The 136754-nt window shown below is 40.2% G+C and overlaps 1 protein-coding gene and 2 gene segments (V, D, J or C); all 3 read right to left on the bottom strand.

The window, feature by feature from the left end:
• Positions 1–7003: 7003 nt before the first annotated feature.
• Positions 7004–14951, bottom strand: LSM8 (LSM8 homolog, U6 small nuclear RNA associated). Its single transcript, XM_068973359.1, has 4 exons — positions 14840–14951; positions 13638–13678; positions 9853–9980; positions 7004–7279 (listed from the first exon to the last, which is right to left on the bottom strand). The coding sequence occupies exons 1-4, from the start codon at positions 14868–14870 to the stop codon at positions 7189–7191; spliced, it is 291 nt and encodes a 96-aa protein (XP_068829460.1). The 5' UTR covers positions 14871–14951; the 3' UTR covers positions 7004–7188.
• Positions 14952–51559: 36608 nt separating this feature from the next.
• Positions 51560–72895, bottom strand: LOC138079721 (T cell receptor gamma constant 2-like). The segment is given in 8 exon segments: positions 51560–51702; positions 54040–54090; positions 54419–54466; positions 54758–54817; positions 59048–59377; positions 63031–63094; positions 72409–72722; positions 72853–72895. Coding segments are annotated over 8 exon segments (1053 nt in total).
• Positions 72896–84138: 11243 nt separating this feature from the next.
• Positions 84139–102703, bottom strand: LOC138079956 (T-cell receptor gamma chain C region C10.5-like). The segment is given in 7 exon segments: positions 84139–84281; positions 85692–85745; positions 86576–86635; positions 89489–89818; positions 95477–95534; positions 102200–102513; positions 102661–102703. Coding segments are annotated over 7 exon segments (1002 nt in total).
• Between the last annotated feature and the right edge of the window lie 34051 nt (positions 102704–136754).

Here is a 136754-nt window from a genome sequence, read left to right as displayed (position 1 = left end):
GTAACTGAAATTCTGAAATAATAATGTCTGAAGCGAGATTTATATTTAGTTTCAAAAGTTCACTAAGTTCATTAAACCCATATGGTACCTTGGCACAAATTAGGAAGTATGTTGTTTGTTTCTCTATAATTACAAATTGGATTTATTATAAAATGAGTTTATTATTATTATAAAATTATTTTAATAAATTATTGTGATAATAATTTATAATAATTGACAGAGTGATTTATTTGTAAGAAAAACACCTGTTTAAACTGGGTCTTTAAACAAAATTATATGAACTGCAAAAGAAATGCCAGGTTTAGATGGTGTATACTAATAAGATATTACATTTTAATTTACTTTTGCAAATCAGTATAGATATTATTAAAGCAATTCTTTATTGAGAATCACAAGTTATTTTATATGCGGTTGTATTAACAATCTATTATCGATTTTTCTTTTATAATTTGAGGAGAATGTTTTGCTCCTCTTAGAAGAAAATACTTTTCGCCTGTTTGTTGGCTAATCATCATGATTTACTTAATCAGTTTAGACTGCTGTAACAAATTACTATAAACTAGGTAGCTCAAACCAGAGAAGGCAATGGCACCCCACTCCAGTACTCTTGCCTGGAAAATCCCATGGACGGAGGAGACTGGTAGGCTGCAGTCCATGGGGACGCGAAGAGTCAGACACGACTGAGCGACTTCACTTTCACTTTTCACTTTCATGCACTGGAGAAGCAAATGGCAACCCACTCCAGTGTTCTTGCCTGGAGAATCCCAGGGACAGGGGAACCTGGAGGGCTGCCGTCTATGGGGTCGCACAGAGTCGGACACGACTGAAGCGACTTAGCAGCAGCAGCAGCAGCAGGTAGTTCAAACAACAAACATTTGTTAGAGCAATTTCAGAGGCTGAAAGTCTAAAATCAGAGCACCTGCATGAGCGGGTTCTTGGTGAGAGCCCTTTCTGGTTTACTTGCTGTGTCCTTATGTGGCCAAAAGAGGAAGATATCTCTGGCCTTTTCATATAAGAACACTAAACCCATTAATGAGGGCTCCTATGATTTAATTACTTCCCAAAGTTCCCACCTCCAAATACCATCACATTGAAATTAGGGTTTCAACACATGAATTTTGGAGGGACACAACCATCCAGTCCACGGTGGTGATTTAGTCACTCAGTCGTGTCTAATCCAGTCCATAATGTTTACTAATTTTGTTAGAACGAGAAATGGTATGGACCTAACAGAGGCAGAAGACATTAAGAAGAGGTGGCAAGAATACACGGAAGAACTGTACAAAAAAGATCTTCACGACCAGGATGGTCATGATGATGTGATCACTAATCTAGAACCAGACATCTTGGAATGTGAAGTCAAGTGGGCCTTAGAAAGCATCACTATGAACAAAGCTAGTGGAGGTGATGGAATTCCAGTTGAGCTATTTCAAATCCTGAAAGATGATGCTGTGAAAGTGCTGCACTCAATATGCCAGCAAATTTGGAAAACTCAGCAGTGGCCACAGGACTGGAAAAGGTCAGTTTTCATTCCAATCCCAAAGAAAGGCAATGCCAAAGAATGCTCAAACTACTGCACAATTGCACTCATCTCACATGCTAGTAAAGTAATGCTCAAAATTCTCCAAGCCAGGCTTCAGCAATACGTGAACCGTGAACTCCCTGATGTTCAAGCTGGTTTTAGAAAAGGCAGAGGAACCAGAGATCAAATTGCCAACATCTGCTGGATCATGGAAAAAGCAAGAGTTCCAGAAAAACATCTATTTCTGCTTTATTGACTATGCCAAAGCCTTTGACTGTGTGGATCACAAGAAACTGTGGAAAATTCTGAAAGAGATGGGAATACCAGACCACCTGACTTACCTCTTGAGAAATCTGTATGCAGGTCAGGAAGCAAGAGTTAGAACTGGACATGGAACAACAGACTGGTTCCAAATAGGAAAAGGAGTACATCAAGGCTGTATATTGTCACCCTGCTTATTTAACTTCTATGCAGAGTACATGATGAGAAACGCTGGACTGGAAGAAACACAAGCTGGAATCAAGATTGCTGGGAAAAATATCAATAACCTCAGATATGCAGGTGACACCACCCTTATGGCAGAAAGTGAAGAGGAACTAAAAAGCCTCTTGATGAAAGTGAAAGAGGAGAGCGAAAAAGTTAGCCTAAAGCTCAACATTCAGAAAACGAAGATCATGGCATCCGGTCCCATCATGTCATGGGAAATAGATGGGGAAACAGTGGAAACAGTGTCAGACTTTATTTTTTGGGGCTCCAGAATCACTGCAGATGGTAACTGCAGCCATGAAATTAAAAGATGCTTACTCCTTGAAGAAAAGTTATGACTAACCTAGATAGCATATTCAAAGGCAGAGACATTACTTTGCCGACTAAGGTCCGTCTAGTCAAGGCTATGGTTTTTCCAGTGGTCATGTATGGATGTGAGAGTTGGACTGTGAAGAAGGCTGAGTGCCGAAGAATTGATGCTTTTGACCCGTGGTGTTGGAGAAGACTCTTGAGAGTCCCTTGGACTGCAAGGAGATCCAACCGGTCCATTCTGAAGGAGATCAGCCCCGGGATTTCTTTGGAAGGAATGATGCTGAAGCTGAAACTCCAGTACTTTGGCCACCTCATGAGAAGAGTTGACTCATTGGGAAAAACTCTGATGCTGGGAGGGATTGGGGGCAGAAGGGGACGACCGAGGATGAGATGGCTGGATGGCATCATGGACTCGATGGACGTGAGTCTGAGTGAACTCCGGGAGATGGTGATCAACAGGGAGGCCTGGCGTGCTGCGATTCATGGGGTCGCAAAGAGTAGGACACGACTGAGCGACTGAACTGAACTGAACTGAGATACTTAATTGCCATCAGCCAGTTATGTTTGTATAATAGTTTATAAATAGCCCATCTCTGGACCTAATTCAGAGTTTTGATAGTAGAAAAATATGTCACAAAAGTAAAAATGCTGCAATGAAAATGGTTCCCCTTAAAGGTGATAACTTGTATAGTGCATGACCTGAACAACTGTATGAGGCCACCATTAAATTAGTAGTTAAAAATTTATATTTATAAAATACCCTTACATAAATGAGGCATTTTATTATATGTCAAAAATAGAAGCATGGAATAGATGTAGTTTTAGTCATCAAGGTACCCACTATAGTTAATTTCTATGGTTTTTCAAAAATCCTTTCCTAAGAAAAATATAGTTTTCATTCACTAACTTATTCACTCAACAAATAATTCTTGTGCCTTTTAGGTGTACTGATATTGCTCTAATATTAGAGTATTTAAAAAGTCTCTTTCTTACCTCAATATACATTTAAAATTGTGTTCTGCATTTTCATATGCTTCTACTTTGGGATTAATGTCTATATTGTCTTACTTTAACCTCTATGTTAAATTTTTAAGGCTGTTAAGTCACGCTACAACATTCTATAATAAAAGATCAATGGATAGCTTTTTAAATGGTTTGAAAAACAAACTAACAAAAAATGCAAAAGGTTTTCTTTGCCCTTTGGCATAGGACTCCTCATAAAAGAAATCAATCTTCCTGTATATTTGTTAAAATAATATAAATTTATTATACATTATTTATTATGATTTAACCTGAAATCCTCATAATTTATATACTGAGAACTCTTACAGAGATACGATAGCCAGTGGGACTCTGAAAAACTAAGGTGATATGACCCCTGTTTATCTTTTCCACATTGGTCTTTGGATACCTAGAATAGTTGTATACTGTTCTAGCTGGCAAATCACACTAAGTGTTTTAAATGCAGTCTAATTTCACTTGTCATAATCCCGGAGGATAGGTATTATCACTGTCTTCAAGCTAAGGGTTCTGAGGTATAACTGGGGATTCATCTGGCATATGACAAGTACTAGGTCTTTTAATTCCACCACAATTTCATGATTTAGCTTTTTAGTAAGTATTCCTTTTTGCCCCATTTCAGATCTACTGAACCACAATCAGTGAGAGTAGGGCCCAAGAGTACTTAGAGCATCTCAGGTAACCAAATGAAAATGGTCCACACACAGCCTTGAGAACTGCCTTAGTTCTACTTCCTCCACGAAATATTTCTATTTCCTCCAGGTTTCTGAGAGATACTAAACAGCAGAGATTTTGAGATTATACTTGCTGCTGAGAGGCTATATAAGGAATACAAAAAACCTGCTTCAATTAAAAGCCTATTACAAGTATGACCTCACACACTTAATCCTGTTTAGTCTGTTTCCCCATATGTAAAATCATCCGTAATATAAGCACGTGGTATCATGCCTAGCCCATGCTACGTACTCAATAAATGCTCCCTACTAATTTCAAAAGTAAAGGCCCAGAATACACTACATTGCCAGTTAAGGATTGCTTCTTAACTGTGACTATAAGTACGTTCACATTATAAAGGGACAGTATACTCTCTCATCTACATGGTAAACCTTTCGTGTTACACATCTGAGAAAAATGTTGACATGGATAGCCTACATTTGTGTAACAAATACTACTTAGAAGTTATTTTTGTCATACTTCTACTTCACATTAAAAATCCAGAATTTTATAAAGGTGCTAAACACATGTTTTAAGTAAAGCAATAAAAGATTACCTTTATGCTCTAAACTGTTGGTATCTTTTCAGTTAAAAAATAAATTCTTTTTGCAGTTAATTGCCCTTTACAAAAAACTTCAGTGAAAATAGCTTGCCTAGAATTTCCTTGTTTCATTAAGCTCAGCTTAGTCTAAGTCACAAAGCACAGAGATAATCGCAGGTTAAATTGATTTGAGCCTTTGATGGCTGGATGGCATCACTGACTCGATGTACGCGAGTCTGAGTGAACTCCGGGAGTTGGTGATGGACAGGGAGGCCTGGCGTGCTGCGATTCATGGGTTCGCAAAGAGTCAGACGTGACTGAGCGACTGAACTGAACTGACTGATAAAGTCTTATTTAAGAATATGACTTGACACTGCATATTAATCAAGTTGGCATTCATAATTGTGGCTCCCTTACAATCTTCATGCTATATGAAATCAAACTTGATTTGTTGAGCATTACTTCCCCAACCAACCATTAATAAAGACATTTGATTATTCTGGTATCAATTAGGAAAATACATCCTTATGAGGCATTTTAGATTTCAAAAGGTTGTTGTTGTTCAGTCGCTGTGTCCGACTCTTTGTGACCCCATAGACTGCAGCACACTAGACTCCTCTATCCTGCACTATCTCCCAGAGTTTGCTAAAATTCAGGCTGAGTTGGTGATGCTATATAACCATCTTAACCCCTGCTGCTCCCAGGACACATCATAACGGAAAATGGTTACTATGAGGGAGAGGGATTATGGTATGTGTGTTATTTATGTTGGGTCAATTATGTGGAGACAGCATCCAATTCTGGACATCATTTATACTAAGAATACATTTTACTTAGCAATTCAATGAGCTGTATTCCTTCCTTTTGGAATTAGTTGACCAATTTAAAATACATTATTTATTTAAACAGAACATATGGTTTACAATCCCTTTAAAATAGCCTATTTGCTTTACCCACTTTGCATTGTTTTCTTTTATAACTAAATTGATTATAAAACCTTATACTACAAAAGCCAAATATCTATGGATAGCCAATACTGGCTAACCTTCCTCTAATCCTCCCAGAGACAGTCCTGAACATGAGAACATCAACCAAGTTATTCTGGGTACTGGTGCTTCATGACCAAGGGAGAAAACTATCTAACAGTTCTCTCCTTACAGGTCTTGGTTTTGTGAAAATGTGAAGATATTTTCCTCTGGAAAATGTTTTATTTGTGAACCAAAATAACTACCATTTTTAATAAGTAGGGATTTCAATATTACCAAAAAAATACAATAAAATCCACCTCTGAACTCTGAAAGGATCCATTCCAGAAACTCTTTCCAGATTTATACAAATCAGTCATCATCTCTTTCTACTGAGCTTGTATTTTTCATTTTGAGCCAAGGGTCAACAACTGTGGCCTACAGGCCAGATCCAGCTTGCCACCTGTTATCGTAAAGTTCTATTGGAACATTGGAACACAGCTACAACTATCATCTATTATGTATCATCTTCATGCTACAACAGACTTAAGTAACTGTGACAGAGTCCATATGGCCCTCAAAGCTTAAAATATTACCTGCATCTTAACAAAAAAGGCTTGGCAACTTCTACTTTAAATACTTTCATTAAAAAGAAACTATTGAAATTTTGAATTACAAGAAAATAAATATTTTTCTATTCTTACCACAAAGCTATGCACTTTGGCCTACATATGACTTGAGAGTTTTTGCGGACGAGCTTGGGTATCTAAACACTGCTTATAGCTCTGTTTCTAGGGATCCTTTAAAAAGTATACACAACCAGTTGAACAAAGAAGGAACATTTATCTAACTGACTCACTCCAAGAATCAACCAAAGAATAGGCCTGACAAGCTTGGAGAAAAGATGTTTACATCTTTTTTAAATAGGTTTATGGAACTAGGGAGTCATGAAAAAGCTGTTGACAGTAATAGCAAGCACTGCCTCAAAATATATTTACTAGCATTTATAAATAACAAAAAAAATTCCTTTAATACTAGAAATTCCCCAATTCTTAAAAGGTAAGATGGAATAAATTTTTGTCAGGTAATATACACAACTGTGTTAGCATTTTTCCCTTTCTCAACCAAATACACTTTTACCCACATTTCTAAAGTGCTACAGAGCAACTAGCAGGGCAGTGTGATAAATGGGGATGGTTCAGACAGCTGCACAAGACAAGATTTACCTTACCATGACTTAAAAAATCAGGGGAAAAAAACATGTATCCTGCACCATTGATTTGTAAGTTTAATTTATATAGTACATGAATTTCTCTTTTCAACTAATTTCCCATAAATATTAAAATAGTAGAATATCTCTTCTAAAAGTTCTCAAAATAATCATTAGATTTCTTTACTATTAATATTTAATAGAAAAATAAAACCAAGCTACCAAGTGTATTATTTAGGCCAAAGAAAAGTTTTTTTCAAGAAAATGTAGAAATATTTTAATTTACATATCATATTACAATGAATCAACATGGAGTCAAAATCCACAATTACACATTCCTAAAAATTCTGACCATCAGTCTCAGAATAATCAGTTTCTGTACAAAGATTTACAGCTGTCTGATATATGTAATTTTTCCTCAGTGTGCTACAGAGTTCAAAGGTTCTGCTCGAATATTCCCCAAATCAAGTGCAGAATCTGTCTCTTCGTCAATTTCTCCAATGACTGCACTGTTAAGAAAAAAAAAAAAAATCAGAACAATCTCATTTCTGACTAAAACTGAGAGGAGATAATAAAGAGAACTACTGGTTAAGTGAAAAACATTTTCATATTTAAGTCTCAAGTCAAACCGAAGGCAACACTGTTACAGGAACAAAGATTAAAGGATGAACTGCATACAGTGTGACTAGTCTTTAAAGCAAAGCCACAAGTCTTTAAAGGAAAAAAAAAACACATATGTAACAGATAATGGTATAAAACCCCAGAGTTTCAATCCTGATTTTCACTGAATCCAAGGACTACTGGAGAAGGGGATGACAGAGGATGAGACGGCTAGATGGCATCACCGACTCAATGGACATGAGTTTGAGCAGGCTCCAGGAGTTGGTGATGGACAGGGAAGCCTGGCGTGCTGCAGTTCATGTGGTCACAAAGAGTCAGACACGACTGAGCGACTGAACTGAACTGAAGGACTATTCTGGGAATGGGCGAGGTGCAGTAGGGTTGGGGGAGGATCAAAAAATCACCACTAAACAAGCAAATAAAAGTATCTATTATTTGAGTAAGTTCAGTGAACTAAATCCATCAACATAATATGTTAGTTTCCCTTTCATGGTTTCTCAATTTACTCAGTGTAAACCCAACAACAAAAAGAAGTGCAGTTCTTCCACATAAAGATGATAAAACAGATATTTAGGTATCTAACAAATGATTTTTGATGTGAATGACTTGTGACTGACTAGGTTAAAAGTCAGCAAATTTTTTCCTTGATACAACACTAACATAATACGTATAACATTAATTTCATTAATGCCATGCTAGGTAACCAATATCTCTAGCTGGATATAGGTACTGTTACATTTCAGACCAGGGGACATGTTTGAAACATTATTCCATAAGAGATCGGTTGTTCAAATTTGTCTGGCTTTACTGAAAGTAAATTCTACAAATAAATGTTACACAGAATTTGCCTGATTTTCCTTTAAACTATATAAAGTCTTCAGTTCTTTAATAAATGAGAAATGCCAAACTGTAGAAGAATATGTTCAGTTTCCTCAATATGAAACAAATCAAGACCTCAGTTCCATCTTTAAAAACCTAGTGTCATTTAAAATCCTTATGGAGAGTAGAGTGCTGAAAAATGTTTTAAAACCAGTTCTCCAAGGAAAAGGGGTAGAATGATTCACAGTGTTGACTGAGATCCATAGTGCAAAATAATTCTACTACAGCCAATTTTAAGTTATCAACAAGACGTCAATCAATCAGCTTGCAAAATTTCCCCAAATATAAAAATCTGCTTTGGTGAGCAGTATAAGATGGCTCCAGCATATCACTGGGTCTACAGCAATGTTTTAAATTTTTTAAAAATGAAGTTCAAAGATAGAGAACAATTTTTTAAAGTAGGAGAAATTGTCTTAAACTCAATTATTATGCAGAGTCCAATATAATCAGTGTATTCTCGTCAGGAGACGTGGGCTCTACCTGCCATTCTTCACAGCTCACTTCACCTAAATATTATCTCTATAGGATATTTTATAAACCTCTGGTTTTGATTAAAGATCAAATAGTTTAACCATCTAAAGGTGATTTTCTTCCATATTCTACTTGTCCAACAAAGTAATCTGAGATGCTATATATCTTTCACTGCCTTCCAGCTATGTTTTAATTTTAAACAGTGCTCACTAGTAAAGTGATTCAACAATATTCCAGTCTCTGTAACTGCACTAATACAGCAGCTTCTAGCCACATGTGACTATTAAAATTAAGCACAATTAAGTAAAATCTAAAATTCATTTCTTCAGTCACACCAGCTACTTTTCAAGTACCCAGTGACCACACACTTGGTTAGTACCTACTACAGTGGACAATGCAGATATCCAACAGATATGTAACATTCCATGATCCCCTAAAACTGTACTGGACAGTACTGCTCTACAATGTTGCACTTTTCTTATACTGTTACCACTACAATGTATCTTCTCAAACTGTCATATCAGTGTCACAAGTTAACTGAGGCCACGACATAAACATGGGACAGCTTAAGTGTGCCAATTATACTAAAAATTAAAAGAAAAAATGGATAAATTCAGCTATATTATAAAGCATTATTTTAAACTGTTCACACAAGAGATTTCAAAGACATTTTCAAACTCTAGCCCAGAGGTGTATTTATGTTCCTCTGAAATTAGGGATATTTTGGAAGAACATTTTAAGAACCTCCTCCAGTGAAGTATCCAGTGTTAAGGCAAGGTTCTTTCTGGACCCTATTCAGGCTATTTAACTATTAGAAATATGGACAATTCTCAGTAGATAGAAACCTCTTCTCCATACAGCAAAGCAGTGTACCTATTGTATATTGCTGTGTGTTAGTCACTCAGCCGTGTCCTGTTCTTTGTCACCCTATAGGCTGTAGCCCAACAGGCTCCTCTATCCTTGGAATTCTCCAGGCAAGAATACTGGAGTGGGTTCCCATTTCCTTCTCCAGGGGATCTTCCTGACCCAGGGATTGAACCCAGGTCTCCTGCATTGCAGGTGAATGCTTTTACAGTCTGAGCTACTTGCCTAAAAAAGACATTTTACTTACACATTGTCACCTCTTACGATGTATAACCCTAGTACCACTTGTTCTACTCCCTGTGAAGAGCTGAACACTCGTTCATGGCTTTCATCCAGTATCAAATTAATGGTCTGGTCAAAACCTTTCAGTGTTCCCTGTAAAGAAAATATTCAAGAGAAAAAAGACAAAGTATCTGAATGTGTTAATTCAACCACACCATTTTAGCTGCCAGGTATTCCAATAAGAGGACCTATTTTAAATATACGTACAAGTTTACTATAAAATCTCTTCATGACCAAGAGTACTCTTGGCACAAAACTTACCTCTTGGTTTTTTAAGGGGGAGGGGGGCACCAAGCCTCTGCTAGTACGCAGAGCTGTTGAGAATTACAAAGGACCCCATGTATTAGTTACTTCCAAGGAAGTAGCATAAAACTTCAGGCTGTCCAGAAGTGAATATTCTAAAGATACAAACTAAAACAAGGAAAACTTAAGGGAAGTACTCCCATACACAGCAGCTATAGTAATGTAACAGTATCATACATGTTCAGTTCAGTTGCTCAGTTGAGTCCAACTCTTTGTGACCCCATGAATCGCAGCACACCAGGCCTCCCTGTCCATCACCAACTCCCAGAGTTCACTCAGACTCACGTCCATCGAGTCAGTGATGCCATCCAGCCATCTCATCCTCTGTCGCCCCCTTCTCCTCCTGCCCCCAATCCCTCCCAGCATTAGAGTCTTTTCCAATGAGTCAACTCTTCGCATGAGGTGGCCAGAGTAGTGGAGTTTCAGCTTCAGCATCAGTCCTTCCAAAGAAATCCCAGGGCTGATCTCCTTCAGAATGTTACATGCCAGTAAACATGCTACACATTATCTCAACCAATCTCGACCCTTTGTAGTAGATATTATATGTATTTCCACTTCAGAGAAGAAAAATTGAGGCACAGAGAAATAATCTCTCATGGTTTCATGGCTGGAAATTAGCAGAGCTAGAATCCAAACCATGAAAGGCTAGCTTCAAAGCCAGACCACTGAACTTGTATGTTACACTACTATGAACAAACAAATATAATTTACCACTTTTCAGAGATTCAAATCAATTCCATAAATATACACAAACTTCAACTGGTAGTAGTAATAGCTAAGGCTAGATGAGTACTTAGTACTTGCCAAAGTGTTCTATGGGCTGCATATGGATTTACATATTTAATTCTCCTAATAACTCAGTAACAGTAGACACAAATATGATCACAACAACTGGAAAGTTCTAGAACTTGAAGGAAATATTCAGAGTCTTACAGAAGAATCATGGCTTCTAATAAAGGAAGACATGGGCATATTTCAACACAGTATCTCAGATGCTATTTCAGTTTCTGAAGAACATCAACTTATACTGATGGCTTTGGTTGGTTAAATCTCTTATTAAAGTTTCATGTTTTAAAATTCAAAATATGTAAAATTAGACCAAGATAAAGAGAAAATGTTAACTTAAAATTTGGAAAAGAAGCAAAATGTGGAGTATTTACTCTACTAAACTAGTTAGCAAACAGTTGTTACCACACTCATACACAGCTTCTTGGCTTCATCTTACAAGTAACTATTTTATCAAGTTTCAGTGGACAGAGGAGTGAGGTAGACTACAATCCATGGGGTTGCAAAGACTTGGACACAACTGAGTAGACACACACATTCTATCAAGTGGGCTCTACTGGTGGCTCAGCATCAAAGAATCTGCCTGCCAATGCAGTATGCTGCTGCTGCTGCTGCTTAGTAGCTTCAGTCGTGTCCGACTCTGTGCGACCCCAGAGACGGCAGCCCACCAGGCTCCCCCGTCCCTGGGATTCTCCAGGCAAGAACACTGGAGGGGGTTGCCATTTCCTTCTCTAATGCATGAAAGTGAAAAGTGAAAGTGAAGTCGCTCAGTCGTGTCCGACTCTTCGAGACCCCATGGACTACGGCCTACCAGGCTCCTCCGCCCATGGGATTTTCCAGGCAAGAGGACTGGAGTGGGTTGCCATTGCCTTCTCCCTCCAATGCAGTATATGTAGGTTCAGTTCCTGGATTGGGAAAATCCCCTGGAGAAGAAAATGTCAACCCACTCCAGTATTCTTGCCTGGGAAATCCCATGGACAGGGGAGCCTGGTGGGCTACCGTCCATGGGGTCATAAAGAGTAGGACATAACTTAGCGACTCAACAAATTCTATCAAGTGAAATATGTGTCAAAGGAATACAGAACTGCTGAACTTTAGTTCTCAAAATGTTCTTTTTAAATGGCTTTCCTTCTATAAAGTTAAAACAAGTTTCCAATTTATCATCTATACCATTAAAAAAAAATTTTAAACCCAAGGTTTCCACAAACTAAAAAACTATTTACAAATATTTCTTAATACCTATAGGCTTCTCAAAGTTAAGATGAGATTAAAATATTTCAAACTCTCTTAATTTGACAAAATACAATGCGAAGTACCTTAAAAAAATAAACAAAACCATGACTGCTCTCTTGATTAAGAAGGAAGCAAGGCCACTGGCCTTAGGCTTTGGGGTCAAATTCAGTTTAAATCCCAGTTTGGTTCTGCCACATACATTCACATGACTCTGGGAAAGTGACTCTTTTTCTGATCCAGGTTCTTAGCTTAGAATGCAGGGCTAGTTCTTCCTCACAGAGTTGTACTAGGATTAAGTGATGTAACACACGTGACATGCCTGGTACATGACACATGTTTAATAAATGGCAAAGTCTGACACATGTTAATTGCCACTTAAGGACCCACTGAGAAAAATCCCAAGGATTAAAAAGAAAACAAAAACATCAGTTGCAGAGTGGGAAGATAGAAGAATAAATTCTATGAATTATAGAAGACAATAAAGTTTAGCAGCCTTAAAACTTTTTTGAAAGTTAACAATCATGAATTATAAATGAAATTAAGCCACCAAAAATTATGGAATAAATTCCTCAGATCAAGGAGAGAATCCAAGACTCTTCTGGAATTAAAATGGGATACAGTGATAAAAGGAAAAATGAGATGAAATAAACTTCAATATTCATCATAATTTATTCTACAGAAGCACGAGATTCTACAACCTAAGAATATCTGAAGATTAACAATGTACATGTCTTAAATGTTCATTATATAGAGGTGGTATCTAAATCTTTTTAAAAAGTTTCCAAGAAGCACACATGCACAATTAAAAAAAAAAAAAACAAAAAACCTGTATGATTCATGTAGTCGATGTCAGAGCACTAAATGAGGAAGGAAATAAAAGATGAAGGAAGATAAATACAAAATATAGACAAATATCTGCAGACTAGACCAGAAGTTCTCTAAGGGCAGATTCTGTTATTCATCCAAGCTTCTAGAAGAAGCCTTGTATGTAACTTACAGTCAATGTTTATTAATGAAAAAAACAAAACAAAAACAGATTGGCAGCTATTTATCAAAGAGATAAAGAGTTGAATCATAAGAAAACTGCAATGCAGGTGTACTCTGGTGCCTAGGCACTGGAGATCAAAGGTTGTACATAAAAATTTACAACCAGTAAGCCTACAAGAGTGGGCTTCCCAAGTAGCACCGCAGTAAAGAATCCACCTGCCAATCCAAGAGACGCAGGAGATCCGCATTTGATCTCTGAGTTGGGACAATCCTCAGGAGCAGGAAATGGCAACCCACTCCAGTATTCTTGCCTGGAAAAGTTCATGGACAGAGGAGCCTGGCAGGCTACACTTCAGGAGGTCACAAAGAGTCTGGGACAACTGAGCATCACAGGCAGAAAAGCCTAAAAGAAAGCAGAGAATGAATACGCCAAATACTTACCACAATCATTCTCCCATCAGAAGTAATGACAGCAACAGTTCCTGACAACTGAATCAAGGAAAGCATTTCTAAGGGAATGCAAACTGAAAACTTAAAATCTGGTAAGGAAATGGCTTAAATTACTAGGAAAAAAGGTGACAGAATTAAAATACAACTATTTAACACAGCCACATTTACAACATAAAATTGTATGTTCTTAATTCTCTGTGACAACTACACAATCTAAAAAAGGAAAAATAGAAAAAGAACATCCTTTTTATGCGATCAGTGTATTCTATCTTAAAACAAGCTGGGATGTTTGGTACTCATTTTTAATGGGGGAATACTGCAAATATGAAAATTGAGCAAGATATTTTTCCTTTTTTTAAACCTGTTTCATCATCTCTGAAACGGAAATTGGATCAGTGCTATTCAATGTCAAATGATTTAACACGTTAAGACACTGTCTTCTAGCACCTGCCTTCTGGAATTCAAAAGAAACTAAAATCGATGTCACAAGTATCAATATGCTTGCATCATTTAAAAAGAAAAACCTTTAGCATTCCACTTTTGTCCCAAATTTGTACATGAGAGCACAACGCAATGTTTCTGTCCCGAGACTTTAAAATGGGGCATAGAGTACTATTACAGGAGCTTTTTAAAGCTATTTGCCCCACAAGCCGATCTATTACAACAGCAAGCATTATTTTAATTCCATCAACAATAAAGTTGAGATTTCAGCTGGTAAAGGGGCAGATATTCAATTTTTGCATCATCTGTAAAGTTTTTGCTATCCTTGAAGACTGAGCAAAGACTATGAATAAAACAAACACATAGATTTATGAGTCCACAGTCGCAGCTGGTAAAACTGTTATCTTACTCCCAAACGTGAACGTATAGGCCCGAGGGAAATGGAAAGGGTGAATCAATAACTGATTGCTATAGAGACACGGAAAAGTTCGGAATAATCTTGTCGGTTTTGCTCGGCTTTCCCATCAAGTTAAGACGCCTTGGACCAGCAGGAGCTGCGGGGTTCCAGTCCCAGAGGTGAGCTTCCTTAACCTCTGTATCCCCACCGCGGGACCCAAGCCCGTCAGTGGCTCGGTGCCCCAACCGCCCGCCGATCCCGACCCCTGGCCTTTCCAGCACTGGTCCACTCCGGGGCCAGACGTGGGCCTCACCAAGGCCTTGGCTAATGCCCGCGACAGCCGACTGAAGGATACGGTTGATGTAGTTCTCCAAGGCGGACGTCATGATACGCGACCTGGCAACTGGAAACACAAGAGCCCCGGCGACCAGAAGAGCTAGAAAGGACCGCCACGGAACAGCAGCCTCTCTCGCCGACTGGCGGCAGCAAATACCGCGAGAACTACCGCAGGGCGGCCTCCACGAATCAGAGAGTGAAAGAAACCGGCCAAGCATTCCCGAGATGCAAAGCGACGACGGCCTTAATGCGCGTGTGCAGTATGTTTCTGCTTTTGCGGGTGATATTGGAAGCCGGGAAGAACTAAAGAGAACGGGCGATGGGAGAAAGAAAGAAAGAAGCTCCCTGAAGATGGGGAGAAGGTGGGCGAGCGCGCTTCATAGCGGAATGGAAGGCTTTAGTGGCAGAAGTTACTAAGGGGAAATGTTAAGAGAAGATGGGGAAGGCAGGAGAAAACCGAATAAGGTGGTTCCCCGCCCCCCCCCCCACAAGTGAAGTAGAGACTAGTGCTGTTCTGGTATGAAGTGTAGACGCCGGGATGTGGAATCCCTAATTTTGTACTGCAGAGGCCGAAAATTAACGTTTTAGAAGCTAAACGACCCCGGACAGAGTTCCACAGTTGTACCGTATGATATACATATCTGGAGAAGTCAGTAGTTAAAAGCATGTTCGCAGTTTGCATTTGCTTCTAAAAGTGCTGCATCGTGTTCACCTGCAACTATCAAACATTGTTATTGTGAATGGGCTATACCCCAATACAAATGTTTCTGTTGTTAAAAAAAATTTAAAATGGTGCATCGCGGCGGCGTTGTCACTCATTCATTTTGTCACTCTGTCGTGTCAGAGTCTTTGCGACCCCGTGGACTGTAGCCTACCACGCTTCTCCGTCCATGGGATTTTCCAGGCAAGAGTTCTGGAATGGGTTGCCGTTTCCTTCTCCAAAGGGTCTTCCGGACCCAGGGATCAAAACCGGGTTTCCCACATTGTAGGCAGACGCTCTGGAGAAGGCAATGGCAACCCACTCCAGTACTCTTGCTGGAAAATCCCATTGACGGAGGAGCCTGGTAGGCTGCAGTCCATGGGGTCGCTAAGAGTCGGACACGACTGAGCGACTTCACTTTCACTTTTTACTTTCATGCATTGGAGAAGGAAATGGCAACCCACTCCAGTGTTCTTGCCTGGAGAACCCCGGCCTGGTGGGCTGCTGTTTATGGGGTCGCACAGAGTTGGACACGACTGAAGCGACGTAGCAGCAGCAGCAGCAGCAGCAGCAGCAGCAGCAGACAGACGCTCATTGGAAAAGACTGATGCTGGGAGGGATTGGGGGCAGGAGGAAAAGGGGACGACAGAGGATGAGATGGCTGGCTGGCATCACCGACTCAATGGACGTGAGTTTGAGTGAACTCCGGAAGATGGTGATGGACAGGGAGGCCTGGCGTGCTGCGATTCATGGGGTCGCAAAGAGTCGGACATGACTGACCGACTGAACTGAGTCAGATGCTTGACCGTCTGAGCTACCAGGGACTGAATCCAAATGGTAGAGTGTGAGTCTTCCTTAGGAAACAGTCTTTCACCACACCCCAAAGTTTCCCTCCCCTCAGGTTATAAAATCAGTTACTTTTAAAAGGCTGGCAGGTCCGCTGCTTATTCCTGGAAAGTACTGATTGTGGATGAGCTTGCTAAATAGGCAGAAGACTGGGTTCTAGTCCTGCCGTGCTAATGAAATTGTGTATCCTTGCACAAGTGACATCAGCTCATCTGGGCCTCAGTTCCTTAAATTCTACCCCATTTATCATTTTGGATATTTATGTGTGTTACTACAAAACATATTTATTTTACTGTGATACTCTGGATTCAAGGACTTGAAATTAGAAAAAAAAAATCCATGTACAAAATACCAGAGTTATTTTTCCTTTGTACAAAATTGCCTTGTGATGTCAGTTAGGGGTGCTGTTTCTTTTTTTTTCCTCTCACCCGTCTCCCTCACCATCCCACCCCTCTAGGTTGATACAGAGCACATGTTTGAGTTTCCTGAGACATAGAGCAAATTCCTTGTTGGCTCTCTATTTTACATATGGTAATGTAAGTTTACATGTTACTCTCTTCATACATCTCACTCTCTCCTCCCCTCTCCCCATGTCCATAAGTCTATTCTCTATGTCTGTTTTTCCATTGCTGCCCTGCAGATAAATTCTTCAGTACCTTGTTTCTAGATTCTGTATATATGCATTAGTATATGATATGTATCTTTTTCTGACTTACTTCGCTTTGTGTAATAGGCTCTAGGTTCATCCGCCTCATTAGCACTGACTCAAATGTGTTCCTTTTTATGGCTGAGTAATATTCCATAGTGTATATGTACCACAACTTTATCCACTCATCTGTCAGTAGACAACTACATTGCTTCCATGTTCTAGCTATTGTAAATAGTGCTGCAGTGAACAATGGGATACATGTGGTTTTTTCAGTTTTGGTTTCTTTGGGGTATATGCCTAGGAGTGGGATTGCTGGGTCATATGGTGGTTTTATTCCTAGTTTTTTTAAGGAATCTCCATACCATCTTCCATAGTGGCTGTATCAATTTACATTCCCACCAACAGTGCAAGAGTGTTCCCTTTTCTCCACACCCTCTCCAGCACTTATTGTTTGTAGACTTTTTGATGATAGCCATTCTGACCAGTGTGAGGTAATAGCTCATTGTAGTTTTGATTTGTATTTCCCTAATAATGAGTAGTGTTGGGCATCTTTTCATGTGTTTGTTAGCCATCTGTATGTCTTCTTTGGAGAAATGTCTGTTTAGGTTTTTTCCCACTTTCTGATTAGGTTGATTGTTTTTCTGGTAATGAGTTGTATGAGCTGCTTGTATATTTTGGAAATTAATCCTTTGTCATTTGTTTCAGTTCCTATTATTTTCTCCCATTCTGAGGGTTGTCTTTTTACCTTGCTTCTAGTTTCCTTTGCTGAGCAAAAGCTTTTAATTTTAATCAGGTCCCACTTGTTACTTTTGTTTTTATTTCCATTACTCTAGGAGGTTGGTACCCACTCCAGTGTTCTTGCCTGGAGATCCCAGGGACAGGGGATCCTGGTGGGCTGCTGTCTATGGGGTTGCACAGAGTCAGACACAACTGAAGCTACTTAGCAGCAGCAGCAGCAGCAGGAGGTTGGTCATAGAGGATCTTGCTTTGATCTATGTCATCGAGTATTCTGCCCATGTTTTCCTCTAAGAGGTTTATAGTTTCTGATGTTACATTTAGGACTTTAATCCATTTTGAGTTTATCTTTGTGTACAGTGTTAGGAAGTGTAATTTCATTCTATTACATGTAGTTGTCCAATTTTCCCAGCACTATTTATTAAAGAAGCTGCTTTGCCCCATTGTATATTCTTGCCTTCTTTGTCAAAAATAAGGTACCCATAGGTCCATGGGTTTATTTCTGGGCTGTCTGTCTTGCTCCACTGGTCTATATTTATGTTTTTGTGCTGGTACCATACTCTCTTGATGACTGTAGCTTTGTAGTATACTCTGAAGTCAGGAAGGTTGATTCCTCCAGCTCCATTCTTTTTTCTCAAGACTGCTTTGGCTATTCAGGGTCTTTTGTGTTTCCATGTGAATTGTGAAATTTTTTGTTCTAGTTCTGTGAAAAATGCCATTGGTAATTTGATAGGGATCACATTGAATTTGTAGATTGCGTTTGGTAGTATAGTCATTTTCACAGATGTGCTGTTTCTTAACTGAAGAATTGACGGTTTAAAAACTCCTGCAATGTCAGCAGTTTTCTTCTGAAATGCATCTGTTTTCAAGCATCTGTTTACAGCATACTCACAAAATTACCTACAGATCATTCCTAAATGTTCAGTATTTTATATACTGGAACTTATTTTGACCTGTTTGAAACCACATGTAGTCAGGAATTAGGTGGTGCATGTCCCAATTTTTTGTTTGTTTGGGGGGATGGTGGTGGTGGTGGTAAATACAAGAGCAATATCTTCCATAAATTAAAAGAAAAATGAAGCTATCATGTGATGTGCAGATGTTAGATACTGAACTAAAAGAAAACCAAAGTACTATCTAGTGATAAACGTGGTATCATTAGTAAGGAGTTTTTTTTAAAGTATTGTGCTAAGTTTGAGTAAACTCCCGAAGATAGTGAAGGCCAGGGAAGCCTGGCATGCTGCAGTCCATGGGGTTGTACAGGACTGAGCAACTGAACAACAGCAGCAAATTATACTAAGTATTTAAAATGGATAACCATGTAGTGTTTCATCTCTTAGAGTGTATTTATATATGACAATATTTATTAATATTGTATAGTAACTTACAGAACTAATTTCATCATAAACTACATACCTAAACTGCAAGTTCAGTCGCCAAGTTGTATCCAACTCCCTGTCCATGGGATTCTCCAGGCAAGGATACTGGAGTGTGTTGCCATGCACTTCTCCAGGGGATCTTCCTCACCCAGGGGTCAAACCAATGTCTTTTACATCTCCTATATTGGCAGGTGGTTTCTTTACCAAGGGGCACAGTGAAATTTTGAACTTAAATAAAATAAAATATCTCAAAGTGCTACTCATTTGAATGAAACTCTGTCACTGTTAAAACATCAAAGTGTGCTGGAATGCTTTTTATTTTACTAAGAGCATTCATTTTAGTCCATTAGTTCTGAATTCAAACTTTGAGCAGAAAGGTTTTTTTTATATATTTAGTTCAGTTAAGATTGGCTCAATATTTTGTCTCTCTCAACCCATTCATGAATCTGTCTCTCACTAGTAATCCAACTACATGTATCTAGAACTGTAACCAAGATTTATCAAGAATAGGGAAGAAAAGAAATGGGAAAGGGTAGAAAGGAGTTCACTAGATATCTGACTTTCCTGAAGTTACTTTCCATTAGTAGAAACCAAAGTATATAAAATCAGTCTCTCTCTGGTTAATTCCCTTGAAAGGCAGAACATAACTCATTTCTCTTTGTATCCTGTTCTCTTTCATTAACCCAGAATCAGACACCTGGTAGATTCTCAGGAAACTGAATTTGAATGGTTCATAGGAAAAAATTACAATAATAGAAAATTAAAATATTACTTTTAATCTAATATGAGGTAGCTTTTATTTATATCAATTTGTATTCCTACAAGTTCCAAAAGTGCCAACCAATTACCAATGTATATTAAATAGATCTTTCTAGGATTTTCCAAGGCAGAAAAGGACATAAATAAACCCTGATTTCCCCTTACAAAGAAATTCCTGAATAGGTACAGAGCTTTAATTATAAGCATGAAATAATTAGTATATAGAAAAATAATAAATATCCCAAATTATAAAGAAAGATAATTGGTGTGAAAACATTAGTTCATTTAACAGTGTAAATAACAAAGTGTTTTTCATATATTATGGGTTTTTTCCTTTTAGGTATTAAAGCAGACATTTTTTATGCCATTTTTTAAGATTTGGGAAGGATTAAATTTAACTAACTTGCTACTTGAGAAGCAGTATAGGGTTTTGATTAAGAACACTACCTCAGGAGCTAGCCTGTTTGGATTTGGATCCAGTGAGGCTCTAAGTGGATTACTTAACCTTCTTACCTCAGTTTTCTTATCTGTAAAATAGAGAAATGATGGTACTTACTTTATCAAATTGTTGGAGGATTAAAAGTAATTCTTGTAAAACCTGGGATGTAATAAGCACTCTATTAATGTCAGTTCTTATTGCTCATAGACATAGATTATATCACAGGTAACCTTTTACTCAGTCCCAGGGCTTGTACAACTAAAATATTTTGCTCGCTGTCTCTTTTTTTCTGATTGGACAAATTGAGCAGTATACATTTTAATTGATTCAGGAAGAAGAAGGTGGATATGTGTTAGAATCTTGGACCATTTTATGAAAAAGCCAAGACTTAAGTTGTAGCTTGAGGAAAAGTACAGATGCACTTTAGGAAAATTAACCTGACTTTCATTGTTTAGCAGAGGTAGAAAGTGAGGATTAGAAGACTAGCAAGACTCCAGATGTGAGTTTCTGATTTGTAGCAGCAGGAGTAGAAAGGCCGAAAACATGTGATTCACAGATAATGGTTAAGACAGGCGGAGAGGCAGCAGAGTAGGGAGACCCAGGAAAAGACAGGGCTGCTTGTAAATAAAGTAGAGGGGGGCCAAGTTGTAGAACTGTGTAGGTGTGACACACACTGCACCACCCAGTGGTGAGGTCACGAACATACCGGGTGCTCCAGCTGTGGCAGCACTTTATCCTAAAGATCTGGAGAGCCAGTCCCTCTCAGGAGGCCCACTGTGGCATTTATAGACTATTGTTTGTTGGTGTTCAGTCGCTAAGTTGTGTCCAGCTCTGCAACCCCATGGACTACAGACGCTCAGGCTCCTCTGTTCATGGGGTTTTCCAGGCAAGAATACTAGAGTGGGTTGCCGTTTCCTTCTCCAGAGGATCTTCAATAATTCATATTAATGAAATACTTAAATATATTTTTATGCATTCTTTATATTTTGGAAATTTGAAAAGGTAAAATAAAACATTTTGGCTACAGTATGAAGTACATTCCTGAAAATCCTCACGTTCAAAAAAAAAAAAAAAAAATTAACAAAATAACAGACCTTAAGGGAAAAATGGGCTGGGGAAAGAGCACTCAAACCCTGAACAACTTAACTAGAGCAGTGGTTCTCAAACTTTGCTGCTCACTGAAAACACATGGAGAATATTTGAAAACTACTAACGCCCTGGCTCCCACCCCCAGACATTCTAAATTAAATGGTATGAGGGGAGAGCCTAGGCATCAGGATTGTAAAAGGTCCACAAGTGATGGTAACAGGGAGCAAAGTTTGAGAACCAGTCGACAGCGTTAACAGAAACGATAACAGTCCAAATGAGAAGAACACATTTAAAAGAATGTGATATGTGAAATTCCTGACAAGTAAAGAAATGCTAGGGCTTCTCAGGTGGCGCTAGTGGTAAGGAACCCGCCTGCCAATGCAGGAGATGCAAGAGACAGTGAGTTCGATCCCTGGGTTGGGAAGATCCTGTGGAGGAGGGCATGACAACACACTCCAGTGTTCTTGCCAGGAGAATCCCATGGACAGAGGAGCCTGGCAGTCTATGGTCAGTTGGGTTGCAAAGAGTCGGACATGACTCAAGTGACTGAGCACACACACAATGAGATGCTATAGTAACTTAGAGAGCTGTACCTTTAAAAAAAATTGGAGGTATCTTGACAAATGACAGTTTATGGAAGACAGACACTGCTAATTGATGGAAGCAAGGGCAGAAGAGCATCACCCTCAAAAGTTGCAGACTTTGCACAAAATTAAAGATGCCAGAGACAGATGGCTCTGACCTGTTGTCTGTTGTTGCTTTTGTGCAGATCTAGAAGAAATGCAAAATAAGCATTATCAATATGGAGTACATGGCTGAGCTAAGCATAGGGGACAGCGGGATGCCACAGGGTGAAAACGTGTCATTTGGGTACCATATTCTTCCAGGCCACGAGTAATCCATCAGTCAGCCATGTGACTTTTATCTGTTGGTTCTTGGTAGCACAGGACATTAAAGTGCTAGGAAAAATTACCTACATACCAACCTGCTTTCTGCACTATTCTAACACACTCCCCTATTTAACAATCACATGTGAGCTGATTTATACCACACAAAACAGTGTTCTAACACAGCAGACTACTACTATTCCACTGCATATCTGATCTTTGACTTTGGTTAACCTGCCGTTATTTTACTTATCTCCTGTGGCTGGGGCTGTGTGCTCAGTCGCTTTAGTCATGTCTGACTCTTTGGACCATAGCCTGCCACGCTCCTCTGTCCATGGAATTTTCCAAGCAAAAGTACTGGAATAGGTTGCCGTTTCCTTCTCCAGGGGATCTTCCCAACCCAGGGATCAAACCCACATCTTCTATATTGCAGGCAGATTCTTTACCACTGAGCCACCAGGCAGGTTGGCCTTATGCCTCCTCTGACTTTGGCCTGAGAAGGTGCTTGATTCATACAATTTGGGGCACCTTGAGTTAAATAGCAAGAGCGCAACTAATCCAAATGGAGCACCCAGACTTGCGCCTTTTCAATATCCTTTGTGTGTTTGCGTGTGTAAATTACTATTTTTGTGTAATCACTATTGCAAAGCAGATTAAGGAACATTCTTTTAAGCTGAGTGCTTACCTTTTTGTAATTTTTGCTTGTCTTTTAAAGATAACTGTCTTTAGCAGCTTGGATTGCAGTACAAATAAAATTATCCTGTCTTTTCACTGTGATTTTAGCATGATGGACTTGGAAAATGATGTTGATGGCAGAAATTACTTGACTTATGTCTCTACAATCTTCAACCTAAACTTGCTTCTGATGGTATAATCCACACTGAAAGCATAGATTGATAGAGATTTGTTGTAGACATAATGTGAGAGAGATCAAAGCTAATTTATTGATATACTGAGATTAGCCTATGAGCTATGAATAATGTGAGAAAGTATAGAAAGATAAATGGAGTGGTGAAAGAAAGAAAGTGTAGTTGCTGAGTCATGTCCAATTCTTTGGGACCCCATGGACTGTAGTCTGCCAGGTTCCTCTGTCCATGGAATTGTCTAGGCAAGAATACTGGAGTGGATTGCCATTCCCTTCTCCAGGGGATCTTTCCAACCCAGGGATCGAACCTGGGTCTCCCACATTGTAGGCAGATTCTTTACCCTCTGAGCCACAAGGAAGAGCTCTTGGAAATGGAGTGGTAGCATGAAGTATATAAATTGTCTTGACAAAACCAAGTTACCTTGAGTCACTAATGGAAAGCAAATGCCTGAAATTACATTAAAATATGTATGGAGTTAAAAATAAAAGAAAAAGTCAAAGCTTCATTTGGGTTTTTCTTCAAGATGTTTTCCTGGAAAATTTTTCATTTTATAAGTTTTGCTGTAGTTGTTTGATTTTTTTTACCTAAAATATAATTATTCTCCCAACTCTGCTGCCTTTCTCTGTCCCCCCAAACCATGGATTTAGACTTTAAGAGCTAGAAGGAAATCTAGGAATTTCCAAGTTCACTTCTCTCTTTTGGTGGATAGGAAACTGAGTCCCAAAGAAGCTGAGAGAGTCTCTGAGGGTCACATAGCAGAGCCAACAGTGAAGGCCTTCTTGATTCTAGTTCAGTACTCTTTACAGTAATTAGAAATAAAATAACTTTTACTCACAAGACAAAATTTGAGTCTGTATCTACAGATGATCAGCAGCACGTCCATGGGTACGTCATTGTGTGCCCTTGTAAGGTAGACTTTTTCAAAGATCACAAGGAATTGATATCCAAGAATAAACAAAGACAGCTCAACATTTTTCAGATATCAGTCCCATTGGAAAGAGTAGGAGAAGCAGATATGTATTGTGGTAGGCAGAATAATGCACCCCCCCACCCCCACCCAGGGATGTCCTGGAACCTGTGATTATTACCTTATATGACAAAAATGGGTTTTGCTAATGTAGTTACTATTAAGGATGTTTGGTGCAGAGAATATTCTGAATTATCTGAGTGGGCCCAACTCTAATCACTTAAAACCTTAAAACTGGAAGAGGGAGGCGAGAGAGTGAGTCTGAGAGTCCTACAAGAGATCTGGTTCAGCTGCTGGTGGCTTTGAAGTTGGAGAAGGAGGCAGCCAGGAGCCAAGGCCTGTGCTGGTTTCTTGCTGAGAACAGCCCTTAATGTTCAGCCAGGTAGAAAACAAGTATCTTGGTCCCAGGAAGAGAAGCATACCTGATTCTGCCCAAAAAACAAGTGAACAGGAAATGCATTCTCCTTTAGAGCCTCCAGGAGGGAAAACATTCTGCCAACACCTTGGATTTTAGTCCAGTCAGACCCATACCAGACTTCTGACCTTACAGTATATAAAGTGATAAAGTTTTCTTGTTGAAGCCATGAAATTTGAGATAATTTGTTATGGAAGCAATGAAAAATGAATGGAGATGCACAGTCACTTAATTTATTATCTTTGTGGATTTTGACTAAAGAAACTCATTGAGAAAAGTAACAGTACTATCAGATAGAAGGAGAATTGGAGCATATTTGACCCTTTATAAAGAATGTAAGTACTATTGCTCATGACCATCTTTCTCTGAGGTACAGAGTCTTTGTAAATTCTAAACCTCTGCCCAGAATTTTTAGGTGTAAGCATTGGTTTCTTCAGCCCAGATTGCCATTTACTTCATATCTCATTATACTGGTGTTACAAGGTTTAGGCTCCACTGCCAGGGCAAGAAGGAGTGGTATGTGTTCAGCCTTCACTGAAATATTAAGTCTTGATGAATTACTTAATTGTATTCTTCTTAGCCTCCATCTCACTTACGAATGTGTCCGTGGTTCTGCTGGTTTCTATTCTGGATTTTATCTTCTTCAAAGTCATTTTGTTAGTAAATGACAAAGCCAGTCTTTGAACCTAAGTGGTCAAGCACTGCACTGCAATTTTAACACTGTTGTCCCAGGGATATGCCCAATCAAATGACAAAATAAAGACCGTGATGTAAACAAGAGGTCATGTGAAGTTACTGGCCCAGATGTGGGCACTGTGAGTTTTCCTTCAGATTCTTGTTGAGGACTATTACAAAGAGACAAATTCAACAATTTTAAATATTTTATTCAGTAATAAATGCCTCTGGTACATTATTTTTCTTCAGTAGTAGGCATCTGTATTGTTAATGGTAAACATCTCTAAGCAGCTCACAGACCAAATTTTTTTAGAAAGTTTTTTTGGAATACAGTCACACTTGTTAGTTTATGTGTTATGTATGCTGGCTGCTTTTGGATGACAATGGGTGGCTGTGACAGAAACCATATGGTCCACAAAATAATGAGTATCTGGCTCTTAACAGAAAATTCGCAGACCTCTGTTCTCTAATTTCAGCAAATGAGCTTTCTAAATATCCATATTACCATTTATATCCATATTGCCAAATTGTCCTCTACAAAGTTGGCACACTCATTCTCCTACCAGGGAAGTAAGCTAATTCATTATCCTGGTCAGCCTCAGATATGACCCTAATGCCCATTTTGACCAGCTTTGAGATATGGTCCCCCCCCATTTTTCTGAATTTAACAATTCACATCATGAATAACAAACCAAAACTCAGATGTAAGACTTCAGAAGAATGTCTGTGGTGTCTCCTGCCTCTCTCCCTTTCTTCCTGTTGTTAAATTGTCACTCTGGAATCAGAGAAATGTTTTCCAAGTCATTACCCCATGTGATAATAACTCCTGTAATGGGATTTTTTCATGCATAAAAATAATGATAGAAAATAATGATCTGCTTTTTAACATATGCATCAGAAACTCAATTAAAAACCACAGACATGTCATAGCACAGTGGATTAAAAGAAATTCTAAGCAGACAGTTGTTTTGGAAAACAGAAGGTAGTAATTCAAATGAAAAGCAACCACTTGTAAGGGGTATTTATCTTTGTTTTCCAGCTGTTCAACAGTAGAGCTCTCTTATTTCTTGAGAATTTCCTACTTCGTGAGTTTGAGTGGGACATAGAACTCATTATATCAGTACTTTTTTTTTTTTTTGCTGTTTCTTATAGCAAGAGACCTAGACTCAGGTTTATGACTACCTGACCTAAGGAGAACACCCTCTTGTGGTCATACACCTTCAGCAAGAGCAAGTTCATAAAGAAGCCATGCCGTTGATGTTTCTGGTGGCATCCAGGGCATGCGGTCACACCCACAGTATGTTGATGTGCAAGCCCGAGTCTGTATTGTTTTGCAGTGCTGTCCACAGGGTACTAACCCAGCTTTGCTATGTTTGGGGCATGCTACATGGTTATGTAACTTCTGGATCTTGTCCTCCAGCCTGTCCCACAATTATATGAGCTCCTGTATATCTATCAGTTACTTCCCTTCCTACTTGAATCAGCTCAAGTTGGTTTCTGGTTTCAAGTTGGCAACTAGGAATTCTGAATCCAGAAATCTTCTAAGTGTTGTGTTAGCAGTGAGCTACAGTTATCTTCAAACACTTTTTAGAAAAAATTTAAACCAAAACCACCATTATACAATGGAGAAGGCAATGGCACCCCTCTCCAGTACTCTTGCTTGGAAAATCCCATGGATGGAGGAGCCTGGTGGGCTGCAGTCCATGGAGTCGCTAAGAGTTGGACACAACTTAGCGACTTCCCTTTCACTTTTCACTTTCATGCATTGGAGAAGGAAATGGCAACCCACTCCACTGTTCTTGCCTGGAGAATCCCAGGGACGAAGGAGCCTGGTGGGCTGCCGTCTATGGGGTTTCACAGAGTTGGACACGACTGAAGCGACGTAGCAGCAACAGCAGCATTATGCAAACTTACTTTAAAATCCTAAGTTTTTTCATTATAAATTTATTAATTATAAATAATATAATTCCTGTCACATAGTATTTTGTTTTGGAGAAGGAAATGGCAACCCACTCCAATATTCTTGCCTGGAGAATCCCAGGGATAGGGGAGCCTGGTGGGCTGCCATCAATGGGGTCACACAGAGTCGGACACGACTGAAGTGACTTAGCAGCAGTGTTTTGTTTATGTGCTTTAAAATATTTATTTTTTCAAATCTTGGAATTGAAGATTGAACTTAAAGTTTATGGCAAAACCCATACTTATCAAACCCATCAACTGACTTTATTTTCACTTAAAAAAAAAATGTTACCATGCATTCCATGAAAACTGCTGGAAAGTTAATCCATCATGAGCTCTGAAAATCCTTGCACATCTTTTCTGGATGTGCTGTTAACGTGAGGTCTTAGTCACTTTTTTTTTTTAACCTGGGCTAACTGTATGCCCTGTTCAGCTCAAGTTCTAGGAAGGTAGTACATAATAACAATCATTTTTAATTCTTTCAAAACTGTTTCAGTGTGCACCAGTCACTTGGAGTTGTTGATATGTGCTAAGGGCTTTGTTTCTTTGTGTGTGTGTGTGTACGTGTGGCAGGTTGGAAATGCTGGGAATTAACACCCCCAGAAAGTAGTCTTCAGTCAGGGACTGTCAAGAAGTGTTTGTATATGCCAGTCATCAACCAGGTGGGATACTTCGGATGGGTTATCTCCAGTCACTCAATGTCATAGCCAGCATATACTGCACTTTTCACTGCCTGCCTTCCTTCCTTGTAATGCTTCTCACTCCAGTACTGGCTTCCCCCGAATAAACTAACTGCGCTTGAATTCTTGCCTCAGGGTCTATCTTTGGGACAATGCAGACTAAGCTATATATCATGAATACTTCTTCCTTTCAACAAGGCCTATATCTTATCTGAGTTTGAGGATCAGTTCAGTCATTCAGTTGTGTCTGACTCTTTGAGACCCCATGAACTGCACCACACCAGGCCTCCCTGTCCATCAACAACTCCCAGAGCTTGTGCAGACTCATGTCCATCAAGTCAGTGATGCCATCCAACCATCTCATCCTCTGTTGATCCCTTCTCAATCTTTCCCAGCATCAGGGTATTTTCCAGTGAGTCAGTTCTCATCAGTTGGCCAAAGTATTGGAGCTTCAGTATCAGTTCTTCCAATGAATATTCAGGACTATTCCTTTAGGATTGACTGGTTGGATCTCCTTGCAGTCCAAGGGACTCTCAAGAGTCTTCTCCAACACCACAGTTCAAAAGCATCAATTATTCGGCACTCAGCTTTTTTATAGTCCAACTCACATATTCATACATGACTCCTGAAAAAACCATAGCTTTGGCTAGGTGGACGTTTGTTGGCAAAGTAAGGTCTCTGTTTTTTAAGATGCTGTCTAGGTTGGTCTTAGCTTTTTTTCCAAGGAGCAAGCATCCTTTAATTTCATGGCTGCGGTCACCATCTGCAGTGATTTTGGAGCCCAATAAAATAAAGTCTGTCACTGTTTACATTGCTTCCCCATCTATTTGCCATGAAATGATGGGACCAGATGCCATGATCTTTGTTTTTGAATGTTGAGTTTTAAGCCAGCTTTTTCACTCTTTCACTTTTATCAAGAGGCTATTTAGTTCCTCTTTGCTTTCTGCCATAAGGGTGGTGTCATCTGCATATCTGACATTATTGATAGTTCTCCCTGTAATCTTGATTCCTGCTTGTGCTTCATCCAGCCTGGCATTTTGCATGATGTACTCTGCATATAAGTTAAACAAACAAGGTGACAATATACAGCCTTGACATACTCCTTTCCCAGTTTGAAACCAGTCCGTTCCATGTCCTTTTCTAACTGTTGCTTCTTGACCTATATACTGATTTCTCAGGAGGCAGGTAAGGTGGTCTGGCATTCCCATCTCTTTAAGAATTTTCCAATTTGAGGATAGCCATATCCTAATTGCAGTCCTAGTCATCATCTGATTTCATCTGACCATCTCTTTTTCACATGATGTAAACAATGGCATGGGTCTTCTGCCCTGCCCCACAGACCTGTCTATTCAGGCCTTTTCAAATATCCCTGGGCAAGCAATCACTGCTGCTACCTAAGTTTGTTAAAGTGGGTTGTTACTTAACAACCTGAACTGGTCTGAACAGCTGAAACACCCATCTCTGGTCCCTTAATCAGGTCGCTGCCTGACACTTCAGTCAGAGTCCATGATGCAGCAACAACTGAAGGACAAGGATGACCCCGTTATGTGACTGTGCCCCAGGAGCCCTCCTTTTCCCTAACCCCATGGTGATCTAGTTGTGGCATCCAGAAGCCAGGGCTACACTCAACTTGGTGATTTTGGTCATGAAGAACAAGATTTGTGCTACCTATGCCTCTTTCCTGGGATAATGGTGTGTAATGAATGGTAAATTTGTAAGGCCCCAAAGTTTACAGAGAAGTCATTCATGTAAGCATTTCCAGTATTAGTGGCAATCAAATCCTTAAACTAAAGCCTTCCTCAAATCATGTTGGGATGGTGACAGTTTACCCACCTTTTTGCAACATTGTCCCTGTCATATTACCCCTCTGAGTCTGGCAATCTATAGATCTTTCTGTTTAGAAGAGTGTCTTAGGACAGAGTGCCCAGAAACACAACTTGGAGCAAGAATTTATTTGTATGTTAGTGATGTACTAAGGAAGTGTTTCCAAGTGAAACCAGTAAAGAAGCGAAAGAAGCAAGAGGGGAAGGGAGGGAGAGCAAGCAGGGATGAGTTCCCAGGTGAGGTCTCACCGAGGGTAGTTTCAGTCTGACCCACAGGGAATGTTAGTGTGTGAGTTGACACCATGCATTTTTGTCCTCACCCTAGGACAAGGACTTGGGCTTCCATAACACGCACCCATTTCTCTTTTGGGAAGGCTGAGGGAGGCAGATTTCTAGCTCACTGTGAATGAAAACAAAGCCCAACCAGCCTAAGCAAAGATGTATATCAATTAATGTAACTGAATTGTCCACAGATTCTTCCAATTTTAGGCTTTGGGAATCTTGATTTATAGGTTCATGTTGCCAAAATGAACACCAGCTTCATTTTGATTCTTGGAGCTCTGTCCTCTGGGTGCCGGACTCATTTATACCCTAGATCTCCTCATGTTAGCGTTATGGGGCCTGACACTCTTCTCACATCGTAGGCCTGAAGCTCCTACAGAAGAGTGAGGAAACTTCCTTGGAGGACTTAATAAGTCTCACATTTCATTGGTCAAAATGTGATACATGCCTATCCCTGAACTAGCCACTGTGATCAGGTGCAAGATGCTTTGCTGGACTTAACACAGGGGTGAGACCTACCCTCTCAAACCACACAGCTCCTTTGTACTGGGGATGGGGGTGTTCTGTTGAAAACGAGGTCCAAGGGGGAAAAAGGGGAAATGGATGCTGTGGAAGAAGACAGCAAGTTTCCACTCTTCTTTAGGATGCAGCAAAGCTCCAATATTAAGATGCCCAAGTAGCTTATAAATTTAGTTATATTGAGCTGAATCATAGCCCCTGTATATAATAGCTATCATATCTCTAAAATACTATTAGACTGTCTTTTTCCTTTTGAGTTTGCTTGATGTTTTTAAAATAGAACCATGAATCTCAATTTGGAGATAAAGATTTAAAGATATCTGACATTTATAATTTCTATCATTTCAGAGAGAAATCCTAAAATCTTCTGTCTCAGAATATAATTATTTTTTCCAGATACCCATGCTTATAAACTTTCTGGACAAATAGCATTGCCCAGGACCATTGCAAGTCAAAGCTCTCATTGAATAGAATGAGCTGTGCAAAATAAACATTTTGGTGTAGATCCAAAAGAACTATACCTTTTTATATCTGAGAAAATGGCTTAAAACTCACCGCATACACAGGAGTAAGTAGTTTAATGTTATTTCTTTAAGTGTGCCATCAGAACTTTTTTTTTAATAGAATTATATGAAAGACTCACTAGTTTATTTCCATGGAGAATTGGTTTCTTTTAAAAGATATTACACTAAGGAATATTCCATACAAACAACTCATATTTTCTATAGTCTTTTTTTCAAAGTTTCTTTTAAAGATTGAACTAGCATTCATATCAGGGTTTCCTGAATCAGACCAGGGCTGATGTTACAACAAGATAATACTTTTGCAATCTTCAGTAACCGGCCAAGATGGCATGGGCTGTTTTAGACCTTACTGAGATACATCATAATTTAGAAGCTGTGACAGTAAATGCTGGCATACATATAAATAAGTAAAGTAGCTTAAACAGTAGTTTCGAGCTTTTTTTTTCAGATTTTTTTATTACCCCAAAATGTAATAACATACACATTTGGACAGATAATCTAGAGTAGAACTGGTTAATTTAGCAATATAGAGATCTTTCAATGTGTTCTCTAACAATATTTCCTCTTTCAGAAAATTACCTGGAGGAAATCATTAGAGAACTTTTATAGTTAGGAAAAGTTATAGGAATAGAATAATTTAATGCCATTTCTGATCTGTATAAGTACATTTCTGATGAAAATTTAAAGAAATTAAGTTTTTTTTTTCTCACGTCCCAGATCAACTTGATCTGATGAGCTGCTTTAGTGGAATCAGCTTCCTGAGACTGCTAATTATATTCACATTTATGAGGTTAAATTTCTAAGTTTGAAAGGCTGAAGGAAAGATCCCAGTTGGATAACAATATCAGTAAGCCCACTTTGTGGAGATCTGTTTTAGTTAGCATCACACCCAGGAAATTCTAGATCTCACAGATCTTCTTTTCTCAATTTTTCCAACTCTGTTATTCATTTTCTTTGTCAATTGAACCAAGCTCCTAGTGTTATGTTATGCTATATTAACAAATAAGATAGTTTGCAGATATTCCCTTAAGAAAAAAGATATTTATTTCTGTCCTTTATTTTTGATAATATAATGACTTAATGTTTTGCAAAATGGTTGAGTTATTTGAGAATCCACCTGGCCCAAAACTGAAGCATCAGACAAAAATTTCTCATTCTAACTCCTGTATCTTTCTCTACCCCTTTCTTCATCATTGCCGACATTCTTGAATGAGCAATTTGCTCTCGCTGCCTCCACTTCTTCAGTGCCACGTCTCTCCTCCACCTCCCACCATCTGGCTTGTACCCCCATCATTCTGCTGAAACTTTCTTCAAAAATTATGACTGATAATAGGCAGAGCTTCTTAATACTCATTCCACTGTCTGCAAAAACTGTTTGCTGTGTTTTATGTCCTTTGTTTGAAAATATACCTCCTTCCTTTCTTGATGTATAGGACCTACTGTCTCTGTTTAATTTTCCTTTTTATAACATTCCCCACATTTTCAGTTTATACCCTCTCTTTTGGCATCTTTACTGGAGGCATTTTTTAAAAAGAAATATAACAGATCAAGCTAATGTACCACTCCTATTCTTTCCCTCTCTTTTCTCCTATTCTGAAGTTGTTTTATCATTAATATACTTTTCTACATTTGTGTGTCTGCATATGGTGTATGTTACTTTGTTTTAAAACTCACATATACAGAATCTCTGCAGCTTGCTTTTGCTGAAGGTTATGTAGTTGAGATTTATCTGTTTTGATATATCTAGATTTAGTTCATTTTAATTTCTATGTTTATGAATTAATGTAATCTGTTTATGAATTAATGTCAGTTTCAACTACCCTTTAAATACAGACTCTTAAAATTAAGACTGTTTTTAGAGCAGTTTTATGTTCACAGCAAAATTGAAGGGAAGGTACAGGGATTTCCCATATACATTCTACCACCAACACATGCCTAACATCCTCCATTATCCACATCTCCCAACAAACTTACATTTGTTACAGTTGATGAATGTACATTGACACATCATAGTCATCCAAAGCCCATAGTTTATATCACCATGCACTTCGGGTGTTGTGTATTCTATGGACTTGGTAAAATGTATAATGATGTGTATCCACCATTATGGTAAGGAATAGTTTCACTGCCCTGAAAATCCTCTATGTTCATCCTGCTCATCCCTTCCTCAAGCCAAACCCCTGAAAACCACTGATCTTTTTACTGTCTCCATAGTTTTGTCTTTTGATAAGAAGATCATATAGTTAGAATAATATAGTCTGTAGCCTTTTCTGATTTGCATCTTTTTGCTTTGTTCCATCTTCTCAATAAAATATGAACAGGGACACCTGCTGGGAGAGAAAGGTGTAAAAGATCAGGTAGAAGATTGAAGAGAAAGGATCCATCATCACTACCATCATCCCAGGAAGCAAAAAAACTGACTTACTAGAGAAATGTAACAGGATTTCTGGGTCCTCTCAAGATTCAAACTGTGGCCTGAGACTATAGATTTAAAACGAGTCATCTGTGTGATTCCTATGACAACTAATTTTTTCCTGTTTGGGTGCAAAAAACCCTGAAGCAAGATATATTCACACATGGATTGGGGTTTTATAGGGTGAGCTCAATTGAGAGAAAGAAGGAGTAGAAAGTATTTGCAAAGGAGTACTATGCCGATGATAATAGAATCTGTGCTGAAGAAGACAGTGATGAGAGGGGATTGATGGATCACAAGAAAGTGGCAGGATAAAGGGATCAAATGCCTCCACATCGCTGAAGAACCATGTGGTTATATGGAAGTACTTGTATCAGTAAACTGCACAGCTCTGCAGGAGGAAGTTAGATCTTTCTACTTGAAAAGGTTCATTTTTTAAAAAGATGTAAAGATCCTACATGTCACCATAAAACAAGTGACTGAAGGGGCAAAAGGTAAATGAGAGTGGATTATGGAAATCAAGAAATTGAGAAGCTGGGGCTTTTTGATGGGTCATCCACTTATTGAAATCCCCGAGGATAAAGGTCAGAAACCAAACGGAATAGAAGACTTTTCTGGGAACGGAAGACTAGTGAATGAGGAGGTGTGACCAGGAGGTGAGCAGAAGGGTGGGAGAAGACATAGAAAGAATGCTGTATATCCCAGTGATGTTAGCATTAAAAGAACAGAGACTGTTGCGGGAGGGAAAGGCTGAGATAGTTTGAAAGTAGCAAGGAACACACCTACCTCAACTCCTGGCCCTGATATTTGCTCAGGACCCAGGTAGATTATAAGTAAAGCAAAGAGATGAAGGGAATATTTGAAGAAAGGAGAACAGCTGGTCACAGGTTGGGGTCACAGGAGACACTGGAAGGGTTTGTGTGAGAAGAGAGGTAAGTGGAGAAGACAAATAGAATTTGTGAGAAAAAGAACCAGTTAGAGAGGCTGGGCCTCCTGCAGATTGGTGAAGTATTGAATACCTGGGGAGGTGAAGATGATGGGATTAGTGGTAAGAGGCTCCCCTTGGGGTTTCCCAGGTGGCAATAGTGATAAAGAACAGTCAATGCAGGAGACTTAAGAGACAAGGGTTTGATCCCTGGGTCAGGAAGATCCCCTGAAGGAGGGCATGGCAACCCACTCCCATGTTCTTGCCTGTAGAATCCCGTGGACAGAGGAGCCTGGCAATCCATAGGGTCGCACAGAATCAGACACAACTAAAGTGACTTAGCATGCACGCCCACATCTGGTGATACTCTCAGGGGTGTGTTAGCCTCAGGCATTAATTTGCAGTGTGGCCTCAGGACTGCTAGTCTGTCAGGAGCTGAGAGCTCTAGAATCATCTACCACAATTAGTTCTATTACCTTGGACAAGGCACCAAGCCTCTCAAAACCTCAGTCTTTGCACATGTGCAATGAGTAATTGGTCTAAATAATATTTTTAATTTTTTCAGATGTTTAAAATATCTGAGAATAAAGAAATGGGGTCATGCCACTGGTAAGTTTGTAGTACTAAAATTAAATATTCATCTTGTAAATCAATGATGTATTGGGAGATAATATTAGGAAGAATGAGAAGTATCTGAGAATTTATACATCTGCTACATTTGGCCTCAAAACATGTTAATGATCTCAGCAGAACAAATAAGTGACATAACAATTCAGCATATTTTAGAGACATTTGGTTATGCCTCCCTGCTAAGGCAGATACACTTCATAACTCATAAATATGAGTTGGTAATATATTTATGATCTCTCAAATGCTAAATCGTAAAGTTGAAACTGAATTGCCAACCGTTATCTCTCATCCTTTTTCCATTCTCTTGCCCCCCCATCCGATCTGTATTATTAGTTAACAGTATTATTCTAATTATAACAGTAGAATAATGTATGAATGAGACATTTGAAAACATATAATTGGTGAAGGCAATGAGTTAGTGGTGAAAATGCTCCTTCAAAATTAATATTTTTAATATTTAGATTAATTTTCTAACCTACTTGGTTGAATTGATGGATCAATTCAGTCAGTCCTATAACCACACTAGTAACGTACTGATTAAAAGCTGGAGTGTGTTGCCGTGCTCTCCTCCAGGGTAAACGCTGCTTATTTCAATCCAAATTGTGGAACAGCTTTGTCTCCAGTTAGATAATGAATCACCCTAGCTGTGGAGCTTTTCCTGAGATCTGGCTGTGTAGCTGAGTTTGGTGTCCTGGTAGGCATTTTGTCGAATGGCTTAGATTCGTTAGGGAGAGAAGTCTCTAAGGAATAAAAAAACACCAAAGCTTGAGCTTGGTTGGAAAAGGACATTATTTAATGTAAAAGGTGGGCAATGTGTACATTAAATATTCCTTGTTTTAAAATAATGCTATATAAACACGTTATTGGACATGACTAAGCAACTATCACTCTCACTTTCAAAAACCTTATACATGTGAATTAATTCCACTCAAGCAAAGTTAAAGTTGGAATATTTCAGGAGTTAAAAAATAGATTTGCATATGAATGAAAGTGGTTAAGTAGTATCTTTTTCTGATGATACTGAATGTAGCTTTAAAATTTTGTGTTTGAGAACCATGGCGTATTAGCTTAGTTTCATCCTAGATATTGTACCTACAGTTTGAGTAATTGGCCACTAGATGGCAGGGCTGTAATAAAAGATCACAAGCCATAACGAGCATTCAGGGCTGTGCTGTGCTTAGTTTCTCAATTCAGTCAGTTCAGTTCAGTCGCTCAGTCCTGTCTGACTCTGCAACTCCATGGACTGCAGCATGCCAGGCTTCCCTGTCCATCACCAACTCCTTGAGCTTGCTCAAACTCATGTCCATCGAGTCAGTGATACCATCCAACCGTCTCATCCTCTGTCATTCCCTTCTCCTCCTGCCTTCAATTTTGTCAAGCAACAGGGTCATTCCTAATGAGTCAGTTCTTTGCACCAGGTAGCCAAAGTATTGGCATTTCAGCTTCAGCATCAGTCCTCCAGTGAACATTTAGGACTGATTTCCTTTAGGATGGACTGGCTGGACCTCCTTGCAGTCTAAGGGACTCTCAAGAGTCTTCTCAAACACCACAGTTCAAGAGCATCAATTCTATGGCACTCAGCTTTCTTTATAGTCCAACTCTCACATCCATACATGACTACTGGAAAAGCCATAGCGTTCGCTAGATGGACCTTTGCTGGCAAAGTAATGTCTCTGCTTTTTAATATGCTGTCTAGGTTGGTCATAGATTTTCTCCCAAGGAGCAAGCATCTTTTAATTTCATGGCTGCAGTCACCATCTGCAGTGATTTTGGAGCCCAAGAAAATGAAGTCTGTCACTGTTTCCATTGTTTCCTCATCTATTTGCCATGAAGTGATGGGACTTAGTTTTCTGAATGATCTTAGTTTTCTGAATGCTGAGCTTTAAGCCAGCTTTTTCATTCTCCTCTTTCACTTTCATCAAGAGGCTCTTCAGTTCCTCTTCACTTTCTGCCATAAGGGTGGTATCATCTGCATACCTGAGGTATTAATATTTCTCCTGGCAATCTGGATTCCAGTTTGTGCTTCATCCAGTCCAGCATTTTGCAGGATGTACTCTGCATATAAGTTAAATAATCAGGGTGACAATATACAGCCTTGACATACTCCTTTCCCAATTTGGAATCAGTCTGTTATTCCAAGTTTGGTTCTAACTGTTGCTTCCTGACCTGCATACAGATTTCTCAGGAGTCAGGTCAGGTGGTCTGGTATTCCCATCTCTCTCAGAATTTTCCACAGTTTGTTGTCATCTACACAGTCAAAGGCTTTGGCATAATCAATAAAGCAGAAATAGATGTTTTTCTGGAACTCTCTTGCTTTTTCCATGATCCAGCGGATGTTGGCAATTTGATCTCTGGTTCCTCTGGCTTTTTAAAATCCAGCTTGTACATCTGAAAGTTCATGGTTCACATACTGCTGAAGCCTGCCTTGGAGAATTTTGAACATTACTTTACTAGCATGTGAGATGAGTGCAATTGTGCGGTAGTTTGAACGTTCCTTGGCATTAACTTTCTTTGGGATTGGAATCCTTGGCCACTGCTAAGTTTTCCAAATTTGCTGGCATATTGAGTGCAGTACTTTCACATCATCATCTTTCAGGATTTGAAATAACTCAACTGGAATTCCATCACCTCCACTAGCTTTTTTTGTAGTGATGCTTCCTGAGGCCCACTTGACTTTGCATTCCAGCGTGTCTGACTCTAGGTGAGTGATCACACCATCATGGTTATCTGGGTCATGAAGATCTTTTTTGTGTAGTTCTTTTGTGTATTCTTACCACCTCTTAATATCTTCTGCTTCTGTTAGGTCCATACTGTTTCTGTCCTTTATTGTGCCCATCTTTGCATGAAATGTTCCCTTGGGATCTCTAATTTTCTTGAAGAGATACCTAGTCTTTCCCAGTCTATTGTTTTCCTCTATTTCTTTGCATTGATCACTGAGGAAAGCTTTTTATTTTTCCTTACTATTCTTTAGAACTCTACTTTCAAATGGATATATCTTTCCTTTTCTCCTTTGCCTTCTCATATTTTATCAGCTATTTGTAAGGCCTCCTCAGACAACCATTTTGTCCTTCTTCATTTCTTTTTCTTGGGGATGGTCTTGATCACTGCCTCCTGTACAATGTCACGAATCTCTGTCCATAGTTCTTCAGGCACTCTATCATATCTAATCCCTTGACTCTATTCATCACTTCCACTGTATAATCATAAGGGGTTTTATTTAGGTCATACCTGAATGGTTTTCCCTACTTTCTTCAATTTAAGTCTGAATTTGGCAATAAGGAGTTCATGATCTGAGCCCCAGTCAGCTCCCTGTCTTGTTTTTTGCTGACTGTATAGTGCTTCTCCATCTTTGGCCACAGAGAATATAATCAATCTGATTTCTGTATTGACCATCTGGTGATGTCCATGTGTAGAAACTTCTCTTGTGTTGTTGGAAGAGGATGTTTGCTATGACCAGTGTGTTCTCTTGGCAAAACTCTATTAGCCTTTGGCTTAGTCTCTCAGTTGTGTCCAACTCTTTTGGACTGTAGTCTGCCAGGTTCCTTTGTCCATAAGGATTCTCCAGGCAAGAATACTGGAGTGGGTTATCGTGTCCTCCTCCAGGGGATCGTCCCAACCCAGGGATCCATCCCAGGTCTCCTGCATTGCAGGCAGATTCTTTATCGTCTGAGCCGCCAGGCATGAATACTGGAGTGGGTAGCCTATCCCTTCCGCGCAGATCTTTCTGAATCCAGGAATCAAATCGAGGTCTCATGCATTGCAGGTGGATTCTTTACGAGCAGCTAGCAAGGAAGCCTGGACATTCTGTAGGCACAAGCAATTGAAAGAGCCGACAAGTGGAAAGCCTTGTAATGTGATTTAAAAGCACAAGTTAAGCACATACTTAGGATTTTTGCAAATGCTGGCGGTGCAGAAATGAATATTATATTGTCTCCATTCTCAAAGTGTTGATAGTCTTGTAGCCAAGACTACTATATGTATGAATTTTTTAAAGCATTATGGTAAAATGTGATAAATACTATTATAGTTTTTTTTTTTCAAAGTAATGAGAACATAAGGACTATTGCAAATAATTCAGCATCGGAAGAAGATGTCAAGGTAAGGAGTTATTAGAAAATTCTAAAGAAGGTAAAATCTGAGAAGAGCTCATCTTTTTATAAAAAAACAAAAACCTATTGTAAGCCAAAAAGTACAAAGGAAACTTATCTGTAACTGTTATGGACAAAGTGGCAATATAAAATTTTTATTTTTTTTTTAAAAAAAGAAAAATGAATTTACTACTTTTAATGTAATCTTTACTTCTAATTAGGCTTCCCTGGTGGCTCAGCAGGTAAAGTGTCTGCCTCCAATATGGGAGACCTGAGTTCAATCCCCAGGTCGGGAAGATCCCCTGGAGAAGGAAATGTCAACCCACTCCAATACTCTTGCCTGGAAAATTCCACAGACAGAGGAGCCTGGTAGGCTACAGTCCATGGATTGCAAAGAGTCACATAAAACTGAACAACTTCACTTACTTCTAATCTGGTGGTTCTCCACCGGGGACAGTTTTGACTTCTATAGCACCTTTGGCAATATCTGGAGACATTTTTGGTCATCACAGTTAGGGAGAGGATGCTACTGGCATCCAGTGGTCAGGGTTGCTGCTAAATAGCCCATTATGCACAGGACAGGTGCCAACAAGACAAAAATTACCTGGCCCCAAATGTCAACATTGCCAAGGTATGGTAAACACAGCCGAATGTATCCAGAGATTTAAAACTGGGGAAGAGGACAGCAGTAAAAATTCAGTGTTTAGGAATGGGTTTGGTTCAGAATGTGAAAACTAGAATTTTTGTCTCTGGTGTCTGGAAAGAGAAGTTAGAAACAGCAACATGAATTAAAGATATGTAGGCAGGCAAGCCCCACTCAGCAACATTTGAATATGTGTGGATGGAACGGGAGCAACACAAGCTTAATTTTGCCTTGGCAAATAAAGGTTAGAGTGGAGTGGCCAGAGTCAGCACCATGGAACCAGGCAGGCCAGGGTTTGGATCTAACTCAGGCATTGATCAGCTGGCTGACTCATTTTACTTTCTAAGTTTCCATTCCTTTAAAATGGAGGATTTTTTGAAAGAATTGGAAGTGTAGGTAAAATGCCTAGGACATGCCAAGTGCTTAATAAATATTTTTAGAGTCTTAACTATTTAGAGTCTTAACTATACTTCTCCCCCAATTGTCTTCATCCCTTTTGGAAAGTTGGTTAGTCAGAATATAACTATATTTCATAATACTGAATAAAAGAGATAAGAAAGCATTCTTCAGCGATCAATGCAAAGAAATAAAGGAAAAGAACAGAATGGGAAAGACCAGAGATCTCTTCAAGAAAATTAGAGATACCAAGGGAACATTTCATGCAAACATGGGCTCGATAAAGGACAGAAATGGTATGGACCTAACAGAAGCAGAAGATATTAAGAAGAGGTGGCAAGAATACATGGAAGAACTGTACAAAAAAGATCTTCACGACCCAGATAATCATGATAGTGTGATCACTCACCTAGAGCCAGACATCCTGGAATGTGAAGTCAAGTGCGCCTTAGAAAGTATCACGACGAACAAAGCTAGTGGAGGTGATGGGATTCCAGTTGAGCTATTTCAAATCCTGAAAGATGATGTTGTGAAAGTGCTGCACTCAATATGCCAGCAAATTTGGAAAACTCAGCAGTGGCCACAGGACTGGAAAAGGTCCATTTTCATTCCAATCCCAAAGAAAGGCAATGCCAAAGAATGCTCAAACTACCACACAATTGCACTCATCTCACATGCCAGTAAAGTAACACTCAAAATTCTCCAAGCCAGGCTTCAGCAATACGTGAACCATGAACTTCCTGATGTTCAAGCTGGTTTTAGAAAAGGCAGAGGAACCAGAGATCAAATTACCAACATCCGCTGGATCATGGAAAAAGCAAGAGAGTTCCAGAAAAACATCTATTTCTGCTTTGTTGAGTATGCCAAAGCCTTTGACAGTGTGGATCACAGTAAACTGTGGAAAATTCTGAAAGACATGGGAATACCAGACCACCTGACCTGCCTCTTGAGAAATCTGTATGCAGGTCAGGAAGCAACAGTTAGAGCTGGACATGGAACAACAGACTGGTTCCAAATAGGAAAAGGAGTGCATCAAGACTGTCTGTTGTCACCCTGCTTATTTAACTTCTATGGAGAGTACATGATGAGAAACACTGGACTGGAAGAAACACAAGCTGGAATTAAGATTGCTGGGAAAAATATCAATAACCTCAGATATGCAGATGACACCACCCTTACGGCAGAAAGTGAAGAGGAGCTAAAAAGCCTCTTGATGAAAGTAAAAGAGGAGAGTGAAAAAGTTGGCTTAAAGCTCAACATTCAGAAAACAAAGATCATGGCATCTTGTCCCATCACTTCATGGGAAATAGATGGGGAAACAGTGGGAACAGTGTCAGACTTTATTTTTGGGGGCTCCAAAATCACTGCAGATGGTGACTTCAGCCATGAAATTAAAAGACGCTTACTCCTTGGAAGAAAAATTATGACCAACCTAGATAGCATTTTCAAAGCAGAGACATTACTTTGCCGACTAAGGTCCATCTAGTCAAGACTATGGTTTTTCCAGTGGTCATGTATGGATGTGAGAGTTGGACTGTGGAGAAGGCTGAGTGCCAAAGAATTGATGCCTTTGAACTGTGGTGTTGGAGAAGACTCTTGAGAGTCCCTTGGACTGCAAGGAGATCCAACCAGTCCATTCTGAAGGAGATCAGCCCTGGATGTTCTTTGGAAGGAATGATGCTAAAGCTGAAACTCCAGTACTTTGGCCACCTCATGCGAAGAGTTGACTCATTGGAAAAGACTCTGATGCTGGGAGGGATTGGGGGCAGGAGGATAAGGGAACGACAGAGGATGAGATGGCTGGATGGCATCACTGACTCGATGGACGTGAGTCTGAGTGAACTCCGGGAGTTGGTGATGGACAGGGAGGCCTGGCGTGCTGCAATTCATGGGGTCGCAAATAGTCGGACATGACTGAGCGACTGAACTGAACTGAACTGAACTGAAAACGGGGGAAAAAAAACGCAAGAATTTTGGGATGTGAAGAGAAAAAGTGAATGACAAAACAAAACTTTTGCAAGACGTCATTGGGAGAAATATCAAAAGCTGAGATAGAATCATGAAGATTCTGAACAATATTCCTCTCCATTAGCAAGGAGATAGCTGAGATTTCTGTGAGGAGGTGAGGGATGGGAAGGGATGATGGGGGAGGAGGTGTTGCTGTGATTATCCACACACGGCCAAGTTAAATCCAACTCTGGGGCTTCCCAGGTGGCCCTAGTGGTATAGAACTCACCTGCCAATGCAGGAGACATAAAAGACCCCGGTTCGCTCCCTGGATCCGGAAGATACCCTGGAGGGATAAATGGGAACTCACCCCACTGTTCTTGCCAGGAGAATCCCATGGGCAGAGGAGCCTGGTGGGCTACAGGCCAGGTCATAGGGTTGCAAACAGTTGGACACACAAATCCAACTCTGCTGCTCTTGCAGCCACACAGCTGCCCTGGATGAATCACATGGCGATGCTGACTGCTCTCCTGTTCTCCTTCCTAAGTAGATGACTTTGCCCCCTGCAATGATACTGTATATCCCCAATCCATTCTCCTTGACTACTTCACACTGTATTTCTGAACCTTTTTTAAAAGCTTGGAAGCCATCCTCCAACACAACGAGTCGTCCTGCTCCAGGACCGTATCCTCAGGAATGTTGAAGGCAGGGCACAGGGAAGGATCAGCTGAGGAATCCACCAGAAATGAAGCTTCTAGAATAAAGGTAGCCATGACTTCCAACAGAAATGTGGATTCCTTTCCAGTTTTGCTAATTGTGCCCAGGGCCTCCTGGGTTTGTATAGTGATGCTAATGTTTCAGGCTAATTCTACTTTGAAGACCAAGAGAAGGGGACAGAGGGGGTGGTGAGGAAAGGGGACTTGGCTTGGGCAGGGAAAATGTGGGTCCTTTAGCAGCACAGCAGACCTGGTTCCAGAGCTGGAATTCAGACACGCTCAGCTGTAACCAAAATGCAAGCCTCATGAGTCCCACAGTGAAGGCTCTTGGGTTGTGCTGAGCTGGTGAGGTGTCAGTCAAATATAAAGGTAATAGAATACTTGCTGAAAGAATATTCCAGAGCTATCATTTATACCATCCAGAGAAGTCTAGCTCAGCCATGGTAAAGGTTAAATGGAAAGAAGTGAAAGTGTCTCTCAGTCATTTCCAACTCTTTGTGACCCCATGGATTGTAGCCAGCCAGGCTCCTCTGTCCATGGGATTCTCCAGGCAAAGGATATTGGGGTGGGTTGCCATTCCCTTCTCCAGGGGATCTTCCCAACTCAGGGATCAAACCCAGATCTCCTGCATTGCAGGCAGATTCCTTACTGTCTGAACCACAGGTGGAAAGAAAGTGATAACTGAAGTGACATCTACATAGAAAAATAACAATGGAAATCAAAACAAGCAGCAGTGGTTGGAAGCCATGTATGACATGGATGGTGCCCAACATGCTTTGGCCCATCTTTCCACAACAGAGTTTGGACATAAAAATGTGGGTGTGTGAACAGTAGATCCTTTTCTAAAAGGCTTTAAAATAAATCCTTTGTGGCCTTCCACATGGTTCTTTAAGTGTCTAAAACACAGTCAATGTTCAGTATATAGACATCTTTATAAAAACATAGGGCAAAATGTAACACTGCCTTTTTACACTACATCTCAAGTAGTTTTGTGTTCTTTTTTGAAGCAGGAAGAAACCTTCATTGAAAGTCACAAGGAGACGGGGGTCTCCCAACTGAACATTGAAATGGTGATACCCACTGCTATTTGTTATTAAATGGCTAGTAAACAATTTATTGACTGTAACCCCTCACCATCATGGTACCATATCCACATACATTTAGTCACCTGCCTGTGGCTGGTAAGATAATATGATCCATCCTGTACTCAGTGAGACTGAGTCTGACTTCTTAGTAATAGTTGCAGAAAATCTTGGGCTGTGTTCCTAATCAAAAGAACTCTTAATAAATTGGAATAGCATCTTTTTGTAAGGAAAATCTCTTTTTATTTTGATTTGCAGAATGGAATTTTTTTTCATGTTTCAGATCTCTGTATTTCTTCTTTATAACCTTACATTTCTCTTGTGTTCTTTTAACTCATGCACATGTGTTCTGTGTACAATTTTTAAAAGTAACAAATTTCTATGTATAAAAATAGTTTCATTTTTCTTGCTTTGAATTATGTATCTGGCCTAAAGTGTTAGAATTACAAAAGAGTAACAGAAGGGATATAAATACATATAAATGGTCACCAGAAACAGTATCTTTCTCTTAGAAGTATGATCTAAAATAGTTTGAATACTCTTCTTTGAAACTGTACTCTGAAACATTGCCATCATTTCCCCTTATGTATGGCTAGTTTGAATTAAAATGAACTCAGCAATACTGTAGGCTGTTTTCTTTTCAAACAGGAATATTCAATGTAATATTTCATGGGAAGGCAGCAGGTCTACAAGTTTTTTTTTTTTTTTGATAATTCATTGTTTTATTCAAGAAACACTCAATTGTGTATAGTGGTAATGTTGCTCCTTTGAGAAACTGGCCAATTATACAATTGTATAATTGTATTTGTATAATTATAAAAAGTATTAAAACTGAACATATCAAAATGATTAGTTTTGTTTTTTTCTCTTTTGCATTATGTATTTGGCCTAAAGTGTTGGAATCGCAACAGGAAGACAAAATGGCTCAGTACATATAAAAAGTGCCAGACATTTTATATTACATATCATGAAGTGATATCTCTCTCTTAGACATATCTTCTGAAATAGTCATGAGTCCCCTTAGTTTGAACCTACTCTATGAAATCTTTTGCCATCCTTTTCCCTTGTGTTTAGTTTGAATTAAAATGAACTCAATTATATTGTGAGATTTTTTTTTAATAGAAATGTATTCAACTTAATGCTTCATGAGAAGTCAGCATGCCTATTAGATTTTTCCATTATTCATCATTTTATTCAAGAAATACCCAATTGTGTGTAGTGGTAATGGTGCTGGTTTGGGTAGCAACTGGCCATTTGTGCGGGTCTAATCAACTCTATCTGAGCTTGGTCTAAGAATGTGCCACAGGGCAGATATGCCTCTGGAGGCTCCCTGGGAGCCTGGGGCCTCACCAGGGAGAGCTTCTTGCATGGAGACAGGGGGAAGGGAAGTGCCAGGGTCTGGCCTTGAACTAAAACCTCAGGAATTCAGTGGTGTCATCACAATGAGAATGTCCTGTGTCAGGAGTGAACCCACATCTATAGCATGATGACTGATGGGGCCTGAGCTGGACATCAGGGTGGGACTTCAACCTGAGAAGGGACTCCATCCCTGATACACGGGCAGCATCGGTTAAATGCAGCCAGTCCTCCTAGGAGGGCAAGGCCCCCCACATGTTGGCTCTCAGAGCAGAGACCAAGAGAAATGAAAGATGTGACATAAATATGCCCTGAGGTCAGACTGTCAGAGTTGAAGCTGTGACCTCAGCAGTGGAGCCCTGCTTCCCTCTGGGACTGGACGGATGGAGTCCAGGTCCTAGACCACCATCCTGGACCTGCTGGATGGGGAAAGGGAGGGGAGGGGGACACCTTCTCTTCACACTGACTTTGCTGAGCAGCCCTCTGCTCATTCACACATAACACTGTCATTTTACTTACTGTCCTCTAGTAAGCCTTGCTCAGGTTGACCCTGAAGTCATTTTGTCCCTTTAGGGGGACTTAGACAGAAAGAAAGAAAGTGAAGTCTCTCAGTTGTGTCCAGCTGTTTGCGACCCCATGGACTGTAGCCCACCAGGCTTCTCGGGACTTAGGTGACTCCATATAGGACACCTAATTGCACAGGTAAACCCAGAGCATCCTTACCACTGTCTTTGAGGAACAAAGCAGATTGCTATTGCCCACACCTGTGGTCTGTCCATGTCACTGGGTTCAGGGATGGGATTTTGTGTCACCCCGTCTACACTGGGAAAATGAGACCAAGAAATAGCAGCCTCAGTAAGTCACAGATCATGGAAGAGCCCAGGTGGCTGGTAAAACATCAGGGATGATCTTAGTGCTGCAAAGAGTCCTGTCTGCTCCTTCCTCCAGAACAGGGTCCTGAGTGTGCATGGACACACTGTGTGGATGATGTGGATGGACTGTTGTGGATGGACACACTGTGTAGATGATGTTCAGCATCTGAACACCCTGGGGGTAAGATTCCCAGCTCACATAGGATGTATTTGGTGGTTTAGTCACTAAGTCGTGTCCAACTCTTTTGCGACCCCATGAACTGTAGCCTGCCAGGCTCTTCTGTCCATGGGATTCTCTAGGTAAGAACACTGGAGTGGGTTGTCATATCTTTCTCCAGGGGATCTTCTTGACCCAGTGATCAAATCCAGGTCTCCTACATTGCAGACAGATTCTTACGTTGACATAGTGGAGGAAATGCATACAGAAATAATGGGGAACCTGAGCCACAGCCTGGAGTTTGTTTGCTAACAATCACGTGCCTGTGTAGAGGACTCTTTTCTTCCATTAACTGTGACCTTTGAAAGTGAGCAAAGCTGGCTGTGGTTTAACTGTTCTCGTTTCTTTGTGACACCCCAGCTAGCTGTTGCACAGTCCCAACTGGTAGGGTCTGTTTGCCTTTAAACATTTTCCACAAATCAACCAAAATGTGGTTTTGAGCAAATGAGCAAATAAGCCTGAGAAAAGAAGCCTGATACCCCATCAGCCACACCAGCAAACTCCTGCTACCACTGCCACCCACAATGCCCTTCCCTTTTTGCACCTTTCAGGCCAGGGCAGCCCAAGGCAGCTGGGGCAGGAAGTTGCTGAGAAGTTGGAAACCACAAGAGACACTGCTCAGCAGGGCCCTGGAAGGGAAATCACCTACACAAAATTTTCAGAGATATGTAGGTTTAGCCTCTTTTTAAAATGTTATTGCTTCCATTTTTTAAATTTAATTTCTAGTTCATATTAGAGTATAGTCAGGAGAAGGCAATGGCAACCCACTCCAGTACTCTTGCCTGGAAAATCCCATGGACGGAGGAGCCTGGTAGGCTGCAGTCCATGGGGTCGCGAAGAGTCAGACACAACTGAGCGACTTCAGTTTCACTTTTCACTTTCATGCATTAGAGAAGGAAATAACGACCCACTCCTGTGTTCTTTCCTGGAGAATCCCAGGGATGGCAGAGCCTGGTGGGCTACTGTCTATGGGGTCGCACAGAGTCGGACATGACTGACGCAACTTAGCAGCAGCAGCAGCAGAGTACAAAATGGCAACCTACTCCAGGAGTCTTGCCTGGAAAATTTCGTGGATGGGCGAGCCTGGTAAGCTACAGTCCATGGGGTTGCAAAGAGTCAGACACGACTGAGCGACTTCACCTTCTTTCTTTCTATAGTTCCTTTCGGAGAAGGAAATGGCAACCCACCCCAGTGTTCTTGCCTGGAGAATCCCAAGGACAGAGGGGCCTGGTGGGCTGCAGTCTATGGGGTTGCAGAGAGCTGGACACGACTAAGCAACTAACACACACAGAGTATAGTCAATTTACAGTGTTGTGTTAGCTTCAGGTGTACCGCAAAGTAAGTCAGTTATAGTAATGCATATATTCATTCTTTTTCAAATCCTTTTCTCATGTAGGTTATCATAGAAAATTCAAGAGAGTGTTCTGTGCTATACAGCAGGTCCTTGTTGATCATCTGTTTCATATATAGTAGTTTGTATGTGTTAATTCTAAACTCCTAACTTACCCTCCTCCCATCTTTCTTTCCTCTTTGGTAGCTATAGATTTGTTTTCTAAGTCTCTGAGTCTGTTTCTTTTTTTTAATATAAGTTCATTTGTGTCATTATTTTACATTTCACATGTAAGCGATATCATAGGATATTTGTCTTTCTCTGTCTGATTTACCTCACCTAGTATGATAATCTCTAAATCCATCCATGTTGCAATAGAACTACCATATGATCCTGGATCAGGAAGATGCCCTGGAGAAGAAAATTGCAAAGCACTCCAGGATTCTTGCCTGGAAAATCCCATGGACAGAGGAACAGGTTGGGCTATGGTCCATGGGGTCACAAAGAGTTGGACATGACTGAGCAGCCGAGCATGCCACACAGGATCCAACAATCCCACTCGTGGGCTTGTATCTGGAGAAAACCATACTTGAGGAAACATATGTAAGTGAAGAGGAACTAAAAAGCCTCTTGATGAGAGTGAAAGAGGAGAGTGAAAAAGTTGGCTTAAAGCTTAACATTCAGAAAACAAAGATCATCATCACTTCATGGGAAATAGAGGGGAAACACTGGAAACAGTGTCATACTTTATTTTGGGGGGCTCCAAAATCACTGCAGATGGTGACTGCAGCCATGAAATTAAAAGACACTTACTCCTTGGAAGAAAAGTTATGACCAACCTAGATAGTATATTCAAAAGCAGAGACATTACTTTGCCGACTAAGGTCCATCTAGTCAAGGCTATGGTTTTTCCTGTGGTCATGTATGGATGTGAGAGTTGGACTGTGGAGAAGGCTGAGCACCAAAGAACTGATGCGTTTGAACTGTGGTGTTGGAGAAGACTCTTGAGAGTCCATTGGACTGCAAGGAGATCCAACCAGTCCATTCTGAAGGAGATCAGCCCTGGATGTTCTTTGGAAGGAATGATGCTAAAGCTGAAACTCCAGTACTTTGGCCACCTCATGCGAAGAGTTGACTCATTGGAAAAGACTGATGCTGGGAGGGATTGAGGGCAGGAGGAGAAGGGGACGACAGAGGATGAGATGGCTGGATGGCATCACTGACTCAATGGACGTGAGTTTGAGTGAACTCCGGGAGTTGGTAATGGAAAGGGAGGCCTGGGTGTGCTGCAATTCATGGGGTCACAAAGAGTCGGACATGACTGAGTGACTGAACTGAACTGAACTGATATACCGCAGAGTTCATTGCAGCAGTATGTACGATAGCCAAAGCAAGTTTCCCCTCTTGGCTTCTGTTGTTATTCTTGCTTTAATCATTAAGCTGTGTCTGACTTATATCGACCTTATGGACGGTAGATCAACAGGCTCCTCTGTCCATTGGAAGGTGAATTCTTTACTGCTAGAGCTTCCCTGTGGCTCAGGTGGTACAGAATCTGCTTGCAATGCAGGAGATGCCGTTTCCATCCCTAAGTTGGGAAGATCCTCTGGAGAAGGAAATGGCAACTCATCCTACTATTCTTGTCTGGGAAATCCCGTGGACAGAGGAAACTGGCAATCCGTAGTCCATGGAGTCAAAAAGAGTCAGACATGACTGAGTAACTAATCTATCTATCTTCTTTATCACTGAATGACCTGGGAACTCCTTGACTTCTTTACTTACTACATTGTTTCTTTCCAGTAAGGAAATATTTCCATATCTTTGAGATGAAAGTGGCTTATTTTGTTTAAAGAGGTCTAATCAAATTAATGGGAAGCAAGGAGTGGAGCCGATCTAAACTGGATTTCCTCTATCTTATATATGGTTGGTCTTTTTTGCTTTCAAATGGGGAACTTCCGTTTAGTGTTCTAAGAACTTGTTTCACACACACTGAAGCTGATTATAAACAAATGAAAAGCCTCCTTGGTTTTAAATGAGACAGAGCTTTATTCTAATACATTAAAATTTTCCTTTTAAAAGGATTCATTAGAGAAAATAGAAAATATACACTCACTTGTTTTTTCTCCCTTTTACCATGAATTGAACTTCTTGTTTTATGTCTCTGTTTATAGAAATACACAGAAATACATATAAGGAGTGTTCTGTTTGTTAGTATTATTACTCAATAGCAAAAAATGGTTGAAAGACATGAACAAATATTTCACCTTAAAAGAAGTTGTAAATCTACACACAGAATAAGGCAGGATTTCCACCATTCTGACTGACAATCAAGAGGGCAGCTATGGTGATACCAGAGTGTATACATGAGGAGAAGACAGATGCACCCACATGTCCTTAAGAAAATCCTCAATGAATCCCTGGAGGAAGCCTTGAGTAAGGAAGTAGTGTGTTGTCTATTTTGTTGTGTTTGTTTGGTTTTTTTCCCCAATAGAAAGTGAGTCAATGGAAAGCCACATGATACTAGGTAACAAAATATGGGCTCTGCGTTCAGAAAAACCTGAATGACTTTTATTTACAAAATAACGACCATGAACAGACAAATTAACCTCTCCAACCTATAAACTGTGGACTCTAACTGTTCCTTCCTCCAAGCATTCTTAGATGATGAAAGGGATTCCTGACGAACAGTAGAAACTGAGTCCCTATTCCATCTGCATCTAATCTCTTTGTGGGGAAGCAAGTTTTGAAATGAATATCAGTGCATTTGTGTATGTGTGAAATCTATGATTTCTGCAGTAGAGCTACCATCAGCAGATGCTAATGTTATTGAGAACTTGCATGGATTAAGCGTCATTAACTCGTTTATTCATTTACCCTTTGGGGGTCACAAAGAGTTGGACATGACTGAGCGACTAAGCATAGCACAGCATGAGATCACTAGTTTCAATCCCACTTTACAGGTAAAAGGAGCACAGGGCACCGTGACTTCATTACACAGATGAGGAAGTGATGGCACAGAGAGTTCAGATCACTGCCTGAGGTCACACGGATGCTAGCACAGATCCAGGGTTCAATCCCAGACCCTTGGGAGTCATGGTCTGTGTGCTTCACCCTCCACCGAATGACCTTCTGTTGCTGGAGCAGTTCTCACGGGGTTAATGTGAGGATCAGGATTCAGTGCTTGTGAGACACTGGTACAATCTGAGCACACACGGTGCAAGGCATGATGGGTGTCACACTGTCACCATCAGAACGTCCCAAACCAATGAGTCTAAATCTGGTGACTTTGAAAGAGAAGGACCCTGGGCACCTTCAGTTAGCAGTGGCTCCTCTTGGAACCAGTGCTCCAAAGAAAGCACCATAGCCACCATTTCAGGGAAAGACTTAGAAATGTGGTATTGACCATTATTGCAACCATGCAGAATTTGATAGCTCAGTTGTCATGATGTTTCTTACCTTGGTTAGATTTCATGAAATTAAAGTACACACAGACAAATGCATGGACTTTTGATTTATTTTTTTTGCTTATTGTGCCTATTATGAAAAAGGAAGTACAGAGTTCAAGTAGCAAAGCTGGCTTCCCCAGGATGTGTAACAGGGAGGATCAAGACTGGTCTTGGGGAAGATGCTGAGGGAGGAGACGGGGAGCTGCCCGCTTTGTGCGTCCTGGCGGCACGAGGACTTGGGGTGGAAGGAGCTGATGTGGTTGGCTCCCCTGGACCTTCCCTGGGCCTTGTTCCCTGAGTAATAACAGAATTCCTTGTCACAGGGTAGACCTGTCTGTTTCCCCAGTGTTTGAAAAATTGTTACACAGTAATGACATAAAAGGGGAAAAATCACATATGCACTGAGATAACCCAAATCCAAAAACCAAGCAGAGAGTTTCAGTAATGACAGATGATGAAGGAAAGCTGACTCCTTCAGGGACCCTCTGTCACAAGTTCTTCCCATCACAGCACATGCCTGTTCTCCGAAACACACAGGAGGTGATGATGATAAAGTAGACCGCACTCTTGAGGAGGAGGAGGAGGTAGGTGTAATAGGCAGAGGTGTTCATGAGCTGCAGCTGCAGGGTATCTAGGAGAAATTATTTGATTAGTTGCCTGTTCTTTTGAAAGGTCAGTACACAGTAATGGGAGGAGGTCATAATTATTTCTGATGACCTACTGTGAAGTGTTAACCCCTGCACCACCAAACCCCAAAGAAAACAAGTACAAGCACCAGGAGCACCACCACTTCCAGGACAATTCAGAATCCAGTTGGCAATTCAAGTCAATCCACAACCTCAGCTAAATTCACTAGAATCTTCCAAAATATTTTTTTAAGTGTTTTTAAAGAATGAGTCCAAAAGGAAAAATATTTGTGATAAATAGCATATAGCATTTTTTGCCCCCCCTCCCACATCTCTGAGTAATAATTATAGGTTATATTCATTTAATGGCTAATCAAATATCAGACACTTATTTTGAGAGCTTTGCATGTAAAATTCTACTCTTATTTAAGCTTCAAGATAACCTATGAAAATTATTGTGCTTCCCTAGCGGCTCAGATGGTAAAGAATACACCCACAATGCAGGAAACCTGGGTTCAATCCCTGGGCTGGGAAGATGCCCTGGAGGAGGGCATGGCAACCCACTCCAGTATTCTTGCCTGGAGAAACCCAATGGAGAGAGGAACCTGGTGGACTACCGTCCACTGGGTCACAAAGAGTTGAAACATGACTGAGTGATTAAGCACAGCAGAGCATGAGATTATTAGTTTCAATCACATTTTACAAGTAAACTGAGCACAGAGAAAACTAACTTGCCTGAGGTCACACATTTAGAAAGTACCAGAAACCACATTTCAATCCCAGCAACATGACTTTGAAGAACACATTCTTAGCTGCTCTGTAATCCTGCAACTCTGCGCGATTGACACACCAGACATCAAAGTTAAGCATAAATATCAAGTTGAATTGCTGATTTGGGAGGATCTGTGTCATTATGTGTTGTGTATAAATGAGGTTCCTAAGAAGGACACAAGTCATAGAAATCTGGTTGTGATACAGTGTAGTGGGCAGAAGGTTTTGGTAAAGAGGATATTTTATCAAATGGAAGGTCTTTAGTCCAAAATTCCTGAAACATCAGGAGCTCATGCCTCACTCACCTGTCTGTCTTGAATGTCTAACACATCATGGCTGTGATGTTATAGGATAATTGCACTTATGTGTCTTTGAAGTTTTGCAAGAAATATATGCTGTCAAAAAACAATTAACAGCACTAATGATGGGCCTGACTTGGCTACTCAATTAATCTCAAGACTGAGTTTCTTCCTTTGGAAATTTCTCTTTCCCACACTTCATCTTCATAGAGTCAGAACTCCAGAATCACTAGCATTTGGTATGGAAAGGATCTTAGCGGGTGACCTGCTCATAACTAACTCCCCTCAGTCAGGTCAGGTATTAGCTAAATTCTGGGCCCCCTGATACTTGGAATGGAGGAGGGATGAGCAGGACTAGAGCCAGAGATCCTAAATGCACTTGGAACCTTCATGTAGGGAGAAGGGGCCACCAACTAGTACTGACTCTGTGCCAGCTAAATGAATACCCTATCGGAGACACTCCACATACGTGATCTTATATCTCCAATAACTGAGTTCAATCTATTATTGTTTCCAACTGGCATATGAGGGCAATATTGCTCAGAAATGTAACTAATTTACCCATTTTTCATGAAGCTAACAATAAAATAACTAGGGACTATGATATTCAGAAGCCCATGCACTCAACACCCCTGCCCATGGGTTCATCCTGTCTCAGGACCTTGGCTTTGGGAGTCTTGCTCTATGCCTACCTCTTAGAGGAGGAATAGAGAACTAAGCAAGTTGTGTGAACCATTGATTCGGATGGACTAAGTTGAATCCCCATATCTAGCTGTGTGACTTTGTACAAAGGACTGAACTAATTTTGGCACATTACCCTGATAGCAGAATGTTGGAAAAATACTGTACCACCTCATAGGAGTGATTATGAGGAGCAAACAGAGTATACATGAAAGATATAGCAATACACTGTGTGTACATCAATTTCTCAGTGTTAGTTCACATATTAGATGCAAACAAGGGCTAAAATTCAAATGTCTAGAAGTAACTTGACATCACATTTCTCTAGTCACTACAAACAAAAGCTACACAATTGAGTGAAGGTCACTGTTGAAGTAATTCAGAACCTATCGCTACATCCTCGAAACTCCAAAACCAACATTTACTGTGCTAAGATGACTCTTAGGGAATGATGGATTTACTTAAAATATGATGCCATCCATTCTGCAATATCCAGACTTTCTGGCTTTCGATCTTAAACCAAAGAAGTTCAAAAGTTAAGTTTATTTAGAGGGGAAAAGTGCTGTAACATGACACAAAGGCAAAACTTACTGCTTTCATCTTCCAGACACACTTTTGTAGAATTATTATCAGCAGTGACTTCTAGAAGAAAGGAGAGCAAGTATTAATCAATTATATTCCAAGTTGTTCATATCTATTATTAGATAGTGGCACATATGTGATTAAGTATATGTGTGTTAATATATATGTATATATAAGGTAAAATTTACTAGCACAAATAGAGATACTCTGATTAAATGTATCAACTCCACAATTCCAGGAATAATTGCTTTTTCCTACCATTAAGCAGGGAAGTTCAAGAGGTAATTGCTTTTTCCTACCATTAAGCAGGGAAGTTCAAGAGGTAATTTGATCAGGAGGGAAAAATTGCTGTAGGATTTCATAAAGGCAAACAAAGGCAAAAACTTACCGCTTTTATCTTTCAGACAAGCTTTTTTAGAACCAGTGCCGGTAACTTCTAAAAACAATGGAAGCAAGTATTAATCGGTTGTCTTTGCCCATTATTTTACAATGTGTGCATATGTATGTAAAATGTGTGTGTCTGTGTATATATAAATATATATATATGTATATAATCTGCTGACAGTGAGACGGTAGAGAGAGTCATTAAAACTATGACAATGAGCCCCACAATTCTAGATAATTGGTCTTTTGTACTTTTAGCCAGAGAAGTTCAAAAGATAAATAGATTAGAAAGGAAATAAAAGACTAAAGCATGACATAAAGGCAATCATCTACAAAAACTTACTGCTTTCCTGGTTTAAACAGTCACTGGGAGACTCAGTGGTAGGGACAATTGAGCTGACGACTACAAGAAATGAAAAAAAGTATTAGTCAATTATTTGTGCCCATTATTTGACATTGCGTGTGCTTATACATGTGTTATTGTAATATATACATATATCTGTATATATATATAGATAATCTGCTGAGAGAGACAGTTATTAAAAATATGAGCCCTACAGTTCCAAAACTAGTTGGTCTGATTCCATGTAATTCGTAGATTTCATTTGCATATGGTTTCCTACACATGGAAATGTTGAAGTTCATGAGGGCTACATTTTACCATAACTGGAGGGTAGTACCCAATGGCATCCTATTTTCCTCTGTATTCATAGCTCCTAGCACTATGCTTACCACAAAGTAGGTTGTTGGAGAAATACTTGCTGCAAAGACAAGTAATCAGGAAAAGTGGCTGCTCCGTAACTTCAGCACCCACTGCCGAGATGAAGAATTGCTACCAAATCAAAGTCATTCAAAGCTAGAGTCCTCAAGGGAATCCCACGTTTGAAGGAGTTAGGCCAAGTCATATTTCCCATCAAGCAAAAGAAAGCAGCTGAAGCTTTCCAAAGCACACACATCCTCAGTATCCTTGGCTCATGAACATGATTTTTCTGCAGTTGTGGGGCTTATGGGCATAACCAAAGCAATATTAATAAGGTTAATAGCTGAGTGACTGTAACTGGGCCAAGCATTTGCTTAACTCTTCACATGCATTATCTTCTTTAATCCCCCAGTGACACTGGAGTGATTTGTGTTTTGGAGGACTCCATGTTACAAAGGAGGAAATAAGAATTAGAGGGTAACTGGCAGAGAGTCGTATCAGTGATAACAGTGGTGGCAGAGACAGCATTCAAAGGATGGTTGTTGGGGATTAAATGAGACAGAACAAGTGGAGAGTACTCTGAAAATAAACCTTAGAAAGATAAATAAACCTACACAAAGACAACAGAATTCCACCATTGTGGCCATTAAAATCATCTTCTCTTCTAGAGATCTTAATCATTCTTAACAATGACCTTTTTGTTACAGGAGCTCAGCATTTCTTTCCAGGGATTAAAAAAAAAAAAAGATTAAATCACATTTTTAGTTATCTGACTTGATAAAATGAAGTAAGAATTTTATTCATGAGTAATGTCAAACAAAAATACAACCTTATTAGTACAAAATTTTTTTAAAAGATCATGGACTGTTGGATGGAAGAAATCAGTCACAGAAGTGGTTTGGTTTATCGCTTTTCTCCTGGATGGGTTCATGTCCACATGGATACAGTCTGGTATGCCTTTTATGTCCTCAATGAGATCTTTTTTTCCCTATAATCTAAAATGTGGATTTGAGGTATGAATGCTTTGGATTAAATCTCAAGAATGAAAATACAAATAGAGTCATGTTTTGGTGTTAAAGTATCTTCAATAACTGACTTTAATAAGTCCCTTTCTTTCCTTATAATGATTTTATTCATTAAAAGGTAAATAGGGGCTTCCCTGGTGCTCAGTGGTAAAGAATCTGCCTGCCAGTGCAAGAAGCATGGGTTTGATCCCTGATCTGAGAGGATCCCACATACCATAGAGCAACTAAGCCCATGGCCAGAATTATTGAGCCTGCACTCGAGAGCCTGGGAGCTGCAACTGCTGAGCCCATGTGCCACAACTGCTGAAGCCCACGAGCCCTAGAGCCCATGCTCTGCAACACGAGAAACCACTGCAATGAGAAGCCCATGCACGGCAACTAAAGAAAACCCCGTGTAGCAGTGAAGACCCAGTGCAGCAAAACATAAATAAATAAACTTTAAAAATTATTTAAAGATAAACAAATTTCTTATTACCATGCATTAACTGAGGTAGAAACAATAAAGAAACAAAATTTTGTAATAAACTTCATGTGCTTATGATAAATTCAATTTCTCAGTAAAGGCTGGTTGAAAACTAGGACCAGATTAATTTTATTTTTCTTCAAAATCATTTCATCAGTCTTTACTTCCATGTTATATTCTTAGCTTTTATCAAAAACAAAAAGCCTCTAAGAAACAACATTAGAAATCTGGGGTAGAACGACATTAGCAGAAGTGCCCTCATTGGTTTCACTACCATTAGAACCCCTTGCAAAGCATTTGTTTCAGAAATTGTGTCAGGTAAAACGCATCATGAACTGGAGCTTCTCTCCAATATGGTAATTGTCACATTGACTCGTTTTTTCCTGATTACAAGAAAAATTAAAACCTAGTAGGACAATCAGAGCTGTGGTTACATCAGAGTGCACTAAGCAAATTTGCTTCCTCTCTATTTATAAGAGTAGAAATAACAATTTAGGGCTGTTTTTGTATTCTTACTTTAAAAAAAAAAAAACATTAATTTTATTTTTACCATAGAAATAAAACCTGCTTAATAAACCGAAAAGGAAAGAAATGTGATCCCTGGGCTAGTCCTGCCCTCAAATGACAATGGTTATTTTTTTCCCCCCCTCCCACCTCCCTCCCCATAACATGGTGCACGGTGATGACCCAGAGAGATGTTATGGGGAGGGAGTATTCTTACTTTTAATTAGTTTTAGGAAAGGATACAAATAGATTTGATGAATATGAGAATAAATACATCTATGTCACGCTTTGGAACGTTTTCTCTGGTGCTATTCTATTTGCCCTTCATCGCAGTCCCAGGACAAAGCCAAGGCAAGTGTTCAAACCAAATTTGATCATTGGACAAACTGAGGATCAGGGAAGAGATAGGCTTGCTTCAGAAATTCGGACTGGTGCCCGGTAAAAGTCTATTTACATTTGATTAAGTACGTGGTTCCCATTGCTTAAAAAGGGCTTCCTATCATGTATGGATCTGAGAGTTGGACTGTGAAGAAGGCTGAGTGCCGAAGAATTGATGCTTTTGAACTATGGTGTTGGAGAAGACTCTTGAGAGTCCCTTGGACTGAAAGGAGATCCAACCAGTCCATTCTGAAGGAGATCAGTCCTGGGATTTCTTTGGAAGGAATGATGCTAAAGCTGAAACTCCAGTACTTTGGCCACCTCATGCGAAGAGTTGACTCATTGGAAAAGACTCTGATGCTGGGAGGGATTGGGGGCAGGAGGAGAAGGGGACGACAGAGGATGAGATGGCTGGATGACATCACCGACTCGATGGACGTGAGTCTGAGTGAACTCCGGGAGTTGGTGATGGACAGGGAGGCCTGGCGTGCTGCGATTCATGGGGTCGCAAAGAGTCAGACACAACTAAGCTGAACCACAGGGAAAAGCACAGAAATGATTCCTAATTAGGGACACTCCGGGGCGTTTGGTCTGCTAGGTGAGTACTGAGGACTTTCAGTCCAGAGTCCTGTGAGTTACAGGACCACTGCCAGGGCCAACACACTTCCAGCCCTCTGCCCAACATCTGCATCACAGGGTCTCCTTTGGGACACCTTGCTCGAATCACGAGTAACCCTGAGTGATTAAGAAACAAGTATATTCTCTTGACTATAGTGCATCCTTCTGGGAGAGTAATTCACCTGAGTGTGTTCATCACACTCCTTCCAGGCCTGGCACATGCTAGGGCTGCAATGAGAGTTTGTGAGAAGCATTTTCCAATGGCAAGAAATGCAATCTTTCTGTAGAATGAGAGTAAGTCTGTATACTTTAGCCTCACCGCATCTCTAATTACAAAATTTTAGCTTATCTTATGGTGGTATGTAAAATACAAATTTCAAAAACCTAAAAACATAATAAAACCCCAGGAGTCTAATTATTCTACTTTTTATTGAACTGCAATCTGCCTCCATCATACAAACACCGTTTTATCATTTAATAACTCATTGTTTTGGAATTGTACCTTGCATAAAGCAGGATTAAAGCAACACTGACTTTATTTGCTGAGTAGAACATTCCCGAAAGATGCATACATGTTCTCATTTCCTTATCAGCCAAGGTCATCCACAGTGGAGATTTGTTATGTGCTAAGTTGCTAGATATTTTCACAGATGTTGTCTCCTTAAATTCATACAACAACTTTAAGAAACATCACTATGATATTAATATTTTGGAAGATGAAACCAAATCTTAAAAGGTTAAATAAAATTTTTTTCATATTTATGTATCAAAGCCTATCAGACTTAATTCTATGGGAGAGATAGCAGAACATTTATGCTACCATTAAATAAAACATCATTTTATAAAGACATTTGTTTGTTTTTCATTAATGCTTAACAGAAAAAGCAGTGTATTTTATTTGAAAAGCAGTGTTCTGGGAGGTTATATTTATGTTTATTCACATACCTTCATTTATTGAAGGAAAAAGAATCTCTTGATTAATTCCTCTTATATTTCTCTCATGTTGGACGACACAGATATGTTCTTTATCCATGGAGTTTTCAGTCACGGTCAGCCAGCTGAGCTTCATGTATGTGTCAGTGGTCTTCATGGTATTTCCCTGCTGGGATGGCAGAGCTCTGTTGCCATCCTTTTCTTTCCAATAAACCTTAATAATATCAGGGAAAAATTTCTCCAGAAGACAAAGGTACGTTCCAGTTTTATTGTGGTTGATTTCAGCAATTGAAGGAAGAAAGATAGTGGGCTTGGGTGAAAGGTCTGTAGCAAGGTTTCTATCTGTGGGGAAAAATAAAATATAATTTAAAAGAATCATTAGAGCAACATCAACATTTTGAGATTTGGAAAAACCTAGCAAGTAATAATGGAGAAGGCAATGGCACCCCACTCCAGTACTCTTGCCTGGAAAATCTCATGGACGGAAGAGCCTGGTAGGCTGCAGTCCATGGGGTCGCTCAGAGTCGGACACGACTGAAGCGACTTAGCAGCAGCAGCAGCAGCAAGTAATAAGGCTTCCCAATGGAAAATGCAGGAGACACAAGAGATGCGGATTCAGTTCCCAGGTTGGAAAGGTCCCCTGGAGAAGGAAATGGCACCCTACTCCAGTACTCTTGCCTGGAAAATTCCATGGGCAGAGGAGCCTGGCAGGCTACAGTCCATGGGGTAGCAAAGAGTCGGACACGAGTGAATGACTGAGGACAGCACAGCGAGTGGTAAAAGAAAGGCGTCATTGAACCAGTGCTCACCGTGGCCTTTCATCCACAATAGATTGTCAGATGCTGATTATTGTTATTGTCTTTGATGGAAAGGAAAGTTCAAGACTTCATGTAACTTGCCCAAAGTCACAGCTGTTAAGCAGCAAAGCTAGATTATACCTTGACCTTCATTTTTCTCCATTTGTAAAGATGGCATATGACTTTTAAATACCCCATGTAAATACTCCATATCAAGGCTTCCAAAATTCATGAATACATTTATTGTTTTATCAGCTTATTTTTTCTCGTTTTTTGACAATACTATGCAGCATGCCGTATCCTGGTTCCTGCACCATGGATTGAACCCGTGCCTCGTACAGTAGAAGTGCAAAGTCCCAACCGCTGGACTGCCAGGGACATCCTGATTTAAAAAAAAAAAAATCCCTTTTGCTCTATCATAGTGGAGTCTCTTTTGGAGTAGATGGGTGGGTTGTGGGAATGGGGATGGAGGAGGAGACCAGGTAACTCTGATGGTTTCTCTATCTGTGAGAATCTTTGATGCCTTCTAAACTACTTCCTTTTCCCATCTTATCTTGTATTTTAACTTATGCTCTCTTTCACCAAATGACACATTCTCATGTTCGGAAACTCTGTGGAAACTCATTCTTCATTTAACTGATTCTGAGATGCACCATATTTATTTTATTTCCCTCAAAAGTAAACACTCGGAGAAGTTTATCATTTTTAAAAAGTGATATGCAGTTGCTTTTTAAAATGGAGTCAGTGTCCACGGGTATGTGACAATGTATGAAGTTTACTTTTCTCTCCAAATGTGGGTCCCAAGCCCAATTCTGAAGTGGTGGAATTCTCTTTATTTTTAATTCTATATAGCCTCTCAATTTTACATCTGAACTACTCCAGATTTTTTAGTAGAGCAGTACATTATTTACAGTGCCTTGAATGTGGAAGCAAGATAGCTATATTTCTAAAACGTCTATTTAAAATGTATAATTAATCCCAAACTCCTAATTTGGGATTAACAGATAGCACAATACTATATATAAAATAGATAAACCAATAAGGACCTACTATATAGCACAGGGAACTATATCCGATATCTTGTAATAACTTTGTAATAATGGGAAAGAACCTGAAAAAGACTATACACACACAGATACACACAAACACACACACACACACACATATGTATAAATGAATCACTTTGCTGTACACCCTAAACTCACACAATGTTGTAAATCAACTATACTTCCATTTTTTTAAAAAAGTATTATTTTCAGAAGAGCTTCTGCAGTGGCTCAGCGGTAAAGAATTCATCTGCAATGCAGCAGATGCAGGAAAAATAGGTGCGATTCCTGGGTTGGGAAGATCCCCTGGAGGAGGAAGTGGCAACCCACTCTAGTATTATTGCCTGGAGCATCCCATGGATAGAGGAGCCTGGTGGACTACAGTTCATGGGTCGCAAAGAGTCAGACATAACTGAAGCAACTGAGCACACATTATTTTCAGAAATGCTCTTACACTAAACTTATCAAGTAATGCATTTATCAGAACTTTGTCTCAATTCAGAAAGTTCACCAAAAGCACATTTTATTTTGGAATTTTGTCTAAATTCAGTAATAATATACAATATTTTGACTCTCATTTGAACCTACCCTATAAGGCTGCTGAAGCACCACTATTTGCTCTTTTCCAGCTACTGAATAGAGTGTATATCCCAACCAGGAATTGAACCTGTGCCCCCTGCACTAGAAGGCGGAATCTTAACCATTGAACCACCAGGGAAGCCCCTCACTGGGAAATATCTTAAGAAAAGAAAAATTGGACTTCTCACATGAGAAGAAAAGAATTATTCAGAATTTTGACCTATGCAGCAAAGCTCCTGATTTTTCTACTATATCAGTAAACAGACGGTGTTGATTTTTAACTCATGCTTTAAATATACTTGGGTCTTAATGTGTTTATTTAATGTTACACATCTTCCTTTTAGAACAAGTAGTACTTTATTCATTATCATAGCAAGACACTGTGTATTTCTCCAACCATATACTATGTTGATATTAATGTGTTCTCTCTATTTTTCTTCTCACTTTTCCTTTATAAATTAGATAATTAGAACTATTTCATTTTTAAATAGCAGTTTCAAATTCATGACATTTCCCTCTATGTTTGACTTCACGTCTTGATCACTTTCTTTATAAATTAAAACTTTTTTTCTGATAAATATGAGCATGAAGCCCAAGCTTATGACTATATATTTTAGAGCCAATAAATATTGTTGTTAGAAATGATACCAATTAAGCTAAAGGATTAAGATTTAAACCACATAGAACAACAAGACATATAAAAAATACATTTTAATCTAATTTTTCTTGGTACGTAGACAAGAATCTGCTAAAGAGAGACAAATCCCCCCCAATTCAATTTTGTGTATGTATGAATGGACAGTAAGATAACTTTTCATTTGAAGAGTCAGAAGTACAGCTGCATTCTCTGAAGAATGTCAGTTCTGTCAACAGTTCTGCAAAAAACTCTCCCTCCTGGATGCCATTTTCACTTCACATTTGAATAAACACCTATCCAGCACCTATGAGGTGTTAGCCAATGTACTAAGTACTTTATTCACATTATCTCATTCAATTCTCCTACTACCCCTGCTGAATATACACTGTTATCCTATCTTATGGATTAGGAGACTGAGGCCAGAGAATCACCCCCATGTTCACATAAGTAGTTAGTGGTGGGTTGGAAGCTCCAGGTCAGCCTGACTCGAAAGCCCATGTTTTTGAAAATACATCTTCAGCATCAGAAAAGGAAACCTGTCAACTCACAAAACTTAGCTGTAATGACAAACTTCAGCCTTGGGCTAAACACTTTCATGACTATTACATATAATACATTATTGTTTAGCTGCTAAGTCATGTCCGACTCTTGCAACTCCATGGACAGTAGCCTGCCAGGCTCCTCTGTCCGTGGGATTTTCCAGGCAAGAATGCCACATGGGCCCTTTATTGAAGTCCACATGGATACAAAGCCAAATCCTATTACAATATTTGCACAGTGTTGTCTACACGCTCCTTTACTATATGGACTTGTAAAATCTCTCCTAAATCTAATCCCCAACCACATACCCATTTTTTGTGACTTTCATTCTCATTTAATTGTTCCTCACTTTCCCTCTATTACCTTGGAAAAAAAATTACATTCTCTGATACCTACCTGTGACGACAAGTTTTGTTCCAACGTTGAAGTTTTTTATGTAACTATTACACAGTGATTCAGCCTTTATCAAAAACTTGAGACTAATTTAGCTCCACTGATTCCTTCAAATTCTAGTGGAATTATGATGGCCTGGAATTCAAGACACCAGGATTCTGGTCCTAGTTCATTTTGCTCCTAACAAGTTCTGGGGTTGAGCAAGTCAAATAAGCTAAACCCTTAGATACTTCATTTATTTGTAAAAGATGTTATTACTGTTAAGTCAATTGAACATCCTTATCACTGTTGCAGTGAGATCAAAACAAAACAAGAACTGAAGAGTGATTTGAATAAAAATAATATGGAGATAAGATACTATAAAAATTACTATATTGTCATTATTATTAGCATTTTTATTTCTGATAATTGTGTGGTCCAACATGACATTTTAATAGCATGGGACCAAATTTTGCAAACCCTGATAGGAATTCAGTGTTTGGGGTTTGCAATTAGATTTGTAGCAACTAATAACTTGTTTGTTTTACTCTATGCTGTAATATGTCTAGAGCTCTCAAAACCATCATCACAGCTTTTCACATGCCCAATTAATAGGCAATCATTTGTTTATCCTTATTTGCTGTATTTCCACATTTAAGAAAGCCAAAGAGAACATTGGCTGAAGCAGTCAGTACATGGAACTTCTTCACTGGTATTGTCCAAAATAAATGGCGTTTTTTCCCCCATTAACAGCACATCTACTGGCATTCCAAGCTTTTACCTGAAATTTCAGCCTCAAACTGACTTCTACCTAACTTATGCCCAAAGTTCAACTTGCAACTCTGGGCACTGAACCTTAAGAGAGGATGACTAAGAGAAATGGCCTGGTCCAGATGAAGATGCCCAGTCCTCAAATCCTCCTATTGTCTCCGCGGATCACTAAAATGTTGCCTGCCTTCCTGCTGAGGGTACCATCTGTGGATGACATTAAACGTTGGAGGACATAGCATCGATGTACTGAGAGTATAAATGTATTTGTTTAAAGACCATTTCTTCCATTTTATAAAATGGATGTAGAAGGCAATGTCCCCTTTTTATTTATTTATTTTGCAATGTCCACTTTTTATTTCACTTTCCTCCTAAAGAATCCTGCATTGAAGTTCTTTTTTAATTTTGTGGAGGGAAAAGCATATCATATTTGAAAATTTGGTGTGTTTATCAGTTAACAATAAGAATGTATTCCACTACATTTTTTCTGCTTTCTTATTTCTTTTCCTTACTTGCTTCTTTTGTATTGAGAGAGAACACATATTCTGAATATTTAATAAATGCATATTCAATATGACTTACATGATCTTTGGGGCATAAAGAGAGGTCATTTCAGTGCCATCGTTAAAAGCAAAAGCACTGTTTTCACATATGAGTAGTAATACAAAGTGTGCACTATGACAATACTGTAGTTAATTGAAGGATCCAGGTCAGACTACAGACATAAATATTCAGGATATAAAAACATGACTTAATGTTTCTAATATCATGTAATGGTCCAGTCCACTTACTTCAGAATAAATAAGTCTCTGTGTGAGTGTGAAAGTCATTCAGTCATGTCCGACTCTTTGTGACGCTATGGAGTATGCAATCCATGGAATTCTCTAGGCAAGAATACTCAAGTGGGTAGCCTTTCCCTTCTCCAGGGATCTTCCCAACCCAGGGATTCACCCCAGGTCTCTCACATTACAAACAGATTCTTTACCAGCTGAGCCACAAGGGAATCCCAAACTTTGCCAGCAGTAACTAGTCATGTGACTTACAGCATTTAAGTGAACTTCTCTAAACCTCAGTTTCTTTATCTATAAAATGAGAATGAAAGGATTCCTGTTGAGGCAAAGATAAGGCATTGAAATACTTATCATGGTGCCTGGCCCTCAGTAAATATAACTAATATTGACTAATACTAAAATTCTCTTTAATGGGATGGTTTCAAGGCCGTTTCATCTGTCTTCCATCAAAAAAAAGGTGTAGATTTTATAAACAATAACTATTACATTGGACTTCCCCGGTGGTTGAGTGTTAGAGTCTGCCTGCCAATGTAGGCAACATGAGTTCAATCCCTGAATCAGGAAGATCCCACGGAGAAAGAAATGGCAACCCATTCCAGTATTCTTGCCTGGGAAATCTCATGGATGAGTCTGGTGGGCTACAGTTCATGGGGTCATAAAGGAGCCAGACATGACTTAATGACTCAACAACAACAACTATTTAATCAATTAAGAAGGGAAACAAGTTCATCAAGGTGTCCTGCCTCTCTGCAGCCACAGATCATAGAACATGGGTCCCCATTAAACCAGAATTTCAAGCACTATTCCACTAGAATAGAAATGGTTTGTTTGAGTGTTATCCTTGTTCTATCTGTCATGTTTACACTTTTATCTCAAGCCTCCAGCACAGAAACAATTCAATAAATATTTGCTGAGAGAATGAAAGAGCAAATGAGGATATGTAACCAGGCACACCATTTTCAAAGACTTTGGAGCTGAAATCACTCAAGCTGACAAACTTGTTCATATCCAGGAAATTTATGGCTGATTCGTGTTGAGGTTTGACAGAAAACAACAAAATTCTGTAAAGCAATTGTCTTTCAGTTAAAAAAATTAATTAATTAAAAAAGAGATGCAATAGCTCAAGTTTTAAAGAATACCAGCCTACCTCTAAGAAGCTAGAGTAATAAGAAGTAAGATTTATGAAAGTTCTATAGTCATTTACTATAGAATCTTTTTGCACTGCTATTAGGGATGAGGTGAAAATCTATATTTGTTTTGCAAGTTATTAGGAGAATGGAGCAGTTTTATCTCAAACTCTAGTGAACAGCTAATTAAGAGAAGAGTAACTCACTTAATTGACCATCATCAAGGAAAGGAACCTGAACCAAAAACTTACACTAACATAACCAGGAACATGATAATGGTATAAGAATATTGAAATATAAATGAAACAATAAAACTGAGTCCTCGGAATATTTATCTAGCCTGATCCTATTCTGTGTGTGTGTTTTCTAGAAGAAAAATTTCAACTGCTTACAAGCAGAGAAAATAAACAATTTCCAAAGTAGTTTAGTTTCCATATACAGTGACGAGTAGCTGAAAAATTGCTGTTTGTATTCTGAGACCAAGAATGTGGCAGTCAGATAAGGAGGAATCCTAAACTGCTTTTCTCTAAAAAGCATCTGTCAGGAATTTCTTGGCCATCCAGGGGTTAGGATTTGGCACCCTCACTACCATGGTCTTGGGTTCGATCTCTGATCAGGGAACTAAGATCCCACAAGCCCCCAAAATAAAATAAAATGAAAAGCACCTGTTAGTCTTTCATGACCAAGGTAAAAAACAGAAAAAAGTTACTTACCATGGGGAGCTATTATGAGCTTAGGTCCTTTTCCAAATATCTTCTTTCATTCTGAGCCATTACCCTGGTTGAAGCTCCTACAATCATCTCAGCCTTCACCTACCTTCATGACATGACTAGCAGTTAAAAACTTTGTACTGGCAATTTGATTTTCTGGGTTCTTTTGAAAGGCCTTGAACATAGGTTTTGTGGTGTTTGATGTTTTATTAGTTTTCCTCAGATAAATGGACCCAAATATCTGCTTTCCACAGAGGAGAAATCATTGAAAACACTGATAATATATGAAAAGTGTAAAAGCAGGAAAAGAACACATCATTGGCACCAAACAGTTAACTACTGGCCTTTGTAAATTTCCAGGAATAGTATTCAAAGAATTAAGACTTTTTTTTTCTTCCAGGTGTTCAGCTCTGTTGAAACAGCTCAGAGTTTACATCAAAGGAAACAAACACCACAAACACCAGGGCTGCTCCGTTAGCAATTTAGGAATGTATTTCTGAAAAGAAGAAACTCTTCAGTAACTGAAAATGCAAATATGCCAACACAAGTGTACCTGAGAAATGTGAACAAAGTTCTCCATTTGTTGAATAATGTAATTCTTTACCACAGCAATGCAAGATGAGAAAATACGTCCTACGATGGCTTACTATTTTTCCTAGGATAAAGGAAGAAATTTGTAGAATTCTATTTGCTTTGAGATTAGATTCCTAACTAAAACTAAAACTTGAAAACAATATCCATTTCTCTGATACGTTGGAAGAAGACTCTTAGAGGCTGTTCTGTAATCTCAAGCCACTCACCTTAGATCAGGAGGAGAAAGAAATAGCCAGAAGCAACTGAGTGCTTCTCTGAGCACAGATGAACTGTCCATCTGCCAGAATCCAGACAGGACAGGCCCTGAGATTCCCATGGCCATGGCAGATCCACCCAGTCCTGTCCTGAGGCCCATGAGCACTCAATGCCTTTGCCCTGAGGATGAAAGTAAGAGGAGATCATGGTGATCAGCTGTCCATTCACACCACCCAACACAATAGAAAAGGATGAGAGACCTGGATGAAAATCATATTTAGAAAGGAGTCTTTTTTTAAGGGCTTCCCTGGTGGATCACATGGTAAAGAATCTGCCTGTAATGCAGGAGACCTGGGTTCGATCCCTGGGTTGGGAAGATCTCGAGGAGGGAACAGCAACCCACTCCAGTATTCTTGCCTGGAGAATCCCCATGGAAAGAGGAGTCTGGTGGGCTACAGTCTATGGGGCTGCAGAGTTGGACATGACTGAGCAACTAAGCACATCTCATCTCTTTTTTTAAACTGAAAATTCTGAGTTATTAGTACTTGGGGCTGACATACTCTTTGCAACTATTATAGACATGAGTGATGCCCACTCATCTTTTTGACATCTTGTCTTCTGTTTTTCCTTATTCTAAGACCATGAGCAGAATTTTCAGAAGCTTTAGGAGTTGTCTGTATTCCAAGACCCATGAAGTATTTAAATAGTAAAACGTAAAAGAATAGTAAACAGTTACAAAATCTTTGATTATATTTACAAAATAATACAAGACCATATGAAGAAAACAGTACAGGATTTTACTAAAGGGTTTAAAAAAAAACCTGCACACTTAGAGGGACATATCATATTCTTGAAAGAAAAACTCCGTATCATAAATATGCTAATCCTTCCTAAAATCACATAAATTGACTGTAATTCCAATCAGAGTTAAGATAAACTTTATTTGTTGTTGTTGTATGTTGTAAGGATTGGGGTTGAGCTAATTATGTTGTAAGAATTTTGAAACATAAATGAAACAAAAGTCCTACAGAAAACACTCCAAGCATATATTAATGTAAAAATATGATAAGGAATTTTTAAATTGTAGGGAAATGAGAGATTGTTTTAAAACTGGCTTTGAGCTGCTGATCATTTGTTGGGAGAACAAAAATAGCTCTTTATCAAATACCATATAAATGTGTTGCTATTGTTCAGTTGCTAAGTCATGTTTGACTCTTTGCAACCCCATGGACTACAGCACACCAGGCTCTTCTGAATTCCACTGTCTCCCAGAGTTTGCTCAAACTCATGTACATCGAGTCAGTGTTGCTATCTAAACATCTCATCCTTTGCTGCCCCCTGCTCCTTTTGTCTTCAGTCTTTCCCAGCATCCAGTTCTTTTCTGATGAGTCAGCTCTTTGCATCAGGTGGCCAAAGTATTGGAGGTTCAGCTTCAGTATCAGCCCTTCCAATGAAGATTCAGGGTTGATTTCCTTTAGTATTGACTGGTTTGATCTCCTTGCTATCCAAGTGACTCTTAAGTGTCTTCAGCACCACAGTTCTAAGTGGTGCCCATCAATTCTTGGGCACTCAATCTTATTTATGATCCAACTGTAACATCCATACATGACTACTAGAAAAATTGTACTGTTTTGACTATACAGATTTTGTTGGCAAAGTGATGTCTCTGCTTTTTAATGCACTATCTGGGTTGGTCATAGTTTTCTTTCCAAGTAGCAAGTGTCTTTCAATTTCATGGCTAAAGTGACAGTCTGCAGTAATTTTGGAGTCCAAAAAAATAAATTCTGTCACTGCTTCCAATTTTTCTCCTTCTATTTGCCATGAAGTAATGGGACCAAATGCCATGATCTTCATTTGTGAATGTTGAAAAAGCCAGCTTTTTCACTCTCCTCTTTCATCCTCATCAAGAGACTCTTCAGATTCTCTTCACTTTCTGTCATTAGAGTGGAACCATCTGCATACCTGAGGTTGTTAATAATTCTCCCAGAAGTCTTGATTACAGCTTGTGCTTCATCCAGCTTGCCATTTCCCAGGATGTACTCTGCATATAAGTTAAATAAGCAGGGTAACCATATACGGCCTTGTCATACTCCCTTATTAATTTTGAAACAGTCAGTTGTTCCATGTCCAGTTCTAACTCTTGCGTCTTGACCTGCATTCAGGTTTCTCAGGAGACAGGTCTGGTATTCCCATCTCTTCGAGAATTTTCCACAGTTTGTTGTGATCCACACAAAGGTTTTAGCATAGTCAATGAAGCAGAAGTAGATGTTTTTTCTGGAATTCTCCTGCTTTCTCTATGATCCGAAGAATGTTGGCAACTTGATCTCTGGTTCCTCTACCTTTTCTAAACCTAGCCTATAAACCTGAAAGTATTAGGTTTATATTAAAAAGCATCTAGAAATGTGAGTTAGAAGGAACAAGTAGGAGAGTGATTGGATCTTGGGGTAGAGAAACTTGGAATGAGAAGATGGAAAGGGACATCTTTGGCTTTCCAGATGACTCAGTGGCAAAGAATCTACCTGCCAATGCAAGGGTTTGATGTGGGTTTGATCCCTGGGTTAGGAAGATCCCCTGGAGAAGGAAATGGCAACCCACTCCAGTATTGTTGCCTGGGAAATCCCATGGACAGAGGAACCTGGCAGGCTACAGTCCATGGGGCTGAAAAGAGTTGGATGTTGACTTAAGGACTAAACATTAGGAGACATCATTACTTAATATTTAATGTTTGATGATGTGATGAGAAGTGTTCCTTCCTTTTTGATATTTTTGGATTATTTTGAGACAGATGTTCTTTTATAAATATTAGGTTGAATTAATCTGAGAAGCTGTCTGGTCCTAGACTTTTGTTTTTGGAATGCTTTTGATTACTGATGTAGTTTCATTTCTGATGGTGTATTTATATTTTCTGTTTCTTCCTGGTTAAGTGGAGAGATTTTACATTTCTAGGAATTTATCCATTTACTCTAGGTTGTCTGTTTTCTTGCATGGCAAATGATGATTTGCAGTAATGTCTTATTATCATTTGTATTTTGATGGTGTCAATTGCAATTTCTTCTATCTCATGTCTAATTTTTCATATTTGAGATTTTTCTCTTTTTTACTTGATAAATTTGTTTTTCCAATTTGTCTTTTCAAAAAAACAGTTCTTAATATCACTGATATTTTCTATTGTTCTTTTAGGCTCTATTTTATTTACATCTGCTCTGATCTTTATTATTCTTTCCTTCTACTTACTTTTAGGTTTGTTTGTTCTTTTCTCTATTTCTTTTAGGTGTTAGTTTAGGCTGTTTATTCAGGCTGTTCTTGTCTCCTGAGGTAGGCTTGTATCACTATATACTCTTAGAATTGCTTCTGCTGTGTGCCACAGATTTTTATGGTGTTCTTCTATTTGGGGGTTTCCCTGATAGCTCAGTTGGAAAAGAAGCTGTCTGCAAAGCAGGAGACCCTGGTTCAATTCCTGAGTCAGGAAGATCCACTGGAGAAGGGATAGGCTACCCACTCCAGTATTCTTGGGCTTCCCTTGTGGCTCAGCTGGTAAAGAATCCACCCGCACTATAGGAGACCTGGGTTTGATCCCTGGGTTGGAAAGATCCCCTGGAGAAGGGAAAGGCTACCCACTCCATTATTCTGGCCTGGACAATTCCATGGACTGCATAGTCCATGGGGTAGCAAAGAGTTAAATGTGATGAGCAACTTTTGCTTCACTCACTTCCATTTTTATTGTCTTCAAGTATTTTTTCTTTTCTCTGATTTCTTTGGTCACACACAGGTTGTGTATAGCATATTTTTTATCCTACACATGATTGTGATTGTGTTCCTTGTGTGTACACAGTAACTGCCACCTCTAGTTGTGCCCTTGGAGAAACTGGCCTGTATAAGCAGGTAGAGAGTGGAAGAGGAGGGAGAAAATGTGAGGATATAAAAAGATAGTTATCACTAAGTGATGATGAAAAACAGTGGTGTAATGATGTATTTGTCAGTAACTGGGGAAGAAAATGGATCTCCATATTAAGATTGCTACCTTACCCTCATACACAGAAATTGAAATCACAGCAGATCAAAGAAACAAATGTACAGAACAAAATCTTACCACCCCTGGAAAAATCTAAATTAAAAATATTTAACATTTCAGACTGTCCTAAAGCTGCAAACAGTTAAACCATGTGGTTGCTGATCAGTTCAAGTTCAGTTCAATCGCTCAGTCATGTCCAACTCTTTGCAACCCCATGGACTGCAGCACGCCAGGCTTCCCTGTCCATCACCAACTCCCAGAGCTTGCTGAACACTACAGCAAGTTAAAGCTGGTGCATTTACTAGCCAATCCCATCTTCCCTGCAGTCACAGAAGTGGAAGGACCTGAAGCTTTGACTTGTGGTTGTGGGGTTATCATGAACAAATATGATGACCTGGGAGAGCAGCAGTGCCCAGGGGTGCAGTAAGAGAGGAAGGGCTTCTTGGTTGGGAGGAAGCTCACAAGCACTCTTCTAGAATGTGTCAGACTGGGACCTGGCCCATTTCAAAGGGAGACATATCACTTTATCTGTTACCAGACAGATCAGTTTCAGCTGTGGGCTGAACTTCAAAAGAAGGTGTAAGTAGAATATCATGGTTGGCTTACCTAAAACAATCACTTTTTTCCTACACTTTCACTATGTCAGTCATGCCCTAGCTGGTTATATGAGGAAAATATCTATTTGTCCAAAAGAGAGATCAGATACCAGCTTGAAGTTTAGGAAGTCTCAAGTTTTCATTCCATCATTTCTTATTTTTCATATTCCTGAATAATGAAGATGCTCCATCCCCAGCCATTTTCTCTGGTTAATGATGGAACTGATGATTCCATATTGTCTAGCCTTTCCATTTTGCTCTTCTAAATGTCTTTCCTAAGAGATCAATCCTAGATGCCCTGTTTGTCCTAAAGAAAAACTTATATGAACTCTAGCAGTTCCTAGGAGAGTGAGGATATGCTGCCTGCTAGATTGCTTGCTTACAGCCTGGGGATGAAGGTCTGTTTTCAGGAAAAACTATGGCTGTTGTGGAGAGGGAGGAGGTGGCCATGGAATATAAAACTTCGGAAATGGGCATTGAGCTCAGGGTTTCTTTTTGTCCAGAGTAAAGAAAATCTGGGGAAGAAGTGAGGCAGGGGTTGTTACCAGAGCTGCACTTGGCAGCCACAAGCAAAATTTCCAGTGCAGTGTACAGGAAGTCTGAACCGACGTGCTTATCCCAGACAGCACAGTAGTACGTCCCAGAATCACTGTGTTCCAGATTTAGGATTGCAAATCTGTAGCTCCTTCCTGCTGCACCTTTATAAACACTGTATTTTGCTTTATCGATTCCTGATTCGAGCTCAATCTTGGAGTAGTAGACATCGTAGTAGAAAAGATGTCGGGGAGCCATCCCCTCCTGTTGTTTGTACAGGTGGATATATTTGACATCTTGTGTAAAATCACAAGTGAAAGAAGTAGTCTCCCAAGTCTTACCAGTGACTGACATCTGGGCCCCTTTTGCGTTGGAAGATACCTGAGTGACTGCAATGGGAAAAGCAACAAAAAAAATGATGAAGAGGAAACACCCATTTCTTAGTATGACCCTTCCCTGCCCCGACTAATGCCATAAAATACAGAAAAAATCCACTGAGCATCCAGGCAACACACTTACCAAGAGCCAGGAAAACCAAAGGCAGCACTAGGGCCCACAACATGCCTGGGACAGTGAGCTAGACTGGGGTTCTCAGCAGATGTGACAGGCAGGGGAGTCAAGGAGGATCTTTCTTTAAAACCACCAGGCTGAGCCCAGAGGGGGTGGTGTCGGAAGAGGCCTGGGTGGAGCTGCGCCTCTCTGTACCAACCCTCTTCTTGAAGACGCCCCTGTGGCAGGCTGGGAACACCTCCCCCACCCAGGAGAAGAGATGCCTGACCACTGAGAGAGCTCAGAACTCCAAGCAGAGGGATCAGTCAGACTGGGGGCTGCGGGGAGAAACATGGACAAAACTTGCCTGTTGCCTGGTGGAGTGAGAAGACCTGAATCGGGCTAAATTCCCTGCAGTTCAGCCTTTCAGTGTTAATGTTGATGCCATGGTCTTATCTGGTGATTAAACATCTTTATACCGTTTCCCTGAACTACCTTTCCTTTTACATCAGCCAGTTACATAAGCCAACCTCAAGCAGCAAATCCAATAAGAATTGAATGAGCCTTATTAAAAGAAATTAATATCAGTTATACTGGTCTACATTTGACTCTCCTTTAAAGTAAACAGATGTGTGTTTGTGTGTGTGCATGCCTCATAAAACAATTTGATGAAGGATTTATGCTCATCTTCAAGTAAAAGACTGTCTTATTTAGGGTTTCCAGATTTTGTGGGGAAAAAAATGCAAGGAACTTTGCAATATTTGAAACATCCACAAACGAAAAAAAAAGTACTTATCTGAAATTCAGGGAAATGCAAATCGAAACAACAATGAGATATCATCTCACATCTGTCAGAATGGCTATTATCAAGAACACAAACAACACATGTTGGTAAGGATATGGAGTAAAGAGAACCCTTGTACACTTTCGCTGTGCTTAGTCGCTCAGTTGTGTCCGATTCTGTGTGACACCATAGACTGTAACCCACCAGGCTCCTCTGTCCATGGGGATTTTCCAGGCAAGAATACTGGAGTGGGTTGCCATGCCTTCCTCCAGGGGATCTTCCCAACCCAGGGATAGAACTCAGGTCTCCAGCAGTGCAGGCAAATTCTTTATCATCTGAGCCTCCAGGGATTCTTTACCGTCTAAGTACACTTTTGGTGGAATGTAAATTGGTTCAGTCACTACTGAAAACAATGTGGATGTCCTCAAAAAGTTAAAAATGGAGCTACCACATGATCCAGCAATTCTACTTCTGAGAGTTTATCAAAAGAAAACAAAAACTCTCTAAAATATAGCTGCACTCCTAAGTTCACTGTTTATAACAGCTAAGCGCCCATCAACAGATGAACAGGCAAAGTAGCTGTGGTTATATGAATATATGAAATCACCATATGTGGCCCCTAATTATGTGGTGGGTTTAGATGACTCTCCTGACTGCTTTACAGCTGTCTGTTGACTGACTCACTTTCTCCTCTCACCATTCTCTTTCCCTATCTCCCCAATGAACCATTCTTTACATCCATCTGTCTGCCCATCTCTATGTTCACAGATCTTCTCTGTTTCCTATTGCTACGCCCCCGCCCTCTTTCTTTTCGGCTCTGACTTCTTCCCCTTCTCTCTTTCTCTTTAATCTCTCTTTCTGTTTTAATATTTCTTTCCTCATCTCTATTTCTGACTCTATCTCTCTACTTGCCTACATCCACCACCTGTCTTTCCTGTTCTATTTCTCTGTTTATATCTCTTACCTATTTTACTTTCTATCTCTCCCTCTTTCGATTTCCTCCCACGGTCTTCATAACTATTTTAAGTTCTTTGTCACTCTATTCAGGAACCGGGGTCTCCTGCGTTGCAGGTGGATTCTTTACCAGCTGAGGTGTCAGGGAAGCCCTATTTAAGGATTGGCATCTGTTAACTGACTTTTCTACATTAGTATGTTGAGGTTTTCCTGGCTTTCTATAAGTTGAGTAATTTTGGATTATATCCTACACATGTTGATTTTTTTTGTTTGCTGGGAAATAATCCAGTTATGGAATATAAATCCCTACCTGTCTTTGATGGGCAGGTCCAGATAGTGCAGTTTTCGAAGCATTTGCAGTATTATTCACACTGCACTGTGTGCACCACCCAGTGGCCCTGGGTGTTTGTTTACACTCAAATCAGTTTGCAAAGTCTGTTTTGGATCACATTTATGCATGTGCTGGAGAAGGAAATGGCAACCCACTCCAGTACTCTTGCCTGGAAAACCCCATGGACGGATGGAGGAGCCTGGTAGGCTACAGTCCATTGGGTCACAGAGAGTCGGACACGACTGAGCGACTTCCCTTTCACTTTTTTTCACTTTATGCATGTGCAGCTACGGGGGCGGTGATCCTAGCTGTCAAACACCCTTATATGAGGTTTCTTTCTTAATCTCTCTGCTCTCTGCAAGCTCTGCACCACTTTCCAGCTCACAGGAATCGTCCTTCTGGCCCTTGGACCAGATAAGCGGTCTTTAGTATATTTGCTCTGCTGTGCATTCCTGCAGCTGTGTCTCCCTTCCACACCGAGCAGGAAGAGGACAGAGAGAACAAAAGCCACTGGGATTCTCCATGTGCTCTCGGGACCACAGTTTCCTGTGTGAGCAAGAAGGTCCCTTCCCTCAGGGTTTAGCCTCCATGCAGTCACTATCGCTGTCACAGACACTGGGATGGCCTGGGTTGGGGGTGTGGGTTTGGGATGGTGAGACTGGGAGAGAATGGAAAAGGACAAAAGAAGCACAAGCCAAAACAGAAAAGCAGTGCCCCTGGCCCGCTGAGCACCCCATCCCTCTCTCTGCACCTGATGCATATTCAGGCTTCCGGCTTCTTTGAGTGCCAGCTAGGGGAGACCAAAAGAAAAACGAGAGAAACTCACCATCAGTTCAGTAGTGCTAACTTTATGGTTTCCTTTTTCAAAATACTTGCTGTCATTTATTTTTTGCAGCTCCCTGGTGGCTCAGAGGTTAAAGCGTCTGCCTCCAATGCGGGAGACCCGGGTTCGATCCCTAGGTTGGGAAGATCCCCTGGAGAAGGAAATGGCAATCCACTCCAGTATTCTTGCCTAGAGAATCCCATGGACGGAGAAGCCTAGTAGGTTACAGCCCACAGGGTGGCAAAGAGTCGGACACGACTGAGAGACTTCACCTTCACAAAATCATGGGTGTTAGTTGCATTTAGTAAGAGACATCCAAAGGCTAAATGTGCTTCTCAGCGAATTTTCCAGATTGGAACTCACTCCTTGCAATGTGAATTCACAGTCCCTCAATCAAAGGCTGCAGTTTCTTCCCCCATTAGAATGGGGCTCCAGGTCTGAGTCTAGACCTTAAAAGGTCTAATGAGATTCTGGCATGTCTCTTGGATCCCCACCATTGTCATGACAACAAGTCCTGGAGGATGAAGACCCACCTTGTATAGAGCTGATTCATCCTAGTCCAGGCTACCTTGACCTAGTCACCTGGTATTCCACTGATGGGTTAGCTGGAGCCTGGGTGGTCATCAGCTGAGTCTGACTCAGATCAGGAGAACAGCCCAGCTGACCAGAGAGTTAATGAGGATTAATAAATGATTGCTGTTTTAAACCACTATGCTTTGGGATGTTTGTTATACAGTGTTATTGTGCAATAGTACAGAGAGAGAGGGAGAGATAGATAGGGAAAATATGCAGAAAGTTAATATATATAAAGAGAGAAAGAAAGACATTATTTATTATATCAAGCATATCCATATATTAAATAGATGTATAACAGTGTAGTTTGGAGATAACTCCAGAGTGGATATCTGGGTAAAATTCAACAACAATAAAAGGTTCAGGAGACACTGACCAAGGAAGATTGTAAGACAATGGTTGCTGGCATGAGAGCATGACTGCCGGTTTTATCTCTGCACTAGGAACTCTCTCACTAACTGAATATAGCCATTTGTCAAAATATGAAGGGTAAATTATTTGTACCAAAGTCCAAACTAACTGCACTTGAAAAATCTGCATAAGCTTGTCAGTTAAGAGATGCAGAAGGAAGAACGGTGGATAATAGTTCTCGGTCTAGATGAATATTTTTAGATGGACATACGTGAAATCCCTTTTGACAAACTAGTGCAACAGGTAGCTCCTGTTATACAGAATTTCCTCTGACAAGAAATAAAATAAAACCTCAGTTTACACTTGGCATTGTGTTAACCTAAATCTCTCAAGGATTAAACCTACGTTCCTCTCATTTTATCTTCTAACCATGTGTACTGTAATGTAAAAGAAATCATTTGTTACTGCAATCAAATGCAGCACTTTTTCTCCTTCCCCGTTCCTACCATCTAGGATCTTCAGGAGAAGCAGAAGAAAAGCAGGATAGTGAAAAACCACTTTTAGGACAATGAGAACTCTTGTTAAAGTAAGTCTTTGAAAATGAAACTATATAACAAAGTAGGTAAATATGGAGCCTTTCTTTGAGTAGATTCAAAGTAAAATTTCAGGAATATGACTGTGATTTTATAAGGTGAGATTTTTTTTTTTAACCTTTTCCTTTTAGGTATAAATTTGTGAAACATGAGAATCACCCCAGAGTCCCAAATTTCCAAATAATGATGACTTAGTTCACTCTCATTTATGTAGCCAAAATGTCTCTGTGTCTGATACGGTTTAACTACAAACCCTAACTTCTGCAGGCAGTGAGGGCAGCAGTCCTGGGAGGATGGTACTGTCCTTGTCTCCACATACATGGAGAGGCCTCAGGTGAGGCCGCGGTTGAGTGACTGGTCCAGGGTCCCAAGCTGACAGAGGCAGAGCCAGGACTCAGACGCCCTGTCTGGTACAAGGACCCATGCTGGTCGGGCACGGGGATGTCTCTGGAGCACACTGGAGCTTCTGCAATGACAGACATGGTCCAGCGCCAGCAGTGCAGCTCCATGCGCCTCCAAGTCGAGGAACATTCATGTTCAGTCCCTCACGTCACCAAGGAAACATTTCAAGCTCAGAAATACAAGCAAATAAAAATATGAGCAGTTGTAATAGCAGTGACTCTGCATAATTATTTAGCCATAGAAGGGAAAAGATAGTAGATCTTAAAACTTCATGTCGCTGAGCCACCAGGGAAGCCCAGGCACCATTTATGCTGCTAAGTTACTTCAGTCGTGTCCGACTCTGTGCGACCCCATAGACAGCAGCCTACCAGGCTCCCCTGTCCCTGGGATTCTCCAGGCAAGAACACTGGAGTGGGTTGCCATTTCCTTCTCCAATGCAGGAAAGTGGAAAGTGAAAGTGAAGTTGCTCAGTCGTGCCTGACTCTTAGCGACCCCATGGACTGCAGCCCACCAGGCTCCTTCATCCATGGGACTTTCCAGGCAAGAGTACTGGAGTGGGATGCCACTGACTTCTCCGGCACCATTTATAAATGTATACAAATATGGAATCATTATGCTGATAACTGAGACTAACGTAATGTTTCATGTCAATTACAGCCCCACTGAAAGCTGATAAAATCTTTTCTAAAAGAAAGGGAAAGCAGAGGACTGGATGGAGTAGCTGGGCAGCTGATATAGGGACAGGCAGGCCAGCAGAGGCAGCCACAGTCACAGCAGAGACTCTGCCCTGAATCTGTGGTTCTCAATGAACTGAGTCCGGCCTCTTGTTTCCACAACAGTGTTCAGACATAAAGCAAAAATGTGGGCATGTGAAGAGTAGATCCTTTTCTAAAGTGCTTTAAAATAAATTCTTGGGTGGCCTAAATTATATAGACACTTTAGTGTCTATTTCACAGGGCATGAAATAATAGAATTTGTTATAAAAAAACATAAAGTAATATGCAATATTTAGCCTTTTCATGCTACATCTCAAATAATTTTTGTGTTCTTTCTTTTTCTGCATGAAAAACCTTCATTGAAAGTCACTGAAGGGAAAAAAAAAAGACTGGTAATTGGTTATTCTTTTTGAAAACTGAAATGGTAACATCTATTGCTAATGTTATTCAGGGGTTAATAAAGGTTTTATTGATTGTAGTACCTCACAGACATGGCACCATAGATTTAGTTGCCTGCCTGTGGCTGATAAGATTGTGTCATGATCCACTCTGTATTCCATGAGCCTGAGTCTGATCTCTTAAAGAAAAGCTGGGAAAAAGACCTGTGCTGTGTTTCTAATCAAAAGACCTCTTAATATATTGGGGTAGCATTTCTTTGTAAGCAAAATCTCTTTTTATTTTTTAATTTTATTTTGATTTGCAGAATGGAGGATATTTTTTCCTTTTGTGTCTTGGACTTCTTTTTAATATCTTTTTTAACACCCTACCTTTCTATTGTGTTTTTAAACTCATGCACATTTGTACAATTGTAAAAAGTAAGAAAACAGAATATGTCGGGAGTTCCCTGATGGTCCTGTGGCTAGGACTCAGGACTTTCACCGCAGCCAAAAAATAAAACAAAATAAAAAACGCTGAACCTATCAAAATGATTAGTTTCATTCCTGATTTGCATTATGTATTTGGCCTACAGTGTTGAATTATAACAGGAAAGCAAGATGGATTGTGAATACATATAAAAGTACCAAGCTATTATGTAGCATGAAATGTTTCTCTCTTAGACATATCTTCTAAACCACTCCGAGTACCCTTACTTTGAATCCATTCTATGAAACCATTGCCATCATTTTTCCTTATGTTTAGCTAGTTTGAACTAAAATAAACTCATACTGTGAGCTGATTTTGTTAAGCAGGAATTTTCAATGCAATGCTTCACGGGAAGGCAGCATGTCTGTCAGTTTCTTTTCATTACTCACTTGTGTCATTTAAGAAAAATTCAACTCTGTGTGATGAAAATGGTGTTGGTTTGGGTGCAAACTAGCCATTAGTGTGGATCTAATCAACTCCACCCATGCATGGTTTAAGAATGAGCGACAGGACAGAAGTGCAGCTGGAGGCTCCCTGGGAGTCTGGATCCTAAGCAGGGGAGCCCCTTACATGGAGAACCTGGGGGAGGGGAGCACTAGAGTCTGGCCTTGAACTAAAACCTCAGGAATTCATTGGTGTCATCACAATGAGTACGTCCTGTGTCAGGAGTGGACTTGCATCTACAGCACGACCACAGATGGGGCCTGAGCCGGACGTCAGGGTGTGACTTTAACCTGAGAAGGAGCTCTCTCCTGACACACTGGCTGTACCAGTTAGATGCAGCCAGTCCTCCTAGGAGGGCAAGGCCCCCCCAGATGTTGGCTTTCAGAGCAGAGACCGAGAGGAAAGAAGGATGTGACTTGAATGTGCCCTGAGGTCAGACTGTCAGAGCTGAAGCTGTGACCCCAGCAGTGGAGCCCTTCTTTCCTGTGGGACTGGACGGATGGAGTCCAGGTCCTGGACCCCCACCCTGGACCTGCTGGATGGGGAGGGGGTGGGACACCTGCTCTTCATGCTTATGTGTCTGAGCAGCCCTCTGCTATTCACCTGTCACATTGTCATCTGATGTCAGTGCCCCTAGTAAGCCTTGCTCAGGTTAATTCTGAGGTCATTTTGTCCTTTTAGGAGAACTTAATATGACTCAGTATATGATGTTCAATTGCACAGGTGAACCCAGGGCCTCCATATGTCGGTTTTCACGAGGGAAAAGGCACACTATTGTTGTTATTGTTGAAAAAGCACACAGCTGTCACTGTTGCATACACCTGCGGTCTGTCCATGTCACTGGGTTCAGGGATCAGGTTTTGTGTCACCCATCTATACTGAGAAAATGGAACCAAGAAGTAGCAGCCTCAGTAAGTCAAGACCATGGAAGAACCCAGGTGGCTGGTAGAAAGTCAGGGATGATCTTAGTGGTGCAAGGAGTCCCATCTGCTCTTTCCTCCAGAACAGGGTCCTGAGCATGGACAGAAATGCAGCCACTGAACATTCTGGACATAAGGTTCCCAGCTCACACAGGAGTTGCTTGCAGGAAGTTGGCTGTGGTTTAACTGTTCTCATTTCCTTGTGACACCCCAGCTACCCCTTGCACAGCCTCAACCAGTAGAGGACAGTTTGACTTTGAGCATTTTCCACGAATCAACCACATTTGACAGAGCACATAAACACAAAAACCCTGAGAAAATGAAACCCCATCAGCCACACCAGCGCCCTCCTGCTGTCACTCAGGCTGTCACCCCATCCCCAAGGCCCTCCCCGCTCTGCACCTCCCAGGCCAGGGCAGCCCAGGGAGAGTTGGGGCAGGAGGTTGCTGAGAAGCTGGAAACCACAAGAGATACTGCCCAGCAAGTCCCTAGCTGTGGAATCAGCTGCACAAAACTTTCAGTGATTTGCAAATTTCCCTTCTTGCCTCCTACATTTAATACACTGATTCTTCACAATGAAGAAATAGTTCCACATCTCTAAGACCAGTTCAGTTCAATTCAGTTGCTCAGTCATGTCTGACTCTTTGTGATGCCATGGACTGCAGCACACCAGGCCTCCCTGTCCATCACCAACTCCCGGAGTTTATTCAAACTCATGTCCATTGAGTCAGTGATGCCATCCAACCATCTCATTGTATGTTGTCCCCTTCTCCTCCTGCCCTCAATCTTTCCCAGCATCAGGGTCTTTTCAAATGAGTTAGTTCTTTGCATCAGGTGGCTAAAGTATTGAAGTTTCAGCTTTAGCATCAGTCCTTCCAATAAATATTCAGGACTGATTTCCTTTAGGATAGACTGGTTGGATCTCCTTGCAATCCAAGGGACTCTCAAGAGTCTTCTCAAACACCACAGTTCAAGAGCATCAGTTCTTTGGTGCTCAGCTTTATTTATAGTCCAACTCTCACATCCATACCTGACTACTGGAAAAGCCATAGCGTTCGCTAGATGGACATTTGTTGGCAAAGTAATGTCTCTGCTTTGTAGTATGCTGTCTAGTTTGGTCATAGCTTTTCTTCCAAGGAGGAAGTGTCTTTTAATTTCATGGCTGCAGTCACCATCTTCAGTGATTTAGAGCCCAAGAGCATAAAGTCTGTCACTGTTTTCATTGTTTCTTTATCTACCTGCCATGAAGTGATGGGACCAGATGCCATGATCTTAGCTTTCTGAATGCTGAGTTTTAAGCCAACTTTTTCACTCTCCTCTTTCACTTTCATCAAGAGGCTCTTTAATTCTTCTTCGCTTTCTGCCATAAGGCTGGTGTCATCTGCATATCTGAGGTTATTGATATTTCTCCCAGCAACCTTGACTCCTGCTTGTGTTTCATCCAGCCCAGCATTTCTCATGATGTACTCTGCATATAAGTTAAATAAGCAGGGTGACAATATTTAGCCTTGATGTACTTACTCCTTTCCCGATTTGAAACCAGTCTGTTGTTCCATGTCCAGTTCTAACTGTTGCTTCTTGACCTGCCTACAGGAGGTAGGTAAGATGGTCTGATATTCCCATCTCTTGAAGAATTTTCCACAGTTTGTTGTGATCCACACAGTCAAAGGCTTTGGAGTAGTCAATAAATATGCATGATATATATTTTTTGGAAGATACATAGTGGTCTTTTATTTTTTAGCTTCTTACTGGGGACTAGGGTTCATTGGGTGCTGCAGTTAATGAACATAAATCTTTGTACATTTTATTTCCTTAGGAAATTGATGAGTGGATGTTAAGATCACTTTCTGAGTAAAGCACGTTCTACACTTGTGTAATCTCGCTGTGTGAGATCTGAGCTGGCAACGCTGGAACCGTTTCAGTCACTTGATGCCTCAACCCGGCTGCACATTAGGTTTAATGAAAGAAGATTTTTAAAGTGTGATGCCTGGCCTGTGATGTAGTCTGGACATCAGTGACTTTTTTTCTTATATATTTATCAATCTACTTCTCTAATCATTTATTTATAGCTATAATAAGAGAGCCACTGGTGTACTGAAAAAGGGAGCAGGGTTTAAGTCAGGCAGACCTGGCCCAAGCGGACTTTGGCACTGCTCTGCGTTTAACTTTGGGCATATTTCATAACCTCTCTGGGACCTCATCTTCTTGTCTGTGAATCAGAGACGTTAGGTAACAAAATACAGGCTCGGAAGTCAGAGAAACCCGGTTCTAAATAACTATTACTTTAAAAGTAGAAGTGATGAGCAGATAACCTCTTTCATCTGAAAACTGTGGCCTCTAACTGTACCTTCCTCCAAGGGTGCTTAGAGGATTAACGGAATTATCTGGGTGAACTGTAGCAACTGAATCCCTGTTCCATCTACATCTCAACTGTCCATGGGCAATGAGACTAGAGAAAATTCTCAGTGTATTTGTGTAATTGTGAAATCTACGGATTCTACAGTAGAGCTGCCAACAGTAGATGCTAGTGTTGCTTAGGGTTTGTGTGGACCACGCATCATGACCTTATCTACTTCACCTGCTCCAGGAGACAGGGCACTGTAACTTCATCACACAGAGAGTTCAAACCACTGCCTGGGGTCACACAGATGCTAACACAGACCCAGGGTTCAAATGCAGGCCCTCAGGGATTAGAGTCTGCATGCTTCTCCTCTACCCGATGCCCCTCTGGTGTTGGGGCAGTTCTCATGGGGTTAATATGAGGATCAGGGGGCAGTGCTTATGAGACACTAGCACAGATCTGAGCGCACACTGTGAAAGTCATCCTGAATGTCAGTCACCACAGGAATGTCCTGAACCAATAAGTTTGAATTCACTGACTTTAAAAGAGAAAGAACCCAGGCGCCTTGCTTTGGCTATGGGTCCTCTTGGGGCCAGTGCCCCAAAGAAAGCACCATAACCACCATCCCAGGGAAAGACTTAGAAATGTGTTGCTGATCATTATTACAACCAGGGCTGAATTTGATAGCTCAGTTGTCATGCTGTCTCTTACCTTGGTTAGATTTCATGAAATTACACACAGACAAAAATGGACTTTTGAGTTTTTCTTTTTATTTATCGTGTCTATTATGAAATAGAAAGTACAGAATTCAAGTAGCAAAGCAGGCAGCCCCAGGGTGTGTGGCAGGGAGGGTCAGGGTCAGGATCTGGGGGAAGGTGCTGAAGGAAGAGACGGGGAGCTGCCCACTGTGTGTGCTGAGAAGGCGTGAAGACTCAGGAGCCCAAGGAGCTGATGAGGTTTGTGGGGACAGTGAGGGGAGAGGCTCTCCAGACCCACCCTGGGTCCTGCCCCTGAGTAATGGCAGAATTTCTTGTTATAGAGTCAAACTGTCTGTTTGCCCAATGGTTTGAAAAACTCTTACAAAATAAAGACATAATATAAAAATAACACATGAATTGAAATAAGCTAAATCCACAATAAAAACCAGGCTAGATTCTCAGCATAGCTTTTAGAGACCATAGATGATGAAGGAACTTTGATCCTCTTCTGGGGCCCCTCTATCACGAGCTCTTCTGATTGCCACAGGCGCCTGTTCTCCTGAACACACAGGAGGTGATGATGGCAAAGTAGACTGTGCTCTTAATGAGGAGGAGGAGGTATGTGTAATAGGCAGAGGTGTTCATGAGCTGCAGCTGCAGGGTATCTAGGAGAAGTCCTTTGATTAGTTGCCTGTTCTTTTGAAAGGTCAGTACACAGTGATGGGAGGAGGTCACAATTGTTTATTTCTGACAACCTACTGTAAAGTGACACCCCAGCATAACCAATCCCCACAGTCAACAAGGACCACCACTACCATCACACCACCACCAGAACAACTCAGAATCCAACTCAAAGTTCAAGCCAATCGACCACTTCTGCTACATTCACTTAGAACCTTTCTAAATATTAAAAAGTAAGTTTGTGTTTTTAATGAATTAGTGCAGTGGGAAAAAAGAATTTTTGAGAGATTTTAGCATTTTTTTGCCCTCACTATGTCTCTAAGTAATAATAAAAAAAAAAAAAACAGCTAATCCTCATTAACCCCAAATACCAGGCATTTATTCTGAGAGCTATCTTACTTCATTTCACAAAAATTTATAAGATTGTTATTTTCATTTCCATTTTACAAGTCAACTGTGAATGGAGAAAATGAATTTGCCAGATGTCATACATTTAGAGAATACCAGAAACCGTATTTCATTCCCAGCAACCTGACTGTAAAGAACACATTCTTTACTGCTCTGGAGTTCTGCATCTCCACATGTGATAAATACTCCAGACAGGAAAGGTCTTAACATAAACATCAAGTGGAATTGCTGACTTGGAAGCATCTGAGCCATTATATATTGTGCATTAGTGAGATTCCTACAAAAGTTACAATCCATGAAGTTTTCTGGTGTTCACAGAGGGTGGCTAGTGGGGTTTAGTAAAGAGAACACTGCATTCACAGAAAATGCATGCAAGATACAGCACAATACCTTCCATATAAGATTTCAGTAAGGGTCATTTCACGTATTAACTACTAGCACAATCAAAATACTAGAAGCAAAGATATATCATGTTTCCCTGGTCATTAGACACAAAAGCCACACTAACAAATGAAATCCACTGTGTAAATAGTTCAGAGTGTATCATGACAGTTTCTAGAGTCATCTCACACCAAAACCAGTATTTATTGTGCTAAGACGACCCCTAGGAAATGATAACGTTTTAGTGGGTTACTCATGTCTGACTCTTTTGAGACTCCATGGACTGTAGCCCACCAGGCTCCTCTGTCCATGGGATTTCCCAGGCAAGAATACTGGAGTGGGTGGCCACTTCCTTTTCCAGAGGATCTTCCCAATCCAGGGATTGAATCTATGTCTCCTGCATTGGCAGGCAGATTCTTTACCACTGAGCCACCAAGCCCAAGAAATGATGATAGGTTTACTTAAAAACCACTCAGTCTATTTCTGCAAATCCCAACAGTATAGCTTTTTTTTTACCTTAAACCAAGTAAGTTCAAAAGTTAATTTTATATGGTGGAAAAAAAGTGCTATAGCTGACATAACAGCAAAACGGAACAAAAACTTACTGTTTTTGTCTTTCAGACATTCTTTTGTAGAATTTGCAACAGGGACTTGTTTTTCTAGAAGAAGGGAGAGCAAGTATTAGTTGATTGTGTCTATCTATTTTTGACAGTGTGATATGTATGTGCATATGTGTGTGCATATAGACATCTATGTGCATGCTCCATTGCTGAGTCCTGTCCAGTTCTTTGCTACCCCATGGACTGTAGCCCATCAGATTCCTTGTCCGTGGGATTCTTCTGGAAAGAATGCTAGAGAGGGTTGCTATTTTCTCCTCCAGGGGCTCTTCCCGACCCAGGGATTGAACCCACATCTCCCAGATCTCCTGCATTTCCTGCACTGGCAGGTGGATTCCCTACCACTGGGCCACCTGGGAAGCCATGGCTGTGGTTTAGTCACCAAGTCATGCCCAACTCTGGTGACCCTGTTAACCATAGCCCACCAGGCTCCTCTGTTCACGGGATTTTCCAGGCAAGAGTACTGGAGTGGATTGCTATCTCCTTCTCCAGGGGATCTTGTTGACCCAGGGATCAAACTCAGGTCTCCCGCATTACAAGCAGATTCTTTATATTGGGAAGTCATATATATATTATCCCTGCCTATTATTTTAGTCTGTCTATATGTGTGTACATATATGTATGTGTCTGTGTCTCGTGATAGAATATATGTATTCTCCTGATAGAATATATTCTCCTGGCAGAAGAGGAGTCATTAAAAGTATAACAATGATGAGCCCCACAATTGCAGGTAATTGGTCTATTTACTTTAAGCCAGGTAGACTTCAAAAGGGAAATTCATCAGAAAGCAATGCAGGAGATGCCGGAGATGGGGGATAAGAAGGAAAAAAAACTGAAGCATGACATAAAGGCAAACGTGTAGAAAAACTTACCACTTTTATCCTTCAAACCATCATTTGGAGGTTTAGTAGTAGTGACAACTGAAGAGACAACTACAAGAAATGAGAACAATTATTAGTCAAATTTTCACGCCTGTTATTTGGCAATGTGCATTTGTGTTTGTATATGTGTTATTAAAACACACATATATAAGTAGATAATCTGCTGAGAAAGAAACATTCATTAAAAAATATGAGCCCTACAATCCAGGAAGAGTTGGTCTGATTCTTTGTAATTCAGTAGATCGGTTCAGCATCAAAATAAATTCATTCAATCCCAGAAAATAAAACAGAATCTCTTATTTGAAGGAGTCTGGCTCCAGCAAATTTCCCATCAAAGACAAATAAAAAACCAGCCACACCTTTCTAATCACTCATATCTCCAGCATCCGATACTCTTGCAGTTGTGGTATGTGGGAATAAAGAAAACAATACTAATAAGGCTAATAGCCATTGAGTGATTATTACTGTGCCAAGCACTCGCTTACATACTGCACATGCAATATGTCATTTAATCTCCCACTGACACTGGAGTGAGGTGTATTTTGGAGGATTCCATGTTACAAAGGAGGAAGTAAGAATTAGATGGTAAGTAACTTGCTTAGAGTCATATCAGTGATGGCAGAGCCAGAACTCTAAGGATCATTGAGGGAGATTAAACGAGACAAAGCTGCGAAAAGTACTTTGTAGAAATAATCCATAGAAATGCAGAAAAATTAGTCTATAGACAGAAAATAGAATTCCACATCAAAAATAGCTTCCTTTCTTAAATATTTTTAACAATGATGATTTTATTACTGGAGCTCAGTATTTCAGTGCAATTCTTTTGAGGACTGAAAAATAGGCCAAATCACATTTATAGTCCTCTAACTAAGGGGAGGACTTCGCTGGTGGAGCAGTTGATAGGAATCTGCCTGCCAATGCAAGGGGCATGGGTTCAATCCCTGGTCTAGGAAGATTCCACACACTGTGGAGCAACTAAGCCTGTGCACCACACCTACTGAGCCTGTGCTCCCTAGAGCCCATGCTCCACAACAAGAGAAGACACCACAATGAGAAGCCCGAGCACTACAAGGAAGAGCAGCCCCCACTCACTACAACCAGAGAAAAGCCCATGCACAGCAACACAGACCCAGCACAGCCATAAATAAAGAAATAAAATTATTAAAACAGGAAAGACAATTTCTTTAAAAAAAAAAAAACCTGAAGTGAGAGTTGGGTTTATTTACAATTTTTAGAAAGGCATCAAAGTGTTAGCCACTCAGTCATGTCTGACTCTTTATGACCCCATGGACTTGTAGCTCACCAGGCTCCTCTGTCCATGGGACTCTCCAGGCAAGAATACTAGAGTGGGTTGCCATTCCCTTCTCCAGTTAAAAAGGCATGCATGTAAGTGAAATATTTATTTGTATACATAATAGTTTGTTGGATGAAAGAAATCAGTCACAATAGTCATTTTGGTTCCTCCTTAGAAATTTGCTGTAAAATGGCGTTAATAGAAATGCCCTCATTAGCTTTGCTGCCATGAGTAGTCAGTGGGAAACATTGCCTAGTCGATTAAGTGCCAAGTGAAACACATTATAATCTGAAATTTGTTTCCTTTACGATAATCATCACCATGAAACTTATTTTAATTCTTATTTTTCCCTGATCACCAGAAAAATTAAAATATAAAGACAATTAAGCCCATGGTTATATTAAAATAACATTTTGCATATTTGCTTCCCTTCTTTTTCTTATGGTAAAGCAAATTTTAGGGCTATTTCGTAATCCTACTTTTAAAGGGTCTTAGGAAAGGATAAAAATACAATGAATATATGAATAAATACATCTATGTCATGTTATCTAAAGCAAGTGTTTTCACTGACATTATTTCATTTGCTCTTCACAGCTCCAAGAAAAGACCGAAGCAAATGTTTGGACCTAATTTGATGATGGCACAAACTAAGGGTCAGAGAAGATAAAAACTTACTTCAGAAATTCAGACTGAAAAAAAAGAAAGAAATTCAGACAGGCACACAGCAAAACTGGCTGCACATGCTGTTATAAGCTTGTTTCCCACTGTTTAAAAGGGCTTCTGATTCCTTCATAGGAGCCCTCTGGGACCTTTAGTCAGTGTGTTTATATGCAGGATTCTAAGTGACTTAGGACTTTTGAGTAATTATGGAAAGGACAATAATTCACCTGAGTGTGTTCCTCCACACTCCCTTCAGGCCTGGCACGTGCTATGCTGCAATGAATGTTGGTGAGAGGCATCTTCCAATGGCAAGAAATGCATTCATTATGTAGAATGCAAGTAAGTCTGTATACTCTAGCCTAGCCCCATCTTTAGTCAATCCAGATCTTAAAAACCTAACACCATGGACCATAATAAATGTACAGTAGCCAAGTTACTCTGCTTTCTGTTGATCTGCAATCTGGTTTGCACAGAAGAACATCAATTTGATGTTAAGACTCATTTCTGGACTACAGTTTGAGTAAAGCAAGATTGAAGTTAGATGACTTTGTTTGATGAATAGAACACTCATAAAGGACATACAGTTATTCTTACTTCCTAATAAACTAAGATTTTCAACTCTGGAATTTCTTTTTGTGTGTTTATAGTGTGCTAAATTGTTAGGTACTTCCATATATGTTGTTTGATTTAAACCATATAACAACCCCAAAATACTGTATTATGACCTTAATATTTTGGATGATGAAACCGAGGCTGATAAAGTTTAGGTGAACTTTTCTCTTTCTTTTTTATTTCAAATGCTACACTTTTTTTTTTTTAATTCTGTAAGGAAATAGCTTGAAATTTAAGGAAGTTTTGCATTTGTTTTTCATTAATGCTTGACAGAAGAGGTGGAGTATCCCTTTAAAAAATTGTTCTAGGAGGTTATACTTATACTTCTATTCACATACCTTCATTCACTGCCGGAAAAAGAATCTCTTGATTAGTTCCTCTTTTATTTTTCTCATGTTTGACGATACACATGTGTTCTTTATCCATGGAGTTTCCAGACACGGTCAGCCAGCTGAACTTCATGTATGTGTCAACAGTCTTAATGGTTTTTCCCTCCTGGGATGGCAAAACTTTGTTGCCTCTTTTTTCTCTCCAATAAACCTTAATAACATGAGGGAAAAAGTCCTCCAGAAGACAAAGATATGTTCCACTATTATCACGCTTGATTTCAGAAATCGAAGGAAGAAACATAGTGGGCTTGGGAGACATGTCTATATCAAGGTCTCTATCTGTAGGAGAAAATGAAATCATAATTAAAAAGAGTTATTACACAAACACAAATGTTAGTGTGATTTGGAACAACCTAGCAAGTGGTAAGAGGAAGAAAATTTGTCATTGAATTATAGCCTGGTTGTTCATCCACAGAAGGTGGTGAGGTGTGTTTTATTGTTCTTATTTTCAATGGGAAGAGAGGTTCAAGACATCATAAAACTTAAAGTCCCAGCTAATATGTAACAAAAGCTGGATTAACCTTGACATTTGTTCTTTCTCCACATGTTACGATGGGGTATGACTTTTAACTGCCCCATATCAAGGCTTCCAGCTTTCATGAACATATTTATTGTTTAAAAATCTATTTTATTCTATTATAATGGAGACTGTTTTAGGGTGAATGAGAGTGTGTGGTGGGAATGGGTTGAGGGAGAAGACCAGGTAACTATGAAAATGTCTCTATAGGGCATGTTAAAAAATATATTTATAACTCATTTTTCTTGTCAAGTGGGAAAAAGTATGCTAAAGAGAGACAAATATCTCCAAATTCAAGTTTTTGTGTGTGAGTGGATAGTAAGATAACTTTCCATTTGAGGGGTTAAAAGTACAGCTGTATTTTCTGGAGAATTTTTGCTCAGTCAGCCTTCTTGTCTGCAAACAACTCCCTACTGCATACAATTCTCCCTTAACATTTGAATTGAGTGTAGGTACATATATACATTCCCTATTATCTGCCAAGACAATGTACCAACTATGATGGCTACACATTATCTCATTCAATTTTCATACAACCCCTACTGGGTATACATTATTATCCCACTTTATGGATTAGGAGACTGAAGCCAGAAAACAATTACTCAAATTCACATAAGCAGTAAGTGGTACACCTGAAGTTCCAAGTCAACCTGATTCCAAAGCCCAGGTTCTTTGAAACACACTTCCACATCAGGAAAGGAAATGTGTCAACTCACAAAACTTACTTGTAATAACAAATTTAAACCTTGAGCCAAACACTTTCAAGATGACTGCACACTTTATACATGAATCCTTAGTAGTAGTCCACATGGACACAAGACAAATCCTATTAGGTTCCTTGCACAATGTTTTTCCATGCTGTCCTTTACAAACAGGGATTTGTTTCAAAATTCTTCCTAAGATTTTCACATCTAATCCCCTTTCACATTCCCATTTTTTCCTAAACATTCTTAACCATATATTTTTCCTTGAATTGTTTCTTGCCTTCCCCAATTCCCTTGGGAAAAAAATTGCTTTCTCCTGCTATATACCTATGACAAAAATTTTATTCCATTAACAAACATTTTTCTATAATAATTTCAAAATTATTCAACCCATATAGAAATCGTTAGACTAATCTAGCTTCTCTGACTTCAAACACTAGGGAAACTATGGTGGCCTTCAGTTCAAGAGATCAGGCTTTTGGTCCTGCTTCATTTTCCTCATAAGCTCTGTGACTGAGCCAATTAGGTCTATTAAAGCCTTTGATGTTTTATTTATTTGAGAATGAAGTTCATGTAAATCGTTAGTGTTTTTGCCCCGGAAATCCCCTGGACAGAGGAGCCTGACAGGCTACAGTCCATGGGGTTGTAAAAGAGTTGGACACAACTTAGCATCTAAACAGCAACAGCAAGCCAGTGCTGCAGTGAGACCAAAATGAAACAAGATCTGAAAAGTAAGTTGATTAAAAATGCTATGGAAATAAGAGATAATAGTTATCATTATTAGTGATTTGTTTGTGTTGATTGTGTGTTCCAACATGACATATTTATATCATGGTATCAGAGCTCATCCTTACTGATGAGAATTCAGTATTTTGGTTGCAACTGAATCCCTGCCAATTAACCTTGGACACTGGTTCCCATGATTGCAATTCCACTGTGCTCTCAACTGTCTGAAATCCTCAACTCCATCATTACAGGAAACATGCCTTTCACAAACCAAACTGATAGGCAATTATTAGTCTTATCTTAACCAATGTATTTCCAGGGTTAAAAAAATCAAAAGGAACATTGGCTAAAGCCTAATATATGCAGTTAGTATATTAAACTGCTTCACTTGTTTTGTTCAAAACAAATGGCATTCCCCCCAATCAAGACCACAATTGATTTTGGCTCCAAGGTTTGACTAGAAATTTTAGCCTTGAATTGACTTCTAACCAGCTCATGAACAGAGCTCTGCTTGTGAATCCTTGCAGTAGGCCTTTAAGACAGGATGACTAGAGAAATGGCAGGCTACCTGGTCCTCAAATTCTCCTAGAGTCATATTGCATCATGAAAACCTTCCCTGCCTGACCCTCTCTGCAGGGTCATCTCTGAATGACATTAAACTTTATGATGTTCATAACATTGATGCCCTGGAAGCAAGAACTGGATTTATTTAAAGACCATTTCTTCCATTTTATATAACAGATATTGAAGCCAATGTCCCCCTTTTACTTCATTTTCCTCCCAAAGACTCCTGCATTGAGATCTCTTTCTAATATTATTTTAACACACCTTATTGGAAAATTTGGTATGCTTCTTTATCACTTTATTAAAAATACTATTCCACTACATTTTTTCAGCTTTTAAAATTTTCAATCACTTGTTTATAGAGATAGAACATACACATATCTCTCCTGTCTCTGAGAATGAAATCTTACCCTGTGCTTCCTGCCAGGTCTTCACAGGCCTTTTTTCTTCTACTTCCATGAGTGCCTTTGATTTTCTATTCCTATTTTTGCCTCTACCTGAACCTGTGTGTGTGTGTGTGTGTTTAAATATTCATTTATTTGGCTGCACCAGGTCTCTAGTTGTGGCACACAGGATCTTCTTTGCAGCATGCGGGATCTAGTTCCCCAATCAGGGAATGAACCCAGGCTGGGAATTCAGGGAATTCAGAGACCCGGTCACTGATCCAGCAGGGAAGTCCCTGTATGTGTGTTTTTATCTTCAGTTCAGTTCAGTTCAGTTGCTCAGTCGTGTCCGACTCTTTGCGACTCCATGAATCGCAGCATGCCAGGCCTCCCTGTCCATCACCAACTCCCGGAGTTCTTCTCAAATAAAGTTTGGAAACAAGCAACTTACATAAAATGACAAATAGTATGTTTCTTTTTCTGCCTTGGGTTTTGATAATTTAGTAAGTTCTAACTCCAACAGAGCATGAGGAATCAGATAATGTGTTTGCAAATCCTAGTTATGTGAGATAGATGCAAGACATAGAGAATTGTGCCTGTTTTGAATTTGTGTCCAACTTTTTTCAATATTTACATAAATATATGGAGAAATTGACTCTGCTACGGTGACACAGAGGTGACTTTCAGCAAACCACACAAGGTAAGAATGTGTCAAGAACTGAAGAACTGTCCCTTCTCTCTCTGGGCTGCTTGGATTACCTCTGTTTCCATCTCACATCCATTGGGAGTAGAGTTCCATCTTTTCTCACTATTTTGCCTGAATCTTTTTAAATCTTTCAAAAAGTGTTTTCAGTGTAAAGTCAGTTCCTGGTCAAGAGTGTCACTTAGAGTAAATATGTCTTTCATTACCAAAGAGGAACAGAAGCATTGTTTTCACACATGAGAGTAAAGCTAATTATAAGCTACTAAGTAGTCAGTCAAAGTACTCGTTTAAATGGTGAGGCTGAGTGCTTAGTCACTCAGTGGTGTCTGACTCTTTGAGACCCTTTGGACTGTAGCCTGCCAGGCTCCTCTGACCATGGATTTTTCAGGTGAGCATACTGGAAAAGGTCAGGCTATGAACTGTAAATACTCAGGATATAAAAACATAACTTAAATGTTTCTAACATCAATAACAGTCCAGACCATTCACTTTGGAATAGACAAACCCTTATTTAATCCTAAACTTTGCGATGTATCTTGTCAGGTGACTTTAGGCTAGTAACTGAGCGTCTTAAAACCTCAGTGTCCTTATATATGAACTGGGAATAAGATGATTCCTGCTGAGGAATGAGATACGACACTGAAACTTCCTTTGCTGTCTGATTCTCAGTAAATGGAAGCTGATACTAAAATTCTCTTTAGTGGGATGACTTAAGGTAAGGACATTTCATTAAATTCTTCCACTAGATAAAATATATGAGTTTTATAAGCTATAAATATTGCATCAATTGAGAAAGAAACAAGCCCATCAATCCAAGATCTGCTGTCTGTCTAGCAGCCACGGATCATAGAACATGGGTCCCAATCAGGCTGGAATCTGTAAAGCTCATCGGGTAGAATAGAAACCGTTTGACTGTTGGGACTCACTCTATCTTTGTCTAGCTTACTCTTTTATCTCTAGCATCCAACACAAAAACTGTCCTCAATAAATAAATGCTGAGAGAATGGGCAGATGAGGATGTTCAACCATGTAAACAGTTTTCATGGACTTTGGAGCTGACATAGCTCATAAGTGAGGCAGTAAAAGTCTCTCCGTCATGTCTGACTCTTTGCAACCCCATGGACTGTAGCCCACCAGATTCCTCTGTCCATGAAATTCTCCAAACAAGAATGCTGGAGTGGGTAGCCATTCCCTTCTCCAGGGTATCTTCTTCACCCAGGGATCAAACCTGGGTTTCCCAGCATGGTGGGCAGATTCTTTACCATCTGAGCCACCAGGGAAGACAGGGCTCATTGAGCTCACAAATTCCATGAAACTGATCCATATCCAGGCAATGTAATAAGAGATGTGACTGCATACATTTCAACTTATCTCAGCCTCCCTCTAAGAAGCTACAGTAATAAGAATTGGAATTTATCTATGTTCTATAGTCATTCCATATACAGTGACCAGTACCTGCAGAATTATTGTTCATATGCTAATGCGGGAGACCTGGGTTCAATCCCTGGGTCGGGAAGGTCTCCTGGAGAAGGAAATGGCAACCCACTCCAGTACTCTTGCCTGGAGAATCCCATAGACTGAGGAGCCTGGTGGGCTATGGTCCATGGGGTCGCAAAGAGTCGGACACGACTGAGCGACTTAACTTTATAGTCATTTACTATAAAAATTTTTATGTACCAATTTTAGGGATAAGATGAAAACAGATAAAGTAGTTTTGTTAAGTATTGGGAGACAAGGACACTGAGTTTTATCTCAAACTGTAGAGAAAAAATAATTAAGAAAAGTGATTCTCACTTAATAGATTGTCTAGAAGAAAAGGAAATTTAATCAATAGCTTATACCACTGTAATGACATAATATGTTAATGGTGTAAGAATACTGCCACATAATCGAAACAATAAAAAAGACATGATACGCAAGTATTTTACTATCTAGTCTGAGTCTATTTTAATAGTTTATGTGCGTATGTGTATTTTAAAATAAAAATTCCATTCTGTTTTTGAGGAGAGAATAAATCATTTACAAAGTAGATGAGTTTCCATATACAGTGACCAGTACCTGCAGAATTATTATTCATATGCTAAGACCAAGCATGCGGCAGTTAGATAAAGTGAATAATTTAGATCCTTGGGTCAAGAAGATACCCTGGGGAAGGAAATGGCAACCCACTTCAGAATTTTTGCCTGTGGCATCCCATGGACAGAGGAGCCTGGCAGGCTATACAGTCCATAGGGTCGCAAAGAGGCGGACATGACTGACACACAACACAGATTGTTTTCTCTGCAAAAACACCTGTTACTTTCCCATAACTAAGGGAAAAAAGAGAAAAACATTACTCACCAGGGGAAGCTACTATGAGCTCAGTTGCTTTTCCAAATATCTTCTTCCAGCCTGCACTGTCACACTGGTTGAAGCTCCTACAATAATCTTAGCCTTCTAACTTCATATCATGACTGGAAGTTAAAAATTTTGTACTGGAAATTTGATCTTCTGGATTCTTTTGAAAGTCCTTAAACATAGGTTTTATGGTGTCTGATGTTTTATTAATTTTCCTCAGACAAATGGACCCAAATATCTGCTTTCCATGGAGGAGAAATCACTGAAGACACTGATGAAAAATGAAAGGAATAAAAACAGGAAAAGAAGAGTTCACCACCAACGGGTTAACCACCTGCCTTCCTAAGTTTCCAGTAATAGTATTCAAAGAATTAAGCCTTTTTTTTTTTTTAATTTCCAGGTGTTCAACTCTGTTGAAACTGCTCAGAGTTTGCATCAAAGAAAGACCCTTCTTTTCTCACAAACACCAGAACTTCTCCCTTAGGGATTTGGGGCTATACTGTTGAAAGGAGGAAACTCTTCAGTCACTGAAAATGTAAATACTCCATCACAAGTGTACTTGTAAAATGTGAGCAAAGTTCTCCATTTACTGGGTAACATTCTTTACCATGGCAACACAAGATGAGAAAATAAGTTCTATGATGAGTTTTTTTGTTTTTTTTTTTTTTTCCTAGGATAAAAGAAATTTGTAGAATTTTCTCTCCTTTGAAATAATAGGTTCCTTATTGAAACTAAAACTTGAAAACAATATCCATTTATCTGATATGTTGTAAGAAGACTCTTGGAGACTGTTTCGTAATCTGGAGATACTCATCTTGGATCAGGCTTAAAAAAGGTTGTCAGAGGCATCTGGGTGCTCCTCTGAGCACAGATGAGCTGTCCACCCTCCAGGACCCACACAAAACAGGTCAAGTGTCCCTCTGTCCATGCCAGATCCACCTGGTTGGTGCTGGCCTAAGTCCTATCACCAAGCAGAGCCTTTGCCCTGAGAAGGGAAATAGAAGGTCACAGTGACAACTGTCCATTCATAGTAGCTGAGCCCCTAATACACAGGAGAAGATGAGAGATCTGGATGAATATTTTGTTTAGAAAGCTTTTTTAATTGAAAATTAAGTTATTAGTATTAATACTTTGAGTTGTCAAATACCATTTGGACCTGTTGAGACCTCAGTGGTATCTGAGGTACCACTCTGATACCTTGTACTCTGTACTTTGTACTCGGTTTTTCCCTATTCTAGACCATGAATGAAATTATCAGGAGCTTTAGGAGTTGCCTACTTTTCCAAACCCATGAAAACTTTACCAATAAAATGCAAAAGTAAGTAAAGAGTTATAAAATCATTTGTCAAATTTATAAGAAAATTCCAGAGCTCTAAGAAAAAAGAATATAAGGTTTTATAAAGGGCCTAAAATTAAACTTGAATAAATAAAGAGACATATCACATTTGTGTAAGAAAAACTAAATATCATAAAGATACTGATCTTTCCTAAATTCACATTTATGAAGTTACTATAATTCTTATGAGAATTAAGAAAATATTTCATTTTTTCTTCTATGGTATAAGGTTCAGGGTTAGCAAGTTAAATAACATTAAATATGATTAAGAATAATATTGACTAGACAGTTGGCCTAACAGATCTAAACCCTTATTGCAAAGTTACTGACACAGTATGATAATGGTGTATGAATACTGAGACATAAATGAAACAGAAATCCTCTAGCAAATACTCCAAGTACATGTTGATATAAAAATATGGGAAGTCATTTTTAAGTTGTAGGGAAATGAGATTATCTTAAAACTAGATTAGGATGATTAATTATCTGTTGGGAAAACAGAAATAGTTTTCTATCAAACACAATATAAGTGAAGTTCATATTAAAAAACATCTAGAGATGTGAGTGATGGCACCCCACTCCAATACTCTCGCCTGGAAAATCCCATGGACGGAGAAGACTGGAAGCCTGCAGTCCATGGGGTCGCTAAGAGTCGGACACAACAGAGCAACTTCGCTTTCACTTTGCACTTTCATGCATTGGAGAAGGCAATGGCAACCCACTCCAGTGTTCTTGCCTGGAGAATCCCAGGGATGGGGGAGCCTGGTGGGCTGCCGTCTATGGGGTCGCACAGAGTCAGACACGACTGAAGTGATTCAGCAGCAGCAGTAGCAGAGATGTAAATCTCCAATACTTTGGCCACCATATGTGAAGAACTGACTCACTGGAAAAGACCCTGATGCTGGGGAAGACTGAAGGCAGGAGAAGGGGACGACAGAGGATGAGATGGTTGGATGGCATCACCAACTCGATGGACATGAGTTTGAGCAAGCTCCAGAGGTTGGCGATGGACAGGGAAACCTGGTGTGCTGCAGTCCATGGGGTGACAAAGAGTCAGACATGTCTGAGCAACTGAACTGAACTGAGAGATGTGAGTTAAAAGGAACAAGTAAGAGACTACTTGACTCCTTGGGTAGAGAAACTTCAAATAGAAAGAGAACAGGAGACATCCTTACTTCATAGTTATTTTTTAAGAAGTAGGAACGTGAGCAATTTTTACAGCATTTTCAAATATATAGTTTTAGAAAAGAATGAACGATGAAGACATACTGATGGTGGTAGGGAGGAAAGTGATATGACAGATCTGTGCTTTAGAAAGAAAAATAGCACGAAGATTGGTTGTCAGGGGACCAATCCTGGGGAAGCAGACACATTTCAGAGATGGTTGCCATGAGCCACTGAGAGGTCTCTGAGGACCCAGGTTACTGTAGTGACAGTGCGGATGCCTAGAAGGGCTGGTGCAATAAATATCAGCAGATTTGTCAGAGCTTCTAAGGAATTCACAAGAGATAAATGAAGTGGCCATTACCAAGGTTGAAGGTAAAGAAAAAGATGTTTTAACATCCTGGGACACATTCTGTGTAGTGAAGCTTCATGGTCAAGGTTGTGAGGCAGCCACACACATCCTTGTCCTTCAGGGAAATTCCTACCCATCTCACAACAATCAGGGGCAAGGAAGGAGCTGGGTATAAATATTCTATTTTTCCTGTGCTAACCAGATAGAGGATGATCAAAAATTCAGGCTGCTATTTTACAAATATTTGTCCCTTCAGTATAGAAAACTTAACTACAGAAGCTATTTACTGATCCTTCTTATTGGTTCAACCATGCAAAGTGTGACATATATAGACCCTCTCACTTTTTGGCTACATATTGACTTGGATCTTCTGGCTCCACAAAGCATTCTCAAAGGTCCATTAATTTCTGACTATAGGAAATGAACAAATCATTAGTTTAATTTGATATTTCCTTTGAGGTACATAGTAAATAGCAGAGTGCAACTCCTATCATTATTTTCTAAATATGTGAGCTGTTATATTGCTTAATCATGTTTTTTCCAAAAGATGGGAATTCTTTCTGTTCCAAACATTTTCATCAGAGGATCAATTTTCCTACCTGGATACATTTGCAAGAACACATGCTGCATCTCTGTGAATATACAGATCACCCTGACTCCCCTACTTCTCTTCTTTATCCTTTCATTACTTCTTGTTGGTTCTGGGTAGAGTGTAGGGAAAAGCATATGTTTAAATGACATTTAAACTTGGCTTCAAACTGCGTCTCTTCTGATATCAATACCTTTGTGATCTTGGATGCTACAGAGTTTCTCTGAATCCCAAGTTCACCACGCATTAGGGGTAGGGGAGGATATGATAGTACCTAAGTCAGAAAGATGAGGTCAAGTTCAGGTCTGGAAATTACTGGTGCTCAGCCATTGCCAAGTGTTCCCAGCAGCCGCAGAGGAAGCACAGGGTAATGGGGCCATCTCAGCCAAGGCTGCAGTTTTGTCTTCAACTGTGTGGACTGCAAGTAGCTCCTGGGAGGAACACTCCTGTCTGCTTCATCTGTATATTCTTTACATAGAGGTCAGGCCACAGATAACAGTTACAAGCACTAACAGTTATTGAACTCGTACTGTGTGACAAGCATGGGTTTAAGTTCTTTACATGGATTGACCCAGTGAATTGTCCACAAACCCTCCAAGGTGGGAACACTTATTACAACCCTTTAACTGAGGGAGAGCTTGAATCTGAGAATGTTGAACAGGGTAATTGCGTGTCCTGTGTGGGGGCACCTATGAATATTAGAAAAAAATGGGCATTTGAGGTGGAAAGGGACATGCTTCATCACAAGCTTTGAACTGCACACAATAAGTCCATAAGCCTTCGTACAGATGCCTCCAAAAATCCTTGATTCACTTTTGAATTTTTTTTCAATATGGCAGCCACCTCCTCCATGAACCTATCCTCTCCCAGCTTGGGCACTATGACCTCCTTGCCACCATACACCCTAAACTTCAGGTTCTCATCACTAAAGGTTTTCATTTATGAGTAGCTCTCAAGCTGCTAGCAGTGAGGTCTGGAGTGTGTCCAAAAGAGTTCCAGTGAAGAACTCCAGTCAAACCAACCTCTCAATTCAGTCCCCGTGATTGAGCAGGAAATCATTTACTCTTTTCTATGACCTGTGAAAAATATTTCTGTTTTTCCCAGCAGGGTAGATGGGGCAGTGCAACCCCAAATGCCGTAATCAAAGGGCATCTTAGTGTTTCATTTTTATGATTTTCTGTTGCTCAAGAGATTTGTCATGTCTCTTTGCCTTGAAAAAAAATTCCTAGAACTCAGAAGTCAGGAAAAATTCATTGCATAAAAAACCCCTCTGCAGAGAATTCTCTACATTTTCCCAAGACACAAAATTTTATTGTAAAGCAGATCAGGGAAATAAATATGCAGAACAAAACCTAAACAATATTAGAAAAATATAAATGACAATAAGTTTATGCTTCAGTCTTTTTTAAAGTCATAAAATAGGTAAAACACATGGTCCCTGGTACAAGAGACCAAGTTAAAGTTGGTTTGTTTACTATCCAATTCCTTCTTCCCTGCAATTACAGAAATAAGATTTGACCTGTGGTTGTGGGATTCTCAAGCAAAAATATGATGACCTGGGAAAGCAGGAGTGTCCAGGGTGCAAGAAGAAAGGAAGGGTTTGGGGTTAGGAACAAGCCCATGAGTACCATTCTGGAATGCATTTCTGTGTCAGGCTGGGAAACTGTCCATTTCAGAGAGAAGTGTGTCACTTTATCTGTTACCACCAGGACAGCAGTTCTTAAAAATCAACTTGAATAAGAATCAGCTATGGAGTTTATTGAAGAATGCACATTTTCAGCCTTCATTCCTATATTTGAATTCATGGCGTTGGGTGCCACCTAAAACTAGCACGATTATCCCAACTCAGGTGTTTCTGATGCAAGTGGTCGACGGATAGAAATTTGGAGGATCCAATACACAGGAGATCACATACATGTGAATCTAACATTTCTGTTCATGCTAAGTTGCTTCAGTTGTGTCTGACTCTTTGCGACCCAATGGATTGAAGCCCACCAACTTCTCTGTCCATGGGATTCTCCAGGCAAAAACACTGGAGTGAGTTGCCATGCTCTCCTTCAGGGGATCTTCCTGACCCAGGGATCAAACCCAGGTCTCCTGTAGCTCCTTAATTACAGGTGGATTCTTTACCACTGAGCCACACCAGGAATTTCACATCCTTAAATCTAGCCCAATAAGAAAGCCATACTCCTTTCATGTATGACTCTTCAGCTGAAAGAGATACTATTCATTGTCTAATTGTTCACTCAAAGCATTCTTTATGATGAATTATTGAGAAAAAAATAAGCTGATAAATCTCATTCCAGTTTGGGACTTGGCCATGTTAATGTAGAGGGTAGGGGTGGAAAGAACCCCTGGCTTGACTTGTTTAATACAGAACAGTTCTGGTTGTGGGCTGAATTCAAAAGAAAGTGGAAGAAGAGTACAATGGTTGACATTGTTACAGAAATCACTGTTTTCCTACACTTTCACTATGTCAGCCATGCCCTGATTGGTTATATGAGGAAAATATCAGTTTTTCCAAGAGAAATATGTTTGAGGTTCAGGAAGTCCAAGTTTTCATTTTCATCTTGTCTTACTCTTCATACTCCTGAATATTGAAGATGCTTCATTCCCAGCCATTTTCTCTGGATAATGATCAGATCAATGATTCAGTATAGCTAAGCTTTTCATTATTTTTTATGTTTGTGATTTTTATTTCATTATTTTTTTTAAAACTTATTTACTTTCTGCATCAGGTCTTAGTTGTGACATGCAGGATCTCTGTTGCATCGTGTGGGGTCTTCCCTTGTGGCGCAGGAACTTCTAGTTGTGGAACAGGGTCTTCAAAACATGCAGGTGTAGTTGCTCCAGAACACAAGTACCCTGCATTCCAAGGCAGATTCTTAAACACGGAACCACAGTGAGGTTCCCAACCTTTCCATGCTCTCCTAAATATTTCCCTTAACCGATCAACCCTAGGTGCCCTGTCTCCTAAAGAGGAGGTTGAATAGACTCCAGCAGCTCCTAGGCGAGTTAAAAGAAGATGAAGCTTGACAGTTGCTTGTCTGAGGCGTGAAGATGGAAGCCTACTTTTAGAAAAAACTGTGGCTTTGGTGGGGAGGGATGAGTGACAATTGAGTATAAAAGTTGGGGGATGGGCGATGAGCTCAGGATTTCATTTTGTTCAGAGTAAAGAGAATTGGCATTGACAGCAGGAAGTGAGGCAGGGGTTGGTCTATCTGGGCTGTTTTTTGGCAGCGACAAGCAAAATTTCAGTGCAGTGTAAAGGAGGGCTGAACCAATGTGCTTCTCCCAGACAGCGCAGCGGTACACGCCAGAATCACTTTCTTGAAGACTTGAGATTACAAATTTATATATTTTGTCTGTGCTTTCATAGCAGTGGTATTTCCCTGGACTGATTCCTGATTCCAACACAACCTTTGAGTAGGAGACATCATAGTAGAGAAGGCGTCGGGGTACGGTTCCCTCCTGGAATTTGTACCAGTGGATATATTTGATGTTTTGTGTAGGAAGATCACAAGGGATTACAGCAGAGGACCCAGTTGCCCTGGTGATTGACATCCTGTCGCCTTCCATGTTGGAAGATACCTGAGTGACTGCAATGGGAAAAGCAACAAAAAATCATGAGGAAGAGGAAACAGCATTTCTTAGTATGACCCCCCCACACATACCACACACACACATACACACCATTGCTGAAAAAACACAGAAAAATCCCAGGAGCATCCAGGCAACACACTCACCAAGAGCCAGGAACACCAGAAGCAGCACTGGGGCCCACAGCATGGCTGGGACAATAGTGAGACTAGGGTTCCCAGCAGACGTGACGGGCAGGGGAGTTAGCGAGGATCTCTCTTAAAGACCACCAGACTGAGCCCAGAAGGGGTGGGTGCTGGAGGAGGCCTGCGGAGGAGCCCCGCCTCTCTACACCAATCCCTTTCTTGAGGGCCCCCTGTGGCAGGCTGGGAGCAGCCACCTCCCCGACGGGAGAAGAGAAGCCTGAGCTCTGAAAGCTCAGAACTGCAAGCAGAGGGATCAGGTGGGGGGTAGATGGAGAAACACGGACAAAATTTGCCCGTTGCCTAGTGGAGTGAGCAGACCTGAATGAAGCTAAGTTCCCTGCAGTTCAAGCTTTCAGTGTTGATGCTGCTGCCATGGTCTTCTCCAGTGATGAAACGTCTATAGTCTTTCCCCAAGCTACCTTTCCTCTTATAACTGTAAGCAAACTTTGAGACAACAAACAGCAAATCCAATAAGAACTGAACCTGCTCTATTAAAATTAAGGTTATAATGTTGGTCTGCATTTGACTCTCAATAGTAAAGGGATATGTGTGTGTGTGTCTGCGTTACAAATCATTTTGATAGACAGTGTATGTTCATCCCTAAGTAAAAAGCCACCTCACATTGGGTTTCCAGGTTTCTCAAAAAAACAAAAATAAATAAAGCAAGGAGCTTTGCAATATTTGGAACAAACTTGAACTAAAAATATATATTTTGTCTATCTGAAATTCAGGGAAATGCATATCAAAACAACAATGAGATTTCACCTCACTCCTGTCAGAATGGCTAATATCAACAAGGCTGGAAATAACAAGTGTTAAAGATGTGGAGAAAAGAGAAGACTTGTGCACTGTTGATGGGAATGTAAACTGGTGTAGTCACTATGGAAAACAGTATGGAGCTTCCTCCATAAGTTAGAAATGGAACTACCACACGATCCAGCAATTTCACTTCTGAGTGTTTATCCATAGAAAACAAAAGTACTAAGAGATACCACCACCTCTATGTTCATTGTTTATAACAACCAAGACACAAAAACGACCTAAGTGCCCAAAACCAGATGGACAGATAAACTAGGTGTGGTATATATATGTGTGTGTGTGTGTGTGTGTGTGTGTGTGTGTGTGTGTGTATATATATATATATATATATATATATATAATATATGGTATATATATGTGTGTGTTATATATATATATATATATAGAGAGAGAGAGAGATAATTACCATTTTGTGCCCTAATTATGTGGTGGATTTACAGCACTCTACTGGAGTGTTTTGGAGCTTCTTAGATGACAAATGTGGTCTAGCTACAGAAGACGGAATCTATGTGCATCCAGGTCAGATAATATTGTTCAGTCCCTTCCAAACATCAAAGAAAATATTTCAGTCTCACAACCATGAGCATATAAGCCTACAGTCAATTATAAAAACAGTTCAGTTCAGTTCAGTTCAGTTGCTCAGTCGTGTCTGACTCTTTGCGACCCCATGAATCACAGCACGCCAGGCCTCCCTGTCCATCACCAACTCCCGGAGTTCACTCAGACTCACATCCATCGAGTCAGTGATGCCATCCAGCCATCTCATCCTCTGTTCATCCCCTTCTCCTCCTGCCCCCAATCCCTCTCGGCATCAGAGTCTTTCCCAATGAGTCAACTCTTCGCATGAGGTGGCCAAAGTATTGGAGTTTCAGTTTTAGCATCATTCCTTCCAAAGAAATCCCAGGGCTGATCTCCTTCAGAATGGACTGGTTGGATCTCCTTGCAGTCCAAGGGACTCTCAAGAGTCATCTCCAACACCACAGTTCTAAAGCATCAATTCTTCGGTGCTCAGCTTTCCTCACAGTCTAACTCTCACATCCATACATGACCACTGGAAAAACCATAGCCTTGACTAGATGGACCTTTGCTGGCAAACTACTGTCTCTGCTATCTACGTTGGTCATAACTTTTCTTCCAAGGAGTAAGCAAAACTCTGCTGAAATATTTAACCAAGAAGGACAAGAGTAAATCTTACAATTTTATCTTATAAGAAAAAAATAATCTGTAACTATATATAGTGAAGGATATTGACTTAATGTGGTGACCATTTCAATATATATAAAATATAAAATTTCTATCTTGTATAACTGAGAATAATATAATATTTATTTTTAAAATAAGTTTTTAGAAAAGAAAGAAAAGTAGTGGATTGAATGAAGAATCTGTGCAGCAGGCATAGCGGCAAGCAAGCCGGCAGAAGCAGCCAGTTGCAGCAAACAGGAGCCCTGCCCTAAATGTATGGTTCCCAAGACACTCCAGCCTCTCTTTTCCACAACAGTGTTCAGACATAAAGCAAAAATGTGGGCATGTGAAGAGTATGATCCTTTTTTAAAATACTTTAAATTCTTGGCTGACCTCATTCTTGGTCTCCTCAGTGTCTATTTCATGGCTCATGTTTGATACATAAACTGCTATAAAAATACAGAGTAAAATGTAGGTTTTTGCTTTTCACATTGCATCTCAAATTTTGGGGGGTTCTATCTTTTTAAGCATGAAAAAAAACCATAATTGAGGGAGTTCCAAAAGGGAGTAGTTATATGTATACCTATGGCTGATTCATGTTGGGTTTTAACAGAAAACAGCAAAATTCTGTAAAGCAATTATCCTTCAATAAAAAATTTAATTAATTAATTAAAAAAACGAATTGAAAGTCACCTGAGGGGAAAAACTGAAGATGGTGTCTCCTTTTAGAAAGTTGAAATGAGGACACCCACTGCTGATACTAGTGAATGACTGGTAAAGAATTTACTGATTCACAGACATGGTATCATATCCACACATATATACATACACCTGACTGTGGCTGGTAAGATAATGTTAAGATCCACCCTATATTCAGTGAGACAGATTGATCTCTTAATGAAAAGTTGGAGAAAAGTTTTGTGTTGTGTTCCTGATCAAAAAACCTCTTAATAAATTCGAGTAGCATTTATTTGTAAGCAAAATCTCTTTCTGTTTTGATTTACAGAAAGTAATCCTCGTTTCATGTCTCAGATTTCTTTTTATGTTTTTCAACACCTTACATTTCTTCGCAGGTTTTTAGCTCACGTACATGCACTATTTGTACTATTGTAAAAAGTAATAATACTGAAACATCAAAATGATTAGTTTTGTTTTTCTTATTTTGCATTATGTACTTGGCCTGAAGTACTGGTATCACAACAAGACGACATGATGGATTTTGAATATATATAAAAGGTACTAGACATTTTGTATTATGTATCATGAAATAATAGTTTTCTTACAGATATAGCCCCTAAGATAGTCTGAGTACTGTTATTTTGAACCCAAACTATAAAATCTTTTTCCCTTGTGTTTAGCTAGTTTGAATTCAAATGAACTCAATTATATTTTGAGTTGCTTTTGTAAAACAGAAGTGTTCAATACAGTGCTTCACGGGAAGGCAGTGTGTCTGTCAGTTTCCTTTCGTTATGTACCATCGTTCAAGTAAAATCCAACTGCATGAAGGAAATGGTCTGGCTAAAGTGGAAACTGGTCATTTATGTGGATCTAATCAACTCCATCCATGCTTGGTCTAAGAATGGACCACAGGACAGAAATGCAGACGAAGGCTACCCTGGAGGATGAGGTCTAAGCAGGGAGAGCTCCTTACATGGGGGACATGCTGAGTCTGGCCTTGGACTGAAACCTCAAGAATTCTATAGTGTCATCACAATGATTTGTCCTGTGTCAGGAGTGGACTCGTGTCTACCGCACGACCATAGATGGGGCCTGAGCTGGATGTCAGGGTGTCACTTTAACCTGAGAAGGGACTCCACTCCTGACACACTGGCTGCACCAGTTAGATGCAGCCAATCTTCCTAGGAGACCAAGGCTCCCTAGATGTTGACTCTCAGAGCAGAGACCAAGAGGAATGAAGGATGTGACTTGAATGTGCCCTGAGGTCAGAATGTGAGAGCTGACCTCAGCAGTGGAGCCCTGCTTCGCTCTGAGGCTGGACGGATGGAATCCAGGACATGGACTCCCATCCTGGGCCTGCTGGGTGGGGAGGGGTGGGACACCTGCTTTTCATGCTCATGTGTCTGAGCAGCCCTCTGTTATTCACCCGTTACATTGTCACCTGATGTCCAGTTCAGTTCAGTTCAGTCGCTCAGTCGTGTCTGAGTCTTTGCGACCCCATGAATCGCAGGATGCCAGGCCTCCCTGTCCATCACCATCTCCCAGAGTTCACTCAGACTCACGTCCATTGAGTGGGTGATGCCATCCAGCCATCTCATCCTCTGTCATCCCCTTTTCCTTCTGCCCCGAATCCCTCCCAGCATCAGAGTCTTTTCCAATGAGTCAACTCTTCGCATGAGGTGGCCAAAGTACTGGAGTTTCAGCTTTAGTATCATTCCTTCCAAAGAAATCCCAGGGCTGATCTCCTTCAGAATGGACTGGTTGGATCTCCTTGCAGTCCAAGGGACTCTCAAGAGTCTTATCCAACACCACAGTTCAAAAGCATCAATTCTTCAACACTCAGCTTTCTTCACAGTCCAACTCTCGCATCCATACATGACCACAGGAAAAACATAGCCTTGACTAGACGGACTTTTGTTGGCAAAGTAATGTCTCTGCTTTTCAATATGCTATCTAGGCTGGTCATAACTTTCCTTCCAAGGAGTAAGCATCTTTTAATTTCATGGCTGCAGTCACCATATGCAGTGATTTTGGAGCCCAAAAAAATAAAGTCTGACACTGTTTCCACTGTTTCCCCATCTATTTGCCATGAAGTGATGGGCCTGGATGCCATGATCTTTGCTTTCTGAATGTTGAGCTTTAAGCCAACTTTTTCACTCTCCTCTTTCACTTTCATCAAGAGGCTTTTTAGTTCCTCTTCGCTTTCTGCCATAAGGGTGGTGTCATCTGCATATCTGATGTTAGTGCCCCTAGTAAGCCTTGCTCAGATTGACTGTGAAATCATTTTTTCCTTTTTAGAGAACTTGCATGACTTGGTATATGACAGACTCAATTGCGCTGGTGAGATTGGGCCTTCAAATCTCTGTTCTTGTGAGGAACCAAGCATGTCACATCTGTCCATGAAGCTTGGTTCAAGGATTGGGTCTTGTGTCACCTAGTCTACGCAGAGAAAAATGAAACCAAGAAGTAGCAGCCTCAGAAAGTCACAAATCATGGAAGATCCTAGGTGGCTGGTGGAAAGTCAGGGATGATCTTAGTGCTGCAAGGAGTCCTGTCTGCTCCTTTCTTCAGGGTCATGAGCATAGACAAAGATTCAGATATGAACATCCTGAGCATAAAGTTCCCAACTCACGTAGGAGCTCATCAGAGGAACTATACAAAGAAATAATGAGAAATTCGGGTCACATAGTCTAGAGTATGTTTGATAACAATCACATGTGCTTGCAGAAGAATCTTCTCTTCCATTAGCTGTGACCCTTTGAAAGTGAGCAAAGTTGGCTGTGGTTTAACTGTTCTCATTTCCTTGCTACACCCATCTACCCCTTGTACAGTCCCAACCAGTACAGGCCAGTTTGAGCATTTTCCACGAATCAACCACATTCGACAGAGCAGGTGAACAAAGAAGCCTGAGAAAATGAAATCAACACATCAGCACATCAACCCCCTCCTGCTGCCTCGCAGACTGTCACCCCCAGCCCCACTGCCCTTCCCTCTCTGCCCCTCCCAGGCCACAGTCCAGGGCAAGTTGGGGCAGGAGGTTGCTGAGAAGTTGGAAACCACAGGAGACATGCCCAGCAGGGCCCTGACTGTGACATCGGCTGCATAAAACTTTCAGTGATTCGCACGTTTCTCTTTCTTGCCTTCTACACTTAAATACACTGTTTTTCTCACAGTGAAGAAATAGTTTCAAATCTCTAAGACCAGGACCACATATTTCATCTAAAGAGGTCTGATCAAATTCCTAAGAACCAAGGAGTTGATCTGGACTTCCCAAGTGGCTCGGGGTAAAGAATCCATCTGCCAATGCAGGAGACCCCAAGTTAGATCCTTGGGTTGGGCAGATCCCCTGGAGGAGAAACAGCAACCCACTCCAATATTCTTGCCGGGATAATCCCATGGGCAGAGAAGCCTGGAGGGCTACAGTCTGTAGGGTCCCAAAAGTGTCAGACACAACTCACAAACTAAACAGCAAAGAGTTGAGTGGATTAGGTTTTGTCTATTTTCACTCGTCCAATTAGCAAAATCCTACATTTCACAACAGTCTCTCGACATTCACTTACTTTGTGATTGGAAAAAAAAGGTGAATTGATAGTTGGTCGCTAAGTCATGGCTGACTCTTTGCGATCCCATGGACTGTAATCCACCAGACTTCTCTGTCTATGGGATTTTCCAGGCAAGAATACTGGAGTGGGTTGCCATTTCCTTCTCCAGGGGATTTTCCCTACCCAGGGATTGAACCTGAGTCTCCTGCTTTAGCAGACAGATTCTTTCCACTGAACTTTGAATTTCACTTTTTCCCCATAAAAATGACAAATACACACGGTCTTAATGACATAACACACTATTATGATTTCAGCATTTTTAAAATAATAGCAAAATGTGTAAGATAATAGTGTATTATAAGGGAAAATTATTTTTATGAATTATTATACATTAACCTAGCTATTCAAACTTTTCTGTACATTTGCAGAAAAAGAGCTCTAGGTTGTGTAAGTACAGAGAAGTTCAAAACAATATATGCTATATACTACCTTTGAGAATAAAGAGGGAAGTTAGAGTATGTATAAATGCATATATATTTATATGTGCACTCATATTTGTTATAAAAGATTCAGAGAAAGCAAAAGCATAACGTTAAAGATGAAGAAGGGTAAATAAAATGGTTCAAGCAAGATTACTTGGTATATTTTTTAGAGTGTTTTGATTGATTTTAGATCCATGCAAAGATATTATCCAAAATTTTTGGTGGATACTATAATGAAGATTGGCTTCCCTGATAGCTCAGTTGGTAAAGAATCTGCCTGCAATGCAGGAGAGCCTGATTCAGTTCCTCAGTCGGGAAGATCCACTGGAGAAAGGATAGGCTACCCACTATGGTATTCTTGGGCTTCCCTTGTGGCTTACCTGGTAAAGAATCCACCTGCAATGGGTTCAATCCCTGGGTTAGGAAGATCCCCTGGAGAAGGGAAAGGCTACTCACTCCAGTATTCTGGCCTGGAGAATTCTATGGACTGTGTAATCCATGGGGTCACAAAGAGTCAGACACAACTGAGTGACTTTCACTTTCGTAATGCAAATTATTTTTCAATGACACTTCCTGATTGATGTTCCAATTCTAAAAATAATCTAATTTTTTTTTAAGATGCAAAGTAGTCTGTCACATGACATCATTTATTTTCAGTTTCTTATTGAGGATTACAGTTCACTAGGGGCTGCCATAAATGGTACTACAATGAATGAACATCCAGGCACATAAGTTTAGTACGTACATTTTGTTTCCTTGTGAAATTGATAAGTGGATGGTAAGTCACTTTCAGAGCAAAGCACATGGTGCACTTGTATAATGAGTTCTGTGATGGCTCCTTGTGCCTGAGATCTGAGCTGGCAACGCTGGAACTATTTCAGTCACTTGATGCCTCAACCTGGCTGCACGTTAGAGTTATTTAATATTGAAGGAGATTTTAAAAGTCTGATATCTGGGCTGTGATGAACTCTGACTCTGGTAACTTTTTTTTCTTATATGATTAATTACTTTTTTAAAATTTATCTATTTACTATTATTATCTTTGTATTACTTCAGCTTCCCTGGTGATTCAATGGTTAAGGATACATCTGCCAATGCAGGAGACATGGGTTCGATCCCTGGGTTAGGAAGACCCCCTGGAGAAGGAAATGGCAACCCACTGCAGTATTTTTGCATGGAGAATCCCATGGACAGAGGACCCGGCAGGTTATAGTCCATGTGGTTGCAAAGAGCCGAACATGACCTAGCAACTGAGCATGTAGGCATGTATTGTTTATTTATTTATCAGTGTAATCATTTATTTACAGTTATAATAAGAGAGCCACTGATACACTGAAAAAAGCAGCAGGATTTAAGTCAGGCAGACCTGGCCTGTGTGGACTCTGCTACTGCTCTGTGTTTAACCTTGGGTATTTCCTCGCCTCTCTGGGACCTCCTTCTTATGAATGAATTAGAGATATGAGGTGGAACAGAGTTGGACATGACTGAAGCGACTTAGCAGCAGCAGCAGCAGCAGCAGCAGCAGCAGCAGAGATATGAGATAGCAAAATACAGGCACAGAGATCAGAGAAACTGGGCTCTAAATAATTATTACTTACAAAATGGTTGTAGTGAGCAGATAACTCCACCTCTTCCATCTTTAAACTGTGGACTATAACTGTACTTTCCTTCAAGGGCTCTCAGAGGATTAATTAAATTACCTGGTGAAAGATAGTAACTGAATCCCTGTTTTATCCACATCTAACCTCTGTGTGAAGGAAATTAACTTAGAGATGATTCTTAGTGGTTCCATGTTTATGTGGAACCTACTGATTCTACGGTAGAGCTACCAACAGTAGAAACGAGTTGCTGTTGAGGACTTGCATGGATCAGGCATCACTGACTCTATTCCACATGCCCAGGAGACAGGGCTCTGTAACTTCATTACACAGATGAGGGAATGATGGCACAGAGAGTTCAAATTGCTGCTGAGGTCACGCGGATCCTAATACAGGCCCAGGGTTCAAATGCAGGCCTTCAAAGGTCTACATGCTTCACCCTCCACCTGATGCTCCTCCGGTGCTGGAGCAGTTTTCATGGGGTTTATGTGAGGATCGGGAGGCAGCGTTTGTGAGACTCCAGTACAATCTGAGCACACACAGTGCAAAGTCTGCTGGGTGTCACAGTATCACCATACAAATATCCCAAACCAATGAGTCTGAATCTGATGACTTTGAAAGAGAAGTCACTAGATGGGCACTTTCTTTTAGCTGTAGCTCGTCTTGGAACCAGTGCCCCAAAGACCATAATCACTGAAACGTAAAAATGTGGTATTGACCTTATTACAAGCATGCTGAATTTGATAGCTCAGTTGTCATGCCATTTCTTATCTTGATTCAATTTCAAGAAATTAAAGTACACACAGACAAAAATTGACTTTTTATATATTTTTAAATGTTATGCCTATTATGAAAATTAAAGTTCAGAGTTCAAGCAACAAAGCTGGAGGCTCCAGGGTGTGGGGCAGGGAGGAGCAGGGTCATGGTCTGGGTGGCTGCGCTGCAGCCTGCTGTGTGTGCTCAGGAGGCCTGTGGATTCGGGGGTGGAAGGAGCTGCTGAGGTTGTGGGGACAGCGTTGGGAGAGGCTCCCAGGACCAGCCCTGGGCCCTGCCCCGAGTAATGGCAGAATTCTTGTTACAGAGTCAAACTCTCTGTTTGACCAATGGCTTGAAAAATTGTTACCTAAAAATGATATAATAGATAAATACACCTATGAACTGAGACAATCCAAATCCAGCACAAAAGTAGAGAATTTTAGGGATAGATGATGAGGGAAAATTGACCCTTTTGTGGTCCCCTCTGTCACGAGCTCTTTCTAGCACAGCAGATGCCTCTTGTAAACACAGAGAAGGTGATGATGACAAAATAGACCACACTCTTGAGGATGAGGAGGAAGTGGGTGTAGTAGGCAGAGGTGTTCATGAGCTGCAGTTGCAGGGTATCTAGGAGAAGTCATTTTGGTTAGTTTCAAGTGTTCTTTTGAGAGAATAGGATATATTAATGGAAGCAGTGGTCACAACTATTTATTTCTAGTAACCTAGTGACACCTCTCCACCATCTTTGTACCCAAAGAAAACAAGTACAACCACCATGAGCACTGTCAGTGCCAGTACAACGCAGAACCCACTTGACAATTCAAGTCAATCAACAACCTCAGCTAAATTCACTAGATCCTCCCCAGATATTAAAAAGCAAGGTTATGCTTTTAATGAATGAGTCCATAAGAAAAAAGTATTTTTGATAAGTAGCACTTAGCCCTTTTTTTCCCCCACCACATCTCTGAGTAATAATAATAGGTAATATTCATTAACAACTAATTAAATGTCAAACACCTATTCTGTGAGCTTCATATGTAAAACTCTACTCTTATTTAAAAATAACCAATGAGATTATTAGTTTCAATCCCATTTTACCAGTAAACTGAACACAGAAATAATTTGCCTGATGCCTTACATTTAAAAAGTACAAGAAACCACATTTCAGTGGCAGCAACATGACTTTGAAGAATATAGTCTTAGCTGCCCTGTAATCCTGCATTTCCATGTGCAATAAATACTCCAGACATTAGAGTTAAGTATAAATATGAACTTAAATAGCTGATTTGGCATCTGAGCCATTATATACTGTGCATCAATGAGATTCCTAAGAAGAATAGAAATCATGGAGATCTGGTGGGGTTCACAGTCGTGTGGGCAGGGGCTTTTAGTAAAGAGGATACTGTAAATAATGGATCAAAGTCTTGGTGCCAGGTTCCTGAAACTTTAGGAGCTCAAGCCTCACTCACCTATTTTTCTTCAATGTCTAACATCACAGCAGTCATGTTATAGGAAAATTGCAATTACTCTCCTTTGAAGTTTTGCAAGAAATATATGATCTCAAAAATTAATTAACAACAATGATGATGGACGTGACTTGTCTACTCAAATAACTATAAGGCTGAGTCTCTTCCTGTGGAAATTTTCCTTTTCCACACTTTATCTCAATAGAGTCAGAACTCCGGAATCACTAGCATTTGGTATGGAAAGGATCTCAGGGGGTGAAGTGCTCATAACTCACTGCCCTTGATCAGGTCAGGTGTTAGTTGAGTTCCGGGCCCCCTGATACTGGGAATGGAGGAGGGGTCAGCAGGACCAGAGCCAGATCGTCTAAATTCACTAAGAACCTTCATGTAGGGAGAAAGGGCCACCAACTAGTTCTGATTCTGTGCTAGCTAAATGGATACTTTGTGGAAGACTTTCCACATATGTGATCTTATCTCTCCAATAACTGAGTTGGTGTGATTGTTCCCTTTTGTTGTTCAGTTGCTAAGTCGTGACCGACTTTGCAACCCCATGGACTGCAGCATGCCAGGCTTCCCTGTCCTTCAGTGTTTCTTGGAGTTTGCTCAAACTCATGTCATTGAGTTGGTGATGCCATCCAACCATCATTTCCTCTGTCACCCCCTTCTCCTCCTGCTCTCAATCTTTCCCAGTATCAGGGTCTTTTCCAATGAGTTGGCGCTCCCAAAATGACAGAGTAGAAGTACGTGCATTTGTCTTCTCCTGGAATAGCACTAAAATCACAACTAGCTGCTGAACAGCCACAGACAGAAGGATGTTGGAATGCACAAAAAATATACCCCAGGTCCAAGGACAAAGGAGACGCTGCAATGAGATGGTAGGAGGGATGCAATCACTTTAAAATCAAATCCCATACCCACTGTGTTGGTGACCCACAAACTGGAGAACAATAACATCAAAGAAGTTCTCACACTGTTGTGAAGGTTCTAGGCCCCACATCAGACTACCCAACATGGGGATCAGGCAAAGGGATTGAGAGTCCCCAAGGAATCTGTTCCCTATTAGCAAAACTGGAACATATTGCTCAGAAAATGTAAGGAATTTACCCACTTTTCATATAGCTAATAAAGAAAAGAACTGGTGTTTAAATTTCAGTCTGTGATACCCAGAAGCCCATGCACTTACACCCTTGCCCATGGGCCATCCTGTCTCAGGGCCTGGGCTTTGGGATTCTTGCTCTATATCTACATCATAGAGTAGGAATAGAGAACTGAGTAAATGTATAAACCATTGTGAACTGTAAACCATTAATTCAGATGGCCTTGGTTGAATCCCCAGATCTAGCTGTGTGGCTTTGTTCAAGGGGCTTAATTTTAACATCTTGCTCCCATCACTAAAGTCAGGACAGGGGAAATATTATACCACCTCCTGGGAGTTTAATGAGGATTAAGCAGAAAATATACGGATGCAAGAGACACCCCAACACCTTGTGCATAAGAAGCTTTCAATTAGTGTCAGATTTCATGTATTAGCTACCAGCATTGAATACAGATAAACAGTATCTAGAAGCAAAGAGAAATCAGGTTTCCCTGGTCACTAGAAGGAAAGCAACACTCTTCTTGCTCATAACTTAAAAGTAAACATTTGATTTCCAAACCCATGGGGTTTCAAAAGTATCTTGAATAGTAACCTCTCATTTTGATATAAATTTCTCATTTAAATGCTTTCTTCTCTGGTGGCTCAGATGGTGAAAGCATCTGCCTGCAAAGCGGGAGATCCAGGTTCAATCTCTAGGTCGGGAAGATCCCCTGGAGAAGGAAATGGCAACTCCAGTACTCTTGCCTAGAAAATTCCATGGATGGAGGAGCCTGGTGGGCTATAGTCCACGGGGTCACAAAGAGTCAGACATGACTGAATGACTTCACTTTCTTTCTTTCTTTCACTTTCTTTCTTTCTTTCATTTTCCCTACAATCACCTTCTATGTTTTCTCAGTCTTTCATCTTCACTGAGGCTTTCAATGGCTTAATCAAAGATCTCTCGTGGTAAACGTCATGTTGTCCTTGAAAATGAGGCTTCCCAAGTGGTGCTAGTGGTAAAGAATCCGCCTGCCAATGCCGGAGACAAAAGAGACGCAATTCCATCACTGGGTCAGGAAAATACACTGGCAAAGGGCATGGCAACCCACTCCAGTGTTCTTGGAGAAGCCCATGGACAAAGGAATCTGGTGAGTCCATAGGGTCACAAAGAGTTGAACACAACTTAGCCTGCACTAGAAAATATGTGGCCTCTTTTCAAATATCTTTTGATATTGATTTATAACATAATTCCACTGTGATAAGAGAACAGACTCGGTATGATTTCAGTACAAAACTATGAAATTTTTGCACCTTCCTTTATGTCCCCAGATATGTTGCAGTGTCTCCTGGTTTATAGTCTATGGGAACTTAAATAGAATTTGTATCCTGCTGCTGTTTGAAAATTATATAAATTTTAATTATGTTGAGTTTGTTCATAGTGATTTTCATATCTACTCTATCCTCCTAGTTTTCTGTATATTCATTTTATTAATTTTCAGAGTTTGATATTGAAATTTCAACTAAAATCTTAATTTATCTACTGAAAAAATAACTGTAATATATAGTGGAACTATATGTAAGTTTGTTATGTATTTTCCAGTTCAGTTCAGTTCAGTTGCTCAGTCGTGTCTGACTCTTTGTGACCCCATGAATAGCAGCATGCCAGGCCTCCCTGTTCATCACCATCTCCCGGAGTTCACTCAGACTCACGTCCATCAAGTCAGTGATGCCATCCAGCCATCTCATCCTCTGTCGTTCCCTTCTCCTTCTGCCCCCTATCCCTCCCAGCATCAGAGTCTTTTCCAATGAGTCAACTCTTTGCATGAGGTGGCCAAAGTACTGGAGTTTCAGCTTTAGCATCATTCCTTCCAAAGAAATCCCAGGGCTGATCTCCTTCAGAATGGACTGGTTGGATCTCCTTGCAGTCCAAGGGACGCTCAAGAGTCTTCTCCAACACCACAGTTCAAAAGCATCAGTTCTTCGGTGCTAGGCTTCTTCACAGTCCAACTCTCACATGCATACATGACCACAGGAAAAACCATAGCCTTGACTAGATGGACCTTAGTCGGCAAAGTAATGTCTCTGCTTTTGAATATGCTATCTAGGTTGGTCATAACTTTCCCTCCAAGGACTAAGCATCTTTTAATTTCATGGCTGCAATCACCATCTGCAGTGATTTTGGAGCCCCAAAAAATAAAGTCTGACACTGTTTCCACTGTTTCCCCATCTATTTGCCATGAAGTGATGGGACCAGATGCCATGATCTTCGCTTTCTGAATGTTGAGCTTTAAGCCAACTTTTTCACTCTCCTCTTTCACTTTCATCAAGAGGCTTTTTAGTTCCTCTTCACTTTCTGCAATAAGGGTGGTGTCATCTGCATATCTGAAGTTATTGATATTTCTCCCTGCAATTTTGATTCCAGCTTGTGTTTCTTCCAGTCCAGCGTTTCTCGTGATGTACTCTGCATAGAAGTTAAACAAGCAGGGTGACAATATACAGCCTTGACGCACTCCTTTTCCTATTTGGAACTGCTGGCAGGAATCCCTCAGAAGAAATGGAGTAGCCATCATGGTCAACAAAAGAGTCCGAAATGCAGTACTTGGATGCAATCTCAAAAACGACAGAATGATCTCTGTTCATCTCCAAGGCAAACCATTCAATATCACAGTTATCCAAGTCTATGCTCCAACCAATAACGCTGAAGAAGCTGAAGTTGAACAGTTCTATGAAGACCTACAAGACCTTTTAGAACTAACACCCAAAAAAGATGTCCTTTTCATTATAGGGGACTGGAATGCAAAAGTAGGAAGTCAAGAAACACCTGGAGTAACAGGCAAATTTGGCCTTGGAATGCAGAATGAAGCAGGGCAAAGACTAATAGAGTTTTGCCAAGAAAATGCACTGGTCATAGCAAACACCCTCTTCCAACAACACAAGAGAAGAGTCTACACATGGGCATCACCAGATGGTCAACACCGAAATCAGATTGATTATATTCTTTGCAGCCAAAGATGGAGAAGCTCTATACAGTCAACAAAAACAAGACCAGGACATGACTGTGGCTCAGATCATGAACTCCTTATTACCAAATTCAGACTTAAATTGAAGAAAGTAGGGAAAACCACTAGACCATTCAGGTATGACCTAAATCAAATCTGTATTTTCCAAGTCTCCTCTTAATGTGTTATTGTACTTTCATAATTTAAAAAGTAAGAAAGAGAAAAATATTAAAAATAACTTAAAAAGAAACAAAGCCACACTAATGAATGAAGCCCATTATTTAGATAATTCAGGGCCTATCACTATACCCTCTAATTTACAGTCCACTCACACCAAAACCAGCATTTACTGTATTAAAATGGGTCCTAGGAAATGATAGTATATTGAATTAAAATATCACTCAGTCTATTTCTGCAAATCCAAACATCTGATTTTTCTACCTTAAGCCAAGAAACTTCAAAACTTAAGTTTATCCAGAGGGAAAAAAATGTGCTGTAGCCTGACATAAAGGCAAACATAGACAAAAACTGTTTCCATCGTTCAGACGTGCTTTTGTAGAATGAACATCAATGACTTCTGGAAGAAAGGAGACCAAGGATTAGTTTATTGTTCATACCTAGTTTTTGACACCACGATATGAATGTATGTGTGTGTGTCTATATACACACTCATAATCTACATATTTTATCATGTATAATCTATGTATTATATATATATATATACATATATATATATATATATATATGCGTATATACACACACATACCAGGGAAGCATATATACTTTGCCAATAAACAGTCAGGAGAGATATTGATTAAAAATATCAGCCCCACAAACCCACAAATAATTGGTCTTTCCCACTATAGACCAGGGAAGTTAAAAAGATAATTTGATCAGGAGGGGGGAAAGCTAGAGGATGAAATGAATGCAGATATATTGAAAAATTCACTGTTTTCCTGTGCTGGACAGCTTTTGTAGAATAAATATCAGTGCCTTCTAGAAGAAATGAGATCAACTATTATCAGTCAACTTTGCCTATTATTTTAGAGTCTGTCCATATGTCTGTACTTATACATGTGTGTCTGTGTGCATATATCTGTACATATATATGTATATTCTCCTGACAGAGACAAAAGAGGAGTCATTAAAAGTTTGACAATGATGAACCCAATTGCAGTTAATTGGTCTTTTTTACTTTGTTCAGTTGCTCAGTCCTGTCCGACTCTTTGAGGCCCCATGGACTGTAGCCCACCAGGCTCTTCTGTCCGTGGAATTTTTCAGGCAAGAATACTGGTGTGGGTTGCCTTTTAAGCCAGGAAAACTTCAAAAGGGAAAATAATCAGAAAGGAAAAGTGACTGAAGCCTGACTTACAGGCAAACATATACAAAAACTTACCATTTTCATCCATCAAACCATCATTTGGAAGTTCAATAGTAATGACAATTGAAGTGACAACTACAAGAAATGAGAACAGTTATTAATAAGCTTTTCATGCCTGTTGTTTGACAGTGTGCACATGGGTTTATACATGTGTAATTGTAACACACACATATAAGTATATGCTCTGCTGACAAAAAAACCATTCATTAAAAATAGGAGCCCCTGTTCTCCTCTAGGAGTTTTATAGTTTCTGGTCTTACATTTAGATATTTAATTCATTTTGAGTTTATTTTCATGTGCAGTGTTAGAAAGTGATCTAATTTCATTCTTTTACAAGTGGTTGACCAGTTTTCCCAGCACTAAATCACAGCAGGATCCTCTATGATCCACCTCCCAGAATTCTGGAAATAAAAGCAAAAATAAACAAATGGCATATAATTAAAATTAAAAGCTTCTGCACAACAAAGGAAAATATAAGCAAGGTGAAAAGACAGCCTTCTGAATGGGAGAAAATAATAGCAAATGAAACAACTGACAAACAACTAATCTCAAAAATATACAAGCAACTTATGCAACTCAGTTCCAGAAAAATAAACGACCCAATCAAAAAATGGGCCAAAGAACTAAATAGACATTTCTCCAGAGAAGACATACGGATGGCTAACAAACACATGAAAAGATGCTCAACATCACTCATTATTAGAGAAATGCAAATCAAAACCACAATGAGGTACCACTTCACACCAGTCAGAATGTCTGAGATCCAAAAATCTGTAAGCAATAAATGCTGGAGAGGGTGTGGAGAAAAGGGAACCCTGCTACACTGTTGGTGGGAATGCAAACTAGTACAACCACTATGGAGAACAGTGTGGAGATTCCTTAAAAAATTGCAAATAGAACTGCCATATGACCCAGCAATCCCACTGCTGGGCATACACACTGAGGAAACCAGAATTGAAAGAGACACATGTACCCCAATGTTCATCGCAGCACTGTTTATAATAGCCAGGACATGGAAACAACCTAGATGTCCATCAGTAGATGAATGGATAAGAAAGCTGTGGTACATATACACAATGGAGTATTACTCAGCCATTAAAAAGAATACATTTGAATCAGTTCTGTTGAGATGGATGAAACTGGGGCTGATTATACAGAGTGAAGTAAGCCAGAAAGAAAAACATCAATACAGTATACTAACACATATATATGGAATTTAGAAAGATGGCAATGATGACCCTGTATGCAAGACAGCAAAAAGACAGAGATGTGTATAGCGGACTTTGGGACTCAGAGGGAGAGGGAGAAGTTGGGAGGATTTGGGAGAATGGCATTGAAACATGTATACTATCATGTAAGAAACGAATCACCAATCTATATCTGATGCAGGATACAGCATGCTTGGGGCTGGTGCATGGGGATGACCCAGAGGGATGTTGTGGGGAGGGAGGTGGGAGGGGGGTTCATGTGTGGGATCGCATGTACACCCGTGGTGGATTCATGTCAATGTATGGTGAAACCAACACAGTATTGTGAAGTAAAATAAAGTAAAAATAAAAATTAAAAAAAAAGACAAAAAAAATAAAATAAAATAAAAAATAGGAGCCCCATAAGCCAAGAATAGTTGGTCTGATTCTCTGCAATTCAGTAGATCAATTCAGCATCAAAATGAACTCATCTGATCCCAGAAACTAAAATAGAATCTCATGTTTGAAGGAGTCTGGCTCAAGCAAATTTCCAATCTGGGAAAAATAAACAACCAGCCACACCTTTCTATATCACTCATATTCCCATTATCAGCTACTCTTGCACAAGATTCTACACATGTGGTGTGGGTGGGAATAAAGAAAACAATATTGAGAGTCTAATAGTCACTGAGTGATTATTACTGTGCCAGGCACTGATTTAAATACTGCACATGCAATATCTTGTCCCAGTGATACTGGAGTAAACTGTGTTTTGGAAGATTTCATGATATGAAACAGGAATAAGAATTAGAGGGTAACTTGCCGAGAGTCATACCAGTGATGGCAGAGCCAGCATTCCAAGGATCATGGTGGGGGAATAAATGAGACAAAACATATGGAAGGTACTTTGTAAAAATAACATAGAAATGTAAGAAATTAATCTATAGAAAGAAAACAGAATTCCACCACTGTGGACACTAAAACCTTTTCTTCTATATATCTCAAGTATTCTTACCAATGACAATTTTATTATGGGAGCTTGGCATTTCAGTGGAATTTTTTAAAAGACAGAAAAATAGGTCAAATCATGTTTATAATCCCCTGACCATTGAAAACCAAAGGCAAGAATTGTATTTATTTGCAGTTTTAAAAAGGCATTCATATAAGTAAAACATTTTTTGTATAGATAATGGTTTGTTGGATAGAGGAAAACAGTCACAAAAGTCAACTGGGTTCCTCCTTAGAAATTTGCTGCAAAATAAAGTTAACTGAAATGACCTCAGGAACTTTGTTGCCATGAGTAGCCTATGGGAAACATTTGTCTGATCAATTAAGTGCCAAGTGTAACACATTATAACCCAAACCTCTCCTTTGTGATAATCATCACCATGAAAGTTATTTGAATTCTTATTTTTTTCTGATCACTAGAAAACTTAAAATCTAAGGACAATTAAGTCCATAGTTATATTAAACCGGCACTTTGTCTAATTGCTTCCCCTTTGTTAGCCACAGAAATAAAGATTCAGGGTTACTTTAAAATCTTAAAGAGTCTTATATAAGATACAAAGAACCCACAGTGAAGTTATGAATAAGTACACCTGTGTTATGTTTTTGAAAGAAAGCATTTTCACTGTCATTACTTCACTTACTCTTCATTGCAGTCCCAGGACAAAATGTTCAAAGTAAGTGTTTGAATCTAATTTGATCACTGGACAAACTAAGGGTCAGAAAAACTTACTTCAGAAATATGGATGGCTCAGTGCAAAAGTCTCTGTACATTTTATTGTATTTTGGACATGTTTCCCACTGTTTAAAAAGGGTTTTAACTAGAGGGAAAAGTCCAAACTGATTCCTTCTTATGAGCCCTCTGGGACCTTTAGGCAGTTGTGTTCATATGAAGGACTTTAAGTGATTCAGAACTTTTGAGTGATTACAGAAAGGCCATATACTCATTGCTGTACGCCATCCTCCTGGAAGAGTAATTCACCCCAGTGTGTTCATCCACACATCCGTTCAGGCCTGGTGTGTGCTAGGGTTGCAATGAGAGTTGTGGGAGGAATTTTCCATTAGCAAGCAATACATTCGTTATATAAAATGCACGTCTCTACACTTTAGCCTCATCCCATTTTTGTTTACAAAATATTACCTTATGGTGGTATATAAAACACAAATCTTGAAAATGTAAGACCCTGTATCATAATAAAAGTACAATGGTCAAATTATTCCAACTTTCTATTGAGCTGCAATCTGACTCTCTCATACAAACACCATTTTGTCAATAATATGCATTTCTGGATTGTAGTTTGAGTAAGCAAGATTGAAATGAGGTGACTTTGCTTGATAAGCAGAATATTCATAAAAGACACAATTATTCTTCCTTCCTGATCATGTAAGATCAACAACAGTGGAATTTCTCTTTGTGTGCTTTGCTGGCGAGCTGCAGTTCACGGCGCTGCAAAGAGTCAGACACAACTGAGAGACTGAACAAGTGTGCTATGAACACTATCAGTTCAGTTCAGTCACTCAGTCATGTCCAACTCTTTGTGACCCCAGGAATTGCAGCAAGCCTCCCTGTCCATCACCAACTCCCGGAGTTCACTCAGACTCACGTCCATTGCGTCAGTGATGCCATCCAGCCATCTCATCCTCTGTCGTCCCCTTCTCCTGCCCCCAATCCCTCCCAGCATCAGAGTCTTTTCCAATGAGTCAACCCTTCTCATGAGGTGGCCAAAGTATTACAGTTTCAGCTTCAGCATCAGTCCTTCCAATGAACACCCAGGACTGATCTCCTTTAGAATGGACTGGGTGGATCTCCTTGCAGTCCAAGGGACTCTCAAGAGTCTTCTCCAACACCACAGTTCAAAAGCATCAATTCTTCTGTGCTCAGCCTTCTTCACAGTCCAACTCTCACATCCATACATGACCACAGGAAAAACCATAGCCTTGACTAGACGGACCTTAGTCAGCAAAGTAATGTCTCTGCTTTTGAATATACTATCTAGGTTGGTCATAACTTTCCTTCCAAGGATTAAGCATCTTTTAATTTCATGGCTGCAGTCACCATCTGCAGTGATTTTGGAGCCCCTCTTTCCACTGTTTCCCCATCTATTTGCCATGAAGTGATGGGACCAGATGCCATGATCTTCGTTTTCTGAATGTTGAGCTTTAAGCCAACTTTTTCACTCTCCTCTTTCACTTTCATCAAGAGGCTTTTTAGTTCCTCTTCACTTTCTGCCATAAGGGTGGTGTCATCTGCATATCTGAGGTTATTGATATTTCTCCTGGCAATCTTGACTCCAGCTTGTGCTTCTTCCAGCCCAGCATTTCTCATGATGTACTCTGCATATAAGTTAAATAAGCAGGGTGACAATATACAGCCTTGACATACTCCTTTTCCTATTTGGAACCAGTCTGTTGTTCCATGTCCAGTTCTAACTGTTGCTTCCTGACCTGCATATAGGTTTCTCAAGAGGCAGGTCAGGTGGTCTGGTATTCCCATCTCTTTCAGAATTTTCCACAGTTTCTTGTGATCCACACAGTCAGAGGCTTTGGCATAGTCAATAAAACAGAAATAGATGTGAGTTGTATATATTTCAAAATTTATAAAAGTTTTGAATAATAAAATGCAAAATATAAGTACAGTTATAAAATCGTTTATTTAATCTTTTATTTATTAACTTTTAAGGAAATACAAGAACTGTAAGAAGAAACATATTAGATTTTAGTAAAGGGCATTAATATTAAACCTGAATAAATGAAAGACATATCATAATTGTGAAAGAAAACTCAAAATCATAAAGATGCTAATCTTTCCTAAATTCATGTATATGCTTATAATTCCAATCAGATGAAGAAAATGTTTTGTTTTTGTCCAATGGTATAAGAGTTGGGGAGTAAGCTAGTTAGGTTATATAAATATGAAATAATTTAAAAATTATTTTTTAAGAATAATAATGAATAGACATATGGCATAGCAGACCTCATCTGCTATTGCAAATAATATGATAATGGTATAGGAATATTGAGACATAAATGAATCCAAAAACTTCCAGCCAATATTCCAGGTATATACTGAAATAAAACTACTACAAAAGCATGTTTAAATGTTGAAGAAATGATAGATTATTTTAAAACTAGACTTGAACTATTGGTTATTTGTTACAAAAACAAAAATAGCTTTCTATCAAACACCATAAGTTAGATTTATATTTAAAAGCGTCTAGAGGTATGAGCTGGAAAGAACAAGCAGGAAACTAATTGGGTCCTTGGGTAGAGAAACTTGGAATAGAAAGGTGACAAGAGAACAGGAGGCATACTTAATTTTTAAGAAAGAGGGATGTAGACAATCTCTCCTTTCTACAGCATTTCCAAATCAGTATTTTTTAAAAAGAATTCATTATGAGAAGATACTGAAGATTGTAGAGAGAAGAGTGACATGATCAGCTCTGAGCTTTAGGAAGATACAGTGCAGGAAGGTGAGTTGGTCAGGGGAGCAATCCCAGGGAAGCAGACATGTTTCAGAGATGGTCGTCATAAGCCACTGAGAGGCGTCTGAGGACCCAGGTTGCTGCAGTGACAGTGAGGATGGACAGAAGGGCTGGTACAATAAATATTAACATGTTTTTCAGAATTTCTAAGGTATTCACATGGGAAAATTTAAATTATCAACAATGCTGAAAGTAAAGAAAAAGATGTTTTAATATCCCAATGCACACTCTGTGGTGGAGCTTCAAGGTCAAGGTTGTAGGGAGCCATCCTATCCAAGTCCTTCAGTAAGATTTCAGTCACCTCACAGCAAACCAAGGTAAAGAAGGAGCTGAGTGCAAATATTCTATTTTTTCCTGTGCCAAGGAGACACAGGAAATTTGAAACTTTGGGATGTTCTTCTCCAAAGACCTATTCTTTCAGTATAGAAAACGATTCCAGAAGCTGTTTTACTGATCCCTCTTACTGGTTCAACCATGCCAAGTATGACAAAAGCAGACCCTCTCATTTTCTTATTTAGTGAAGTGAAAGTCGCTTAGTTGTGTCCGACTTTCTGTGACCCCCATGGACGGCAGTCCATGGGATTCTCCAGGCCAGAATACTGGAGTGGGTAGCCCTTCCCTTCTTTAGGGGATCTTCCCAACCCAGGGATCTAACCCAAGTCTCCCACATTGCAGGCGGATTCTTTACCACCTGATCTACCAGGGAAGCCCTTTCTCATTCAGCTACATATTAATTTAAATCTTCTAGCTCCACTAAGACTTCTGGCACCTCCTTTGTGCTCAGCCCTTGCCGAATACTTTTGGCAGCAGAGAGGAAGCAGAGAGTCATGGGCCTATCTCAGCCAAGGCTGTGGTTTTGTCTTTCAACCATCTGGGCTCCAAGTGGCTCCTGGGAGGAAAGCTCATTGTGGAGGACTCCTGTCTGTCTCACTAATACCCTCTTTACTTAGGGCTGAGGCCACAGATAACATTGACAAGCACTAATGGTTATTAGTGTGTGACAGGCACAGGTCTAAGTTCTCTATATGTATTGACCCAATAAACCTTCCAGCAATCCTACAACATGGAAACACTTATTACATCCTTTTAATTAATGGAGAGACTGAAGCTGAGAACAGTGAGCAAGGTTGCTGTATGCCTTGTGTGGGTACCTACACATATTAGAAAACAGGGGTGTCATAGGTGGAAAGGGACATGCTCCAACACAGTTTTTGAATGGCACACAGTAAGTCAATTAACACTCTGTACAGCTGCTTCCGAAAATCCCTGCTTCACTTTTGAATTTTTTCAATGTGGTGGCTGCCTCCTCCATGAACTTGTCCTCTCCCAGCTCAGGCACAATGACCTCTTAGTTACACCATACACCCTAATGCTCAGGTTCTTATCACAAAGGGTTTTCCATTTCTGAGCAGCTCTCAGGCTGTTACCAGTGAGGTCAGGCATGTGTCCAAAAGAATTTCAGTGAAGAATTCCAGCAAAGAAAGTGGCCAAACCAACCTATCAATTCAGTGCCCATGACTGAGCTGGAAGTCCTCCACTCTCTTTTCCTGCCACTTATGGAGAATATTTTTGTCCCTCCCAGCAGGGTGAAATGGAGCGGTGCAGCACCAAACGTGATCATCAAGGGGCATGTCTTTGTGTTCCATCCTGGTACTTTTCTTTGGCTTGATAGAGTTGTTACACCTATTCTTTCCTCATAAAAAATTCTTTGAACTCAGATGTCAGGAAAAATTTGTTGTATAAAATATTCTCTGCAGAGTTCTCTGCATTACCCCCATACCCAAAATTTGAATTCAAAGCAGATCAAAGAAATCAATGTGCAGAACAGAACCTTATTGGAAAAATATAAACAACAGTAAGTTTATGCTTCAGGCTTTCTGAAGTTGCGAAATAGTTAAAATACACAGCCCCTGGCCCAGAAAAGCAAGTTCAAATTGGTTCCTTTACTAACCAATCCCTTCTTTTTTGAAGTCACAGAAGTGAGAAGGACCTGAAACCTTGACCTGTGCTTGTGGAATTCTCATGGAGAAGTGTGGTGACCAGGGAGAGCAGCAGCATCCAGGGTGCACAAGAACAGACGGGATTTCGGGTTGGGGATAAGCCCATGAGCAATATTCTAGAATGCTTTCCTGTGTCAGGCTGGGAATCAGCCCATTTCAGAGGGAGACGTGTCACTTTATCTGTTACTGCTAGCACAGCAGTTCTTATAAATCAACTTGAATAGGAATAAGCTATGGAGCTTAAGAATCCGCCTGCAATGCGGAAGACCTGGGTCGGATCCCTGGGTTGAGAAGATCCCCTGGAGAAGGGAAAGGCTACCCATTCCAGTATTCTGACCTGGAGAATTCCATGGATTGTATAGTCCATGGGGTTGCAAAGAGTCAGACAGGACTAAGCAACTTTCACTTTCATGTGGAGCTTATTGAAGCTTCATTTCCAGCTGTCAGTCCAAGATTTGTTTTCATGGTGTTGAATGCCACCCAGAACGTGCACTTTTACTCAAATCCAGATATTTCTGATGCAGGTGGTCAATGGACCACAGTTTAAGAAACACTGTACTGATAGAAATTTGAAGGATCCAGTACAAAAGAGACATATACATATGAATCTGGTATTTCTGTACTTCAGTATTAATTTATGTTCTTAAACCTAAGCCAATAAGAAAGCCTCACCCCTTTCTTAATTGAACTTTCAGTTGAAATAGATACCATTCATTGTCTGATTGTTGACCCAAATTGTTTTTTCAGTTGAATTATTGAGAAAAATATAATCTGATAAGTCTCATTCCAGTTTAGGATTTGGTCATATCAAAGTTGGAGGCTGGGCGGAAAGAATCTCTGGCTTTGCTTGTTTAAAACAGAACAGTTCTGGCTGTGGGTTGAACAGAAGGTGTAAGTAGAATACAACTACAGAAATCACCTTTTTCCTACACTTTCTCTGTGTCAGCCATGCCCTTGTTGGTGATGTAAGGAAAACATCAGTTTGTTCAAAATATAAGTCAGATACCAGCTTGAGGTTCAGAAAGTCCGAGTTTTCATTCCATCTTTTCTCATTCTTCATAATCCTGAATAATGAAGGTGCTTCATTCCCTGCCATCTGCTTTGGATAATGATTAGATAAATGGTTCAGTATAGCTAATCATTTCATTCTATTCTCTTAAATATCTCCAGGAACAGATCAATCCTAGGTGCCCTATCATCCTTGTCCTAAAGAGAAGGTGAAATAGACTCCCCTAGCTCCTGCTACTGCTGCTGCTGCTGCTAAGTCGCTTCAGTCGTGTCCGACTCTTAGCGACCCCATGGACTGCAGCCTACCAGGCTCCTCCATCCATGGATTTTCCAGGCAAGAGTACTGGATGAGAGCTAAAAGAATATGTTGCCTGGCAGCTGCTTGCCTGAGGCCTAAAAGTGGGGACCTAGTTTTAGAAAAAATGTGGTTTCTGAGAGGAGGGGTGAGTAGTAATTGAATATAAATGTTGGGGAATGGGCATTGAACTCAGGATTTCTCTTCCTTCAGAGTAAAGAGAATTGGGGGCAATAAGTGTGACAAGGGCTGGTCTATACTGTATACCATGGCTGTGCTTGGCAGTGACAAGCAAAATTTCCAGTGCAGTGTAAAGGAAGTCTAAACCAACGTGCTTCTCCCAGACAGCACAGTAGTACATTCCAGAATCACTTTCTTGCAGGTTTGAGATTGCAAAAGTATAGCTCTTCTCTTTATAAACTTTGTACTTCCCTTCACTGATTCCTGATTCCAACACAACCTTTGAGTAGGAGATGTCGTAGTAAAGAAGGCGTCGGGGAGCTGTGCCCTCCTGGTACTTGTACCAGTGGATATATTTGACAGTTTGGGTGATAAGATCACAAATGATTTCAACAAATGCCCCAGGCACAGCTGCCTTAGTAATTGACATCTTCTCCCCTTCCATGTTGGAAGACACCTGCATGACTGAAATTGGAAAAGCAACAAAAAATAATGAGGAAGAGGAAACACCATTTCTTAGTATGACCACCCCTCACCCCACAACACACATACACCGTTGCCACAAAACACAGAACAATCCCCCCAACATCCAGGCAACACACTTACCAGGAGCCAGGAAAACCAGAAGCAGCGCTGGGACCCGCATCATGCCTGGGACAGTGAGCTAGACCTAGGTTCCCAGTATAAGTGACAGGCAGGTCAGTCAGCAAATATCTCTCTTAAAGACCACCAGGCCGAGCCCAGAGTGGGTGGGGGCTGGTTGAGACCTGGGGAGGAGCCCCACCTCTCTGTACCAACGCCTTTCTGGAGGGCCCCCCTGTGGCAGGCTGAGAGCAGCCACCTCCCCCACAGGAGAAGAGAAGCCTGAGCTCTGAGAGCTCAGAACTGCAAGCAGAGGGATCAGATGGAGGGGCAGGCAGAGCAATGTGGACAAGCTTGCCTGTGGCCTACTGGAGTGAGCAGAGCTGAACTGGGCTAAGTTCCAATCAGTTCAGTGTTTCAGTGTTAGTGTTGATGCCATGGTCTTGTCCGGTGATTAAATGTCTTTCAAGTCTTTCCCTGAACTCTCATTCTTTTTACACCTGTAAGCAAACTCTGAAGCAACAACTCGCAAACCTAATAAGAATTGAATCGGCCTTATTATAAAAATTAAGATCAGTTATGTTGGTCTACATTTGACTCTCCTTAAAAGTAAATGGATGGGTGTTTGTGTGCATGCCTTATAAATCAATTTGATGGAGGATTTATGTTCATTCTCAAGTAAAAGGCTGCCTCATATAGCGTTTCCAGATTTCATTTTAAGAAAAGGAGCTGAGTAATACTCCATTGTGTACATGTACCACAGCTTTCTTATCCATTCATCTGCTGATGGACATCTAGGTTGTTTCCATGTCCTGGCTATTATAAACAGTGCTGCGATGAACATTGGGGTACATGTGTCTCTTTCAATTCTGGTTTCCTTGGTGTGTATGCCCAGCAGTGGGATTGCTGGGTCATAAGGTAGTTCTATTTGCAATTTTTTAAGGAATCTCCACACTGTTCTCCATAGTGGCTGTACTAGTTTGCATTCCCACCAACAGTGTAGGAGGGTTCCCTTTTCTCCACACCCTCTCCAGCATTTATTGCTTGCAGATTTTTGGATTGCAGCCATTCCGACTTGTGTGAAGTGGTACCTCATTGTGGTTTTGATTTGCATTTCTCTGATAATGAGTGATGTTAAGCATCTTTTCATGTGTTTGTTAGCCATCCATATGTCCACAGAGATGTTATGGGAAGGGAGGTGGGAGGGGGGTTCATGTTTGGGAACACATGTAAGAATTAAAGATTTTAAAATTAAAAAAATAAAAAAAATAAAAAAAAAAGAACACTGGAGTGGGGGCCATTGCCTTCTCTGAATAACAACTTAATAAATGTAAATTAAAATAAATTATTAAGTAAGCAAATGAGTGAATAGAAAAACTAAACATAAAAATAAATAAAATACCATGAGCAAAACCAAAAAAAAAAAGGAGCTTCGCGGTATTTTGAACAAACTGAAACTAAAAAACACAATTTTTATCTATTTGAAATTCAGGGAAATCAAAGCATTAATGAGGTATCACCTCATCCCTGTCAGAATGGCTATTATACGCAAGGCTGGAAATAACAAGTATTGAAGATGTGGAGAAAAGAGAAGCTTTGTGTGCTGTTGGTGGGAATGTAAACTGGTGTAGTGCTATGGAAAAGAGTATGGAGCTTCCTCCATAAGTTAAAAGTGGAACACCCACATGATCCAGCAATTCCACTTCTGAGTGTTCATCCGTAGAAAACAAAAACACTAAAATATATCTAAACGCCTATGTTCATTGTTTATAACAGCCGAGACTTAGAAAGAAGTTAAGTACCCATCAATGGATGAATAAAGGTGCTGTGGTATATATATATATAATTACCAATACGCGGCCCCTAATTTCCTGACTGCTTTACAGCTCTATCTCTTGACTTGCTCTTTTTCTCTCTCTGCTATTCTGTTTCTCTTCTCCCCCATTGTACTGCTCTTCATATCCCTTTGTCTGTCCACCTCTTTGACCACAGATCTTTCCCTCTCCTATTGCAACCCCACCATGGCTTCTTCTCTCTTTTTTTTTTTTCTTCCCTGATCTGACTTCTTCCCTTTCCCTCTTTCTCTTTCTCTCTCCTCTGTTTTACAGTTTCCTTCCTCATCACCATTTCTGTCACTTTCTCTCCCTCTACTTGTCTGTCTCTAACACCTATCTTTCCTTTTCTATTTCTCCATTTATAACTCTTAGGAGTTTTACTTCTCTGTCTCTACCTCTCTTTCCATTTCCTCCCATGGTCACAATAACAACTTTAATTTCTCTGTTAATCCAACATCTGAAATATCTCAGGATTGGCATCTGTTAATTTACCTTTCCATATTAAGATGCTGAGATTTTCTGAGTCCCCTGTAAGGTGAGTAATTGGGGATTGTATTTGGCACATTTTGGATATTAGGTTATGGGCTCTAGGAAGTATTTTTAAGTACTACGCCAAGTGCTGAGTTTTTCTGTTAGCCGAGAAGTGACCTAGTTATGGAATGTAAGTTCCTACCTGCTCTTGAAGGGCAGGTCCAAATACTGCAGTTTTTGCGGACTTTGAAGTGCTATTCACGCTGCATTGTGTGTACCACTGAGAGTAGTTTCAAAGTAAAATGTATAGAATGTGGCTGTGATTCTATAACCATACCTTTCATAATGTAGATTTTTATAAACATTTTTCTTAGAGGTATAAATTTGTGAATATTAAAAAATACCTCAGAGTCCCAATAACCTAAATAAGGATGACTTAATTCATTTTGTTGACTGAACCAGAATATCTCTGTGTCAGACATTAACTACAAACCCTAACTTCTGCAGGCAGCAAGGGTAGCAGTCCTGGGAGGATGGTACTGTCTTTGTCTCCACTTACATGGAGACAGGTGAGACTGAGGGTGAGTGACTGGTCCAGGGTCCCACAGCTGACAGGGGCAGAGCCAGGACTCAGGTTCCCCATCTAGTACCAGGGTCTGCTCTGGTCCTGAGCAGCATGGATGTTTCTGGAGTGTACAGGGGCTTCTGAGATGACAGACATGGTTCAGTCACAGCAGTTGGGCTCCATGGGCCTCCAGGTCGGAGCACATTGTTCAGTCCCTTCAAATCGTCAAAGGAAACCTTTTATTCTCACAAATTTGAGCAAATAAACATACAGTCAATTGTAAAAGCAGTAACTCTGCTTAAATATTTAACCGAAAAAGGAAAGAGTAGATCTTAAAACTTCGTCTTGGAAGGGAAAAAAATAATCTGTAACTATATACAGTGAGGGATGTTGACTTAGTATGGTGACCATTTCAGCATATATACAAATATCAAATCACTATGTTGCATGACAGAGACTAATGGAATGTTTTATACCAATTATATCTCCACTGAAAAATAATAAGAATTTTTTGAAAGAAGGGAAAAGCAGTGGACTGAATGCAGTAGCTGGGCAGCTGGCATAGGAGCAAGTGAACTAGCAGAGGCAGCCGGAGTCACAGCAAACAGAAGCCCTGCCCTGCATCTCTGGTTCTCAACGCATTTCAACCTCTCATTTCCACAACAGTGTTCAGACATAAAGCAAAAATGCGGGCATATAAAGAGTAGCTCCTCTTCTAAAATGCTTTAAATCAAATTTTTGGGTGGCCTCAATCACGGTCTACGCAGTGTCTGTGTCACAGCTTATGTTTGGTACATGAACTTTGTTATAAAAATACAGGGTAAAAAACAGATTTTTGCCTTTTCATGTTACATTTCAAGTATATTTTGTGTTCTGTCCTTTTCTGCATGAAAAAAAAAAACTTTCATTGAAATTCATCATAAGAGAAAAAAATCTTGAAGATGAGTTTCCTTTTTGAAAGTTGAAATGAGGACACCCACTGCTGATGTTAGTGAATGGCTAGTAAAGAGTTAATTAACTGTAACTACCTCACAAACATGGTACCATATCCACATACATTTAATCACCTGCCTGTGGCTAGTATGATACTGTCATGGTCCACTCTATATTCAGAGAGACAAAGTCTGATCCTTTAATGTAAAGTTGGAGAAAAGGCTTGTGCTGTGTTCCTAATCAAAAGATCTTTTAATGTTTGAGTAGCATTTCTTTGTAAGTAAAATCTCTTTTTATTTTGGTTTGCAGAATGGAATTTTTTGTTTCATATCTCAGATTTCTTTGGTATTTTTTAACGCCCTACATTTCTCTTCTGTTATTTAGCTCATGCATATTCACTGTGTACAACTGTAAAAAATAGTAAAACTAAACATATCAAAATGATTAGGTTTGTTTTTCTTGTTTTACATTGCATATTTGGCCTAAAGTCTTGGAATCACAACAAGAAGACATGATGGATAGTGAATACATATAAAAAGTACCAGATATTTTGTATTATGCATCATGAAATAATAGCTTTCTTATCGATGTATTCCCTAAAACTGTCTGAGTACTCTTATTTTGAACCCACTCTATGAAATCATTTTCCCTTGTGTTTAGCTAATTTGAATTCAAATGAACTCAATTATATTGCGAGTTGTTTTTGTAAAACAGAAATATTCAATGCAATGCTTCATGGGAAGGCAGTGTGTCTGTCAATTTCCTTTCATTATTCACCATCATTCAGGTAAAATCCAACTGTATGATGGAAATAGTCTGGCCTGGGTAGAAACTGGTCCTTTATGCAGATCTAATCAACTCCATCCATGCTTGGTCTAAGAATGGGCCACAGGACAGAAGTGCAGAAGGAGGCTCCCTGGGAGGCTGGGGTCTAAGTAAGAGAAGCTCCTTACATGGAGAAAATGGGGGAGGGCAAGTGCCAGGGTCTGGCCTTGGACTAAAACCTCAGGAATTCAGTGGTGTCATCACAATGAGAACGTCCTGTGTCAAGAGTGGACCCACGCCTACAGCACGACCACAGATGGGGCCTGAGCTGGACGTCAGGGTGTGACTTTAACCTGAGAAGGGACTCCACCCCTGACACTGGCTGTACCAGTTAGATGTGGCCAGTCCTCCTAGGAGGGCAAGGCCCCCCAGATGTTGGCTCTCAGAGCAGAGACCAAGAAGAATGAAGGATGTGACTTAAATGTGCCCTGAGGTCAGAACGTGAGAGCTGAAGCCATGACCTCAGCAGTGGAGCTCTGCTTCGCTCTGAGGCTGGACAGATGGAATCCAGGGCATGGACCCCCATCCTGGGCCTGCTGGGTGGGGAGGGGGTGGGACACCTGCACTTCAGGCTCATGTGTCTGTGCAGCCCTCTGCTATTCACCCATCACGTTGTCATCTGATGTTAGTGCCTCAGTAAGCCTTGTTCAGGTTAACTTGTAGTCATTTTGTCCCTTTTGGGGAATTTACATGACTCAGTGTATGACACTCAATTGCACAGGTGAGAGAGCATGCCCTTGGAACCTCTGCTCCTACGAGGAAAAAAGCTCTTCGCATCTGTCCATGCAGCTTGGTTCAGGAGTCAGGTCTTATGTCACCCTGTTTACACTGAGAAAATGAAACCAAGAAGTAACAGCCTCAGTAAGTCACAGATCATGGAAGAGCACAGGTGATTGGTGGAAAGTCAGGGATGGTTTCAGGGCTGCAAAGAAGCCCTGTCTGCTCCTTCCTTCAGGGTCCAGAACATGGCAGAGGAGCAGCATCTGAACATCCTATGTGTAAGTTTCCCAACTTATATAGGAGCTGATAAGAGGAACTTTAATGTGTATAATGGGAAACCTGGACCTTATAGCCTAGAGTGTTTTGATAATAATCACATGCGAGTGTAGAGGGATATTTTCTTCCATTAGCTGTGACCCTTTGAAAGTGAGCAAAGTTGGCTGGGGTTTAACTGTTCTCATTTCCTGTGACACCCCAGCTACCCCTTGCACAGCCTCAACCAGTAGGGGCCAGTTTGAGCATTTTCCAAGAGTCAACCACATTAAGCAGGGAGTGTAAACAAAAGAAGCCTGAGAAAATGAAACTCCATCAGCGTATCAGGCCCCTCCAGCTGCCATTCAGGCTGTCACTTCCACCCCCACTGCCCTCCCCTATCCACACCTCCCAGGCCAGGGCAGCCCAGGGCAAGTTGGGGCAAGAGGTGTCTGAGACGTTGGAAACCCCTGGAGACACTGCCCAGCAGGGCCCTGTCTGTAAAATCAGCTGCACAACACTTCAGTGATTTGCAAGTTTCCCTCTTGCCTCCTACACTTAATACACTGTTTTTTCACAATGAAGAAATAGTTCCAGATCTCGAAGACCAGGGCCACATATTTTGTCTCGAGAGGTCTGATCAAATTCATTAACAACCAAGGAATTGATCTAAATTAGATTTCATCCATCTTGTATCTGATTGGTTTGTGTTTTGGAATGGGAACCCTATGTGGTTTTCCATGGATTTATTACATAGTGAAGCTGATTGTGTGCAAAGAAACAATATGATGGTTCCTTGATTCCTGAAATCCGAGCTGGCAGCGCTGAAACTGTCACCTGCTGGCTCAACCTGGCTGCCCATTAGAATTACTGAAGGAGCGTTTTTAAAGTCTGATACCTGGGCTGTGATGAAGTCTGGACCTCAGTGACTTTTCTTTCTTATTCATTTACTTACTTACCAATCTGTTTCTCTAATCATTTATTTACAGTTATAATAAGAGGGTCACTGATATATTGAAAAAAAAAGTGCAGCCTGTTTTAAGTCAGGCTGGCTTGGCCAACGTGGAACTTAGTGCTGCTCTGTGTTTAAATTTGAATGTATTTCTTAGTCTCTCTGGGACCTCGTTTTATTGTGAGTGAACTAGAAACACTAGGTAACAAAATACAGGGTCTGAGATCAGAGAGATTCATTTCTAAATGATTGTTACTTAAAACAGAGATGATATTGGAGAAGGGCATTGAAACATGTATAATATCATATAAGAAATGAATCGCCAGTCCAGGTTTGATGCATGATACTGGATGCTTTGGGCTGGTGCACTGAGCCAACCCAGAGGGATGGTACGGGGAGGGAGGAGGGAGGGGGGTTCAGGATGGGGAACACATGTATACCTGTGGCAGATTCATGTTGATGTATGGCAAAACCAATACAATATTGTAAAGTAATTAACCTCCAATTAAAATAAATAAATTTATATCTTAAAAAATAAATAAAATTTTTAAAAAAACAGAGTTGTGATGAACAGATAACTCTGCTTCTTCCATCTGTGAACTGTGAACTATAACTGTACCTTCCTTTAAGGGCTCTCAGAGGATTCCTGAGATTACCTGGTGAATAATAGAAACTTTCTGGCTTTCCTGGTGGCTCAGAGGATAAAGCATCTGTTTACAATGCGGGAGACCCGGCTTCAATCCCTGGGTTGCGAAGGTCCCCTGAAGATGGAAATGGCAACCCACTCCAGTATTCTTGCCTGAAGAATCCCATGGACAGAGGAGCCTGATGGGCTACAGTCCACGGGGTCACAAAGAGTTGGACACGACTAAGCAAGTTCACTTTAACTTTCAATAGAAACTGAGTCCTTGTTCCATCCACCTCTAGCCTGTCTGTGGGGAATGTGGTTAGAGACGGTTTTCAGGGCTTTTGTGTATGTATGGAATCTATTGATTTTGCAGTAGAGCTATGACAGTAGAAACTAATGTTGCTCAAGACTTGCATGGATTAAGCAGCATTAGCTCATTTAGTCCTCACGCTCCAGGAAACAGGGTGCTATAACTTCATTACATAGATGAAGATTCAATGGCATAGAGTGTTCCAATACTGCCAGAGGTCACACAGATGCTAATACGGACTCAGGGTTCAAACCCTCGTCCTCAGGGGTCAGAATCTACATGCTTAACACTCCACCTGACACCCCTCTGGTGTTGGTGCAGTTTTCATGGGGTTAATGTGAGAATCAGGAGTTGATGCTTTGTGAGACACTAGTACAATCTGCGGAGAAGGCAATGGCACCCCAACTCCAGTACTCTTGCCTGGAAAATCCCATGGATGGAGGAGCCTGGTGGGCTGCAGTCCATGGGGTGGCTAGGAGTCGGACACGACTGAGCAACTTCACTTTCACTTTTCACTTTCATGCATTGGAGAAGGAAATGGTAACCCACTCCAGTGTTCTTGCCTGGAAAATCCCAGGGACGGGGGAGCCTCGCGGGCTGCTGTCTCTGGGGTTACATAGAGTCGGACACGACTGAAGCGACTTAGCAGCAGCAGCAGCAGCAGCAGCAGCAGCAGTACAATCTGAGCAAGTGCAAGTCATGCTGGGTGTCACACTGTCACCATAGGAACGTCTCAGGCCAACAAGTCTGAATCTGGCAACTTTGAAAGAGAAGAATCCCAGCACCATAGTTTGGCTCTGGCAACATGCCCCAGCATTCTTGTCTGGAAAATTCTATGGACAGAGGA

The sequence above is a fragment of the Capricornis sumatraensis genome, chromosome 5 (assembly GCF_032405125.1).
Source record: "Capricornis sumatraensis isolate serow.1 chromosome 5, serow.2, whole genome shotgun sequence".
NCBI lineage: Eukaryota > Metazoa > Chordata > Mammalia > Artiodactyla > Bovidae > Capricornis > Capricornis sumatraensis.
Note: the sequence above shows the minus strand (reverse complement) of the source record. Positions and strands in the feature narration are given on the sequence as shown.

Coding starts and splice junctions, on each gene's coding strand:
- LSM8 (XM_068973359.1), bottom strand. CDS start 14,870: ATGACGTCCGCCTTGGAGAACTACATCAACC. Junction 9,981..13,637: donor CTGATGGGAGAATGATTGTG/GTAAGTATTTGG, acceptor TTTTCTTTACAG/GGAACACTGAAAGGTTTTGA. Junction 7,280..9,852: donor ATCGTAAGAGGTGACAATGT/GTAAGTAAAATG, acceptor TTTTCTTAACAG/TGCAGTCATTGGAGAAATTG.